Source organism: Neolamprologus multifasciatus, chromosome 12 (assembly GCF_963576455.1).
Source record: "Neolamprologus multifasciatus chromosome 12, fNeoMul1.2, whole genome shotgun sequence".
NCBI lineage: Eukaryota > Metazoa > Chordata > Actinopteri > Cichliformes > Cichlidae > Neolamprologus > Neolamprologus multifasciatus.
In genome coordinates, this window is record NC_140450.1 from 2,065,708 (window position 1) to 2,209,886 (window position 144,179).

Consider the following 144,179-nt stretch of genomic DNA (forward strand, 5'->3'; position numbering starts at 1 on the left):
AGAAACATCTATGATTTATGGCTTTTAATATTTACTGTTGAGTTTCCTTCAGTTTATTGTTCACTGAATATTTTTTTTGGCACAAGCTTCTTTAATTTAATTAATCTACTCAGTCCAGTTCTTAAGTGATGACGTATGAACGCTGCCTTCAGGTCCAAACTGAGTTTATTAAGGCTGTTGTGTTTTTAACATGTTTTAATGTTTTGTATCTTGTTCTCTTTAATCTGAACAAGCTCTGAAAAAAGTCAGTGATCACTGTCTGCCTTTTTTGGTTTTAATCCGTTTACAGCATCCTGCCATGCGACTGTATTTGTCTCTAACCATCAGGAACCTTCACGTTAACTTTTATCGAGTGGAAAAAAGTTAGCGTTCATCCTCCAGCTTCACTGTTTATGCTATGCTAACATAGCTGTGTCGCTAGCGATTACGTAGCACAACATTATATACCAGCTAGCCCAACTTCAGTAACCCTACAAACATCATTGCTGTTTAGTTTTCAGTCTTCATTCATGTTGGAAGTGATAACAGAGCTGTACATTTGAATTAGTTTCAAAAATCTCTCAGTCAGAACATGCTATATCATGTTTAGGTGGAAGCTAGCGAGCTAACTTCCTGCTAACTTCTAACTCCGTTAACCTTCATGAATTCTGTTTTCATGGACGCCTGGATGTTAAACGTACCTGGTAAAGCAGCCACACTGATCAGTTTATTAAAGATGAAAGAATTTAGACAGTTTGTAGCTCTCAGTGATGCCGCAGTGTTCGTTTGACTTTGGGACCTGAAGCGGAGTTTGGACTCAGAAATAGCTAATGACGTTAATGACGGCTAAAGACCGGATAGTAACTTCTTTAAAAAGAGATAAACACAAAAAAGTGGAAGTTAAGATTTCTGACCAATTAAAATCAGTACGCCTATAAACATGTAGATTTACTTCAATTCAATTTGGAATTCAACTTTTATTTATATACAAATCACAACGACGCTTCCCCACTTGTGCACCATCACAGCGGCTGAGCGGACTTCGTGTAAATTCTTGCCAGCACATTTTTATCCTGCAAAGATTTGATACACGGAAGAAAATTTGTTGTGTAAAACACCTGACTTTGATACTTTGCAGTTCATATTCATTTTTCACAGTCAGGATGGATCCTGACCAAACTCGAGCAAAAAAACCTTTCCTCTGAATGGGAAATGTATTTATTTTTTGCTGAACCTTAACTGTAACGCTTCACTTTTTCCTGTCTAAAAGCACAGTGGCTAATTTCTTTATGTGACAAGAAGTAAAAAATTGTTTTCCACATTTCTCTGGTTCCTTTGATTTCCTTCAGCAGACCAAATGCATGCTTGTTAGGCTAATTAGTGGTTCTAAATTGGCTGTGCTTGAGGATCTGAGCATGGAGGACTGTGTGATTTAGCCCCGTGATGGACTGAAGCCTGACGAGGGCGTCTGATGCCTCTTTATGTAGGCTGGGATAGGCTTCAGACTCTCTGCAACTCTTGTAGATGAGACAGTAAGAAAAAGAATGGACAGATGGATGGAACGTAATTTTCACAAACGCATCGTAAATTATTATTTTTTCAACTTAAAGCTCATTCTTCAAAAATGGTGAGGCCGTACTGTAGCGAAACCATCCCGGAGAAGGGTATCATAACCTCCTGAAGCGAAGAACAAAACATCAGGCGGCTCAAGAAGAGTCCCAGCAAGTGCAGCCGCCACATACCACATTTTAACAAGTATCTTACCACACTCACGCTGTAACCAAGTCAAACCATATGGACTGAGGAGAAGGGCGGGTGCACGGCCCAGCAGAGGTGTCCCATCTCAGGATCAAGTCATAAGTCATGTTGAAATACCTCAGAAGACAACAACATGTGGACAATTACCATCCTGGAGGTGGAAAACAGAAAACAGACAGAGCTAACAGAGAGATACGAGCTTTTTGTTTTCATGGAATAAGTGAAACAGCAGTTGTTTTAATGACTGAACTTCCTCTTTTTCCTTGTTTTATTTCCTGTTTTGTTCCTTTAGCTTGTTAAATTTCAGCCTACATGGCACGCTCACATTTATTTTGAACAAACTTGTTGCAGCTTGTCATTAAACACTGAAGTTTACACTGAGTGATGATGACTTCAGTGATGTCAGTACGCTGAGCAGAAGGAGCTGCACTGCGTGTGGAGGGGTTGGAGCACCCACACCTAAAAGATGTTTACACCAACGGGCCGAGGAAGGAGGCCAGCAACATCATTTAGTCACCCTCTGTTTGAACTTTAGCCATCAGGCAAACAGCACAGATCTGTAGCAGCGTTTTGCCTCCATCACCTCACCACAACCACCCATACACTCATCACATCATCATCATCATCACTCTATGTAATCATTCCTTCGGAAGTAAAAATATTTTTATAATCTCTCTGTTTATTATTGTTATTATTAATTGTTCTGTTTTGATGGGCGTAGCAGACATGCTAGTCTAAATTTAGTTGTTCTTGTATAATAAAGTTTATTGTTTTATATTCTATTAATAAAGTTATTCTAAGTTAATCTTCTCATTTGTGATTGCACACATGACAGGCTGACAGCAGCTCATGAATTATTGGATTATTTCTTTTTATGGAGGTTTATAAACTTTATCAATAACAAACTATAACTAAAATAAAAGTTGGATATAGAAAATCACTTGTTGGTTCTGCTGATCTTTGCATGTTAACGTTAGCATTAATGCTACTTTGCTGACTTTTTGAAACCCAGAGTGATCGTGTTTGGAAGTGAGGGACTAAGCTAATAGCTAGGCTAGCGTGCTAGCATGCTAGGTGTGTGCAGACATGCGTGCCTGCTAATTAGTGTAACAGTAAAAGTAACAGATAAAGAAGATGCTGAAATGGGTTGGAAGTTCTGTCAGAAAAGCCGTGGTATTTGTCAGATACAGACGAGAGGTTCAGGGACTCTGACAGAGGTGGGCTTCAGCTAGGGCTGCTCGATTATGGCAAAAATGATAATCACCATTATTTGATGATATTTATTTAACAATAACAATGTGTTGAATAATGACTTTAAAAAATAATATAAAATAGTGTGCAAATACTGATAACAGTGCAAATGTTTGCAATATAAGAAATAAATGAAAAATGTAAACATCTATGTTTAGTGAACTTTGCAGTGTTGCTCTGTGGTGCAGCTACGACACTGTAGCAAAGTTTACACACTGTGTCTACTTGATCCACGTCTGACTCATGAACCCATAATGTTTCCACACCACTCAAGTTTTTTTACCTCTCTTTTCAACCAACGGCGTCACTCTCCTCTCCAAATAACTTCTGCTTAGCTTTCCGAGCTTCCCTCTGGTCCTCTTAATTGACCCTGTGCACGAGAAAATGCTAACTTCCTGGTTTGAGACCGGATGTGGGGTTGTACATTTCCGGTAGCTTTACTTTGCGGTCAATCGCTACTGCGAAGATATTCTCCAAAATCATGTCCAAAACTCGAAAACGGAAAGATGGCGTTAAGTTACAAAGAGCAGAAGGTGGGAACACTCACCACTGTTGTGTCATAAAAAAATCTAATGATCAATTTTGACGTTTAAAGCGTTTAGATCGATCAGTTGTTTACATCACTCAACACAAGCAGAACTGCAGCAGAAGACACATCGTCCACATTCAGAAGCACATCTCTGTATAGTGACTGGTCTCATGATTTAAACAGGCAAATGTTCAGCATTCAAACTACAGGTGAACAATAGTCAAACCAGATGTTTCCCCGTTATGTTGATATCAGCTCGTCAAGTACACACCTACACAGCATGTTAACAAACCGTGAAAAAAGCCACACAAAAATGAATGATTGCTGGTAACGGTTTCTATACATTAGTATTTACGAAGGGTATGTTGTGACTTACCTTCAAAATTACAGCGGTCCCTCGCTATAACGCAGTTCACCTTTCACCTCGCTGTTTCGCAGATTGTTTAGTGCAAGTTTGCATGCTTTTTATTTACGTCCCATTGTGTCCTGATCGCTGCAGACAATCTCCTCCGTGACGTCTCTCCTGTACAGAATCGCTGCATCGATGCTAGCAGTGTGACTCTGAAGTGCAGTGCTGTATGTCCACGATGTCCACCAAACGTTTTGCACCGTCAAAAAATAAAATTGGCTACTTGATTTCACCTCGCTGGTTATTTTTAGAACATAACACCCGCGATAAACGAGGGACAGCTGAGAAATATAACATTTGAATCCATTTTTTCTTTTGCCCTGAGGCGCGGGGAAAAAATATCAACAAGTCGATGAACATCATTTACAGATATATTGGGTAAATGCCCGAGACATCTATAGAAATGTAAATCGCCGCTTGATTCATTCATTTGCTTAACTTGTTTTGGACCGTAACCAAGGCGCGAATAGGACACCGGAAACAAAGCTCCCCATAGGAGTTTCCGCACCGGAAGTAGCATATGCTAACGTGCACGTCAATTGTTGTGACACGTGTTCGAAATGCAGAGAGGTGCGCTCGATTTGTTACGCGGAGCAGCGCGAGAGTAAAGCACGAGGGAGGGGCTAATAATCGGCTCAGTCATTTTTAATGAAGCCCAGATCGTAATCGAGATTAAAATTCGATTAATTGAGCAGCCCTAGCTTCAGCTCCCAGCACACACCACGCCCCTAAAAAGGGAAGAGGGATCGAGGTAGAGGGAATTCATCTATCTTTTGCACCAGACTGTGAATGTGCTTTTTAATCTTATGAAGTATTTTAACATGTGAGTGTATGGGGACTGACTCACTGTTGGTGCCAGCCTCAAGTGGACACTAGAGGAACTGCAGTTTTTGGTACTTCCAAACCGCAAAAGTAGTAAAGCTCTGTGATTTTCCCTTGGCTGTTTATTTTGGCTTTCACTCGACATTTGGTTGGTGTGGTTTGGCTTACACCCCCATCATCTTAGTGGTGGGTGAGGCCACCTGCCACGTGGCGGCCTTTTGCTGCGTATCTTCCCGTTCTCTTTGTCCTCAGTTTCAGGTCCATCTTCATTGCTAAACTATCCAATAGAGGCAAAGAAATACTAATAAAAATACTTATGACATTGCGCCCAATAATGAAAAAGTGCAAATGAGGAGAACACGACACAAAATGCACGGCTTTATCTCTAAAATGCTAAGCTTAACATTAAATAACACCCTACTCTAAAGTCAAACAAACGTTCTCACGTTGCTAATGGAGATAAACAATTAGTCGTCTGCTATGACAGGTCAGTGCTGTGAGCAGGCCGGTGAAAAATCGGGCCACTGCTGACAGCTCCAGTTAAAAGTATCTGTGGCACAAAGTAAAACATGACCTTTGTTTAAAATTGCCCAAACATTCCTCCTCCAGAGACATGCAAAACCTTTTAGTTCTACACAGCATGTGCACATAATGATCAGCCACCTGGCCCCGCTAACTTTTTTTCCTATGTGGGAATTTCAGACTAATTCAGCCAGGAATGTCAGATGGCTTCTCAAGATGATGCACCTGATACTAAAAAGAGCTCCAGTACAAGATGGATAGCTCCCCGGAGAGAGCTGCTCTTCTTTCCACCCTAGAAGCTTCGGCCTTTATTTTTTCACCAGCAGAGGTGCTTTGACGGCCTCCCTTTATGTTGTTTAATTTTGGAGATACTTCTCTTAGGAGGAGAGCTGGCTCGGATAAATCTCACATTATCTGCAAACTTGCTAAAGCTACAAAGTAGACATAGTAAAAAAAGCCCTCTCGCTTTTTGTAGCCCTGAAGATGACGGGCTGAGGCTTCGGCAAGGCTGCGCTCAGTGGGGGACCAGGAATATAGCCGAGGTCTGGAGGGGCGGGGGGACTTTGTAGCAGCAACTTCAGAGAAGGTGGGACACCTCAGGATCAGGTCGATTACAGCTTGCGTGCCCATGTCCAGGTTTATGACGGCGTTCTGCTGGAACAGATCTTTGTTGGACGGAGGGGCGAGGCAGGTGTTTCCCCCCCGCTCTCCTCCTCCTCCTCCCTCATCACCAGGTCATATAACTCAATGACACACACACACACACACACACACACACACACACGAGGATGAGCCGCCAGCTTTCTTCTCTTTTAAACTAGAGCCTCACTTTCCTTCTGTTTAACCTTTGACCCCAGTGAAACAGTTCACAGCTTAGAGACACTTCTTAACACCAACATGTCCCCCCCACTGTGGGAAGTCCTGACACACAGGAACACTTATTATTATCATTTTCTTCCTCTGATTAGTTTTGGTGCCTGAAACAACTGCGGACGAATAAAAATGAAGTTTTGTTTTTTGTTGTTTTTTTTTAAAAATAATAAATCCTGGACATAAAAATTGAATAAGATCAAAAATTAAATTTTAATGGTTTAAATTTTTTTTTTTTTTTTAATGTAAGTACAGTCAAAAGATTTATGCCCTAAACGCTGACTTTAAGTAATTTGATTACATATAAATTTTCCATTTCCATTTAAAACATTAAATCTGGTGAAAAAAAGGTTATTAGACTGGTTCATCAAACATACATCTTTTATTATTTTAAATGTCCTGGTTACATTTTACTCTAATGTATGACTTTTCAAGTATAGTAGTTTTTCATTAAGACTAGTTAAAACAATTGAAGTGAATGAAGCGCTTTAACTGCACTTCCACATTTCAAGTTGTCAGCTGTGCTCGTCGTCTTGTATGATGACAGGATATTAAAATCGAAGCTTGTGTGAATTTTCTACTTTTAAAATAAAATGAAATCTGTGAATTCATCTTAAAATCGCACCGAGGAGATTATGTGATTTTAATTTGCAGCAGCACTCAAAGTAAAAGTGAACATTGTGCATCATAAATGTTAAACTCAGACAATAAAGTTTTCTTATTGTTTTCAGGGGAATATTGGAAATGATTCCAGATCCAGAGATTCAGGTTTTGCATGTTTTGGAGGGAATTTTCAGCCTCGAACTGTAAGCTGAACGCCAAAGACGACCTGCTACATGAAGCATTAGCATGGTGATATCCCACTATCATGCTTACGTTTTTATGCTTGTATAAAGTAATTTTGTTTATTTTTCATCTGTTTGATATCTTTTGTTGGACTTTTCAATTCAATTCATTAATGAACTAAATGTGAAATGTGTTTCAATTCAATTCAATTCAAGTTTATTTATATAGCGCCAAATCACAACAAAAGTCGCCTCAAGGCGCTTTATATTGTTTATATAAATATTGTTTATATTGTACAGTAGATACAGAGAAAAACCCAACAGTCATATGACCCCCTATGAGCAGCACTTTGGCGACAGTGGGAAGGAAAAACTCCCTTTTAACAGGAAGAAACCTCCAGCAGAACCAGGCTCAGGGAGGGGCGGGGCCATCTGCTGTGATTGGTTGGGGTGAGAGAAGGAAGACAGGATAAAGACATGCTGTGGAAGAGAGACAGAGGTTAATAACAGATATGATTCAGTGCAGGTTTTCACACAAAGTACATGAAAGCTGTTCTCTGTACCAGCTGTAGCTACATTACCTGTCCACAGTTTTAGCATGTTAGCATACATGATGGAGAGGCTGTGACTAAAATGTTTTTGGGATTGTTTCATTTCTATTACACAGAATTTGAGTTTTCACCTGAGATGTTAAGCCCAGGTTGAGCATTTGTCCACACATAGGACTCAGTTCTGCTTCTATGCGCCATCTTTGTTTACTCTGTCCCACCCAGGCTTCAAGACTTCTGATTGGCCAACATTTCTACATGGTTAGGAATATATCGCCACCTGCTGCTTTGGCATGTTCCTAGCAGCGTTTTTCTTCATTTTTCTTCAAAAAATAAAAATACCCGTGTACGTGTGGACGTAGCCTTACAGTGCTTAAAAAATCTTTAATTTAACAATAATATTTTTGAAAATATGAATCTCTTTTCAAACTACTAAAGATGTATATAATCTGGAGTTTGCATTATAGTCAGAAGGTAATGGGTAACAAAGTATCAAAGCAGGTGTAAAAGCTGAACAGTGACATTGAGCAGCAGTCGACAACAGGACTGGCCCTCGAGTCCCTGGAGGCCTTTGACTTGACAACTGCCTTTATTCAGTGTTTTAATGGCCTGTTGCACCACTGTGCTCTGCTTGCAGAGAATAAAAAAAGCAAATTGTGTTTGTGTGTCACTGACTGTCCTTCCCTTCTGAACAAGTCTGAGGATCAGAGGTCTTTTCTCTAACTCCACTGGGGGGGCCATATGGTGAGCAAAGAGTGAGCAAACCTGCACATGGCACAGTCTCCCACCGCTGCAGGAGAGCAAAAGCAACCCAACACATCAATAAAGCGTGCGTCTTTCACATGCAGAAATACCAAGCTATCCGTCACACAGCAGGGGGCGGGGCCAGGTCACTGGACTCCTCTACACTTGATCTCATGTCGTCCTCCGCAGACATGTGTGCTGCCCTTCTCTCATTCTCACATCTGAATCCAGGCGCTGTTAGTGCAGACTGTACATCATGTTTCATACTTTGTTTTTCTTTTTTTTAAGCCGGCTCTGAAAACCAACCCTCACTTTATCGCAGGAAAAAAGCCACATTTGTAATATTTGGAAATGGAAGTGCATCAGGATGGGGCTGCTGTTAGTAAGGACACAAAGCTTCATGTATTTCACGTGTGCACGTGTGGAAACCAGTTGTTGTCTGAACCACAGGGAGAACTCGCAGGTCTGAACCCAGGCAGCCGATATACGAACCGATACAGAATGAAACAGATTGTATTAAAATGCTTTTCAATCACCTAAATGTAAACAGTAAAATGAATATTCGCCCTCATATCTTTCGTATTCTGCAAACACTTGACGGTGTCCTGATAACGCACTTTAAAATCTCCTGTGAGAGCGTCAGTGAACTTTTCCCGTGCCCCTTTTCCTTCCTTTCATTGCTCCAGGGATTGTTTAAAGATGACATCTTTATTTTGGGTTTCATGCTTGAAATGTTAAATCCACAGATAATCTTGTTCTTTGTGAACCCGCAAAACAAACTGAAGGAGCCTGAACTTAACTCAGCTTTGTGCTACTGTACTCTGCACTACGGGCATGCAGGTATTTGGATAATAACGATTGCCGTAAACCACCACCAAGGCAGATATGATTGAGGTGACCAAGCTGATAACGGCCCTGAACAAAAGGCCTGTTTCTGATAAAGGAGATGGCGGAGATAGATCTTTTTTCGGGACACACGATGCTTGATTTACACGCTTACATGAGTAAAATTGTGTTCATCTTTTGATGGACGACCGCGATCTTTATCTGACTTCCAAACTATCCAAACGCCATCATAATATCAGTTTTTTAGCACGAATGATAAACTGGTTCGTTGCGTTGCAGATGGGAAATTCTCCCGGTCAGGGTCTTTACTTTGATCACCGCCTCAGCGAGCTGGCTCCTCGGGTCTCAGATGCACCAACACCTGCGTCCATGTTGTTTAGCCATGCTCCATTGGCGGTCTGTCAACACCAGTGCTGATAGACCGCCAAGAACTAATTCAAAATAAATGACAAACCTATGGGGGAAAAATCACGTATAGAAGAGAGACAGTCTATGTTGTTAAAAAGGAAGCTGTGTGTTCAACCGGACACGTATGAAGGTTCATACAGATCTCTCTTAGGGATGAAAAGCATCTGCAAACATCTGCATGCAAGAACAAACTGTGTTCTTTGGACGAGGTTTCCTTAACTTGAAATGATGGTTTCTGCTCCTCAGTTGACATTTGAGTGATTACCTAATACAGAAAATATTATTTTACTTTTTAAATACTTTTTTCTCCAATTTTTATGCTTTTGTTTTTCTCAAATGAGCCTTAATCACAGCAGCATTATGGATCAAGTGCTGTCCTCATATCCAGATCATCAGCTTGTTCTGATTAAGGCTTGTTTTGTTGATACGTTTTTTACAACAATAAAACTGGTTTTTATTTGAGGTTCTATTGAATCTATTGTGGGCAGAGATGGGCAGTAACGCGTAATCTGATTACTTTTTTAAAGTAACGAGTAAAGTAAGGGATTACTATCGCAAAAACAGTAATTAGATTACCGTTACTTTCCCGTAGGAACGCTGCGTTACTGCGTTACTAAAACTGTGATTTTTTTGCGAGAATGTCTCATGACAGTGACGTAAGCGAGTGCGACGTTCGCGACAACAGCTGTGTGCAGATCAACAATGGATCATATATCGAGTGCAGAGAGAGTATGAGCGTGCAGCGTTTAAAGCGTGGAAGTACTGACCTTACTTTGAGTTTGATTCCATAAAAAGTGACAAAAACATTAGTGTCCGTTGTGCGTGGGAAGAAAACTTCTTTTTACAGCGAAAAAACCCCTAAACTTCCAAACAAGCACCGAGTAGCTACGACGTAATGGGAAACTCACAGAGAAACTCGCGGATTCTTCCACTGACCGCTGCACACCTGCACCAGGGTAACCCTCCGCCTACCCCACTCCTGCTTTACAGGTGAAAATAGAGCAACAGGACCGCTAGTCTTTGACTTTATTTATTTTCTGCTGTGTTTTACTTGCATCTATTTGAAAGACTGAGTGTAAACACACAAAATATTTTATGTGCTGGAATGTGCAGAAAATAGGTTTAAATGTTAAACTAATTTCTTCCAGTCAGAGAATGTTGCAGATAATTAAATTTTTGCTTGATGCATAAAGTTAAAAGATTAAAACTAATAAAACAAGTTTTAAAAAGAGACTTTTCCATTTGATTACATTTTGTATGATGATTATGCAGAAAAAGTAGAATTGGGCTGAAAGATCTATCACTTTATCACCTATTCAGGTTGTAAACCGTGTTTTTAAAAAGTAACTAAGTAACTAAGTAATTATTTTGAAAATAAGTAATCAGTAAAGTAATGGGATTACTTTTTTGGAGAAGTAATCAGTAATTAGTTACTGATTATGGGGTGAGGAGTACCCGGAGTAGATCTGCTGCTCCTCCACATCAAAAGGAGCGACTTGGGGTGGTTGGGGCATTTGGTTAGGATGACTCCTGGACACCTCGTAGGGGCTTTGGGCATGTTCTACCAAGGGGAGGTCTTGGGGTCCCAGGACTTTGTTACAGTTGCAGTTGTGTGTTGTCTCTTTATGACAGCCTAAGTTAATGTTTAGTGATGTCACAAGTATGCACCACTGCCCTCTGCAGAGTGTGGGAGAAACATGCTGCACATGGAGGCACGGACTGAGATGGAGCTCATATCTTTACCTCCCCAACTCAAAGTATCATTACGGGCTGAACACTGCTCCCTTCATGTACGATAAGACAGCAGTCGTTCAACCAGGCCTTGTGAGGTTGGTGAGGAGTGTGTTCATTAACGGACAAGCCCAGTAACTGTGTGGTCATGAGTTTTTAAATGTCCCGCTGAGTGTTTCTGCCGCCTCCTCTCAACCACCGAACACAACCCACGTTACAGCTAGGTGGAGAGACGTCTCCAGGCTGGCTTGGGAATCACTTGGTGTCCCGCTGGATGAGCTGGAAGAGACTAGTGGTTCATGTTCATGGATAAGACACTTCACTAAAAGGTCTTCATAAACATGTTAGTTATTTTTCCGGCTGACCTCTTTGCGTTGTCCTTTTCAGACAGAAATGTGGGGAGGAGGGTATTTAAATCAGCCGTACACCTGTGATTAACTGACTCAACTCTCCGGTAGTTACTGCTACACACAGATGAAACCAGTAAAAGCAAGTTGGGTCTTCTCAAAAGGTGTCATTTTGAGTCCCGACAACAACAAAAAAACGTTAGTTTAAAAAAAAGAAATGCAAGAAGATCAATTTTTAAAAAGACGATCACCCCGTTCATTAGATGCTGAAAGAATTAGCTCGCTGTTTTAGCGCTGTTGTTGCTTTTATTACAAAGACAGAGAGAAGAGCAACACTTTAAAACACACAAAAATAAATGCACGACTCGAGCCATTTGTGTGAATCATCAGAAGGGTGATTTAAACGTTCCAGATCAATAACTCGGAAACACAGCGACAGCATAAATGATCCCTCGCTGGCGTCTCTGTGGGGCCAGCTGTGGAACGAGTGGCCTCCTTTGGAACCAGCTCCCAGTTTTTAGGAGACTGACGTCAGCTCTACCTGTAAGATCACAGGTCAAACTTGACTTTTTGATAAAGCTGGTAAAAGTGTTTGTGGATCAGATGACCCATCGTTAATTATGCTGCTGCAGACTCAGGCTGCTGGGGGAACTTCCCACGATGCACTGAGCTCTTCTGCGTGTCTTTGACTTCTATATTATTTCTGCCACAGCTGATTTGTTCTTGTCACCTCTTTTTTCTCCTCTTTTTGCTCATCTTCTGTTCATCTGGAGGGAATCACGTCACTCATCCAAGAAATGTTTCCTCCACTGAACACGCTGTGCAACTTTGCAGGACTCGAAAATATGTTTTTGAAATTTTTTTTTACATTTACACAAATTTTTGTGTTTTTTATGTCCGTGCACACACACCAGACTAGTATTTTCCTTTTTTTAAAACTTTGATTATTAATGTAAATCTGGTGCTTTCGTCACAACAACACAAAAATGACACAAAGATCCAACACAGTGAGGACTGGCTGCTCAGAGCGTCAGGAAAGCGCTGCAGCTGCTGGAGCATTTTAATACCGGGGAGTTTATGATCTCGCCCATTCACAAAGTGCCTCCTTCCCCAGGGGGTCATTACTGAGCTCCCGACTTCATAATGGTGCTTAACATTACCAATAAAGGGGGGATCCAGTGTCAACAAACAGAAGTGGTGATGTTTAATCGTTTGTGAGCAGAGGAGGCAGCTGACAGATCTGAATCACGGGGGGTTAATCCAGGATACGCAACAGGAGTTTTGGCAGATATGCACTCTTATGTGGGGAAAAGCAGCAAACAGAAAACAGCCACAGTTTATTGGGCGTTTAACCCTTAGAAACCTGCAGCTGAGCTGAGCTGCTATCTGCTCCTGTCTCCCTGCTAATCAAAGCAGGCGAAGCATCTCTGCGAGCTCCTTCCACAGGTTCAGCGTTTCAACTTGTATCACTTTGGCTTGATTTGCATCGCTTCTAAAATAACACCTGATCGTATTTGCCTTCTGGGCTCGTGAGCGTGACTTGTTGATGTTCCCTCGGGCTGTTGTTATTTGTCACGTCAAAAAGGCAGTTGGGCTCTCCAACTGCCGAGATGTAATCTCTGTCCTCCCTGCAGGGACGACGTCTGCCTGAATCAAAGGCAGACGACGATCGTATATTTGGCATCGCTAAATAAGCAGAGAAACATTTTAGGGCTTCATCATCAGTGTGCCAAGTCTCTGCATTCAACCATGAGATATGCTGAAGTATTTTTGAATACTTCGAGTGTCTGCAGTCAGATACTTCAGTTTTTAGCAAGCTTTTCTTCTGAGCATTGTTGCCTCAATATTTCATCTACTTTTTAATTCTTCTTTTTAAAAAAAATGATATATAAACGTGTTTATGCATGAAATAAATCGACAGAGTGCAGGTCATATTTATACAACAGCTTTTTATAAAGGGAATTCCTATTTGACATCAAACAAGTGTCAGCGGTGGCTGCTGTGGTCCACAGCCTGCAGCCTTGCTGTGTATCCTGTAAATATGTGCAAGGGGCTCTCTGCTGCTGTTTCTCACTAACATATTGCACAATCTCTGTGCAATCACTACAACAACATGGATTTTAGCTGCAGGTACTGCAAACAACCTTCTTCTGATCAAAGACACGTGAACGCTCTGCAGTGAAAAGGAAACGTAAATTAATTTATGGATGCTATTAGCTCAGAGTTCTGAGTTAAGCCAGAACTGAAAAACATGGACCCTTTTCTAGCTGTTTTTGGGCTTCCAGTCAACACTGGTCTAACCGACCCTACACACTTCAAAATATTAGCCTTTACATCACTTTTGGCTAGACGTTGCATCTTACTCCTTTGGAAATCTTCAAAGCCACCTTCAGTTTCTTTTTGGTTTAGAGATGTGATGTCATTTCTTAAATTGCAAAAGATAGGCCTTGTGGCGAAGGGCAAATACAGAGAATTTTATCGTATCTGGGGCCCCTTCATAAATTATTGCAAGTCATTAAACGCTCTACCAGCTGATTAATATCATATCTCCCGCTTTTTTTTTTTTTTTGTGTGTGTGTTTTGGGGTTTGTTGTTTGTGTTTGTTTTGGGTTTCTTCTTAGGTTTTGTTTTGTTTGTTTGTTTGTTTTAATTTTATTTAAGCGTGTGTGTGTGTGTGTGTGTATTATCGTATCTGTTCATGTAAGAAAAACTAAAAAATATGTGAGGGGAACAGATTGTATTGTCACTGTAAACTAATGTACACTTGTCTCTCAATAAAAATATGAAAAAAAAAAGAACTGAAAAACATCTTAATTTAAAAAAAATGTAACCAAAGAAACTGCAAGAAAGCAACCAATGAAGCGAGCTGCATAACTCCTCACATGGCACTCAAATATTCACTTGTTCCTGTGAGCAAACACACAAAATCTATTTCATTTTATCTGTGACGCTGTTCACGTGGAAAGCAAAAGGTTGCTGGTTCGATTCCAGCCAGAGACACACACCCGGTCTAAAACTTCACGAAGACAATCATGTAGGGCGACCTGCTGTGATGACCCCTTGTGGCAAGAGACGGAGCCAAAAGGAGCTCAAACTATAAGAAGATCCCAAACTGCTCATTTCTTTTTTATTCACTCCCTTTGCAAAACCATGACATGCAGGTAAGTTAGAGTTGTAATAATATAGTTTTTTACATGAAGTCATGTTTGTTTGCCTGACACACGGAGCCTTAACCTGTTAATATGACTGAGGGATGGAGTTGGGGAAAGTTACAAAGTTACAGCTTGTGGGTCACAACAAAGAATGAAGCAGCACTAAAAACTCAACAAGAATGAGCGAAACCTGCAACGATTCATCAGGAACAAGCACGATGTGTGTGAGTCAGAATCAGTGTGTGTGTTTGCTGACCAACGTAAAGAAAGCAAATAAGCAGCTTTCATTTATAAAGCATCTTTCACAGACAGGTGATCACAAAGGGCTGTACACATATTAGAGTCAAATAAAACGCCGCCCGCACGGTCACAGCAGGAAGCAGCAGAAGCTCCAGGCGTCCCGTCCGCATCCAGGAACACAAAGAAGATAAAGCTCCACGCTGCGAGGGCCTGCGACCAACTTTCCACAGCTTTTATGATCATGCATATGGAAAAGCTTTCAACATATGCAGTGTATGAAAGTTTCAGTTTCAACTTCCTGTTTTAATCTGATAGTCCTTCAGTCCCCTTGTTTCATTCAGCTGTGTTCCCCGGTGTTTCACATCTCCATGACTGCCTGCTGCTTTGATCTTTGTTGTGTCGTCCTTCAAGCTGTGTGTTTCTTCCTCGTGTGTCTCGTCACATCGTTTTGCTGACTCAAAACTGACTTTGAGTTTTAAACCTCACTTTCCGAGACCTGAGTTTAGGTCCAGCGCAGTCTGACACACAAACCTGACAACAATAATCTGTAATGTGTGCAAAGTAACTCCATGTGCAACACGTTCTCACTCCCAAAGCGTAACATTTTACGCTGGTGACAAATCGTCAACATATTACGTTTTCAGCTACCCACCACATTCCTAAATGACGAGCTCGGAAAAATGAGGAAATATGAGAACCGTATGGACTCAATCTACACATGTTCGCTCTTTTTCTTCAAATCGCTTAGAAACACGCTATTTAACATCATTAAACTGGTTAAGATCAGGAAAAAGGTTATGGTTAGGGCTAGGGATAAGGTTAGGTTTAGGGCTGGAATACAGGGCTGGAACGTCTATTACCGCGGGAGCGTCATTGCACTGGATTTCGGCCATAACCCGGCGCGTACCATAAGAACGCCGAAGGTCTCCTTTCACGTTCCTCAGGAACGCCGCGGGACGTGACAAAACATCGGCATGTTACGCCTCGGGAGTGAGAACGGGCTGCCAAGTGTTGCATAACTCCACAGTTTCACGTAATGCTGCCTGTGTGCTCAGGTGAAGATATTTATCCTTTAACCTAATTTCAGGAGCCACAGGATGAATTTGTAGTTACGTGACAAAGCAATTATCCAGCACAGGTGCGACTAAGCAAACATTTACTTTGGTCCCTTCAAAGTAAACCTGCATTTTCCAACCATGTAGAGGTTGCTTTATCATGCACTCTGCACCAGCTCCTCAGTGCAGCATATCTGCATCATTGTTGGTGTCGCACATGTTGGTGCAGTAACGCACACTAAAGCCCGCTCCGTGGCTTTGTGCTCGATCTCCCTGTAGCAAAATGTCAGAGCAGGCTGGCACTCGCTCAAAAATAAGATACAATATTGCAGTTTATCAAAGACGGAGCGATCAGCAGAAAGACTCCTGTGAGGCGCCTCGCCCTGTAAAACAACATGAAATCAAACAGCTCGGGTGAACTCATTCAACATCATTGTGGAGATGACAGCTTATTCTTTTGGCAAGCGAGTGAAAAGGGCCTTTACATGCTTCTCTGACACTTTTCATTAACACCTGCACAAAAGCAACAGTGAAAGACGAGGACGAGGAGAGGCGAACCTGACCGTATCCCCACGCTCATTCATCACAGCCAAAGGTATCTGCATCCTGCGTTAGAGTCAATAAAGCCGCTGAAACTGGAGCTGATTTCTTGCTAAATTCCACCATTAGTCACAGGCCCATATTTCAGGATTAGCCAATCCTAAAAGGGGTAATTGTGGCTCAAGAGGGGGCTCTTAAGTCTGTCTGAAGCTGTGTGGAGTCAGTGTTTGTTTAGGTATTATTTTGGGGGGGAACTGGTGTCTTTCTGCGTCTTTATGCTGTAAAATTCCTGAGTTTGTGGCTCTTTGAGGTTTTGTGATTCCACTTTGAGGACAAAAAAAAGGTTTCAAAGAGAATCCTCATGAAGAGTTATGTTTAAAAAAGTCTAATGGTTACCCCGTGAAAAAATTCAGTTGTCACATGCGAGCTGCTCAGCGTGGCGTGATCACGTTTCCCCGTTGAGGTGAGGCGCACACAAGACAACACGACGCCCGAGAGCCACTTAAGTTCCCCGCGGACATTTGATAGAAGCCTTAATCGTTATTTTGGGGCAAAGCGGGACAATGGCGCCTGCGGGAGCGTCGTCACGTCGAGCCGTTCGCATTACTGCTCAAATCTGTGTCGTGCCTGTTAAATCTTTGCAACTGAGGGAAATTTTTCAGCGCCCGGCTTTTCCCACAAGAGAAATCGCTGGGAAACGAGCGATTATTTGCAACCCTATCCCGTTTGATTTCTCTCTGCAGTGAAAGGAAATAGTTCCCATTGAGCTTTGTGAAACAAGAAAACCATAACATTTGGTCAGTCGCTCTCGTGTGGTTTTAGAGAAAACCAAAATATCTCAGGGACAGGCTTCCACAGGCTCGCCGTGCACGGTGAACTTGGGCTGAACTGGTTGTTAATGATTATAACCCTGATATATGCGGGTACATATTGTAAATGAGGGCACACTTAGGAAACCACAGGGGCCTTGTTATCCTTTTGCTATTTTCTCGCCGCTTAAGGAGGTCCACCTGTTCCCTCTTAAGTCACACCGTGTTACTGTTAACTCTGAGTATTTTAAAAGTAGCACGAAGACATGTAGAATCAATGCTGTCAGCAAGTCGGACCAAACATCTCTGATCCTTTTAGAATCACATTAAAATACAAGCAAATCCACAGTCAGGGTATTTTATCAAGGAAGAGTTCATTTGTTGCTTTTTGTATTTACACATCTGCAGTGTTTTTACAAAAATCGCTGAAGAATTTAAACATGAAAGTGTTTTGGCTGTTTTTCCAGAGAAGTGGAACTGTGCTCATGTCATGTTATTGTAGGAGAAAACCTTTCAATGCAGTTGAAAGGAGAAAATATGAAAACTAAAAACGTTGCATTCATGCTCACTTGGAGCTGTATTGAGCATCTGGTGAGGACTTCCCTGCAGGACAGCCTGTATTAGCTTGTTGGGAACAACTCGAGTGCAGCGGGTTGTCGTGCAATTAAAGTTTTAATCCCAAAGAAAAAACTCAGAGTTACATGAAGGTGTTCTCCTGAAAATGTGACACAGGCTTGAGTAAAAGGAGACGGATGTTGTGATGTAATAACCAGCAGAAATGAACGGACACCCCGCTGTTTCTGATGTTTTTACTTGGTGAAACCACCACAGAAGGAAGAGCTCAGGAACAAGTCTGCCCTGCTTAACTGAAGTTACAGGAACTGGTTGCCTAATATTTTGCTTTCAGTTATTGAATGTACATTTAATACAAAGTATTTCCACATATTTGCCTTTTTTTTCTGTCATTACTGCACAGGGAAGAACGAGACGACACGTGAACCGTGAACAGCGCCTACAAAGTTGAGAGCTTCTACTTTATTTGTTCCTGTAAAGTCAGATTATTTTCACATTCGTCTGTTCCTGGAAACAGAAACATTCAAAGGTTATTGTATCGCCATCAAATGCTCGAGGTCCCTGTGTGCTTCAGTGTTGGGAGGCTGAAGTCCCATGCAGAGTTTTGCACACTCGTGCCTGCGTGTTGTACTTGTGTCCTGTAACCAAGCTCTTTGTGCTGTTTGTGAATTAGCTCCTGTAACGCTGGAAATCACACTATGCAAATAATTTGTTTTTTTAAATTTAGTGAAAGTAACTGATTACTGATTACTTCCCTCCTGTTACTTTACTGATTACTTATTTTCAAAAGTAATTAGTTAAAATATTAGTTTTAAAACACGATTTACAACCTGAATAGGTAATAAAACAATAGATCTTTCAGCCCAATTCTACTTCTTCTGCATAATCCATCATATAAAATGTAATCAAATAAAAAAGTCTTTATTTAAAACTTGTTTTATTAGTTTTAATCTTTATGCATCAACCAAAAATTTAATCATATGCAACATTCTCTGACTGGAAGAAATTTGTTTAACATTCAAACCTATTTTCTGCACATTCCAGCACATAAAATAAAATTGCTTTTTTTGTTTCCACTCACTCTTTCAAATAGATGCAAGTAAAACACAGCAGAAGTGGGGCAGGCGGAGGTTTGCCCCAGTGGTCATGTCAGTGGAAGGATCTCCGTGCATTTCAGATTCATGTGGCTGCGCACTCGGAGCTTGCTCAGAGGTTTAGGGGTCTTTTGCTGTAAAAAGAAGTTTTCTTCCCATGCAGTGAACAGCGGACGCTAATTTTTTTTTTGAGCTTGAATTTAGTGATGCAGATTTAAGTTCCAGTACAAAGTTGTTCGTGCAGCCAAACAAATCTGTAAAGTCCAGCAACCTTTACAGCAAATGAAATTCAAGTGATGTTTAACATCCAAAAATGCTCTTACCAAATTTACAAAGACAACAAACAGCCTCAAGCACCAGCCTCACCTCCTCCAAACTCCCAAGATCCCACTCCAGTCTTTAAGTCTGACGTCATCAGCTGTTTCTGGGTCCAAACTCTGCTTCAGGTCCCAAAGTCAAACAAACACTGAAAGCTACAAACTGTCTAAATTCTTTCATCTTTAATAAAATGATCAGCGTTGCTGCAGGTGTAACAACTAAGTTTAACATCCAGGCATCCATGAAAACAGAATTCATGAAGGTTAACTGAGTTAGAAGTAAGCAGGAAGTTAGCTCGCTAGCTTCCACCTAAACATGATATAGCATGTTCTGACTGAGAGATTTTTGAAACTAATTAAAACGTACAGCTCTGCTATCACTTCCAACATAAATGAAGACAGAAAACTAAACAGCAGTGACGTTTGTAGGGTTACTGAAGTTGGACTAGCTGCTATATAATGATGTGCTACGTGACCGCTAGCTACACAGCTATGTTAGCATAGCATAAACAGTGGAGCTGGAGGATGAACGCTAACTTTTTTTCCACTCGATAAAAGTTAACGTGAAGGTTTCTGATGGTTAGAGACAAATACAGTCGCATGGCAGGATGCTGTAAACAGACCAAACTTCAGTCAGAAGAACAACTGAGATAATCCATCCACAATACGAGGCTAGTCTTTAACATACTGCTGCATGGGCTGGGCTGCAGCTACATCTAAGGTTTTAAAAACTGAGCTTTAAAACATGCTGCCAATGAGCAGTGATTATAAAAACTGAGAGAGGCCGTCCCTGATCACTGACGATTTTAGGGGCTTGTTCAAATTAAATACAACAAGATACAAAGCATGAAAACATGTTAAAAACACAACAACCTGAATCAACGCAGATTAGTTTTGAGTTCATATGTCATCACTTAAAGACCGGATACAGTGGTCCAGACTGTTTTGGCAGTGCAAAGGTAACCCACATAATGACGAGTCAGTTTACACACAGATAAATCTATCTATTGTCGCCTCTTACAGATTAAACAAGTAATTTTTTAACCTTGTTACAGATGTGCACGACAAGCTCTGATACATACTGGATAATAAGCGAAACATCTGTTTTCATAGTCTGAGTAAAAACAAGTGTCAGAGGCCAGGACTACACTGGAAAGGTCTAAATGGTTTACTGGTACTAAATTGACCAGGGGTAAATTTGTGAGTTTTATATCATCTGTGGATAACAGCAGTGAAAATATACCTGAGGTTATACTAACAATCTGTACGTGCTGGTTATGTTTTCCTGTACACACTCTAGCATGAACGTCCCCTGATGTGTCAGGACCATGAGGATAATGACAAATTCTAAAACAAAAATATGCAGAATTAACATGAGTGAATTACGGTGAATTTCAAGTGTTTCCCTGCAGTTTAAAATGTCAGCAGGCTGCTTGGTTTTACTGTCAGTCTTAACACATTTTACCTTCTTTCATCAACAGGTTTCTACTGGTCACGTCGTTATTCCCTCCTCTCTCTGACTGCAAATCAAATTCCTCTTGAAGCCTGCAGTGGGGCTGCTACGCACTGGCTTCGAGCCAGGCCTGTCTGCATTTCAACGATGGACTCGCACAGCAATTTGCCTGAACAAACTTATCCCAGCTGTACGGCTAAACCTCTGGAAAAGGCATCACTGCGACAATTTCAGGCATGTTTGACTTTTCAAATGGATTTTCAGAGATGTTCCTTCCTGTAGCTGCTGTTATTTGAGTCAAAATAAAAATAGAATCAAAGACGCACACCTCCTAAAGATGGCATTCAGTCCATGTGCGAGCTGTTCTTTTAAGTCAAAGTGGAAACATGTCAGGAGATGAATAGCAGGACAATAAAGGCTTTGACTGCACTACAAAATGACACCATCAATAATACCCTTACCATAATAATGGAGAGGTATAAAAACAGATGTTTTAAAAAGTAGAAGTAGAAGCAAACATGCCTCTGATGGTCCGGACTCGTCCTTCCAGCACTGTATGAGGTTAAAGGATCTACTACCCATTAAAACTGAAGTATACCTCGAAAAAGTACATGAAATGTGAACCAATATAAACAGTAATATTTCAATTTATCAAATAACACCTTTAGTAACATGACAAGATTTTTATAAGAACCAAGACAAAGACATGCATGCACAACCCTGACATGGATAAGAGGAAGAGAAGGGATAAATTACAGATTCACAGATTACTTCAGGACGATCTGTGTCTTACAGCATTTATACTACAAACATCCTGAAAATTTAACAGTTTAATGTGATGGACGCTGTGAAATATTCATTGTTTTTGTTATAATTTCATGCATGTTTATTTAAAACAAAGATGCTTCAGTCCAGCTAAAGTGCTCAGGGAAAAATGTTCCTGTCTTAAACCCTCCCGCGGACTCTGGTCGTGCGAACATGTCAGTGTTCTGTAACTCTCACGTGGATTTATGCAGAAATATTTGTTCTTTCTCACTTTGTGCTTTGTTTCTTTCTCTGTTGCGAGGACAGCTGAGACGTGAGTCTTTAGGTCTTTCGTTTTCATTTGTAAATACTTTGTAAAGCTTAGCCGGTCGAGGTCATGTAAAAACGTATCTAACTAATAACTATCTGAATTTGTAATTGTAATTTTAATCAAGTGTTTAAAAACATCTCTATTAAAAAACAAACAGTTAGTTCATCTTATTCTATAATCGTCTACTTAGATTTTCTAAATCACACCATAATCCATTAATGACCTTATATAGAAACACTGACTCTGTAAAGTTTAATGACGCTATCTTTAATCACATTATAAATGAGCTCATTGATCAGTACTAAAAAATATCTGAGCTCTATAAATGATGAATTAAGTTTTAAGTAATACTTTATTAGTGCTTAATAGCGTGTAATTAATAGGAAGTTGCTACTAGCTGGTGTCTGGTCAGATTAGAGATTCTCTCGTCCAAATTGGTCACAGCAGATGGCCCCGCCCCTCCCTGAGCCTGGTTCTTCCTGTTAAAAGGGAGTTTTTCCTTCCCACTGTCGCCAAAGTGCTGCTCATAGGGGGTCATATGATTGTTGGGTTTTCTCTGTATCTATTATTGTGAGTCTACCTTACAATATAAAGCACCTTGAGGCGACTGTTGTTGTGATTTGGCGCTGTATAAATAATATTGATTACTTTGTGGTAAATTACTGCAGTATAGCTAACAGCACAGTCTAACAGCAGCTAACTGGTTTCTGATTTCCATCACTATGAAGCTGTTTCAGGTCGTTTTCTCCCCCCATACAGTATTTGAGTGAAATTTGACTCCAGACTTTGAATGACCCGTTGCATTACCCTCCTTTTCTTCTCTTCTTCTGATTTCTTGGTGGATATACTAATGTGCTCGGGATCATTATGCTGTTGAAAGCACCACTTGTGGTCCATCGTCAGTTTTTAGACACATGGCTTCAGAGTTCAGGATTCACAGTTTAATCGATTATTGCCTGCTGCCCAGGCGCTGATGCAGACGACAGCATGTCCGCTCATTCATGGCTGCTGTTTGGAGGTTCTTCTGTTAAAAAGCTGTCTGCAGTTTGTATCACACACTTGTATAACACACGTCAGCAGCGACACTTGAAAGCTGGTGGTTCTGGTGGGGCGCTCAGCTCTGGACCACCTGAAGAAACATGAGCATAAGTCCAATGTCAGAGAAACCATCATCTTTTTCTCTTCTTTGAAGGTTTCGTGCAGGTCTTCTGATCTCTGCACAATAAGGTCACACATTTCAGTGGCAATTCACCTGTTGTTTCCTAGAAAAGGTGCACCTGATGTAAAATTTCACAAATATAGCACAAATATTTGATGTCAAAACAAAGACATTTCCTTCTGTTTGATTGCAAAATTTCGGTTTTGTGTGTCATATCCTCCTGAGACTCATCCTGTTCATTGTGTCCTCTGCAGTGGACAAAAAAAGTTAAACTGAAACATCTTTTTTTCCTCGGTTCTCGGGAGAAAATGCTGCAACATTTACTGTGAAACTGTGCCTCTGTATACCAATCCTATTTAACCCTGTAACACATATTTGATACATGAGTTTTTGAGACCTCTCCATCCGGTCGTAGCAAAAATGATACAAATGATGATACAAATCATTATTGCAAATGCAAAGTTTCAATTGTTCCATGCTTCAGGCTTTGCATGGTCAAATTTTGTCTGTAAGATGTTTTATGACCCCAAGGTCGTCATGAAAGGCCAGGGAAGCTGTTCTGTATCCAGGTGTCCAGGAGTGGCGTCTCTGTGCACCTGGGAATTCTGGGAAATTCTGCCTGAAACTGAGCTAAGATAAGATTAGAAATACTTTATTTATGTCAAAAGTGGTGAAATCACCGAATAAAAGCATCCAGTTGAATCTAAAGTGTTAAAAAGTGAAGAGATTAACAAATAGAAATCTAATATGATACAATAAGAAGGTGAAATCTAAAATGAATGCAGGTGTTGTCGTGTTTATATGTGTAAAGTAGACACACACAGCATCCCACTATCATCTAGCTGTGTCCTCTGTGCAGCTGTGGACAGAAAAAATATTTTGGTCAACGATGCACGCAGGAGCAATACGCTGAAAAGCCTCGCATCCACCCTCTGTTTTGCTTTGCCATGCTTCGTTTTCTGTTTTCTGTACGCTCCAAATTGAACTCATCTTATTTTGGAGATGATTGCATCCCCTCTTGCCGACTCCAGAGTAAACATTTACTCCGAATAGGAAATAAAACTAGTTGAGTAAAGTGTACAGTACAAGCTCGCTTCTTGGAAAGGCTGCAGAGGAGCGGTGGTTTGGGGAAGAACCAATCGCTGGCTCTGCTCAGACTATCCTGTCAATGAGTCCCTTAATACCATAACAAAACACGAGGCTGACACGTACGACAGGCCCGTCTGTTTGTGAACAAGTCATCACAAGATTCCCATCCAGGGTTAGAAAGTTACATACACATCAGTCCTGACACGGAGGACAAAAAAAGCCTTTTAAACGGAGGCTGGTGGGGGGATTTGTATTGTGAAAGGCATGAGAGGAGCGAGGTGTGGCGCTTTGACGAGCTCTTTGTGAGCGCAGGGCTCACATATTAATTGCAGCGCAGGGCGGCTGCCGTTGCTGTCAGAGAGCTTTGGTGCACAGCGCCGGGTGAAATACCGCAGGCTTGAATCAAACGGCTAAATACTTATCACACGTATTGTTCTCTCAAAGTGAGTGCTGAGTGTCAGGTCAATGCATGAAGGCTGATGTATCTGAAGGCAGCGTCTGATCCCGTTTGTCAGAAGCACGTCTGTCATTACCTCAGTAATGAGGAAGGTCTTGAAATCTGTCAGACTGCACGGAGCTGACAAAACACACATCATCTCCTTTTTACAAACTCTGATAAGAACGGTGTGCATTACAGCAAGTGATGACCTGTATAAACACTGAATACTACAACACTGTGTGGAAACATGCACGCCTAATCAGAGGAAACTCACCGTACGTTAGAGGCGGAGACATACGGAAAAAAGACACGAGGAAACATAAGAAATTAGAAGTGGGCAAACAAAAGGAACGTGGCTGTTTCACTGACGCTAACAATGGAAGCAGAGTTTACATAAAGGTCAAAATGCATGAGAAAATACAGCACAATATATCAACTGTGTTAGCTTTGTCACACAGCCTCCAGGCTGACGTACGGCTGTTCAAACACAGTTGTAGGAATCATCTCAACAAAACACATCAGCTCTCTGCTGTCAGACTAAAGACGCTCTTTCTCTGCACAAGTGTGGGTGAAAAAATAGAAATTCATGTGGTTCATGTGCTGGTTTTTTTGTCTGGGCTCTTTCTGAGAGGCAGGCTTGGTGATTAGCTCACATTGAAATGTTTCAGATCATTAAACAAGTTTAAATATTAGACAAAGATATAACAGGTAAACACAAGATGCAGTTTCTAAATGAGGGAGTTTATTAAGGGGAAGAAAATCCAAACCAACGTGTCTCTGTGTGAAAAAGCGATCGCCCCCTGAACCTGATCTGTGTTTGACTTATCCCAACATCTGCAATCAAACATCCCTGAGTTTGTGTCTATGTGACAGACTAGCAGGCTGTCACATAGACACAAACAACCATTTGCACTCACTTTCACTATTATGGGTAATTTAGAATCACCAGTTAGCCTCTAATAACTGCATGACTTTAAACTGTGGGAGGAAACCAGAGAGAAGCCACAGCAAACTAACCAGACTGAGGATTTGAACCCAGGACCTTGTTGTTGTGAGGCAACAGCACTAACCACCACACCACCAGGATGTCAGCGCAGGGGTAGCAAAAGTAGGAAAGCTATGATCACAAGGCTTTTCTGCGTGCTTTTGTCCTTGGCAGGTCAAACCACAATAAATAGCGAGAGCGTACAGGTGGTGTGATCTTGTGAATTCCTCGAGTCCAGGAAACAAACCACTCTTACTAGATTGTATCATCTCAACAAGAGCAAATTAAGTTGTTGAATTTCATACAGATCCTACATGATTTAATTACGTCCATAGAAACATAAAATTATTTTGTTCAAATTACAAGTTAGACTTTTGTAAATGTGACAACCAGCCAATCTCCTTGTTTTGAGTGCAGGACCAGGAAACCTTTCTGCCTCGGTCAATGACATCACAACTGCATTTTGTATTTACTGGGTTATTTTTGTCTAATATTAAATTTGTTTGATGATGTGAAACAAGTAACAAGTGCAAGTGTGACAAATATGCAAAACACCAGGAAGTCAGGAACAACACATTTTCACAGGGTGATATACAACATTTTCCTAATGTTCAAAGCACATGGCAACAGTGGGGAGGAAAAACCCCCTTTAAAGACAAAAAGCAGCTTCAATAGGACCAGACTGTGACTCAACAGGCTGGGGTGATGATGGGGTCATATAAACTCTGCAGCCTCATAAACACAAAGTGAGAGACCACAGAGAGGAAAGAGCACCAGTTATGGGGGGGAGAGGGGGGGGGGTGCTGTGTTAATGCCATAAATAAATAAAGCTTGTAATAAGCGTAATAATAATAATAACAAAGAAATTATTTACAAAATGAGAAAATGTTTAAAATAAAGTAAAAATGCTGAACCAGGATCTCCACAAACACACACACACTGAGTCACACCTTTGTGCGCTCATTGTAAACTTTCTATCCCACTGGGGCAGACTGGTCTTTGCTAAAGAAAAAGAAAAAAGGTCAGTAATAATAATAATAATAACTTTGTATAATGTCTGTTAAGAAATCCAAAGAGTATAACTAAACAAAAGGATGGAGGCTAAGAGTCCCGTGATGAGACATGACGAGTAGGCAGTGCAGACTTTTGGACGGATCCAAAGAAATCACAAATCAAAAGCATTCAGATAGAAAAAAGAGCACAACAACACCGTGATCTTAAATCTTACAGTTGACCTGATAATTTAATATGTAGTTTTTACTACAGTAACTTTGCCTCATCCAAAGTTCAACACAGTCATTTATCTGCCTTTGTGCTGCCACCATTCGTTTGCTGTCTGCAACAAGCCTGTTTAAGCCCCTTTCTCCTCCCTTTAGACAAAGGCTCTTCTCATTGGCTGCCCCTTGCAAACACAAGGTGTGATTTATATGTTCAGAGCCAGAGCTGCGTGCCCGAGATCATCATATCAGAGGAATCTATGATTCTAGATACAGAGCCAGGTAGAAACAAACGACAGAAGAGTGTTTAAGCTGTGTGACGTCTTATTCTTGATGGTCCAGAAGTGGAAAGAATAACCAAACAATCGTTTAGACTTCATACATTTAGCGCAGGTTTCTGCAGTACTAGTGTTTTAGGAATAAAAAGGATTTATTTGGAATATTCACACTAACCTGTGTGAGTGAAAACAAACACGTCACTCCTCAGAGGAACCACAAAACAAACACACATGTCTTCTTGAAGGCCGACAGACACATTCCTCCACCAATGCAGACAGACATGTTGCACCCGTCTTTACACCTCAGCACCGCTCAGCCCGTCTGTGCATGTGGTTAAGATGAAGTGGTCTTAACAGCTCGCAGATGCTCGCCGTGCGCTGACGGTGGGCAGGTATTCAGGGCTGACTTCATTCACTGTGACAAGTTTAAAACACATGCTGGCTTTGTAGCTTCAGCTACAACTTGAAAGGCCTGGAAACACATTTGGGTAAAATGAGCCAAACTAACCATTCTGCCCCGTTTGATCCGTTTCATCCAATTGCAGCTCGTGGTGAAAGAAGAGGACACAACTCAATTACAGGTGCCATTAACAGGCATGGATCAGGAGCTGTTTCTGGTCTGTTTGGACTTTAAAAAGTTATGTTTTTTTAACTAAATTTTGTGCATTATATTCCTGCATTTCCCCTACAGCTTACCTGGTTTTCCTATGAAACTGTATACTTTTAGGGTCAGAGTGAATTGTCAGGATAATGATTGTTTTCATAGCTGGGTGCAAAAAGAGAAGCAGTGAGATGCTGTCCTACAGACCTTAAATGAACATTTTGGGTTTTAAACCAATGTCTGCCATGTTTATTGTGCTGTTCTCAACTCTTTATCATCTTCATTATCTTCTACAGGCTTCAGGCTAACGTTCCTTTGCAGTAACACCCCGGAAATCTGGGTAGGGACCGATCTTTCCAGGAAGTGCGAGTGACAGGAAGTGTTTAAACTGTCAGGGCTCAAACTTTCCAGTTATTTATAGTCCTTCATTTATTTTTGTCATGATCAGGCTGTGTGCAGGCAGGAGAGGACCCAAACGCAAACTCACAGGAAAACAGGACTGAACTCAAAATACAGCTTTATTGCTGACAGAGGATAAAGGCGATACAAAATAATATGAAACTAAACTGGGAAGTACTGAGGAACTGACTCACGAGGAACCACACGGAGGGGCACACAGTCATGAGGGAGACGCAGACATGAATACACAGAGGGTTAATGAGGGAAGTGGGAGCACACGGGGAACACAGGTGACGCTGATAATCATAACAAGACACGGCAGGAGGAAATGCAACACTGACGGGAGACTGTCAAAGTAAAACAGGAAGTACACAGAGGTTCAGACAGGAGGAGAGAGAACACGGACATAACGGGCTGGGAAAACATGGAATAAAACACAAGGAGGGGAAAACAAGGGTTCACAGATACACAGGGTAATCAAATAAGGAACATTTTAACTAAACAACCTAGGAACCAAGGCATAAATAAAGAACAAAATACAAAACACACGAAAAACTAAGAATACTGAGCCAACATGGCCCAGGACCATGACAATTTTATTTTTTAGAATGAGCCAACAATACTATTTCATACAGCAGCATTTCCAGATGCAGAGCTGTTTGTTTTTTATTGAAAACACTCAACTAGGGTGAAGATGCATGATTAGAAAATACTGGTGCATTTTCAGGTTTCATTTGGAGGATTCGATTGTGCAGAAGCGCGGAGTAAAGTTGACGTTTCAACAGTTGCCCGTGCGCTGACTGATTAGACATCAACATCTGTGCTCGTGTGTAATCTGTCCAAAGATATTAGCAGGGTTATCGTCGTGCTGCAGGCCACCAGATGTCTGGCAGGCTGCAATATTAAACAGCGTGCTTTAACAATGAATGGCAGAGCACCTGCAACAAAGGCAACTACAAAGGGGCTTCCTCTGACAGCGTTTCCTCTCTTCTCAGTCTCCTGCGTGGCCCCTGCACCATCTTGGAAAAAGATCTCAGGGCCGTTGCTCCGGACCAGACGCCGGTCCCCTGAGAACACTCAAAGGCAGCTCTCACAAATTGAGCACCGACAGGCAGAAACTGAGGCTGCGGTGAAGGAGGAGGGCACGGTCACCTGCACGTAAATCTCTCCAAGTTCCCCTTTCATGAGACCCGCTCGAGGAGAGCAACAACAAACAACGGTCAGAGGGTCGGGGATAAAGCACAGACCTGCAGCTGGACACGTTTAGGAAAATTATTTACTACAGATAATATTAGGCCGAGCCGGACACCCCTGATATCCGAGGCAGTCGCTGAACACCTGCGTTTCCCAGCAGTCTGTGAACATCCACTGTACGTGAAAGTTTAAAACCAATGACTTTTAAGGATGGAAAACAGATGCAGGTAGAATATTCGTAACCTGACACAGTCACATGGCTGCGATGATGAGAGCGACCTGATGATTGGAGAAGTGTGGATGCAGCTTTAAATCAGAACAACTGAAAGTAGGTGATGTCCAATAAGCATAGGCTGTACAAAAGGAGATGTCAGCTCCTATATGCAAAATACGCATTTATATACTATATATAAGCATATTGTATTCAGGAAATATTTAATTATGCTGAAAAAATATATCTTTGCGGAGTTGATTTTGTGCGGTTGTGTCTTAAAAACACACAAACTCAAAAAATCAGAAGATCATCATGAAAAAATAATGTGATCAGCACATGAAGACAGTTAAGTTCTGTTATTGTCACGATGATAATGTGACAAAACTACAACAGCAACACAGCGGAGCATAACTGAATGATGACCTAAACACACTCAACCTGTCACAAATGCTCAGAATCATAACTTCCGACATGCAGTGTTGGGGAGTAACGGAATACATGTACCGCCGTTACGTATTTCAAATACAAAATATGAGTAACTGTATTCCGTTACAGTTACCGTTTAAAAAGGTGGTATTTAGAATACAGTTACTTTGTTGAAATAAATGGATTACACGGCGGTACTTCCCTGTTTCATATTGTGGCGGGTCAGGACTGTTTGGGTTTTGTTTGACAGCTACGTTCTGTTGTTCCAGGCGGCAGCGTTACGGTTGCCATGGTTACAGGGTGACGCTCTCTCTCTGCGTGTTTCCTGGGTGAGAGAGCGCCTGTTGTTGTTGTTGTGCTAAGCTAACAGGCAGAATGCTACATGGCAGTGTAGTCCGTGCTGCAGGGAGAATGGACTGTCATACACGTTATGTGTCTGTGAGCGAGGGAGGGAGAAAAAGGAAAAGTACGAGCTGTCATCGAGCAGAAACGGGAGCTGGAAGCATGTAAATATAATAATAACCACTGCAGCCAAGAAGAGAGCCTGACGAGCCCAGTTGTAAGTAAGCTATTAAGACTCGACTGTACACCGTGTTCGTGTTTTCCTCCAAAAACAATAAGTTCTGTTGGAGCAGCCTTTCAACGCCTCTCTCTGTCTCTGCTAGCAAAGTTGACCCAGACAACAAAGTAAAGCTAGTTTTCAGCTACGAGCCGACACAGAACCCACCGTATTAGCCAGAGGTCCCTTTACTACGGTTCGGAGCCGCGGACCTTCAGTAACAGTAATAAATCACAGCAATAGTACATTCATGTAGTTGTAAACAGCATGATGATATATTAAGTAATCCAAAGTATTCAGAATACGTTACTCTCATTGAGTAACGTAACGGAATACGTTACAGAATACATTTTGGGGCATGTATTCTGTAGTGGAATACATTTTAAAAGTAACCTTCCCGACACTGCCAACATGCCAATAATAAGTCCACCAATGTGCCGTGAACGTGTGGGCTCTCAACGTTAAACATAAAACGCCTAATTAGCTGATGTTCTTTAACGCCACCTGAGAACGTCTTCATTTGTGCACCAGCCAATTAGAATCCAGGGATCGAGACACTGTTTTTCCTGTCATGTGATGACGCTTGTGTCTGCCTACTGAGCATGTGCAGTCGCTGCATGTCCCTGACTTCTCTCTGAAACTGCTCAGACACACATTGCAGTGCTGCTGTGTTTATATTAGCCTAACGGCACCTCTGTGGTCGGTCACTGTAATTATATGTCAACAGGCCCTTATTTCACTACGCAGCCGAAGCCTTGCTGGTATTTAGTTTATTATATACATTCAAAGTTATATCAGTGCTTTATGTTTATGTTTTTTTAAATATCAAACATTGTATATAATGTTTATATGTCAACTAGATGTTTAGCTCATTGGTAACTTCTAAATCTGCTTTACTGTACAGCGTGGAAGAGCCACAAAAATGCATTTTTGTTAATGCCCAGCAGGAGGTAAAGAGACCTGCAGTCCAATAGAAGTCTATAGGAAGTGACCCTCAACCCTGACCTCTGTGAACTCTGAGTTTTTAGGCTCAGTCACACATTTTAATTCATACTGAAAAAGAAAAAAGAACTTTTCAAATGTTGGTGCCAGTGAGTGTGCAGCATCAGCTCAGACCCGCCTCACACTTATCACTTATTATGATGCTGATGCGTAGTTACGCCCATCTTCATATGTCACTGCAGTGGTAACACCTGGGAGAGCAGCCACACTGATCACTGTGTTTGAATCAGTTTGTTTTTTCTCTTTGCTTTTGAGAAATGAAGAATGTTGAAACCAAAAAAAGCAAATGACATCAGACTGAACAGGCAGTCAACAAGATCTTAACAAGATCTGGGAGTCAGTTCACAGTGTGTTCTCCTCTGGCTTAACAGTGTCTTCTAAATAATAAATGAACGTGGTTATAACTAGAAATAAAAAGTCAAAAATGATCAAGAGATAAAAGGAAATAACAGAGAAAACTTAAGAACTCACGGAAAAAGTTCTTCCAGCTGCTAATATCAATAATAATTTGTATGTACTGTAATACAAAGATCAAGCAGTGACACATGTAATGTGAACTGTATCACACTAAACAAGCACATTTACTGGTATCTACTCATAACAAACATGGCCGCTTTATTATTTCAGCGCTGCCTGTCTGTGCTGTTCAAACAGCCACTCCATCATCCTCCTCAGAAATAAATCAAATACACCACAATGTAAGCATTGGTTATTCAAATGGGACTCTCAGATAACACCGAGAAAAAGCAAACAGCTCGCTGCCAAATGTGGCTCATGTAAAACTAATTATAACACAGGCTTTGTTTGCACCTGTGGAGACGCAGTGTGTGCACAAGCCTCTGTTTCTGTTAGCTGCTGACGTGACGGCGCAAAATTAGTACTAATAACTTTAATACTTTAATAACTGACTTTTGTCTTTGTTACTTTGCTGTCTACATTTTAATTCTGGTGACATTAATAATAGATTTGATTGAAACCTGTTATTTATTTGTTTATTTGTTAAGATATTTAATTAAATGTGTGTGTGTGTGTGTGTGTGTGTGTGTGTGTGTGTGTGTGTGTGTGTGTTGTACATTTAAGGTCATATATTTTTGTGGTTTATATAAATTATTTATCGTCTTTGCTGTCTTCAGGTTGGGATCTGCTTGGATTAGAGCCACCATACACAGCATCTTTTATCTGCATATTATTTTAAGCACATTTGTCATCTTGCATATAGACGTTTTATGTGGAATTAAAAAAATAATTGCTTGCATTTGCAATCCAAATTATTTTTCCTTTCATTTGGAATTTTCACTGAGGCCAATAACATCCTTTGTAAGGCCACGGGAATCAGTTTTATATTTTATATCAGGGGTTGCTGATGGAAAGAGACGTCTCTTTGTAGAGCTGTGCAGGCTTTGTCTGTACACATGAGTCAAATTAAAAGCAGCCCACATTTAAATGGAAATAAAATAAATGAGTGAATGAGCAACACTGGAAATGGTTTGCTGACTATTTATTCTTACAAGATAAATTTAAAATATAGTTGCCAGACAAACATCTAATATTAAAATGTTTTAACCATTAATTAATCAACTATTGAACTGATTTTATTCCACTATTATTAAGTCGGCCAGTAAGTAAAATGTATAAAATAAGAGATAAAAATAAAACATATAACAATGTAAAGCAATAGAATAAAACAACAAATTAAATTAAATTAAAAACCTGTATGTATAAAAATGTCTTCAGCTGGTTTCAGTGGCGTCTGCACGACGTGGAGACAGTGGGAGTGGATTCCAGCTTCTCTCCCTGAAAGCCCGATCGCCACAAATGTTGAACCGAGTAAATGTGGCCAGCAGCAGCAGCCTGATGTTTGAGTGTGTCAGAGATAAACTGGGGCTGAGACCATGAAGGGCCCAAAAAATTCAAACTAAAGTTTTCTGGCAACCAATGAAGAGAAGCCAAAACTTGAGTATATGCGCTTTTCTGTTGGTGCCAGTTCTGCAGTTCTGCAGTCTGAAGACCAACCAAAGCTCATTTATTAAAACATAAAAATAATAATAATCTTTCAGAATAATCAGAAACTGTATTTTATGCTGAATGCACCTTTCAAACCTATTTATTTACTATCAAAAATGACTAAAAGTGTTTTCTAATTGCTGCTGGAAATATTTGGTATTTAAAAAGTAAAACTCTCACATGTGTTTCTTTATTCAGTCCCATTCGGCCTTTAAAGAGACTAATAAAGCTAAATAGGATATTTCAAAGAAGAGAAAATTGAAGAGCCCTTCTTTGCATTTCCACTTCAATGTTCTTTTGTTTGACCCTTTATTTAAAAACCTTTAGACTTTGAATAAATAGTCATGCCAGTGATTCCCTGAAGCCTTTTACGGAGGGTTTCAAGGTGAATGGAAGCCACAACCACTAGTCCTTTTACTGACAAATGACTGCGGCCAAGCCCTTTCCTGGCTCGGTGAATTTGAAGGGGGTGGTGGCTTTCACCACAAACTTAATTAGGTTTGTTTATTTGGGTAAAATTTACATTCAGGAACCCCGTGCACATCCTTTATAAGGACACGTAAGAAAGGGCAGAATTGTTAAGGAGGGGAAGTTAGGACAAAGTTTCGTGAGCAGCTTTGTTTATCGATCTGTGGGGTGCAGGCCATTCAAATCATGGCTGGTCAGGCCTTTGAATACCTTTGAAGGTCATCAGAGTGTCACTGCACGTGCACAGAAAGTTCACAGCAAATAAAACTATTTTTTCAAAAGACTGAAATTTGAAAAATAATCATTAAATATTTGATTTTTATTGCAAATCCTGTTGATTACATTTGAAAATAACCGTAAAACAGACGAGTTTTGTGCATATTTGTAGGATCTGGTGGATTTTATTTTTTATCTACTGTAAAAAATGAGAAATATAAACTTTCTAATGTGAAGCACATGCACATTTCTTCCTTTCAGCAGAAGACTGCCAAAAGGTTTAGGGTGTGTTAAAAAAAAAAGCCAACAGGGCGTTAAAATAATTGACTTCCCTGAGTGGTTCTGAAAGCCTGACAGCACCAGTTTGTAGAAAGAGTCAGCCTGGAAGTAATCCAAGGAAATAGTTTGAATATATTACCATGCTGAAATAGGCTGTAATCGTTATTAATCGTTATTTTAATTCATTTGGATAAGATACGCTTCATGTAAATGCTCACAAATTATGAACTGTACTATGCAGAAAGAAATAATACTTTGAGTTTAAATAAACAATGTTCAGTAAAAACAGCTTTATCTTTTCATAATGAAAACAAAACACAGTTTCTGATATCAATAGGATGCAAATGGAGCTTTGCTTTGCCGTGCATTATTTGCATGGCTTGCCTTTAGACTCTGCTATCGTCAGACTTGCTAAGTTGGTCAATGTAAACGTGTGCTGCAGTACTCAATCACTCTGGATTTGGCGTGTTTGTTTAGAGCCCAGGCGTGCGCTTCTTCACAGGTGCTTGTGTCAAAGCAGGAGGCTCACTGAGGCATCCGCTGGTCAGTGTCTCCCTCTAGTGTTCACTTCACAGACTGCATGCAGGAGCGCTTTCCAATTCAATTCAATTTCTTTATTGTCCCACAAGGGGAAATTAGTTTAGCAGCAGGAGGATAAAAATAAACAGAACAATACTATAAAATAATAATAACAATAATAATGATAGAAAGTTCAAGGACAATTATTTGCCATTAACGAGACAAGACGCAGTAGGGATAAAAGAGACCTGGAGTCTTTTAGTCCTCCTCACAGGAACTCTAAAACGGCGGCCGGAAGGCAACAATTCAAACTCACTGTGAAGTGGATGGTTCACACAATTAATAATAGAATGAGCCTTTCTAAGCACATTTCTATTGTAAATGGCCAAAAGTCCATCTTGCCAGCGCCCTGAAATTTTGTCCCAACCGATTCTTATTCTTCACCGTCAGGTTACCAAACCAGGCAGCGATACAAAAAGACATCACAGATTCGATAAAACTTCTATAAAATTAAGACAACATCTCAGATGAGACATTAAAAGATCTAATTTTCCTTAAAAAGAACAGTCTTTGTTGAACTTTTTTAGTAGTGGCATCAGCATGAGATTCAAAACACAGTTTATGGTCAAGTACCACACCTAGATATTTATGACTCTCAACGATCCCAATATCGGCAGTTTTAATGATAGTAGGTGATGAGCTATAAGAAGACTTCCTAAAATCTATAATCATGTCTTTAGTTTTTGACACATTAAGTGACAGGTGCTTTAATGTTACCACAGCAACAGCGTGCAAACACTGTGGTAAGATGTAGTCAGACTGTGACTGACAGCTGACAGCGACATGATCTCTCATATGTGGAGTTTTTAGCTCACGATATAAAGTCCGCAGAGGGAATGTTGTTGTGATTTGACACTATGTGAATAAAAATGAACTGAAGGAGGTTTTTTTTAATAAACTACAAAAAGTAACTAACAACAAAGAGTTCTATGAGATGAAATGTGCAACATCTGCATGTTGTTAGATTTGATTTAATCACTTAATTGATACATTTTAAAGAATACGATGCTTCAAGGAGAGCAGAGCTGTGCTGACTCAGTGCTGCAGTTTTGTCTGATTGTGGAAATAACAAATCATATGTACAAGTGCCACAAGATGATGTAGGCTGTGATGTTTAATCTCAGTTTAGGTTTAACAATGTCAACTTACTGTTTATTGGCTTTTATCCTTTTCCATATTTTGCACTTTTAATATACTAGCTACACCTCACGGATCCCCTAAAAGTGTGTAATTTGTTATTTGCTATCAGGAGAATTTTTATGTTCTGTTGTATGAATGTAAATTATATCTGCATGAAAAGAGGTTGCTTGTTTATATCTTCATTAATGTAGATGTGGTTTGATGGGGGAAGAATAGCCAAGGCTAAGACTGATAGCATATTTTCATTAAATACAAGCATCTAGAATAAAAGCAAAAAAGCATAATCACACTTAAAAGTTCCTGATGATACAGCAGAGAGGAGCCTCACCATGACATGGAGTGTTCAGCATAACATTTGCATATTTGTGTTGACCTTTGAAATTGAATTACTTAAGATTATAATATGATTTATTATTATTAGTGGAATTAATGCTGTGCCCCTCTTCAGACACCCCTCTGCATCCCTTTCTTCACATTTAAACTATAATCTACTCTTACTGACTTACTGACCACTTTTAGACTACGAGTCACATTCTAACCATATATTCATGTAGCACTTCATTCTATACAATTAAAGTATTTTATCTGCTTCACATCCATGCCCAGTTTTGAAGTTGGATTACCCAGAGGAATCCCACCAGGCACAGGGAGAACATGTGAAATCCACAGAGCCGGGATTTGAGCCAAGAACCTTCATGCTGCGAAGTATGGTGACAGCGGTAACTGCTCCATAACCATGCCATGTCACGGTCATATCAACTCCACATGGTGATTTAATGAAGGACTCTTATTGGTATTTTACTGTGAAATACTGACAGTAAGAAAAAACGACTCATTTATTAGGATCCTTTCAGACAGTTTTCTTTAAAAGAGAATTGAATGACCCACCAGTGGCCCAAAGCTCACCATCCCACGGAGTCTACGTTGGATCAGGCCTTGTGTCCATAAAGTTTGCTTCTGCATGCTTTTGAAGCTTCATGTATTAAATGTTAAATATGAATTAAACTTGAAACAATAAAAAAGTGAGCTTGTATTTTCCTGCTGTAGTGACTAAGAACATATAAAGGCATACATACGTTACATACATACATATTATACACACAGTGCAGTGCATATATGTACAGTCTGTATAACTAATTGCTAATTACTCTGACGTTAAACACAATTATAAAAGCAAAGTATTATTTTTTAAGTATTAATTTCTAAAGGCAGGGAGAAGAGCACTGACAGATGGACAGCATCAAATACGTTATTACAACACAAACCATGAACCGCGCGTTTGTAATAAACTTTTACATGAGCGGGATATTCGTCCAGGCTGCTGCTCTCAAAGTTACAGCACTGGTCACAGAGCGGACACACGCCCAAAAACAACACTGCAAGAGTGACAGCGATTCAGCCTATCACCGTTTACGGTAGGTGGGACTTCCGGTGACATTGACAAATCAGTAATGGTGACACAAGAACAACTTAAACATGACAGCAAAACAACACCGAGGGGGAGTGAACTTATGGACAGCAGTCATATTTTGAAGAAATATTATAAAAATTTCATCTAATTATCTGCAATTTCAATCCAGCGAAAAGGTAAAACGACTAACGGTGGTTCGGTTTTGATGAATACTGAGGTGTAACTACTGTTAGGAACTGCTAACAGTCCAAACTTTCTGACACGGACGCAGTTCGCTACATGGAAACCAGAGCCAGCTAACGGGCTATGCTAGCTGACGTTAGCAGATGGCTAAGTTACCCAACGATCGAGCAAAGCGGCGGCGAAAAAACGGCCGAATTTAGGGCTTTTGTGAAACCGCGTGTCTATAAACGCGATACACAAGTTAAATTATGCATATTTAAGTGTTAACTAGGTTATGTCAGGTGCTCGACTTTCATCTTAACTTTGATTTTGTCTGCATATCCGTTATGGCCACCAGTTTTTTGGGGAAGCCATGATCCAATCAGAGTGGGCTCTACAGTTGATCGAGCTAACGTTACTGTAACTGTACAGGGACGGTCGGAAAACAGGGCAGCTGGTCCTCCAACAGCGTTTATCTACGTGGCGCTGATTGTTATGCATGTTTTTTTTTTTCTCATAGGTGTTTATGACATCGCTGTGTTTTCTAACGGTGCAGATACGTTTTGCAGTCACTATGCAGCTCTATAAGTCAATCATGCTATGGCTGTTGAGACCCTGGAAATTTCTGGCTCATAGTGACACTTGTAAGCAGAACATAACGTCAGACATATGTCAGCTAATTCTTTCTATATAAAAGAATCCTTTCACGCAGCCTCGGGTTTTATTATTCTCTGTGCAGGAGAGCTTTGCCTTTAACCCTTGTGCCCTCCTCAAATTTTGCACCCCTTCCCACACCTTCGTGGACAAATACAGCAATAATTTTTCTGCGTGTTTTCATAAATCACCAACTTTAACCTTTTTCAAAATGAGCAAGCGTTAAATGATTTTCAGAATTTTAACCCTTTAAATGCCGGTTTAAACATTTGAACCACTGCATTTTGTTTTTTAACCCCCCCCCCCCCACACACACACACACAAGACGAATTATTTTCCGTATAATGAATAGAATTACGGACATGTCAAACATCAGAAACAAGTCTGATTTGAATGGATTATTATTTTTTGTGTAGTGCACATGTATAATCATAATCAGCATACTTTATTAATTCCTAGGGAAATTATGTGGGTTACAGTTGCTCCAGTACAGTAACATTAACAAAAAGACTAGACTATGTAACAATACAATATTTTAAGATATAAGAAATAAGGAATAATACACACCCAATCTGTCATAAAATCCTCATAAAGAAATACATTTTTCTGTCTTTAATTTTTCATAAAATCGCTTAATCAACTGGACTTTCTCTCAAAGCCACACATACATCACAGATTATTTCAGTTCATATTTGTTCATATTTCATATGTTCTGTTGTGTTTTCAGTGTCGTTGCAGTTTGCATGATAAATGTTCTCATTGATGAATTAGATGTTGTTTCTCACTCACATCCATACAAATCACTCTTGGGGTTCCCTGGTGGTCACAGGACTCCATAATACAACTGGCAAAAATACAAGAATTTCATGCATTGGTCTACCATGGGGAAATGGTTGAATATGGTGAAGTACAGTAAAAATGTCAAATATTGCTACTTTTCTTCCAAATGAAATGCTAACATTACAGAATGCATGGTTTTATACTGCAATGCAGAGAGATTAAAAAATGTTGTTTCAGTGGAAGTGAGTGAGGCATTTCTGTCCACGAAGGTGTCGAGAAGGATTATCAGGCACTACACAAAAAATAAGAGTAATGAAATTAAATCAGTTTGACATGTCCAAGACTCTAATCACCACCAATGTCCTATTCCCATACTATTTGTTATATGGAATCATAATCAGGTTTAACTGTTAGACGGGCATTGAATTAACTCAGTGGCTGTTTCCGACATTCTTTGATCACTGATAAACATGATTGATGTTGTTCACAAACAACAGTTAACATATTAAAATCCATTTTCGGATTGGTATGTGCCTCATCTTGTTTTCATAGAATTAAAATCACATCAGTCATGTTCTTATTTTCCTCCTCTAGCTGTCTGGTACTAGGGCTGGGCGATATGGCCTAAAATCCATCTCGCGGTATAATTTGAAGCATGTGCGGTAACGATATATATCGTGATATATTCTTTTCTTCTGTATAACATATTTTCCACACTTAAAATCCTTTAATTTTCTCAAAAATCGAGATTGTGCCTTATGTATGAATTCTGGTTGTGCTTACTGACCTCGAACCAATTTTGGCTGCAGAAATCTGTAAAAAAAATGTTTTAGTACAACTTTGGTAAGCTGCACTGCTTGATGGATTGTTGGAGCATTACGGCTGCCGTAGTGAGGAGCTTCACGGAGTAATCTGGGTCCTAAACTCCGTCCGCCTCAGGTCCCAAAGTCAAACGAACACTAAGAGTTAAAAACAGTTTAAATTCTTTCATCTTTAATAAAATCATCAGCGTTGCTGCTTTACCAGGTGTAACAATTAAGTTTAACATCCAGGCATCCATGAAAACAGGATTTGTTAAATTTAACGGAGTTAGAAGTTAACAGGAAGTTAGCTCGCTAGCTTCCACCTAAACATGATATACCATGTTCTAACTGAGAGATTTTTGAAACTAATTCAAACGTACAGCTCTGCTACCACTTCCAACATAAATGAAGACAGAAACTAAACAGCAGTGACGTTTGCAGGGTTACTGAAGTTGGACTAGCTGGTATATAATGTTGTGCTACGTGATTGCTAGCGACACAGCTATGTTAGCATAACATTAGCACAGTGAAGCTGGAGGATGAACGCAAACTTTTTTACACTCGATAAAAGTTAACGTGAGGGATTCTGGTGGTCAGGGACAAATGCAATCACATAGCAGGATGCTGTAAATGGACCAAACTTCAGTCAGGAGAACAACTGAGATTATTCATCCACAATACGAGGTTAGTCATTAATATACTGCAACAACATGGGAATAGAACAGCTGCGAGAGAATTCAACATTAATGAATCAATGTTACGGAAGTGGAGGAAGCGCAGTTTTTGGCTCCCCCCATATTTCAAAAGTGCTTCATCTCTTTGCTATGACTGCGATGCTTTCAACCAAAACAGGGGCAGCTTGATGACATCATCAACATGCGCTATCGCGATAGAGCGATATAGTCAAAATCTCTATCGTTGGCCAAATTTTATCGTTTCTATCGTATATCGTTTCTATCGCCCACCCCTTTCTGGTGCCTTCACAGGTATTCAGTAGATGTCCGGCCCCTCAGAGACATCAGGTGGTATGTCGCATCCTGGCCCTTCTCCTGGGGCGGGCATGTCCCCAGGGCCCATCTTGGGCCCCAGCCCTGGACCAGATCCCTCACCGAGCTCTGTTCACAGCATGATGGGCCCCAGCCCTGGACCCGGAACACCCAATGCACCTCACGGCATGCAGGGCCAGGGACAAAGTGATTACTCTCAGGACAGCATGTACTCTATGCATAAGGTACAGCGTGCACACAGTACTACAAACTGTCGTGATGTCATTAGTGCTAAAGGAAACTGTTAAAGTAGATATTTATATCACTCTGATGGATTCAGTTTTTTAAACCTTTTAGTTTGCTCACTAATAAATAATAAGTGAATTTTTGAAGTACTTTTATAATCTTTTTATACTCTTGAGTTCATGCAGTGGAGGGTGGATTATATTTTTTTTGTTATGGTCATTTTTAAAGATTTTGGCAGATTCACAGTAGAATTACTGATGTTACTTCTGCTTAGGCAGGCAGTTCATGTTGCTGCTGTAATAATCCCAACTTTGGAACTAATAAAGGCTGTCTTATTTTATCTTATTAATGTTTATTTTTGATATGATTAGAGCCATCAGTGTGCTAAATTCAATCTTAAACTGGCAGTGTGTTTTTGCAGTTAACTTGTGTAGATCTGAAACATATTTTGCGTTTTCAGCCCATGGAGGGGATGAATGACAAGTCAATGGCAGAGGCAATGCACTTTGGTCACATGAAAGGTGTGGGGATGAGGTCTCTCCATAGTGGCATGGGACCTCCACAGAGTCCTATGGACCAGCACAGCCAAGGTTTGAAGCCCAAGTCCTTCAGCTCTCTAAGCAGCCTGGTTTATTAACTTAACCTCATCATCCACTTGTGGTGTTAATGTTTCTCAGACATCTTCTAAATATAAGAGTTAATATTAAACAAGGAGGAAGCAGCAAAGAAATAAATAACCCAGCTGTGTGTTTTCCTCTTTCTGGTGTGTTAATGATTAAATAACCTGTAAGACTCGTTGGCTTTTGCTCTGATCCCGAGGTTGTGACCGAATTCTTCGAGGCTTTGATGTGTGGTTGGTTGTTTTTTTTAATACTGACAATGAAACCTCTTTTCTGTCCACTTAAGGGTACATGTCTCCCCACCCATCCCCAATGGGAGTCCATGAGCACGCTTCAAGTCCCATGTCAGGAGGCGGAGGTGGACCTACACCACCACACATGCCCCCTGCCCAGTCAGGCCCTATGATGTCAATGGATCCCCAAGGAGGCATGTCCAACATGGGCCAGCAGGTGAGGGGGTCATCTGCTTTTAGTCCAGTACAGCTGCAGCAGCTCAGAGCTCAGATTCTGGCCTACAAGATTCTGGGTCGTGGGCAGCCGCTACCGGAAAACCTTCAGCTGGCTGTTCAAGGTAAAAGGAGCCTACCCACAATGCAACAGCAGCAGCAGCAACCACAACAACAGCCGCAGCCGCAGGCACCAAGTGCCAGTCCTTACAACAGGCCTCCAGGTACGATACAGATTTATGTTGGTACAAATATTTTGTGTTTCTTTTTTGTGAAAGTCTTTGAACATTAACAAGTAAAGATAAAGAAGAATTATGATTTGTTTTTGGTTCTTTTTTGTAGCTTAATGTGAGACTGTAGAACGATGCCTCAGTCAAAGTATAAACTGATCTAATTACATAGTTTAGTTTTGAGTTTACGTTGCTGTCAATAAATTGAGTAAAAAGCTTGAAATTGTCATTGAGCCCAGATTGAAACATTCATATTGAACCTGTTTTGTCTGACAGAGAACAGAGATTTGTGTGATTAATGGTGTAATGACAGAAAAGAGGCGTGAAATAATTTTCCTTTACAGTTTCAAATCGTAGCAGACATATTGTCGAATTATGAAATCTGTTATTGTGTTGAAAGGTATGCCAATGGCACCTATGGGGGGTCCCCAGTCGAGTCCCTGCCCAGCCCCGGCCATGCAAGTACACAATCAAAGCACAGGACCCAAGCCTTGGGCCGATGGTAAGTTTGGCAGGTGTATGTGGTAAACCTGGGCTCTGTGACCGATAACGCAGGATCTGCATGTGGCTTCACAGTCAGTCCCACTTTTCATTCTGCTCAGTCTAATCCAACATGCAGTGCCCAACAGGTTTTTCTGCATGACTCGTTTTTCTGTCAAATCTGTTAAAGCAGATAGATCCCCGAACATTTACTAAAACTTCAGTAAAGGTGAAGAGAATAATGGTGCAGTAGTACTGCAAGAAAATCTCATCTTCCACTGTGGTCCATTTAAAATTGAACAAATAGAAAAATGAATCTGTCAGAAACATCAGAAGCTCAGGGAGATCTTTCTGACAGCTAACTGCTCCCAGGTGAGGACACTCTTTCCTCGGTCATGAGCTCTGGCGTTGTGTTGGTCAGTTAACCGTGTACGAGGAACAGAAAAACTGACCTCCTAAAGCCAAAGGGGGAAACATCCATAAGATGTGTGTAAGTGCCAGGTTGTCTGTAAACACACAGGTGCATTTACTGAATTGAGAAAACCCTGGTTGATGTGCGTGTGTTCATTTTTCCCATGTGATAATTTGGTATTTAGGAATAATTCCCAGTGCAGACATTTTTATAGACGGTACTTTTACCTAACGTATCCAGTTCGTCCCTTTAGGGTCATCACAGTGGATCCATCTCACCCTCTGCACCGTCTTCTCTCACACCAACGATCTGCTCATCCTCTCTAACTACATCTGTAAACTTTCTCTTTGGCCTGAAAACTTTCTTGTGTCTTTATAATTCTTTGTCCAGCGTATTTCCTCTCTCTCCTCTGTAGATGTTCAGACCATGTCCTCTCCAAAGATCCAAGCTGAGCTCTCTGATGTGCTCATTTCTAAATTACTTAGTGTCTCCAAACCATCATAGCAGGTCACTCACATCTTGTAAACCTTCCTTTTCACTCTTGCCGCTGTCCTTCCGTCACCGATCACCCTTGACACTCGTCTCCACCCTGCTGCACTCTTTTCTTCACCTCTTTTGTCCACTGTCAGTTGCTTTGAATGGTTGCTCCCAGGTATTTAAGCTCATTAAGCATAAAAAAACTCGTGTGGTTAAAACCAAGCTGAAAAAAACGAAACGATGCTGACACGTAGGACTGATGTGAGGTTGTTGTGTTTTTAAACTTTTAAAAACCTTTTGGTACTGAAAAAATTTGAGATTTTGGTCATGTGGGACTGGACGCAATAACCAGAAGTCTTTGCTCTCCAGGTCAGTGTGCTGAAAATCAAACCATTGCACAGAAGCAGCTCACTCCTGTTGCTAGTGGCCGCCCCTCTCCTGCACCACCTCAGGCCTCTGCTGTGCCAGCCGGGCCCATGCCGGGCAGTTCGGGGACCCCTCAGCCTCCTGGGCAGCAGGGCTCCGTAATGCTCCCGATACAGCACAAGCAGAACCGCATCACGCCTATCCAGAAGCCCCAGGGCTTGGACCCAGTGGGAATCCTGCAGGAGAGAGAATACAGGTAGACACTTTCACGTATTCATCAGTGGTCTCACAGTAGTGCAAAAACTTCACATCTGCACAAACTGCCTGCATGAAATCAGTGGTAAAGGAAAGTTTGAAGATGAATTTATGTGTCTGCTGCACAAAACAAACTGCATTGCTCTGCATATGTGACATTACATGAGTTTAAGTCACAGATCCAAACACTGACTGTGACACGAAGACTTGCGAGCAGAGTCTGCGAGCGTTTGACGAGGGTTAAGGTTACAAGCTTTACCCGTACGAATATGATAACGTGAGAAACACTTTGTGGTGGAGCCCCTATGGCCTTTCTTAAAGGTGCCTCGCGTGCTCAATCACAACTCACTGTTATCCCCGCAGGCTGCGTATTTTTCTAAAAACAAAGATTCCCGAAGGAGACGTCGGGAAGCCTCCACGGACCTTAATCCTGCTTTGGCTAAGGCTCATTTTTCTCTCCATAAATTTGATGTTGTTTTGATGATCTCTTCTTCATGTTGTCTTGACTGAGCTGCATTGGTTTAGACATGATTAGAGAGAGACTTGTCCTCAGTCCACCTTGTTTGTCCAGTAAATACATTGTGAAATACTGTGCCTCTCACAGTGTTGTGGAGTAGCACTGCATTATTGGTAGTGTTATGTAGTAATAAAGATACTCCTGAGGCTGTTGAATACCGTATTTCCCGGACTACAAAGCGCACCTGAATATTAGCCGCACAAGCTAAAATCAGGGGAAAATCCTGTTTTGTACATACATTAGCCGCACCTGACTAAAAGCCGCAGGGTTCAAAGCTTGTGCAAAAAGTAGCGGCTTATAGCCCGACAATTACGGTAACCAAAACAACTTTAGATCTTATTGATTTAATGCAGTTTCCCCTCAGAAAGCTACCTGATGATACTACTAAATAAGTAAAGCTCACAGTGTAGCTGCACCATGGATGTGTGAAGAGGACCAGAACTCGTACTGCGGGCAACAGACCACCCAGAGATATAGGGGAAAAACTTTCAGTAAGACGACACAAAACGTGCAGGTTTTATGGTTTAGTTGGACCTGAGTGTCATCATCCTTGTTAACATGACCAGAGAAGCTAAAGAAGCACTTGGAAACTAGACTTTAAGCCTGAAAGATGCTTATTGAGCAAACACTCAGTATGCACCTGAGGCAATGAGACCATGTGTTGATGGAGGCTCTAATGAAGGTAACTGCAAAACAAAACATACGTCAAAAGAGCCATGCTAGATTCAGATGTTGCAGATTGCTGTGAAAAGTGCAATCTGCATCCAAGTCCCATCTAAATAGTATGATAACAGCTGACAGGTCTCATGGCAAATGGATATAATAATAATAATAATGGATCGTCCAAATTTCCAGTGATGTAAATACCTGACAGCATGTGCTGGACAACACTATATGTGTGTCCAGTGTCCTGCAGTTTAACCAAATGTCTCCGTAATGTCTCTCAGACTGCAGGCTCGGATTGCGCATCGAATCCAGGAACTGGAAAGTCTGCCCGGCTCGCTGCCTCCGGACCTCAGGACTAAAGCCACAGTGGAGCTCAAGGCTCTGCGTCTGCTCAACTTCCAGCGTCAGGTACGCGGCAGCTGCAGCGTTTCATGTCTCACGTGACTGCATCAGTGTAAATGCATAACTGCAGCGGCTCGTAGTCGAAAGAGCTCACTTTTGTTATCACTGGAAGTTCATCGGATCAGCCGCCGTGTGAGTGTGTGCGGCGCTTTTATCGATAAATCCACACTGGCTGGTTTGCTGCTCAGGTATTCTTAGAACAGAGATGCCATTTCCTGATTTATGTTAAAGGTACACGTACATACAGAGTTTCTTACTCTCAGTCAACAAAATACATTCATCCACCTAAAAATATTAGGCTGAGTTTTATTGTTGTTTTGGTTTATCGACACTTTCAGAATTCTTTATTTCTCTTATGCAGTCGTGCTTTGTAATGAAGTGGACCAGCCCTGTTTTTAAAGGAAGCTCATTCAATCATGCAAATGTTTAAATAGAAGTCAAATTGTTCATTTTAAGCCCTTTGATAATACAATAGTGCCTCAAGCTGCAGCTTAGCACTATTTTCAACTCGTACTCAATTTGTACTGTAGAGATGCAGGTTAGATTAGATCACTTTAGAGTTGGATGTGTAACCCGTTGATGAATATCCCAGCTGAGGCAGGACGTCGTGGCCTGCATGAGACGAGACACGACCCTGGAGACGGCGCTCAACTCGAAGGCTTACCGGCGCAGCAAGCGGCAGACGCTGAGGGAGGCACGCATGACCGAGAAGCTGGAGAAGCAGCAGAAGCTCGAGCAGGAAAAGAAGCGCAGGCAGAAACATCAGGTGAGTCCATGTAACAACCCACAGCAGTGCCATGGAAATCATTAAAGGTAGTGGTGCAACGGATCAAAAATCTCACGGTTCGGATCGGATCACGGTTTTACGTCACAGATCGGATCCATTTTTGGATCAGCGAAAAAAGAAAAAAGACAAAAATTGAACATTTACTTATTGAAGTATTTTTTGCCTGTTAAAAACATTCATCTCTAGACTCATTCCACGCAATATAAAAATAAATTATGGTTCAATATAGGGCGGTATAGGTCTTTGTATCTACCACTCAATTCAATTCAATTTTATTTATAAAGTGCCAAATCACAACAACAGTCGCCTCAAGGCGCTTTATATTGTAAGGTAGACTCTACAATAATACACACAGCTCATTATTTCGCACTCCGCTGTGATATAATGAGCGGTCACGGTCACGTAGCTTTCCGTTGCCCTGGAGCTCCACCCACTTGTAGCAGTTAGAGCAACAGAAGATGCCTGGGACGGTTCAGCCATAACTTTTCCTGCTCATACACGCTTGGAACGATCTTGCCACTAAAGTGGACGCAAACGGGATATCATAGCGTGGCTCAAGCAGGTCTTGGAGGTCTTTGTTTCTTTGACCTTTCATTGTCAGACACAACGCAGGAACACGCCGGTTACATTAAGACAGATTTAAAAGATCTGGATCAATAAGTTCAGAACATCATCAGTGACAGTAGTTTTATATGTCTAAAGTATGACACACAGACAGACCAGTTATTTAGGAGCTGTTATGGTTGTAAATTATAGGTTTATTACTTAGAAAATGATTAATGAAGTATTTAGATAATAATAATGTTTCAGATGATTAACATACAGGATAATTCTGCTTCTATAAATGTTGAATTTTGATTTCTCTGAGGTTTCATAAATACTTATCTCTGACTGTAATTTCTGGTAACTGAGGCACTTACTAGTCGTTATTGTTAGTTAGTGCTTTTGTCTGATCTCGATGAAGGAGACGATTATTCAGACTTTCAGGAGGTTAGCTTTAGCTTTATAGCTTCATAGCTTTAGCCCGGTCGGACTGGGCAGCAAAGGGCTGCTTAAATACCACAAACTCCTCTGCTCCTCCACTTGGACCGCTAGCGCTGACCATAACTACCACAGACTGACCACGCGCACCATACACATCCTTTTTTTCCTTCTTTTTCGGATCACGTGCGTACCAAACCGTGGAGTGGGATCGGTTCAGATTACGGATCAACCGTGATCCGCTGCACCGCTAATAAAAAGTATTCCTGACAATTTTTGGTTAAAAAAAACAAAACGCTACCGTCTCATTTCCTGCAGTCAAAACAAAAGCAACAAAAGCAATCAGGAAACTGTCAACAGTGCGACAGCATCCAGCAGGTGACGAGCTGACAGGAGAAAACTCACGTGGCGTCAGGGTTGTGTCTGCAGTGACGAGAACAGAAACAAAAACCTGTGATTTGTTTTTCAGGAATATCTCAACAGCATCCTCCAACATGCCAAGGACTTCAAAGAGTATCACCGCTCCGTGTCCGGTAAGATGCAGAAGCTCACCAGAGCCATCGCCACCTGGCACACCAACACGGAGCGCGAGCAGAAGAAGGAGACGGAGAGAATCGAGAAGGAGAGGATGAGGAGACTCATGGTGAGGAGCGCCAAACCAAGATCAATCTTTTCATAAATGCTCAGAGCAAAAGTTACAGATATGCAGGCTGATTATTCACTATAGTGGCTACAAGCGCATCACAGCTTCCAGTAAACGTGTTTGTTGCCAGCAAGTGAAGGATCTGGGCCTGCTGAGCTTGGACCAGCCTGCTGGTGCTGTTCTTTTTTAAATGTTTATTTATAAGATTTTAAGTTCAAAGTTACATAACGTCAAAGGACATAAGATTCAAAAACAATAACATTTAAGCACAGAAAAAAAAGAAAAAACAGAAACCAAACACAACAAAAAAAAAAACCCAAACAGGAAAGAAAAGGAAATAAATAAATAAATAAAAATACACCAGTTAGCCAGTACAAATCAAAAGTTCAAAAGAAACATCAGTGTCCAAAAAAGATGATCTTCTGTGTGAGTTTAGGGCAACAGAGAGTTCACCAAGACTAGAAGATGTGGGAAACATGTCCAGGAAGGAATCAGGGTCCGGCAGAGGTGCAGTTTCACACAAACACAAAGTGCAGTCAAATGGGTTAAAGTTTATGTTAAATTCCCATTAATATGATTGAGAAAAGGGCCCCAGATTTCAACAAACGTAAAATGGGTGTCAGCCAAACGATAACGAACCTCTTCAATATACAAACAAGCTTCATCTCACGCAGCCAAACCCTGAACAGTGGAGGAGATGGTGATTTCCAGGCTCTAAGAAGAAGTCTTTTGGCTACAATCATGCCAAACATTAAGGCTTTCTGAAGAGGACGTCTGAGTGCCAATGAGGTCAGGGAGCAGCCTAGCACTGCAAGTACACCATCCGGCTTTGATTTTAAGTCATAAATCCAGTTATATATATTAAATATCTCTGCCCAGAAACTCCTGAGTGTGGGGCAAGACCAGAAAAGGTGACCAAGGGTTCCATCCATTGCTTTCTGCTGCTGTTCTTATGATGACAGTTGTTGCCACTGAGCTCAGTGTTGGCTCGACACACTTAGACGTCTGTCTAAATGTTGCTCTCTGCATCTGTATAAGAAATGCCCCCAAATGCACCAGCAGACCAAAACTGAACCTTTCAGAATTAGTATTTAATGTGGGTGATGGTCTCAGTGAGAAGCAGGATGTGACTGTCCACTCGTTTTTAGCTTCTTCTCTGGTGTCTGATTTCATTCCGACTCATTAAATCAGAGCTGGAGTTTGTCAGCTAAATAATAGCGCACGATACAAACGTCCACAGTGTCGTGCTGCGGCTCTGCGTTGCTGTTTCGCACTTCTCAGCCCTCCACTCGGCTGCCAGCGCTGTTAGTGCTGCTGAGGCCTCATTACACGCATGACTGAAGAGAAGGGAAACTGTAGAAGTGTCGTATGATGCAGACAGAGGAGGACAGAGACAGTTTACAGATAAGGTCGCTGGTGTGCAAATACATAGTTTAGCCATTTAAAAGTTTAAAAATTATTGTTAGCATGTTTTGTAAAGGATCTATTTGTAATCATAATAATAATTAAAGATCCTAAAGGTTAAACTGTGCAGTGGAGTTTATTTGTAATCCCGTCCTGTTATTATAATGGATCATTTACACTTTACCGTTCCAGCAGCTCTCGTCTTTAATTTGATGTCACTTTGGTTCATCCAGGCAGAAGACGAGGAAGGGTACCGAAAACTGATCGATCAAAAGAAAGACAAGCGTCTGGCCTACTTGCTGCAGCAGACGGATGAATATGTGGCCAACCTCACCACCCTGGTGTACGAACACAAAGCTGCTCAAGCTGCCAAGGAGAAGAAGAGGAGGCGGAAGAGAAAGAAGGTAGGAGGACGAAGGTCAAGTGTGTGCTCTGTGCAGCACTCAGCTTCAGACAGACAAACACAATAAAGTGGCTGCTGCTGTTTATCCTTACGTGTAGGATATGTGGCCAGTTTGTTTGCTCTTCTCTCAGTGTTCTCAGATGCTCCTGAGTAAATGATTTCACTACAACTACACTCACTGACCACTTTGTTAAGTGCACCAGTTCAACTGTGCATTAATGCTCATGTTGCAGCGACTCGGTGTGTCCAGCCACGTAGGCCGAGACAACCTGCTGACGTTCAAACCGAGAATTAGCTCAGGGTCAAGGACAAACAGGGATTTAAGTGCCGTTGAATGGTGGCGGTTGGTATTTCTGAAATGGTCTGGAAAAGAGAAAATATCCGGTGAATGCCTTGTCGATGTCAGAGGTCAGAGGTGAATGGCCTGACTGCTTCAGGCTGATAGGACAGAAACAGTAAGATAAATAACCACTCGCTGCATACAAGGCATGCATGTCAAACCTCCAAAGCAGCACAAGACTGCTACCACTGGTGTAAGCTAAGAACAGGAAGCTGAGGCTCACAGGATCGACAACAACAGATGATGTTTGATTTCTGCTCTGATATTCAGACTGTAGGGTCAGAATCTGGAGTAAACACATCCTGCCGTGTATCAGCGAGTCAGGCTCCAAGTACCAACAGGATATTGTTTAAAAAAAACACCCCAGCTATTGTGGTTGACCTCGTCCATCCCTTTGTGATAACGGTGTGCCCGTCTTCTGAATCTGCTTCCAGCAGGATAACATGTCACAGAGCTGCCTTACAGGAGTTTCTTGAACATGAAGAGTTCACTTTATTTAGTCGTTCTTCACAGTAACCAGCGTCATGGATGTGCAGCAGCTCTGTGATGCTGTCACACACAGTATGGACCAAACTGACTGTTTCCAGCTCCTTGTTGAAAGACCTACCATAGAACCAAGTCCACCAGAGCTTATATTATATTTTTACATGTTGTGGAGCCATTTGTGGGAGCATTTCAAGTTGCTATACATCAATACAACCATTATAGCCCAGATTTTAATAATATGTTTGCATTAAGTGCATAGTAATTACATAAATTGCAAAAAAGTGCAATAAACTACAAAAAAATTGAAAATCGTTTTTGTTTTTTTAACATATATTTCTAGTTAGAGAAATTTAAGAGGCTTATCCCTCAAAACTGTAAATACAAAAAAGTTGCACAAAATAGTTTCCCACCACAGGAAATTTCTTTTGAGTGTCTTCATAGTTTTATTTTTGAAATACACCAATTTTTATACACTGCAGGAAAAACGAAAATAAATATTATAGTGCAAATTTGCAAAAAAGCAGCATATGCATCAAAATAAACTATTTCCAGCAGTGCAATATGAGTCCTAAGCATCCCAGAAACCACACAGAAAGTCATAAAGTCAAAGATAACTTTTAAAAACACCAGTATAGGCTCATGAGGCCCTGATGGTAAAAAAAAACTACATTTCCGCGAAAATGACGTCACTTCTGGTTTCAGGCAGGTCATGGCGGACATGCGATAGTTCTATTCCAACGTAGGAAGTGTTACGAACAGCTGATCGGATCGGCAAAGCGTGTTTCTGGAATATTATGTTTTTGTTGCTGCAAGTTATATGTGGAAGGAAACTGTGACCGAGGACAAGCTGATGGCATAAGATGGAAGTACAACTCCTCCAGTTTCATATGCGAAAAAAATTATTGCGCTAGCTCACGTGGTTGCAGAGCTACCGGGATTTAAAAATAGTTACGCAAAACAGAGCGTGCTGCTCTGACCGGTTTTAAAGGGTTAAGCAGTTCAGAGGGATCCATCCTGGTCCTGGCAATGTGTACCTAATAAAGTGTCATGTGAGTGTACAACAGGAACACAAAGAGCACCTGAGGTTTCCCATTCCCTTTAACCGGTCAATTGTGAAAAGAGAAAGCACATATTATTATTGTTATCAGTGTTTTTCCAGCTTTGATATGAGTCAGTGTTTTGAAGAAAATGCCATCTGATTGGTTGATGTGTTATTTATGTAGAAGGTGGATGGCGATGGTGAAGGAACTAGCGCAATTGGACCCGATGGAGAGGTGAGTTACTGTTCGTGTTAAATGTAAAACGTGTTTTTTAATTTGATCTGCAGCTAACTTTGAGTCTACTGAACACCACCTCATTGTTAGCACGATTCCCACTCTGCAGCTTACCTGCTCAGGACTGCAGACAGAGTCGGTGCTGAGATGTGACAGCAGTGGCAATAAAATCACACAAGTCCTGCAATTATGTTCAACAGGTGGACACAAACATGAATGAGTGACAGTCGTACTGATGGATGTGTAAAAAATCAGGCCCTTCTGTTTCAAAGACTTTGTCAGGGTTCACGTCCCCCCGATGTCGACAGATGTTCGCTCTTCGTCCTCTGAATATGCTGATCATTATTCCTCTCATGCATTTGCTGAGTCTTTCATTGTGACTGCTACAAAATCCAACCTACTCTGACAGAAAAAAGAAATAAATAAGGAGCCAAACAAACAGTAATTATCCATTGAGAGGCAGACTGCACCCTGGGCGATTGTACAACAGAGGCATGTTATAAACAGTCCTCCGAAAGCAAAAAGACGTCTGTGCTGTTTGTTTGTTTGCAGCCGTAACTTTCCACACTTTTTAATCATGTTCCTCTGAGTGCTCCAGAAGCTCAGGCTGAACTTTGATGGCAGGTTTGGTGAAGCTCGCAGGTGTTTACCTCTAAAGGGAACTTAGGAGGTCTGAAAGTTTGGTTCATGTTGGATTTTATGTTTTATAGCTCTTGTTTAATTGGGGTTATGGAACTAATGAAAAGTGTTTTACGTTCATTATATGCAGATTGCATCAGCGGCGGCTGATGAAAGTGAAGCTTTGTGGTTTATGGTTCTCATTTCTAAATGGATTTGAAGATCTATATCATACTTTGATCAATATCAAAGTCCGCCGCTCATCTTAAAAACTTAACAGCTCAAATCTTTTCAAGTTAAAAGACTAAAGTTTGAAGATGAGTTCAGATTTATGCATGCTGCTTCTTGTGTTTCCTCCTGCAGCCCATGGATGAAAGCAGCCAGATGAGTGAGCTGCCTGTCAAAGTGATTCAGACTGAGACCGGGAAGGTTTTGCAGGGAACCGAGGCCCCAAAATCCAGCCAGCTGGAGGCTTGGCTCGAGATGAACCCCGGGTGAGATGCACAGCACTGTTGTCGGCTTCTGATCTCTTTGAAACGAAACCGTTGGACGCTCCGAGATTCTGCTGGTGGCAGTCTTTGTGTGTTCGGCCACGGTGGCTCGTAATGCTCACACAGACTGCATTTTGTAACGCCAAGAACAAAACTTACCAAAATCAATTCCAAGAAAATTCTTTCAAGTCTAGAATTAAGCATTGCTGTGTTTTCAGGGCGTCATGCACACCAAGGTTTGTGAGCGCGATGACTCGAGAACGAAGCAACGTAGGAATTTCAGACAGACGCCATGGGTGTATCTGCGAGAAATCTCAGATAAGCTTGGATCTTAGTGACCTTGGCCTCGAGGTCAGAGGTCGAATTTCCTGAAAACCTGGTGCGTCTAATAACTTGAGAAGGAAGTCACCTCGGATTTTGAAGTTGATACCAGTCTCGGCATCCTTGATAGAATTCATGTGTTTTTATGTAGCTGGTTTCTCAGTGGAGCAATATGATATGTAGCTGTTCCACCCGACACTGTGTCCATGAAAACACATCAAACTACACTCGCTGTGTTCTTCAGAGTCCACGGCTGGATCCCAATTCAGGGTCTGCAGCCTTAACGGTCCACAAGGGCCGCGTACTCTAAGACCGGAAGTGAGAGGCTTGTGAAATGGGACGGTCTAGCCTCTGTTGCGTTGCCCAGGTTGCCTAGCAGCCATGATACTAACAGCTGGAAACGTTTCATACAGCTTTGTTTGACAGAAATGAAGGAGAAAATCTTTTGTTTGTTTGTTTGTTTCTACATGAGCTTTGATCATTCTCTGATTAAGCTCAGCTATTGAACGGCGTATATTTTAAAGTAAAGGCTTTAAAACCAAGTTAGTACAAACGTCACTAATGTCACATAACTTTGCCGACATGTGGCCAACAGTAATGTTTAATGTTCTTCGGTATTAAACATTTGCACATAAATAAGTGACATAATATTCAGTACTTACTTAAAGTTTATTCTTCGGGCGCCCCTCATCCGCCGTTTTTTTTCGGCTGCCGCGCTATGCATTCTGGGATATGTTGGGCCACGAAGTCTACACCGCCACGTCCTTAAAATTCAGGGAAATTAAGGACGCATTTGAGGGCCGCATTTCGAGCAGCCTTCGGATTGGGACAGCCTTCGTCGCGTCGCTGTGACGTAATCGGCCTTAAAATGCGGCCTTTAAGGCTGCAGACCCTGAGTTGGGATACAGCTCATGTTATCACTAAAGCACCCGTCGTTTTCTCCGTAGCACCTCCAGGATCGCAGGTGTCGCTCTGTGCAGCAGAACCGTGAGCACGATCAGGTGGAAAAGATTCGTCATTGAACACCAAGAGAAGAAAATCCAGTTTGACTTTACACGACTTTAAAACAAAAAGCAGCAGTTTCATCGTCAGTGAAATTATACTGAGCCAGAAAAACAGCACGAGCTGCTGCAGGCAGACAGTTAACAAGGCAGAAAAATGACTGAATTAATAACATTAGCTTAAATGTTTTAGATTTGTAAATAATATTTAATAAAACTAGGAAACGTTGAAATTCTCCTTCCACTCTGATGATATTGTCTGAATATCAATATCCCAGAATCAGCTCATCTCCTTCATAGTTAAACATGTTTATAGTGTGAATCTTTTACTCGCTCTGTTTATTTCTTTATTAATAAACTCTTCACTATCTGGAGAGTTGTTGCTTGTTAGATAAATTGTGCTGAAGGTCGTCATTATGTTTCTGTGACGGGCTCAGATGTTTTAATGAGGCTTTGTTTCTGTTGCTTCTTTGAAACAGGTATGAAGTGGCCCCGCGGTCAGACAGCGAGGAGAGCGGCTCAGAGTTTGAAGAGGAGGTAGAGGATTTTCTCATTAATAAACGTTATGTTGCACAAGATCCACCAGGGGAGCTGTTCGCTTTATTATCCACAAATACAGTTCTTTGTTCCACCTGTGCTGCTGTTATTGTATTAAGCACGCTCACAGTCATGTGTTTTCAACTTTACCTTATAAGGAGGAAGATGAGGCGTCCAAAGGAGAGACGGAAGAGAAGAAGATAATCGATCCCAACAGAGATGGAGCCACTGAGAGAGCTGCCAAGAACATCATCGAGTATTGTATTTCCTTCTGTTATCTCCCATTTACTCGGCATGTGTTGCATCAGCTAGAAAGAAGCGTTCAGTTCACATACGCTGGAAGTTGAGTGTGTAGACTATTTTTTAACAACCTGGAACCTGGTTTCCCTGCAGGAGCCTCACGAATAAGCAAACAAACAAACCTCGGTGTCTTTGTATTGAATGTGGATTTCCAGAGTCAGGGGTCAGGCCTCAGTTAGGCGCCATTAAATTAAATTTGTAAGCTGGTTCAGTTTGAGTTAGAATACTTTCAAATGCTCTGTCTCTGTCAGGTCGGCCAAGCAGGATGTGGATGATGAGTACAGCGTTCCTACTGGCCAAACCAGCTCCCAGTCTTACTACGGCGTGGCCCACGCTGTCATTGAGAGGGTGGACAAGCAGTCGTCGCTGTTGATCAATGGGATGCTCAAACAGTACCAGGTACACGCACACGTATACAGCATGTCTGCTTTTGTAGACGCTGTCTACTCCTCCCTGTGCCTGAATCTACCAGAGGTCTCTTCCTGTTAACAGGGAGTTCCTTTTTTCCACCTTTGCCAGGTGCTCCTCACAATCAGTGGATTGTTGAGTTTTTCACCCTAATATTGTATCTGTGAGGGAACCTTTTGGTCCAACAACATGACAAGAATTTAATAAATGAGTCAAGCAAGTCTACATTGGTCACAATAGATGGAGGGAACATATAGAAACACTTGTTGTGAAGCTTCTGCTTTTTTCCAGCTTTGTGCCAAACAGTGTGTCAGATGTTTCCTTTGTCCTAGGCTGGTCTAAAACGTCGTTCTTGCCTTTAACTGGTTCGACCTCATTTGTAAGCGCTACCACTGGAACGTTGGCGTGACTGAGCAGGGCTTCCTAACTGTTCTTGGACAGCTTGTCCTGATCCTGGCTGAACAGCGTGGCCCAGCGCTGCCACCAGCAGACACGTCTAATTTGTCTTGAATGCCCTGTGAGGACTTGAGTTTCAGTTCAGTTCCACCGAGTCTGTGAAAAACATCTAAAGCGTCCAGCTGGAGCAAGATTAAGATGTTGAAAGTGTAACAAGATGGCAGAACGCTGCACAGAGATTTGCAGCGTCATGCAAACATATCAACTCTTTCAGCAGCTATTTTATCTTCCATCAACGACTATGTGCAAAACAGACGTAATGTGGATTTCAGGTTAGAGAGCAAACCACCAGGAATGTCTGCTTGCATGCGGTTGAAATTGGAACTTCTTTCCAAATGAAAGCTGAGTCAGATTGTGCCCTCTTTCAGCAGACCGGCTCCTTAGCAGAGCTAAACTTTGTCTAAATGTATGTCTGCATGTTCACACAGGAAGCTGCTCTCATCTCCCAGCCTGTCTCTAATGTGATGTGGTGCATCCATGGGGCCTTTTTAAGCACGCGTGGGATCCACCCGAGTATTCGATGTGTGATTTGAGAGGCATTAGATGAAGTCATGCAAACACTGAGCTCACAGAAATCAATATGGCAGCTTGTTTGAGACCAAAACTAGTGCAGCAAATGTATTTATAACAGCATGGTAGCAATGAAGTTTGCTCATGGAGGTGCTGAATTAACCCTTTAAGACCTACCATAGAACCAAGTCCACCAGAGCTTATATTATATGTTTACATGCTGTGGAGCCATTTTTGGGAGCATTTCAAGTTGCTATACATCAATACAACCATTATAGCCCAGATTTTAATAATATGTCTGCATGAAGTGCATAGTAATTACATAAATTGCAAAAAAGTGCAATAAACTACAAAAAAATTGAAAATCGTTTTTTTAACATATATTTCTAGTTAGAGAAATTTAAGAGGCTTATCCCTCAAAACTGTAAATACAAAAAAGTTTCCCACCACAGGAAATTTATTTTGAGTGTCTTCATAGTTTTATTTTTGAAATACACCAATTTTTATACACTGCAGGAAAAACGAAAATAAATATTATAATGCAAATTTGCAAAAAAGCAGCATATGCATCAAAATAAACTATTTCCAGCAGTGCAATATGAGTCCTAAGCATCCCAGAAACCACACAGAAAGTCATAAAGTCAAAGATAACTTTTAAAAACACCAGTATAGGCTCATGAGGCCCTGATAGTAAAAAACTATATTTCCGCGAAAATGACGCCACTTCCGGTTTCGGGCAGGTCATGGCGGACATGCGATAGTTCACGCTGATGGACGTAGGAAGTGTTACAAACAGCTGATCGGATCGGTAAAGCGTGTTTCTGGAATATTATGTTTTTTGTTGCTGCAAGTGCTTTTATGCAGTTTTTGCAAAGCTATATGTGGAAGGAAACTGTGACCGAGGACAAGCTGATGGCAGAAGATGTAAGTACAACTCCTCCGGTTTCATATGCAAAAAAAATTACTGCGCTAGCTCACGTGGTTGCAGAGCTACCGGGGTTTAAAAATAGTTACGCAAAACAGAGCGTGCTGCTCTGACCGGCTTTAAAGGGTTAAAAGAGTCCAGTCTGAGTGCTTTCAGTAGTTTCCTGGTTACACAGACCGATGAATGGGAGCAAAACGTCGGCTGATCTGCAGAGAAGACCAACTTTGCATAAGGAACATTTTAGAGACTGTAAAGTTCTCGTATGAGTTGCAAACATTGGACCACATCGGCGTCCGAGCTGATACATTAGAAAAATTCAATTAAAAGCTTTGGACCCCCCCCTACATGCTGCAGCTCTCACTGCAACTCAGGAGCACCGCTGCTGTCAGCTTTAAGCAGAGTTTACCCGACAGCTGAATAACAGACTGTCTGCATACAAACAGCTTAGCTTTAATTGGATCTTCATTCTCCATCTTTGTGCTAGTCTGAAACAAAGGGTCAGCGGATGAGTTTGATAAATGACTTCTTTTGGCTTTTTACCCACAGAGGTTTGGATTGTGACTACAGTGACACGCGCTGGCGTTCCTTTATCTCCCCCTGGGTGTTTGGGCTTGATGGACTGCATCATTACTGTGTGTGTGTGTGTGTGTCTGTGTGTGCGTTTCATCAGTTTTTGTCAATGCTTTCTGTTCTCATATACTCTAAATGCATTTTGCAGTCCATGCACGTCTGTTTTTGTTGTAAATGTGAGTGAAACAGTCGAGCTGTCGAGTCTTCCCGGCGCCGACTTCCTGCTGTGCTTTCAGTGCCACCAGTAACAGCTTCATAATCATCAAACGCTACCTTCAGCATGAACACAGGCTACAGATGGCAAGAAAAAGTTCTTATAGATGAGAGCGATTTCCTTTGATAAATGCGATGAATCCACACCTCAAATGTTCGATACTTTTTATATGATTGATTCATGTAAACAAGCATCACGTTTCAGCCTCCTAGAGGTCTGAACTAAACTTAGTACCTTGATCAGAAAACTAAACTTCCTTTTTATTTCTCTTAACCTTTAACTTAAGTCTAAAAAATGTCCTACATGTGGGACTAATAAAGATTTATCTTAATCTTAATCAGCAAATTTGCGTTGCCGCCCTCTGGACATGGAAACAAATCGGTTTCAGGTTTTCTGAATATTCCCGAGTCTGTGGGCAAAGAGCCGGTGACTGTCACGAGTCTTCGGTCATAGATGGAGGCTTTGTAAACAAACACGTCTCCTGTTAGGCACATGAATGCGTCTCAGTCAAGCCTGTCTGCCTGTAGCGCTGCAGACACCCTCATCTCGTCTTCAGCTGCAGCGTACACGACCGTGAGAGACGTATTGGCAGAGATCTGGAGCTGGCAGCTGGGTACAGCTAGCATTTGTTTTCTATCCAATCACGGTGCAGTCATCCTGTTTGTCTGATTTATGGTGTGCCAAATTTAAAATGAGATATGGCGCGCTGCGTGGGGAAAATTGGACATCCATTAATCGGATCAAACGTCTGCGGCGTCAGTGTATATATATAGCAAACCTAAATTCACAGAGATTCAGCTGGGAATACATTTCTTTTCACAACCTTCATCTCTTAGCTCTGCTGCTGCATGTAGTGAAGTATGTGTGCAGTTTATTGGTCACCTTTCTGTTGCCACTGTCCTCCTGACCTTTCCTCAGACCGTCCTTCGCTGATTGTTTCCCCACAGGCGAAACCACGCAGTTATTTTTCTCCCAATGTTTAGGATATAAAATGCTGTGGTGGCAGTAACATCAAGTTAGCCGGCAAAGCTCGCAGTGAAAAATGTCAAATTAACTTCTTCTAAAGGTCTAAAGGTTCACATTTACAAGTTCAGAGGCAGAAGAAATGCTTTTAGATTCCATATGTTTGGCAGTTCTTTCTTTTAGGCTGTCACAGCTAAAGGCACAGCATGACATCATGGATATGTGCGTCTAGTTATGTTTAAAAACTTTAAGATATGTGTGTCTGTGACATCCAGGTCATCGTAGTCAAAGGAGCTTGCAAAGAAAAGCGTCTGGACTTCTTTAAGTCGCTTGAAGACGTTTCACCTTCATCAGAGAAGCTTCTTCAGTTCTAAGGTCAAAAGGTGTGAAACTGGATGTGATTGGGACCCACACCCAGTTTCACACCTTGGCTCAGGCGATTAGAGGATCATCAGGGGGTCCTTTTGTCCCTCTGTGGGGGGAAACTCCCACTAGGTTTAAATCTGGGACTCTCCACCATTTGACCTTAGAACTGAAGAAGCTTCTCGGATGAAGGTGAAACGTCTTCAATGCATTGTCCTTTGATTTAAGACATGTATGGGGCAGCACGGTGGCACGGTGGTTAGCACTGTTGCTGCACAGCAAGAAGGTCCTGAGTTCAATTCCACCATCAGGTCTTTCTGTGTGGAGTTTGCATGTTCTCCCCGTGTTTGCGTGGGTTCCCTCCGGGTACTCCGGCTTCCTCCCACCGTCCAAAGACATGCAGCTTGTGGGGATAGGTTAACTGATAATCCAAATTGTCTCTAGGTGTGAATGTGCGAGTGAATGTGAGTGTGAATGGTTGTCTGTCCCTGTGTGTTGGCCCTTCGACAGACTGGCGACCTGTCCAGGGTGTACCCCGCCTCTCGCCCTATGACAGCTGGGATAGGCTCCAGCGCCCCCCGCAACCCTGAAAAAGGATAAGCGGAAGCGAATGGATGGATGGATAATTTCTGCACTTTTCTGCACTTTTCTGGATTAAGTCTGTAGTTCCAAACTTTTTCTGACATGTCAGATAAAGTTTCTTGTCCCAGAATCCAAAATTCAATCAGTCAGCAATAAAAAAAGGATCAAAGATGACTTTCAGTGTAATCTTTTGTCGCTTTAACGTCTTTTTTTCTTCTTAATTCAACTTAATTTCACGGCGTATGTTTACCTGTCGCCATCTGCACCCCACCTGCAGTGGCTCTGTGCCCCGACAGCAGGCCCCGCCCCACGGTGCGCTGCTCCACAGTGGGATGCTATAAAAACAAAGATTGCACCAACAAACTACAGAGCTGGATGTTAGAAGACATTAGAGGCCCGTAGTGCTGCACAGACCATCCTCAACATGCAAGAAACTTTAATGTGCTGCTTTAGCTTCATCACCTGATTGTTAGCACTGCCCTGTGATAGGATAAACATAGTAGTGCTTTACTTGACTTGTTGCAGGTGCCTGTGATTGCCTTCATATTTGCTTTTATTATTCACAGCAGCCATAAGGAGAGCTCCGTTATTCATGTTAATATAGATGATTGTAAACATTATTAATTGTATTGTCTTTTTAACATCTAGTTAGTGTATTTCTCCTTTTTCGCTCACGCTTTCTTCTCTGTGTTTTAGGTCCAGGGGCTCGAGTGGATGGTGTCCTTGTACAACAACAATCTCAACGGCATCTTGGCTGATGAAATGGGGCTCGGCAAAACCATCCAAACCATCGCCCTTATCACCTACCTGATGGAGCACAAGAGGATCAACGGTCCCTTTCTCATCATCGTTCCTCTCTCGTTAGTGCTTCTCTTCCAGTATCAATCGTGGCTCTTATCTCGCGATGTCATGACACCCTAAGATCTAACGTTATTAGAGTCACCTTTGAAAAGAACTTCAAATGATAATCACTCGTGTGAAGGCTTTATTTTTGTTGGTGTATTAGCAGCACTACACAGCTGCATTAAACATGCATTGTGCATGAAGGTGCTTATTGTTATTGAAGTTAAATTGGTGTTCTTAGGCCACTTCCTGTTAGTATGAGGTAGATGGAGGCACGGGCAGACACTCACAGACGTGTTTCAGGTCTCGCTTCTCTTCTGTGTTTTGACACCAGGTGCTGAATTGTGGAGCTGCTGGTTTGCTTTGCCTGTGATAATTGAGGCAATGTGCAGAGAAAAGTTCAGCCAATCAAATTGCATTTATTCAGATACGTCAGTGCAGCTACTTGGCACTCAGATTGTGTTACTGAAATAACCTGAGAGTACGCTAGGTTGTCATTCAACATTTAAACTGCAGGAGAAATAAATCATTGAGTAATCAGAACATCTTATGTAGCCAAAGCAGCAAAGTTCATGCTAACTGCTAATGGAAGCTTCCCCTGTGGGAGAGATGCCACCTGACCCCTGAGATGGATATGACATTACTGCTCTAGTTCAATTCAATTCAATTCAATTTATTCATATAGCGCCAAATCACAACAAAAGTCGCCTCAAGGCGCTTCATAGATACAGAGAAAAACCCAACAATCATATGACCCCCTATGAGCAGCACTTTGGCGACAGTGGGAAGGAAAAACTCTCTTTTAACAGGAAGAAACCTCCAGCAGAACCAGGCTCAGGGAGGGGCGGGGCCATCTGCTGTGATTGGTTGGTGTGAGAGAAGGAAGACAGGATAAAAGACACTCTAGTGACTGCAGCAGGACAGAGGCATTACCTCATCAATAAAGTTTATGTGACCCTGCACGCCCCTCAAACCACACGGTGTTCTGGTTATGGCTTTCTTTTCTTTACTGTGCTTTCACAGTACTTTTTGGGTTTAGCACAGTCTTCGGTCCAATCGATCAGCTCTCCTGCTGCCTCTGCTCTCGTCACCCGGCGTCACTAAAAAGACCTGATTACGCCTGCTGCACCACCGCTCCCCTGCTGCAGAGCCAAAGACCTCACCTCTGCCACAGTTTAGTTTTTTAAGCTGCTAAAACAGCACGGGAGGATAATTAGCATGTCTGAGTGTTTTTGCCCCGAACAAAGATGCTGAATTTTAGTACAAGGCTGTGTGCATCTCATTATAGGGTCAAAGGAGCCAAAATATTTGATGGCAGTTTAATGATGATAGAGAGGCTTGTATTTATTTCATTTATTTCATGTGTGGGACCGCTCACGAACACTTTATAACTGTGCAACATTCAGGCTAAAAACAACCCATAATGCATTATTGACCATTACAAAATAACATCTGATAATGTGAATAACTGATGACTTTACGGGTGTGGTCGAAATAAATCTTTAAAACTGTTTTTAGAGTGTGGGAATATGTCCAGTTACTGATCCAGCTTCATGAAGTGTGTGATTCCCCTCACAGGAAAGCAGCGTGCTGTCGTTCAGGGGGGAAAAGTCAAAGTGGTTTAGGGCTGATGAAAGTGTGCAGAGTGCAGGAAAACACTCGACTTTTTAACTGTTATTCCTTTTAATGTTGGTTTCTAACTGCAGGTGTTTGAAGATTAGAGCGAACAACGGTTGTTTTTAGCAGCAAGCCTATTTTTTTAATGATTAATGAGCAGAGCACTTTTTTCTTTCTAAGTGATGGAAGCTGAGCGGAGGCTTAATTCGCTGCTCAAGGCCACTGTGTGTAATGTGCTCTTTAATATGCATAGTGTGCAAATATGGAGGCTAAAACGGTCTGTTTTTTAGCACACAGCAGTTTATCCCAGTGTGCCACTGAACCAGAGCTCATCTCGTCTCTGCTTTTGTGCATTTTCATGGTTTCTTTGGCTGGTTTTGTAAATGAAGTGTTGATGAATCTGTCGTCTTTGAAGATTCTGACCACATTTAAATGCTGTTTTCAGGACCTTGTCTAACTGGGTCTATGAGCTCGACAAATGGGCTCCGTCTGTGGTTAAAATTGCTTACAAGGTGAGACAAATCTCTGTTTTTTAGTCTAGTCTCTTTTTTCACATCACAGATGTTCAGATTTTCTGCTCTTTACGACAGAACGTTGTCTCTTCTTTGTCTCTCCACACAGGGCACCCCTGCTTTGCGTCGTGGGCTGGTGCCTCAGCTCCGCAGCGGGAAGTTCAACGTCTTGCTGACCACCTATGAATACATCATCAAAGACAAGCATATACTGGCTAAGGTGAAAAGGATCAAACCTCTTTCTTCTATCTATAATGTGCTTCCTAACTTGAACCCTGTTGCAGCGTCTCCGTCTTCACAAATATCCACAAAATGAGCAAAAGGAAATTACGGTGAGCTTCCATCCACCGCCGCTGCCGAAGCTCAAATCACCAAAACATCTGGAGAAGCGACAGAACTGTGATTGTTGTTTGTTTCGTGCAGTAATTTGAGAGATGTTAAGTTTCCTCGCTTTGCTTTTCATCTCGTCAGTTGAATAAATCATGCGTCATGCATTATTCACTGACGCTCGCTTTTGCACTTTGTACATTTTGTTGTTTTTAATGAACAAACTTTTCATCTTCAGCTAAAATTCAGATTTTTGTTTTTCTCACTCGAGGCTTTTTAAAGGTTAAATAATAAAATGTAACTAGAACACAGGGATTTGCAAATCTTACAAAACTATATTTTATTCACAACAAAACACAGAAAACACATCAAATGTTTAAACCGAGTGAAATAATTGTTCATTTTGAATCTGATGGCAGCAATATGTCTCCAAAACAACAGTTTGCCACTGTGCAGCATCCTCTCTTGTTTTAACATCAGCCCACATCATCAAACATCTGGAGCTGAGGAGAGCAGCAGCTGGAGGAAAGCTTCCAGCCTTTTGTTGCTCGGACTGTTGTTCAGATGTGTTGCTGCCATCAAAATCAAAACGAGCCAATATTTCACCTAAAATTGTGCATTTGTTCAGTTTAAACACGTAATATGTTTTCTCTAAAATATGAGATCTGCAATCTGTAAATTCTGTTTTTATTGACATTTTACAGCCTTTTTGTGCTCATAATACACATTATATGACGGGTCAGATGAGAACGTGTGAAACACGCTAAATAAAAGGCAGAAGCTTGTTGTTTGTGTTTAGAATTATTCTGCAGCCTGTTCTTAATAAGTGCTGGCCTGTTGTGGGGTTTGTTGCTCTGTTTTTTTTTTTGTTTGTTTGTTCCTGTGTTTTGTTTTTGTTTTTTTGTTGTTGTTATTGTCTTTATTGTCTGTGTTCCTCTGTCCCGCTGTTTGTGAATGTGTAAAAATTTTGAAACTTGCATAAATAAATACATTAAAAATAATAATAATAATTATTCTGCAGCCTGACGGTCGTCAAAGTGCAAAATCAAACTCCTGCAGCGACGACTGAGATACAAACTGAAATATTTAAAATGCTCATTTGCGCTCGGGTTCTGTTTCGTGTCTCCTACAGATTCGCTGGAAGTACATGATCGTTGACGAGGGTCATCGCATGAAGAACCACCACTGCAAACTGACACAGGTGCTGAACACGCACTACGTGGCCCCCCGTCGGCTGCTCCTCACCGGGACTCCTCTGCAGAACAAGCTGCCCGAGCTGTGGGCGCTGCTCAACTTCCTGCTGCCCACCATCTTCAAGTGCTGCAGCACCTTCGAGCAGTGGTTTAACGCACCCTTCGCCATGACAGGAGAGAGGGTAGGTGCCAGGAGAGCGACCGGTGTCTTAGTTTGAAGCTAACGCTGGCTGATGCTGAATCTGGGTTTTGCAAATCAAGTTAATAATTAGTTTTAACCTTCGTAGATCAAACAATAATACATAATGCATTTTGTTTTGTCATGTAGTATAAATTTACAAAGGAGATATGAGAAAGAGACGAATCATTTCTGAAAGCTCTGAGATTAAAGAGACTGAAGAAGTTTTACAGTTTGGCTGTCGTGATCTCACTCATGGCAGAAACCATCAGAAGGAACCTCGGGCACAGAAATGGTTAATAAGTCCTTCATGTCATTTGGATCAAGGCCACTTAAAACTTTTAAAGTGATGATAAGTACAGACATTATCATTCATTATCAGAAAAGTGTAAAAACTGAAATCCTTTTAAAAACTGTATTTACAGCCTTTTCTTGCTGTAACGGGCTGATTTTTACTGAACACAGAAATACCCTAACCCCATTTAAAGCTGTTAAATGGACCTGCTTCCATCTGTTCCCCTCAGCTCGCTGCTTTTCTTTGCAGCAGTCACATGTTTCATTACTCCTGGCAAGGAAGCAAAGGGAAGTTATTTAGGTCATTTATGTGTAAAATTTAACACGGCTCATTTAAATGCATAAGGGAGAATGTTTTTATACCCACTGCATTAAGACTCTGTTAGTGTTCTGAATGTCTGAGTATCCACAGGGAATTTTATTTCCTGTCCCTGGAAAGTTCAGTGAGTCTCACAAAAACAGGCAGGATTCAAAAAGTAAAAGATTTCAATAAATAGACACCTGAGAGTTAATCTGGGTGTCGTCACTACAGGAGTGACGTTTCACGTCCTACATTTAGAAGCAGTTTCCTCATCGACTGCTTTCGATGCTTCTGTACAGTCTTCCAAAGGGATGATCTGATATCCTCGTGTTGGTGTTGTTCCCAGATCATCATGAAAATGTTGTTCCAGGTTCAACATTGCAAGTGACCACTCACATTATTGTGACGTTATTCTTTTGCGCACCAACCCATTCGTGCATTTATGAAATTCCAATGTTGCGAGGACAATATCAATTCTGCTTAGCGATTATTAAAGGGTCAGGGTCAGGGTTAGGGTCCGTTGATCGGCGGACAAAGGCGGTTTCTCGCAGCTTAAGTACAGTTTTTTGTTTTACGCCGGTTTTTCCCGAAGTCGCAAAAGTATGACATCACAACATTCTGATTGGTCACTTGCAATGTTGATCCTGGAACAACCTTTAGTATGATGATCTGGGAACAACACCAACACGAGGATATCAGATCGCGCCTTCCAAAGAGCACGAGCGGTAGCCAGCATGGAAGTGGTCTCTGATATCTGTCTGTGCTCAGCAGTCATGTGACTGCGGTTTGGACAAAGGTCTCGGTTCAATGCTAGGAGAGGACACAGTCCTTTGGGGTCGTGTCGTATCAAACATGTGGACTTTCATGTGGGAGAAGGCAAAACGTTCAAATCCCCCGTAGCAGTGCCCGCTCCCACCAAGTTCAACGATCCATCTTTAGGTTACATGCAGCTCATCTCATATTACTTTTTTAGATGCATATAATTAAAAGTTATAGATGATTTCTAAGCTGAACAATAAGTTGTGTTCTGCTCATTTCCAGCTGTACAAGCGTTGCATGATTTAGGAAAAGAATATTTAAGCGTATTTTTGCTTTCTTGCGCTAGTAGTTGCTGTTTTAGTTCATGAAAAACAATTTGTTGCCCTGAGTGCAACAGAAGCAGCGTGGCCAAACAATTTTTAATTAAAACGGCACCCTTAAGGAAAACGTGGATACAGGTACGCTTCTTATCATCAGTAAGGTTTCAGTGATGTGTAATAATGGCAGCAGAGTGAGTCAGTGGTTGGAAACAGGCCGGACCCTCCTGTCTGGGATTTGCATGTTCTTTGTGTGCCAGCGTGGGTTTCTTCCAGGAGCTGTTGTTTATCTCGCCGTGGAGAACATGGCGTGATAATAACAACCTGCAAAAGAGCTTCTTTCTCTTAAGAGTTTTACTTCTGGGTTAAATGACGGTTTAGCGTAAAGTCGGCAGGCAGGAATCTCGTCACTCTGCACGAAACAAACAGCTGCGAGGCATCACCTCTCCCTCTTTCTGACGCGTTCAGGTCGACTTAAACGAGGAGGAAACCATCTTGATCATCCGGCGTCTGCACAAAGTGCTCCGCCCGTTTCTCCTGCGCAGGCTGAAGAAAGAGGTGGAGTCTCAGCTGCCAGAGAAGGTGAGGTCAACACGACTGAACGTTGATGTAGGACGCTACAGAGTTCTCAGTGCACCAACCCTGCACTGCTGTTTGCATGTAACGCATGTGTAAGTCGCTCCTAATGAGCTGATTTTACACTTTGAGGAACGGGATAGTCTTCGCTGACCTTGGATGCAACATTCCTGCTTTCCAAAGTAATTGAAGCTGCAGGTTTGTACTGCATCGAGCTCCTGGCCTCACTGTAATTGAAGAAAAGGAGATAAAGTAGTCTGTGTGACCTAAACACATTGTTATCAACTTATACGGTTGCATCGCTTAACTGTTGTGACACAGAGCCAGACACCTTAACTGATGACAGGAAATTATCCGAAGCCTTCTTCTGACCATCCATTTATTCAAAAGAATGAAAGATTTTGAAGGAGATGACTTTCTAAGCTGAAGCACAAAGTCACAGCTTTTCTTTGTTATTATTCTGTCAAGTAACTTTTCTTTATTTTCATTCTCATTTTGTCAGTGCTGAGCTGACTGATGGGGATTTGGCTCAAACAGCCTCACTATTGAAAAGACGCCACTGTGCCACTGGAGTTTCATTTAATTGTTTATGTTGTCGTTCACGCAGGTGGAGTACGTCATAAAGTGCGACATGTCTGCCATACAGAAGGTTCTGTACCGCCACATGCAGAAAGGCATCCTCCTCACTGACGGCTCAGAGAAAGACAAGAAGGTAGATCATCGGCTCCTCGGCGTCGCTTTGTTCTGTCCGTGTCGACAAAGCCTTTGGGAAGAGTCTGCAGTTTGACATTAGAAGGACCTTGAGCTTTCTTTGAGTGCACATTTGCTATGTTTGCATAATTTAATTGGATATTATAAATTTAATTTGACTCCTGAAGCTACATTTTAATTTCCAAAGCACTCGCGGGAATATTCTGCCCATGACCTGCGTTCAAAACAAACTAGTCGGTGTTACCTGCGTCCACGACGTTGTAAAGAAGTGTAGTGCTGTCCATGGATACGTCACGATCGTGCTCATCAATGTGACCATGTAAAGGGGGGAGGAGCCCCTCTGAGAATCGCTGCCTTGTCGTGGTGGAGGGTTTGTGTGTCCCAGGGATCCCAGGGGCTTCTACCCCCTGCTGGGGTCTCCCATGGCAAGTTGGTCCTGGGTGAGAGACCAGACAGAGGGCGATTCAGAAGCCCAATCATGGGAACAGTTCACCCTGCCTGGGATGGGGTTACCGGGGCCCCGCCCTGGAGCCCAGGGCCAGGGAGGGTGAGCGTCTGGTGGCTGGGCCTTAGTCCATGGAGCCCCTGATGGCCCACCACCCGCAGGAGGGACGTTAGGGGTCGGGTGCAACTGGGACAAGAAATGCCTCCTGAATCTGAATCTCCTTTTGACTTTATTGAGCTTCGTGACAGATTTTCATCTTCTTTTATTAACTGAAGAAGCTCTGACAGCCCAGTGCACGCTGACTGACTTATTTTAGAAGCTGAGGAAATACTTCCTTCACGAGTTGGTAAAGATCAAACACAGAGTCGGCACCGCTCTGTTCCTCTGCAAACACGGCTCCAAACCAATCAGAATGTGGTTCCTTAAACAAATGTTGGAGCGGTCAAAACTTAGTTCACACCTTGTTTTCACTCCCACAAGTTTTTAAAAAATAGTTAATAATTAAAATAAGTAAAGTTTAAGTAAGTAAGTAAAGTTTATTTATTAAGCGCTTTTCATAGACAGGTGGTCACAAAGCGCTGCACACAGAGATTAAAATAAACAGTACGATAAATAGCAAAATGCACAATATAGAGTTTAAATGTAAATTAAAATCTAAAAATGTAAAAAGCATTGGTCAACAGAAAGCTTGTTTAAACAAGTTTTTAACTGTTTTTTAAAGGATTCCACAGAGTCAACCAAACGTAGTTGTAGAGGTCGACTGTTCCACAGCCTTGGTGCCACAGACTGAAAGGCTCCGCCCCCTTTCGTCTTCAGACGTATTCTGGGAGCAACCAACAAACTCTGAGTCTGTGAGCGGAGACGGCGAGCAGTCGTGTATTTTGTGAGAAGCTTGGATAAATAATCTGGAGCCATTTAGTGCTCTGTACGTTAAAACAATCATTTTAAAATGAATTCTAAAATCTATTAGGAGCCAATGTAAAGAACATAAAACAGGAGTGATGTGAGCTCGCTTGATAGAGCGAGTTAGTAGTCTGGCTGCTGCGTTTTGTATAGCTTGGAGGCGAGAAAGAGATGATTTATCCAAGCTGGTAAACAGGGAACTACAATAATCTAAACGCGATGACACAAATGCATGGACGATTTTTTCCAGTTCAGCTGAGGAGATCATATGTCGCAGTTTAGAAATGTTCCTTAAATGAAAGAAACAGGAAGGAGACAGAGATTTTACGTGTGAGTCAAGGCCCAAAGAAGAGTCAAATATTACTGGAAGATTTTGAATATTTGGCTCAGCAGAAGAAGAGAAAGGGGCAAGAACCTGACTGATTTTAGAATATAGATCAGGAGGAGCTATGATCATCGTCTCTGTCTTGTTCATGTTTAAAACAAGGTAATTGTTAGAAAGCCAATCAGAGAAATAATAATAAGGTCGTGTAGGTGATTGGTAGCATCAGCATATCCAGACTGTTTGGGTCTTTTTTACTCGTTTTATCTCTAATACATCTCTGCAGGGCAAAGGTGGAGCAAAGACCTTAATGAACACCATCATGCAGCTGAAGAAGATCTGCAACCACCCGTACATGTTCCAGCACATTGAAGTGAGTGTGGGATTGTTTGCTACAATATTTATGTCGATTTCAAACTGTTGCACATTTACTGAATTGTGATATTTAGGTTTGAGTTCAGGGTGAGAAGCAGATCATTGACCACGTGTGTGTCGCCCTGGTTTTCACTTCAGAGTGGAGTCTAGGATTCACCACACCTCACACACCAACATTAAACACCTGGTCCTTTTACATTTGCTACAAATTGGTTGTTTCCAAAGTTCCAAAGTGTTGGCTTGTGATGACCGTTAACGGCAACATCGGCCATATTTGTTCCACGCCGTGCTGATTCATGGTGTTGTTGGGACATTGCCTAAAAGTAAAAGTAATTCCTCAGATACCAGGAGAGCATTAAGCGTCTTGTCTTTGCTCTCGCGGGGAGTAATAGAACATATGGCTTGCAGTGTTTGCAGAAATTGATCAGGCTGGTAGACTTTGAGGCTGACGCTCGTTTGAGCCCATCTGTTTGGATGCTGGGGCGACTCTCTGTAACTGCTTCAGCCTCATGATTGAAGTCCTGATAGAGTCGTGTAAATGTGATCAAACAAAGGTTTTCATTGATGTTTAGTTCTTGTGTTTGTTAATGTTGGTTTGGTTCTCAGGTCCACACAGAAACAGAGCTGATAGATCAGCTGGTTAAAACCTGCCTGTTAATCTTGTGACACGTTCACAAGAAGTCACATATTTGCCGTTTATAGGACTTAGTTTAATTGTCTGTGTTGCTTTGACTTGTTGCTGTTCTCCATTGCAGGAATCCTTTGCTGAGCACTTGGGCTATCCAAACGGCATCATCAGTGGGTGAGTCGTACGATCAAACGCCTCGCGTCCTTCACTGTTACACTGTTACTGTTATGAAAACATAATAACACAGTGGCCAATCGATCTGTTTTGTGCTTTGAAAAGCACATTTGATTTAAGGCAGTGCTGTAGATGCTCATGCTGAGTAAATAAGTAAAATAAAGATTTAACAGATTTAAGCTCATATTGATGCTCAGACATCGTTAAGCACTTAACTGCTATATTCAGTTCTCCAGAGATTCAGAGTTTCCCGCCATGAACGTTTGCTTTTAATTTCATCTTTATTAATGATAAAAAATCCACACATGAAAGTGAATGATTAATATTGTTTACGTCAGTTTACACGAGTGCAGCGATAGAGCTCGTCAGTTTGTGTGGAATCATTGAACACCTAATTCAGGATGACGAGGTTTCACATGCAAGAAGCCAACGTGTCATAACTGCTGCATCTCTGCTGCGCTCGGCTCTAACTGGCACCAGAGAGCAATTATTCACAGCAGCCGTTCACCTCGAACCCCTCGTGTGAGAATGGGTCCACGTTTACATGGAACATGCCGGAAACAGCCAGCTGTGTTGCAGGAACAGGACGCGTGAACCCGACGTGAAAGACGGCGCCGATTTCATGGAAGGCGTATGCAGCGCGCTGGAACGAGAGTCAAAGTTTGAAGTGTTAAGCTCGCCGCCTAATGCTGCTTCAGGCACGAGGATCTCGAAACCTTAGAACAGGCTTTTCCTCGCAGCACGGCGGGCAATAAATGCTCACAAAGGAAATTGCGGCCGTTTCGACTTATGTAGCGCTCGACTCCAGGTACACGACGCCCAGCTGAAAACAAGTCGAGTTGCCTGACATTCACAGAATTTACAGAAGTGTAAAACTTTTGTGATTTATATCGTTGTCTGCACGATAAATGTGGGAATCTGAGATTTTGGTCATATCGCACAGCGCTAATTTTGCAGGATTTTTACTACAAAACATTCCAGAAAACAGGCGTGCTTTTGTCCCATTTTTGTGGAGACAGTGAAGGTTCCACGGTGTGCAAAGAAGAGCGTAAAGTCTGAAAAGGTTAAAGGTCGAGAAGCTCGAGAAGCTCTCATCGTAAATTGAAACCTTATTATTTGCAGCCTTTGTCACGCTCGTTATAAAACATATTACTGATGTTGTTTTAAATAGCACAGGTGTAACCAGTGATTTACCTCAACATACCTGAATGGGGGGTGTCCAGTGGAGTGTCACCTTATTTGCTACATAAACTGGGAATGTTCACTTTAGGCGAGGTGTTAAAGTTTTGCTCCACTTCATGTCACACAAACGGTATCTTGACCTAAAAATAGTTAACTACTTAACAAAAGATGCGTCGTGCACATAAAACATGATGAATAATAAAAACCACTGTTCATACCTGCTGTAAGCAGCAGCAAGCTTTTAAAAATGCGAACAGATTCTCTGTTTTTCAGAGAGCATTAACATCAGCGCCTGTGTGTTTGGGTTTAGCTGATGTTTGTCGTTGAAGTCAGGCCACAGGCCGGCATTTCTCTTCTTGGAGCTCCTGTGTTCAGTGACACGCTCATTAACAGAGCAGGAGGACATACAGCAGGGAAATAAGGATCGAACATGTCACCAATGTCCTGAGTAAATATATTTCTAAAGCTGCTTTTGAATCCACACATGTGAAGAAATCAAACCATGGACAGAGACAGAGTTTTTAACCCTTTAAGACCTACCATAGAACCAAGTCTGCCAGAGCTTATATTATATGTTTACATGCTGTGGAGCCATTTTTGGGAGCATTTCAAGTTGCTATACATCAATACAACCATTACAGCCTAAATTTTAATAATATGTCTGCATTAAGTGCATAGTAATTACATAAATTGCAAAAAAGTGCAATAAACTACAAAAAAATTGCAAATTGTTTTTGTTTTTTTAACATATATTTCTAGTTAGAGAAATTTAAGAGGTTTAAAAAAGTTGCACAAAATAGTTTCCCACCACAGGAAATTTCTTTTGAGTGTCTTCATAGTTTTATTTTTGAAATACACCAATTTTTATACACTGCAGGAAAAACGAAAATAAATATTATAATGCAAATTTGCAAAAAAGCAGCATATGCATCAAAATAAACTATTTCCAGCAGTGCAATATGAGTCCTAAGCATCCCAGAAACCACACAGAAAGTCAGAAAGTCAAACATAACTTTTAAAAACACCAGTATAGGCTCATGAGGCCCTGATGGTAAAAAACTACATTTCCACGAAAATGACGTCACTTCCAGTTTCGGGCAGGTCATGGCGGACATGCGATAGTTCGCGCTGATGGACGTAGGAAGTGTTATGAACAGCTGATCGGATCGGCAAAGCGTGTTTCTGGAATATTATGTTTTTGTTGCTGCAATTGCTTTTTATGCAGTTTTTGCAAAGTTATATGTGGAAGGAAACTGTGACCGAGGACAAGCTGATGGCAGAAGATGTAAGTACAACTCCTCTGGTTTCATATGCAAAAAAAATTATTGCGCTAGCTCACGTGGTTGCAGAGCTACCGGGATTTAAAAATAGTTACGCAAAACAGAGCGGCCTGCTCTGACCGGTTTTAAAGGGTTAACAACACAGTCTTGGTAATATATTGAAAAAAATCCAGCTGTATATTCTCATATTGGAGCTGTTTAATAAACAAATCACGCTGAAGACACAGAAACATTTAAGTAGCTTGAAGTTCCAGGAGACAGAGGACAGATTAAAAAGCTCAGATAATGTGTTGATGTTTCATAATGTTCTTCAGAGATTTAGTGAACATGTTTTCACAGAGATGACGTAAAAGCCCAGAGCTGCCTCAGCTGTTGTTCAAACTCTGAGTCAGGCTTTCATCGGCCAATTTGAAACCATTCCCTGCTGTCACACTAGATGCCACGCAGGCTTTAAAAGTCGATTAATAAAAGTTTATGATCCGTTTTTTGTTTTTACTATCTGCACTCAGGCCTGATCTGTACAGAGCATCTGGGAAGTTTGAGCTCCTCGATCGCATCCTGCCGAAGCTCCAGGCCACCAACCACAGAGTGCTGCTGTTCTGCCAGATGACCACTCTCATGACAATCATGGAGGACTATTTCGGATACCGCAACTTTCAGTACTTGCGTCTTGACGGTGAGCTCACACACACATCTGTTTGAGGTGTCCTGAGCTGAGCCTGTGAATCAGGACAAAGGCAGAATCAGCATATTTTAAAGTCCTGAAAGAAGCTGAGTGGAAACAAAATCAGATTCTGTCTTTGAGTTTTGTTGATATGCAGCGAGGGGATTAATGTTGTAGTATCTTTACCTGAGACAGTGAAGCAGCTTGTGGTGAGTGGAGCTGCTGGATTATTGCACTGCTCAAGAGAATGAAAGGAACCGTGGAAATCAATGCACGAATACTCAAGCTGAAAATCTGTTCGGATGTTCTTTGTGTCTAATTTACTGAGAACAAAACGATCGACTTGATTCAAAATCACACCAAATGTCAGAGTGAAAAGCTGAAAGTTGCTCCCACATGCCTGGACGCACTCTCGACAACATCTGGACGTACAACCGATGAGACGGCATGTGGTGTCCTGGGGCATTAGTGAGCCACTGGGTAAACTCTGGTGCTGTTTGGTGGGTTCAGATTCACTGAAGGTTCTCGAGTCACGTCCTCGTGTTTCTATTCCTTATCAGTCCTCGCTGGGTTCTCACTGGTTCTGCTCTGAGAGTCACCACCATCACTAGCAGCATATCAAAAACATAACACTTAAATGCTGTGGATCAAATGTTTGTGCATGTTTGAGGTTTTCCCCTCTTTGATGTGATCAGTGTTGGGTCATCGTTAAAAAAAGTAACTGTTGCACAAATTACACGGAACATTTTCTAAAAGTAATGCAGTACATTACTTAATTTGTTACATTACTTTTGTGTTTCTTCGTAAAATGACATGAAACATCGTCTCATAATTACCATTTAACAATCTAGACCTATAGGTTGCTGTCATACACACCAACACAATGAACGTTCGTATTTAACCAAAGATGGAAACCATTATAGAAAGACTTCAAAGCGATCGTCATGGTGATTCTACTCTAGAAACATGAACAGATAGAAACACAGGCTTCAGCCTGACGGCTCATCAGTTTGTTACCTGTTGAAGTTCAGGGTCTGGCTGGGGGCTGGAGTCAGCACTCACTCACCTTTAAGATCACTCTGGGGTCTTGGCTAGCTTAGCGTTAGCATGCTGTCTGTGCAGGTGCTAGCAAAGAGCCGAAGTTGTGTTAGCAGCATAATGCAGTTGTTTCTGTCCTGGATGCAGTTTTCACTTCATGCTCCTGTCCTTTTGTGGAATAAGAGTAATGTCTATACAGTGCAGATTGAGACACCATTTTCCTTCTCCTGCACACGAACTAGAGTGAGCTGATTGTAGCACAGTAAGCGAAATCGATAGGCAAACAGATGAACAATTCCAAGGAATCAAACTTACTGCGAACTGCTTCTCTACAAGAACCGGTTGTTGATGCTCATCCCCTGGCAGGGTACCAGTGCCTGCATATGGAGGTCTAAATAACCCTCCAAAATTTTCCTCCCCAGTTCACCACTGACCCACTGCCCTTCATGCTGGTGTCCCCAGAGTCTTTGACATCTGTCACAGGCTCAGTTTGGCATCTGTGGAGAGAATGGGCTGCTGTGCCAGACCTGCCAGTTCTCATGATGATCTCAGGTCAAATGAGTTGATCCACACAGTGCTGGTCTGTGAGCACATGTCCCACTAAAGGACTCTAGAACCCCATGCCAACCTCATGAAGTTGGTTTCTGGCGGTTTGGTCTGATATGTGCACGAGTAGCGTGCTGGAGGTCACTTTGTGTTGTTAGCTTGCTCTTCCTGTTTGTGTTCACACAAAGGAGCAGATACCAGTCCTGTTGCTGGGTTGATGTCCTGGTGTCTTTTCCACATTCTTCAGAATGCACTGGGAAGCACCAAAAAAACTTCTTATAACGGCTCATATCGATTTGCCACTCTTGGCGCAGTTGGACGGCCTGTGGAACTTAATTGGGCTGCGGTTATCTCACGGTTATCTCACGCTACCAGCAGTGGAAACAACAGGCAAAAAGCAGCATAGAGAAAAAAATAATTCAAGGAATGAGGAGAGGGCAGCGATCTGTGGCCACCACCTGCTAAACCATCCTCTGTTTGTTGTTACCTGCTGTCACTGTGATTTACAACAAAGCATGAAAATCTTGATGGTTGATGCAGGTTGATGCAGGATGATGTCCATCAGGTTTGCTGTTACACTGTGATGTGTTTTTGAGTCGTGGATTTTGGGCAACACTAAAATTATTAATCAGTACAAATTACAGTTCACAGACTAAACTTAAAAAAACGCTTTTGAATTAAATGTGAACCTCACGGCCACGGGCAGCATGTTTAGAAAGGGCAACAGTAAATGAAACGCAGCGCATTAGTCACAGTATATTTGTGGGCATTGAGCCCTTTAAATACATTATATGGTGTTTAAAGGACAACTTTCCTGCCTCTGCCATTAGGACTATTTTAATTTGTTGTAACTCAACAGCAGCCAGATCCACACACGTGCCATCGCAAACAAAAGACGGGTTATTAGCTACTGTGTCTGGCAGCAGAGACCCGAATCCACTGAGGAGCTGTCATTGATTGATTGATTGATTGATTTTTCCCCCGGGACTCATACTGAAACACAATAGGACGTTTAACTCGATAGCGTGTCCTTGATTTTAGCCTTACTGCAGATTTGTTTTTCCCAGCAGTGGAAATGAAAAGCGTTTCATCACAAACAGAAAGACTGTCACAGTTGGGCCAATTAAAAAAAATAGAAGTTCAATACTTTTGTCTTACTTTGTTAGATATAAAAGCACATTACACACTCCTGTGCTAAAGAGCACAGTGCAGCCTGTCCCGCTTCACACCAGCTCGCAGTGACTCTGTCTTCGTCTTTTTATGCCTCCATGCTGGTGGCTGTCCATCTGTCTCTGTGTTTTATGTCCATCCTCCTCGCTCTGATGAAAGCACCACTCTTGCATACTTTGAGGGAAATTATTGAAATTTAGAAAATGTTAATTTGCATTAAAAGGAAAGGTCTGTGTTGCAGTGACTTCATGGTGTCCTGCAGAAACACTTGGCTGTTATTTAAAGCAATAAGATAGATAGATAGATATAATTTTTATTTCGAACATGCAAATATAATTGAAATAACAACAGAAAAAAAAACAAAAAACAAAACTTAAAAATCATCAAGTTTTCATGTATATATCTTTGTCTACAGAATGCGTGTGCTCAAAAAGGAGTAGGATGAAGTTTACACCTTTCTTGTTCCTGCCCCCTTATTTCAAATTTCATTGCTTACAAATCCATATCCAGGATTCAACATTATTTGATCATGTATGGTTAACTATGTACAAGTCTAACACATTGAACATACACAAATAAAAACCATTTTCAGCACGTAAACCAGAACAACAACAAACTACATTTTTACATAAACGAATCACCCTGTCTATAACAGCCGCTCAATCTCTGAGCTTGTTTTATATCTTTGTGACAAACACCTTAATAAACACACAATGAGACGACTCAGTCACTGAGAGGAAGATTTCCTATATTCGTGCAATTTTTTTTTTTTTGAACAATCCTGTGAATTTTTGTATTGATGTACTTGTCTTGATTTCATCTGTACAGGTGTTCCACACACTAACTCCTCTGATAACCAGAATGAATCTATGGATAGCCCTTCCACTTCCCATTTATGCCCATAAGCCACCAACGGCCTCAGTGAGCTGGAACTAAACAAGCTGTTATAAGGTCAAACCACAGATATAAGACACGTTTGGTCAGACGTGGATGTGAAAGGCAGTAAATCACTGATGTGATTTTTGTTTTGGCGTTTTGTGGTGAAGAGTTCTCATCAAATCATTAACAGTTTCAGTCTGAAGCATCATTTTGATGCTCAGCATGTCCACTGTCTGCACAGTACAGCAAACTAAATGAAGATGTAAGCTCCTTACTCTGGACCCGTCTCTGGACTTCAGAGACGCCTCTGAAACAGTTTGATTGGTCTGAGATGAGGAGCAGTTTACACACGCTGGAGCAAACCAACAGGAAGAACTTCATGCAAACTTCAAACAAAGTGATGCTGTTTCTTATGATGCAAAAGGTTAAAACACCTACACCATGTAGGTGTTTTAACCTTTGTTTCTAGCCGACATCAGCAGAAACAGAACATATTAAAGGATCCCTGTTAGGAGTTTATTCCGTACCACAGATGACAGCGATGTAGTTCAGTTCAGGTGATCGGACCCTTCATTATACTAAACCATAACAGGCCTGTTAATGCAGTTATGTTATTTACCTGTGGTGTGTCACACTCTTTGAAGTTATGTGCATCTCTTTCATACACTCTCTGTTTCTCTTGAATGTCAGTAAATCGATTATTCTTCATCGTCTCACTTGATGTTTCTGCATTACTGCATGTATTTGGTTACTTTGTTTTATGTCTTTAATGCATCTAAGGATTCATTTGATAATATATTGTATGAGATAGTAAAATAAAAATTCAAAGAATAAAAACAGATTTCGTGTTTCAGGAACCACCAAGTCCGAGGACCGAGCAGCACTGCTGAAGAAATTCAACGAGGAAGGCTCTCAGTACTTCATCTTCCTCCTGAGTACCAGAGCCGGCGGCCTCGGCCTCAACCTGCAGGCTGCTGACACCGTGGTCATCTTCGACAGTGACTGGAACCCTCACCAGGTCCGTGACTGCAGAGTTAGAAGTGCTCAGTATGATGTTGATCATATTTCAGGTTGTTTCGTTAAGTGTGCGTTTACCTGGATTTTATATTTCTGTGTCGTGTTGTACAAAGATGGCTGTGCCTGTTTTCTATACAAGTCCCACAGAGATCAGGTTCTGTACCCACTGCTGCCCTCTCTAACCAGCCAATCAAACGCAGGAACGTCAGTGAAAGCGTCCCTGGCTGTCAGCCAATTATTTACAATCTAACAACGAACAAAATGATTCTGTAGCCTAGCAACAATAACAGCAACGATCTGGAAATGAGCTCACGGGCACTCGGGGGAAGAAAGCCCGTAGAAACAAGCTCTATGATAATAACCAAACATACAGTCCTGTGCTGAAGTTTGAGGCAGGTGAGGAAAAATGCTGTAAACAAAGAATGCTGCTTTTTTTTTAAATCTTTTATTTTCATCAATGAACAAAATGCAGTGAAATCTAAATCACATCAGTCTTTGGTGGGACCGCCTTTGCCTTCTTCTACGTACACGTGCACACAGTTTTTGAAGGAACTCGGCTGGTCGGTTGTTCCACCCACAGATGGTCCTCACATCCTTCTGTCTCTTTGTGTAACCCCAGACACACTCGATGATGCGGAGATCAGGGCTCTGTGGGGGCCGTACCATCGCTCCCAGTACTTCTTGATCTTCTTTATGCTGAACATAGTTCTTAATGACTTTGGCTGTGTGTTTGGGCTCATTGTCCTGCTGCAGAACACATTTGGGGCCAAAAAACAATCATTTATATTTCTGAAAGCGTTCGTTGTTTACAGCATTTTTCACACCTGCCTAAAACCTTTGCACAGTCCTGTATGTTGAAACAAATGAAAAAGACGCCATAATACAGCAACTGGAACAAAGTGTTCGTCTTCATTTCCAAGGTGTGTTTGGTTCTTCCCGTGAGGACGCAGCTCTTTTTTCCAGCTTTAGCTTGTTCTAGTCCAGCGCCAGCCGGGAGTTTATTAAACCTCAAATTTACCAAACGTGAAATAATTGAGTGACTCAAATATTTAATAAATGATTTCCCTTTGCTTTCTGGCTCCAAAGGTTTCCACTGATATGCAAATCAGATGAACTGTGCCTGGGTTCATATCTTATTGATACCCCACTACATTGATTTGTGACAGCTAATCCATTTTGACTTTGGAGAGAATCATTGATTCATTTTTAAAATGGCATCGGGTTGTGAAGCAGCCAGCAGCTTGACTCCAGATGAACTTCACAGAGTGGACCGTGGGAGGCGATGGCGTTGGTATCGTGTCAGGTGCTACTGTTGAGTTTTTGCTTTTTAGTTTTTCCGGTGTTTTCAGGAGAGTTGGAACAGAAACGGTGCTGTTAGCCTGGCTGTCAGGCTGACAATCATTCGTGTTGTCTCAGCGGTTGAGTTTGTTTCCAGCTTTGATGTAAAACAGCCTCTTTCATGTTGATGCAGGACCTTCAGGCTCAGGACCGGGCTCACCGCATCGGCCAGCAGAACGAGGTGCGCGTGCTTCGTCTCTGCACCGTCAACAGCGTCGAAGAGAAAATCTTGGCTGCTGCCAAATACAAACTGAACGTTGATCAGAAGGTCATCCAGGCCGGCATGTTTGACCAGAAGTCGTCGAGCCACGAGCGCCGCGCCTTTCTCCAGGCCATCTTGGAGCACGAGGAGCAGAACGAGGTAGGATCGTATTTCCATATGTTGTTGTTTGTCTCCAAGGCAGCGTCGTTTGGAGAAGAAGATGAGGTGAGGACTCTTCCCTGAACATTTAGTCTTCAGTTAAATTGTGCTTTGGTTTAATAGAACTACTGCAGGCTCGAAGTTATTCATCCTTTTAATATTCCAGCAGGGCTCTAGACTAACTTTTAACCCTTTAAGACCTACCATAGAACCAAGTCCGCCAGAGCTTATATTATATGTTTACATGCTGTGGAGCCATTTTTGGGAGCATTTCAAGTTGATATACATCAATACAACCATTACAGCCCAGATTTTAATAATATGTCTGCATTAAGTGCATAGTAATTACATAAATTGCAATAAACTACAAAAAAATTTTATATCGTTTTTGTTTTTTAACATATATTTCTAGTTAGAGAAATTTAAGAGGCTTATCCCTCAAAACTGTAAATACAAAAAAGTTGCACAAAATAGTTTCCCACCACAGGAAATTTATTTTGAGTGTCTTCATAGTTTTATTTTTGAAATACACCAATTTTTATATACTGCAGGAAAATAAATATTATAATGCAAATTTGCAAAAAAGCAGCATATGCATCAAAATAAACTATTTCCAGCAGTGCAATATGAGTCCTAAGCATCCCAGAAACGACACAGAAAGTCATAAAGTCAAACAGAATTTTTAAAAACACCAGTATAGGCTCATGAGGTCCTGATGGTAAAAAACTACATTTCCGCGAAATGACGTCACTTCCGGTTTCGGGCAGGTCATGGCGGACATGCGATAGTTCGCGCTGATGGACGTAGGAAGTGTTATGAACAGCTGATCGGATCAGCAAAGCGTGTTTCTGGAATATTATGTTTTTGTTGCTGCAAGTGCTTTTTATGCAGTTTTTGCAAAGTTACAAAGGACAAGCTGATGGCATAAGATGTAAGTACAACTCCTCCGGTTTCATATGCAAAAAAAATTATTGCGCTAGCTCACGTGGTTGCAGAGCTACTGGGATTTAAAAATAGTTACGCAAAACAGAGCGTGCTGCTCTGACCAGCTTTAAAGGGTTAAATGTTAGTCTAGAGCCTGTTCCAGGGTTTAGTAATCGTTTTAGTTTTATTTTCTGTGGCGGCTGATTAAAATTTGTAAACCATACTTCACTGATTTGAGCTGAACATGAGATGATTGTGTTGCCTGCCTCCTTTGCTATTTTAGGAGGAAGATGAGGTGCCTGATGATGAAACTCTGAACCAGATGATAGCTCGCAATGAGGATGAATTTGAGCTCTTCATGGTAAGATAATGACACATCATTGCGAGATTGAAAGTAAAATTACCATTTCAATGTAAAATTGTTGAAATGACAGGTGTTACAAGATTAATTCACCCAAAATAGAGAAGCAACAGCTGGTTCTTTCACATCTGTAAGACAAATGGATTATAGGTTCATATCAAGGCTGTTTGTGTGGTTCAATGTCACCTGTACTGAGGCCTGTCCCCTGCCAGATGCTGCCTTTTACACGATAAATTAATTTAAGACCAGTTGATGCGTGTGACTCTGGAGTGATTCAGAGGACAGCCCATAGCAGTTTCACTCTTTGCTACTCTTCATGTCCTCTGTGTTGGCTCAGCGTATCACTAAGATCACATTTCTGATGTTTCTTTTTTTAAATTCTCACCACATAAGCTCGGCCTCCTGCGATTTTCATTGGTCTCTTAACTCTTCTAGAAGCGAGTCGAGCCGCTGAGCAGCCATCTGTTTGTAAATCTTGTTATTACAGCGGGCACCAGGACAAAGAACTTCTGCAATCTGCAAAAGAAAGCTGCTCTGTTTCGACTGTAATCTAAGTGAAATGTAAAAATACCTTCTTCTCCTGACTTCTGCAAACTCTCATAACACAACATTACTTCCTGGCAGCTCTAAAAACTCCCTAAAAGCCTCCAGCTGATCCAAAATGCTGCAGTGAAGCTATGAATAAGGACTACGGCTGTTTCTTCCATATTAGCCTCTCATTCAGTCGAGGGCTGGGCGACGTGAAGACGATCTAATATCGCGATATTTGTTATCTGTATCGCGATACACGATATGTTTAAGTAGAAACTCAACTCGTATTCTGTCGCTCTATTCTGCCGTATTTTTCCCTACCTGGTCGTCTATAAATGCACATGCTCAGTGGGTCAGGTTGAAGACTAGAAGACGTTTTCTTTTAATTGTCCAGCTTAGTCTAAAAGCACTGGTGCAGTGCGCCTAAAGCATTCAGAGTTGTGTGTTTCACTCTAACCTGATGTGTTTCCTGTTCTTGCCAAGCGCATGGACATGGACCGGCGCAGGGAGGACGCTAGGAACCCAAAGCGTAAGCCTCGCCTAATGGAGGAGGACGAGCTGCCTTCTTGGATCATCAAAGATGACGCCGAAGTGGAGCGGCTCACCTACGAAGAGGAGGAGGAGAAGATGTTTGGTCGAGGGTCTCGCTGCCGTCGGGACGTGGACTACAGCGACACGCTGACTGAAAAACAGTGGCTGCGGGTAAAAACGTGTTTCGTTATCAACATGTCAGCCTCGGTCTCCACGCTGCAGCCACGTTAGAGGGTTTGTGTTTTCCCTGCAGCTTCACCTGGAACCTCAGCAGCTAATTATACGATCATAGGTGATAAATGTGATTCACACGAACTCGACTGGGTAATTAAATATTTATATTAGTCTCTGTGCGTCACACCACACTTTATTTAGTCTCTCAGTGGATGAAGGTTGCAGTCGAACATGCAGTCTGCTGTTGTTCTTCTTGAAGACTGACATCAACCTGCAGTTTAATTACTCTGCTTTATTTTATTGTGGGTGGATCTGCTCCTAAGGAAGTATCTACAGGTGTGACAGGAAGTATAACGTACAGGTGGCTTATCGACCAGCAGTAGTTTTTTACCCCCCTGCTGTAAAAGGCTGATGAGGTATTGTTGTCTCCACGATGTGGAAGCCCAAACCTGTGAACGCGATAACTCGAGAACTAAGCAGCACAGGCGTTTCAAACCGATACGTGATTGGTGTGTCTACTAAAAATCTCCGCGACCTCGGCCTCGAGGTCAGGCGCCGCAGGTCATGTTTTCTGGAAATGTTGCGAATGTGATAACTCGAGAACAAAGTGATGTAGGAGTCTGAAGTCTCAGTAACCTCGGCCTCAAGGTTGTGACTTAGAATTTCAAATTAATACCATAAATGTGTCGACAAGAAGGCCGAGGAGTCGCACTGGCCACTGCCTGTAGTTTTAGAAGTACTGTAAAGCAGACAGGTAAGTTAAAAGTGCCTCACTAATGACTCTTTAATAATATATATATATATATATGTATGCAAGTAACAGTTTAACCGAAGTCTCATTATGACTGCATGCTGTAGTTTTGCTTGATTTGATGCTAAAGGCATCGATTCACACTCAGCAAATAAAGTGTGACATGTTCCCCTGGAGAGAGAAGCTCAGATCCATTTTATTGACTTTGGCTCAGTTCTGCGGGAGAACGAGAATAGAAAGAAGAAAGTTTCAGGCCAAGGTGAGAATATATTGAAACGCTGTCAACTAAGTTTCAGACGAATGTTAATTAAAAGAAAAGAACTTAAACTTTTAGGCAATATAACAAAGTTAGAGATGTGATGATCATAGAAATCGTTTGTCAGGGAGCAAAGCATCCCCAACTCAAATGGTCTGAGTGAATTTCAAAATATGAATGTTGTATAAATTGACAGGCCTGTTTCCAGCCAGTCATTGGCTAAACCTTTTATTCAATTCAGTCGAATTGATTGCAGTGAATCAAAAGAACAATCGCCTCTCGGCACTTTATGTTGTGAGGTTAAGAACCTAGAGTAACAAATCACACAGCCCTCTATGAGCACTTGGCAACAGTGGGAAGGAAGAACTTCCTTTCAACAGGAAGAAGCTTCCAAGTGAACCAGGCTGAAGGATGAGGGGAGGGAGGATAAAAGACACACTGGGAATGTAAATATTTTACTGATGAAGCTGTATGATTAAAGGGTCCAACAGCTGATGGGTATTGAATAGCGGGTGCGACACAAAGGATGCAGTTTGGCCTGGTTGTGCTTAAATAAGCAGGGTCTTCCTGGAAAAGGTTTCTGCAGTCTGGCAGCATGTGTTGCTCCAAAATGATTACAGAGCTCGGGCCTTCAAAAACCTCTCGCCGTGGTTTTCTGTACCTCTGTGCTTTAATACATCAAGAGCTTTTCTCCTAGATCGCTCCGAGGAAACTTAACAAATCAAACATTTTGACACTTTTTATCGACCTACAACGAGTTGTGTGGCTTTCCTTCCTGTTGTCTCGGAAAACGGACATTTTTCAGGTCACAACAGATCATCGTTAAACAGTCATTAACCCTTTAAGACCTACCATAGAACCAAGTCTGCCAGAGCTTATATTATATTTTTACAAGCTGTGGAGCCATTTTTGGGAGCATTTCAAGTTGCTATACATCAATAAAACCATTACAGCCTAAATTTTAATAATATGTCTGCATTAAGTGCATAGTAATTACATAAATTGTAAAAAAGTGCAATAAACTACAAAAAAAATTGCAAATTGTTTTTGTTTTTTTAACATATATTTCTAGTTAGAGAAATTTAAGAGGCTTATCCCTCAAAACTGTAAATACAAAAAAGTTGCACAAAATAGTTTCCCACCACAGGAAATTTATTTTGAGTGTCTTCATAGTTTTATTTTTGAAATACACCAATTTTTATACACTGCAGGAAAAACGAAAATAAATATTATGATGCAAATTTGCAAAAAAGCAGCATATGCATCAAAATAAACTATTTCCAGCAGTGCAATATGAGTCCTAAGCATCCCAGAAACCACACAGAAAGTCAGAAAGTCAAACATAACTTTTAAAAACACCAGTATAGGCTCATGAGGCCCTGATGGTAAAAAAAACTACATTTCCGCAAAATGACGTCACTTCTGGTTTCGGGCAGGTCATGGCGGACATGCGATAGTTCGCGCTGATGGACGTAGGAAGTGTTATGAACAGCTGATCGGATCAGCAAAGCGTGTTTCTGGAATATTATGTTTTTGTTGCTGCAAGTGCTTTTTATGCAGTTGTTGCAAAGCTATATGTGGAAGGAAACTGTGACCGAGGACAAGCTGATGGCATAAGATGTAAGTACAACTCCTCCGGTTTCATATGCAAAACAATTATTGCGCTAGCTCACGTGGTTGCAGAGCTACCGGGATTTAAAAATAGTTACGCAAAACAGAGCGTGCTGCTCTGACCGGCTTTAAAGGGTTAAAGAGACTGGGCTTCAGAGCTCAGTGCATCCTGCCCAATGTGAAAACACTGTTGGTCCTACAGCGTAACAGCACGCACCACTGATAATCTCTGAATCTTTGCAATGAGAATTGTTTTTGATTGTTGAGATACTTGCTGTAGGATTGACCTCAGCTCCGCTGTGGCTCTTTTCACGTTTTAGGCGATTGAAGATGGAAACCTGGAGGAGATGGAGGAGGAGATCCGGCTGAAGAAGCGCAAACGCAAAAGACGTCAGGACAAGGACTCCGGCAGAGAGGACGGAGGCGCCAAGGCCAAGAAGAGACGTGGACGACCGCCAGCAGAGAAGCTGTCCCCCAACCCGCCCAAACTCACCAAGCAAATGAACACCATCATTGATACAGTGATCAACTACAGAGACGGGTGAGGAGAGCATCCAGGGTGAAATCTCGCAAAATGAGCTTGCTGCATGTTTGAGATAACGCATCATACAGTTAATATACCAGCAGTTCATCTTTCTGTTGTGTGAGCATTCAGGAAAAATAGCATCAAACAGGTGATTCACATCAAACAGGCCTTTTGGGATGAATGAAACGAGTCGAATGATTGGCTGGTTGATTTATATAATAGCTGATCTGATTAGAAACTCCAGTAAGTTCAGTGTTATTTCCATAGCATATAACATATGGAAGCAAACACGTTAGAAAGTTGAGTAGAACATTAGCTAAAAGCTCCTGTGTTCATAGAGGAATGAGAGGATTTAAATAAAGCACTGCCTTATTTTTCATTTCACACCAACAGCATTAAAGCTGTTAAAACTTTAACTACAGTTGTACTCTCTCCATTCAGAGCGCGCCTTCTGAAACACTAGACAACCTTCTTATGCATATATTTATTTCTTCAGAGCTGTGCAGCATAATTCATTTAGCTCCGGAGCTGCAAAGAAACACAAGAATGCGCCAGATTACATTTGGCTGTCTGAAAGGTACAAATGCTTATAGCAGTGGAGCAGTGGAGCAGTGGGCTCATCCTGTGGAGACTCCGAGGAAGGAATAAAATTACTTACGTAGCAGATATAGGAGATGGACCCTCCAGTCTTGGGGTGACTGGGACTAACGCCTGATTTGTAGCAAAGGAAAGTGTTCCTTTAAGTTCTTTTATCAACAAATATTAAGATTTTGTTTTTGTTCTTGTCTTTTGTTTGCAAGCGAGCTGCTGCTGTTAAACGTAAATCAATAGATTGGCCAACAGATCATCCCGTGGTCATCGATATCCAAACCAAGTCCCTCATAAAGGCAGCAGAAGAAGAGCTGATTCAGCACGTGTTAAAAATCCAGCTAACGAGGAGCTCGGTGCTTGATGGTGTCGCCCTCAGTACATGAGCTGACCTGAGAAGGTTAACTTGTCGTGGTTACAGTAAAATTTACGTTTGCATGCAAAAAGGTGGCGCCGTTTGTGAGAGCGTAGCAAACAGTGGCGTGATTATCCACTGGAAAGTACAGCCTGACGTGAGGTAATGTCTGAGAAACGGGAACCTCGCATTGGTTCTTCCCAACAGGCCAAAGAAAATAAGCGTGCGTCTGATTTGTTGTGTCTGGATTCTTTCTCTTTGCCCACATGCGGAGTCACGAGCATGCATCTCGCTGCGACATCCACCCACGCGTGACAGAACATGTGCATTTGTGTTCACTGGCTCGCTGCTCGGCTGACGCTTTTCCAGGAAACTGCTACCTGCCGTTCCAGAAGTCAAATTCTTTCCTCTCCCTGTTGATGGTTGTTCTTCCCAGAGCATCTCGATCACTCTGGCTGCTCTCTCCACACTCGACTGGGGCAGGACTTTGGATCCCGGGGTTACAGTGATGTTTCCTAATAAAACAAAGTGTGACTCCGCATTGCTTAAAGCAGGCGGAGTTCAATCTGTTGCTGAAATGTAATAAATGCTTATCTCCTCAGTGGAGGCAGCAGCAGCATCCAGGAAACAGGTTGAGGCTTGTTTGCCAACACCTGTGGTTTTAAATATGACGTGTCACGCACAGAACAATTGGTTTCTAAATCAATAGTCGTTGATGGAAGCCAGCAGTCGAGCGTGTTTCCTAAAGTCTTTGTTGCTGTTGATAGGCGTCATACATCAGAGATATTAAACCCGTCCTGAAGCCTCCATCATCCCTGTGGCTTCAGGTCACACAGCACAGCTCAGCTGTTCTGCTGCTTGTGTTATTGTGACTGTTTTTGGCTGCTTTGCAGAAATAAAGTTATCCATTGATTTTGCTGATGTCACACACTGGACAGCTCAAGTTAATCCAAAGTGTTTAAATGTTAATTGTGAGCCGTTTGGATTCAGGCAGCTGAGCGGGAACAGTGGGAACGCTGTCCGAGGATTGATGCTGTGGGACGTCATCTCTTAGTTGCTTGTATTTTTTCCCCTTGAACTCCTAAATTAACGACTGCAGATTTGAGATTTCAGTATTTTTCCTCCTGATTAAGAGCTGGCCTGGTATAAAATGATTGATGAAGCCACAAGGAGATCCTTAAAAATAATCCCACATGTTGAAATGTTTCTGCCAAGTCTCTGCACACAAAAAGAAGGGAAGTCAGTGCTGGCAGAATCTAACAGATAATATTGGACGTTTGAGAGAAAATGGCCTCTGTGCTTTCTTACAAACGCAGATGAGTTGATCTTAGTGACAGGCACGCTGGGTTCTCCTCATCCTCCTTATCTCTCTTTTCTATTTTCACAAACTCTGGAGAAACTGCAGGTAAAGACGCCGCCGTCGGTCTTTGTGCACGCCGTTACCGCAGACTCACTGCTGCAGCTGTGTGTTGGATATCGCTTCAGAAAACTCAACACATCTAGTTCATAATTATTGCCTTAAATATCATCTAGCAGGAAAATAAGTGGATATATCAGGGTGTAAAGTACTACCGGATACTTTGAGTGAGGTTTGATTACTGCTGGTATTTTACTTCCTGTGTTCAGAGACGGCCGCTGTACTCGGGGAAAACAGCTCGTACGTCAGATGGTTTCAGGAGCTAACCTGTTAGCTCTGCGCTTGCTTCGTTTTCCCTCCTGATCTCCAACTTCACTTCTTTCTGACTCTCGGCACTCTGAGATCCTTCCAACTGTTCTTTGCTTTGCTAACTTTAAACTGACCCAAACACTTGTTATTTCTGGCCTTTTGATAAAGTAATATTTTAGCATCTGAAGCCCGACTTCTAATCTAAACTGCTTTAAAATGAATTTTGTTCCAGCTCCGGTGGTTTTGCTTTGGGGGGAAGCCAAAACCTCTCTGATAGGAAGTAATGTTTCTGTGTTCAGGAAAATAAAAGTCTTTGGTGATTCTTTCTGCAGTGGTCACTTTATCAATCATGTAGTAGAATATGAACCTCTCTGACAGGAGTGGCCCTCCCACAGACACTGATGCTGATGATTGTGATCAGCGTAAATCACAGTAATTAACTTCTCCCTTCGTTAAACTCATTATTAGTTTGCTTTTTCTAAGTTTGCTGTTCAGTCTGACAAAATGTTATATGTCACTTCTCCATGTGCTGGGCCCTCAGCTAAAGGTAAAAAGACCTACAGTACAAGAGAGACGTCGATACAGTTAGAGGATTTAATGTGAGCAGCACTTGGCGATAGTGGGAAGCAAAAACCTCCAGGAGGCTCAGGTATGGACAGCCATCTGCTGTGACCAGTTGTAGAGTTAAAAAGGAGACAATAGATCAGGGGAGAGCAACTCCAGGCCTCGAGGGCCGGCGTCTGCAGGTTTTAGATGTGTCCTTGATCCAACACAGCTGATTCAAATGTCTTGAAGCTCTCCAGAGGCCTGGTGATGAACTAATCATGTGATTCAGGTGTGTTGACCCAGGGTGAGATCTAAAACCTGCAGGACACCGGCCCTCGAGGCCTGGAGTTCCCACCCTGCCTTAGAGAGATAAAAACAAAACACACTATGTGAGAGAAATGACAAATGCTGTAGTGAAAAATAAACATGCATGTTTAAAAGAGGAGAGGCGTGAAGAAATGCAGGGTCACCTGATCCAGGTTTAACTTGATGCTTTATCAGCGTTTAAAGTGTCCAAGCTGGGAGCTGCTGCAGAGGAGAGCGGCCTGAAAGCAGAAAGCAACAACTCCCACAGTGATGTGGATCTTAAAATATTAATGGTGTCCTTAAATGAGACCTAAAGTAACATTTACACACAGTTGGTCTCGTTTTATTAGAAACATTACAGCAGTCTGACCGCAGCATCCGTCCCACGAGGCTTCCTGCGCTCGCTCTTTGTTGCGGCGCTGTGATGACTGTTGGTCTGTGATAGAAAGCACCGGCAGTGTTCGTGTGCAGTCGAGTTTGACGGCATACAAACTGCTGTTTTTGTTTTTCCAGCTCTGGAAGGCAACTCAGTGAAGTGTTCGTCCAGCTTCCATCCAGGAAGGAACTCCCAGAATATTACGAACTGATCCGAAAACCTGTGGACTTCAAAAAAATCAAGGTTTGTGATCCAAGATGATCCAGTCATTTGTGCAAAGGAGGGATGGGTTAGTGGGAGAGACAGGGCTGAAAAGAGGAGAATACTCTGTAAGATGAGAAACTCCTTAAATGTATTTAAAAGATGAAAGAACTTTCTGTTTGATCATCTATTAGTTTAAATTTAGTTCCAACAGTTTTTGGTATTTAATCAGCTCTTTTCTCTGTTACTCGAAGAACCCGGTAAATTCACCGTCCGTGGAGCTTCGTGTCCTGATGGATTTGAAAGGAAGGGCAGACGGTGAAGTTTAAGGTTGTGCGACCTGTGTGGATGTAGGCGTCGCTCAGTGCCGCTGTTTTGTTTTTGTCTTTCGACAGGAACGTGTGAGGAACCATAAATACAGGAACGTGGGGGACCTGGAGAAGGACGTGATGCTGCTCTGTCAAAACGCACAGACCTTCAACTTGGAGGGATCGCAGGTCAGAAACCCGGCTGTGCTTCATTCTCCTGCTCATCTCCGGGGCTTTGTTGCTACTCCTGGACTTCACTAGAGTAGCTTCATATATTTATATATGGTCAGGATGATTGTGTGTAGGCGGGGCCAGCTGTTTGTTCGGTGACGGGCTTTCCCCTGAGAATCCTGGCTACACGGAGCTCGCCGTCGCTTTGATCGTCTCCTGTTGTGTCGGACTCGAGCTCGTTTGCAAACACATTGTGTTATAGCCTAAATGAACTGTACACCCCCCCACAGATATACGAGGACTCCATCGTTCTTCAGTCTGTTTTCAAGAGCGCCAGACAGAAGATCGCCAAGGACGATGACAGCGATGATGACAGTGAGGAGGAGGAGGAGGACGACGACGATGACTCAGAGGCCGAGGGTGAGACGCACTTTGTGGCTACGCACACCAACACACACACACCAGAGACCTTTTGTTGTCTCATTGAAATTCTTCTCAGTGCAAACTCGGCGAACGCTGCTCGGGTTTTATATTCATCCCAGCGGGAGCCGATGCGCTGCTGCTGACAGACAAAGATGATGTTTTAGACATAGGAATGAGTCATTATTAAGGGAGGACATTTAAAACCACGAACTACAGCTGATGTGCAGGGATGACACCTGAAAGATTGACAGAAGGATCCACATGAGTATCAACACAAATCCCTGACAGACCTGCATTTAGAGCTGCCACGATTAGTCGACTAGTCACGATTACGTCGACTATCAAAATCGTCGACGACTGATTTAATAGTCGACGCGTCGTTTGAAGCTTTGTAAGATCACAAAAGACGCAGGAATAAGTAGTAGGATTTAAGAGTGTAATAACGGACTGAAACAGAAGATGGCAGCACTGCATGTACAAGGATGCCAGCTGCCGTTAAACCCCGAAGAAGAAGAAGCTGTGTCCCAGAATTCATAGCGCAGCCCAGCTCAGTTTCCAACAATGGCGGCAGCTAGTTAGTTTTAATATTACTCTTATTATTCTTTCTGGGTCACAAAATAAACGTTTAACATATTTTCAGGCGAGAATGTAGCTGTGTAAACCTCAAATATCTGCTCAGTTTATCAAGACACCACATATTTTCAAAAGCGCTCCGACGTTTTCGGAGACGTCTGTTAGCCGCTAGCTCGATAGCTAGCCGGGGGCTAGGCTAACTAGAGCCGTGAGAACACCGGACTCCCAGCAAATCGTTTTTAAACCCACCGCCGTCTTTCGCTACTCAGGTTAAACATGATATATAAGTCACTTAGATAACTTAAAAATGTTATTGTTTGGCTTTTTTCAGTATTTTATTTGTTCCTGAGTAAATCGGTTTGGCTGAGATTAAAGTTATAGTTTTTACACAGCTGAATAAACATCAAGCAGACAGCTGATTATCAGAAGTGTGAGATGCTCTAGAATTTACTCCGGTGTCCTGTTATATTTTAGATAGCAAGGAGTTTATTAAACTTCACCGAAACAATCTGCAAATTTCATTAAAATTTAATAAACTACCATCTTGTCTTTATTTTTAGTTAGCACATACCTTAAACACTTAAAGCTGTAAGCTAATGATAGTTATATAAGAGCAGATGCTGCTGGTGCAATAAGCTGTACGTTTTACGTCCAGTGGATGATGATCTGATTAGTCGACTATCAAAATAATCGTTTGTGGCAGCCCTACCTGCATTAGGAACGGCCTCCAACATAAAAATCTACCACGTCAGCTCAACGTTCAACAAATAGTTTCGTTCCTAATATGTTTGGTTAAACAGGATGTCGTAGTTTTTATTCTCGAACATGCTGAAGGGAAGCGGTGCAAGACTGTGTTCACGTTTGTCCCGTGTTTCAGCCAAGTCAGTGCGGGTAAAGATCAAGCTGAGCAGGGAGGCGCGCGGCCACGACAAAGGCAAGAAGAGGCAGAGCCGAGGGAAGGCCAAGCCGGTGGTCAGCGACGACGACAGCGACGAGGACCAGGATGATAATGTAGGTGGTAAAATAATTGTACTTATGTTGCCGACACAGTTAAGGTCCATCAGCAGCTGTTGGCTGTCGTTAAATCTTCTGTAGAATAAAAGGATAAAAACTTGTAGTGTGAGCATGTGCTAAGGCTTGTGTAGATAATGACGTTCAGTTCGCTATATTTCCCGGTGCTATCCGCCTTCTGCTGTTCATCCTCCGCTTCACTCAGTAATGTGAAGTTAAAGCTGTGCAGGCACCACGTCTGTGCCCACTATCAAAGACACCTTGATTCCTCCCCTCTCCTCTTTCTTTCTGCTCCTTTGTTTGTTCTATACGGGACGATGAGGCCACATAAACGCTGTTCTGTGGTTACAAACTGTAGAAGTTTCTCCTGAAGTTAGTTTGGTACAGCAGCAGGAATAAGACGCAGCACATACAGGCAGCTTCAGCCACTCAAACAGGGAGAAGTTCAAAGTTTCATTGATCTTGTGGGCTGAGATTGTGAAGATTTTAACTTCTTTGTAAATCGTCTGATGCAATCACACTCAGTCTTTGAAGACCATCTTTCCAAATTCACTGTTTACTCGCGTCACATAGAGCGAGCTTCCCCTGGGCTTCGGTCTCATATACCGACAGTCACAAAGCTCCGTGAAGCACGCTTTACTTCCTCGTCAGCTAGCACGTCTTTTATCTGTGTTGATGTGGCGTTTGCCACATATTTAAAAGCCAACTCGCACATCTAACGACCCAAAGGACCATCAGAAGGATGTAAATGAGTCCTAAATATTTCTTAAACATGGCTTACGGAGCATGTTTGTGAAGCAGAGTGTAACAGGTGCAAAAAACCACATGTTTATATTCTCCATTTATTGTGCGATACTGTGAGAACGAGGTGATGTTTCAGTTGATACCGTAGGTGAACGTACTAAAAATCTTGAATGAGTTTGAATCCCAGTGACCTTGACTTCAAGGTCAGAGGTCAACTTTTATAGCAGGGGTGCATCTACTGGGAGGCCGAGGGGTGGCCCTGGCACCTCGCTGCTGCCAGCTAAACCTGATTGACTTACCCTGGTTTAGTTTATTTTATTTTTATTTTATTTTCATCTATTTTTCCATAAAGTCACCAAACTACAGCCAAAATGTTACTGATGCTGGAACTAAGCGAGATGTTTTCCTGGGCTCACACCACACGACAGTCGTCACTGAGTCAGGCGTTGATTCTTCCTTCACGACAATTATTTGACATTTTTATTTCTTAATCATGGACATCATTAGGCTGTGTGGTCTCAACCCGACATAAAGGGCGTTCACGGGTCGCTCTGTAGGATCCGAGGAACGTTTCCGTCAGCAGCCAGTTGAAACGCAGTATAAGGGACTCTGCATCATTCATCATGTGTGGCTCCACGTTCACTTACAGTCAGTAAGCGTTGGCTGAGGAAGGCTGATTTTATGTGAACAGCTTCAGAGAACAGACGAGAATCGAACGTTTTGGTGAATAAAAATGTAGCTGTGACATCAAATGAAAGCAGCAGTGCGGTGGTTCCACGCACGGCTAATTTAATTTAGGATTCGTAAAAATCATTTTTATTACAAACATCATAAAAGCCTTTAAATCTGTCTCACTGGATCTGCACGGCTGTTTTCAATCCAGCTTAAGAGCAACAACGTTGGGTTTTAACGTGATTACATGTCAGCGTTTGCACCACCTTCACATGCCTCAGTGCAGTGCTTCTCCATCCTTTTCTGTTACGCCCCCCTGAGGAAGAAGAAAACACGCCCCGCCCACTCTCCCCGTCACTATAAATAGTATCATTTGTCTATAAAATTGTTATTATAAGTATATTTCTGCATAACATTGTATCCTTATTTACGGAGCCCCGCAGGGGACATGGGAGAAAAAAAAAATTAAGACGGACTTTTGCGAGATCTCGCAAAAGTTTTAGCCGCATTCTTCGGAGGCCGCCAGCTCGAAGCCGACCGGGAGGTCGAGGCACGATGTGCCGGGAAAGCGGTGTTCCTCCCGGCTGTAGTAGGTCTTCACCTCCCGTTAGCTTCGAGCTAGTGGGTGTCAGATCTCCGAAAACGTCGGAGCACTTTTGCAAATATGTGATGTCTTGTAAACCGAGCAGGTATCTGACGTTTACACAACTACATTCACGCCTCAAAATATCTTAAAAGTGTATTTTGTGACCCAGAAAGAGTAATATTACAACTAAGTAGCTGCCACCATTGTTGGAATTCAACTTTTGCGAGATCTCGCAAAAGTCCGTCGTAATTTTTTTTTCTCCCATGTCCCCTGCGGGGTTCCGTACTTATTAACATTAAAGAAAGCAAAAAAGAAAGAAATGTAGATCAACTTAAAACAAAGACTAATAATGCTGTTTAGTCTGTAACAGAAAGGATTTAAGTACATGTAGTAGTACTGCGACTCTCTAAACTACTACAGACAAAGTGCATCGATTTGCCTGAAATATAAAAAACATCCTTCTTCAAACTATAAACATTTTTGAACCATTTGATTCTGAAAAATAAAATTAAACAAAATCAATAAATTTAAATTGATCTGCAACATTAACTGCTCAAGTAAAGTACAGATCTTAAGAACGCTGCCACCTACTGTAGCGGATGTGCAATTACACTGTATGAAGTCCGTGTTCCCCGGGCGGGGGCATTATTTGAGAAGGACCGTCTTAGTGTATTTTTCAGCGTAAGTGAGCAGCTTACCTTTGTCCAGGTGTTGCATCAGTGTTTGTATTTATGATGCTGAGTGTTTGAGCGTCTTATGTTGGCTGAGCTCGGAGCCTAATATGAACGCAGCGATTTCATCAGCTGTCTGCGGCCGTGGTGGGAGCACGCTCCGCCCCGATGGAGTCTGTTCAAAGGACAGCCTCCTCCACTGCTCTCCTCGTTAGCTTCAGAACAGGGAAAGATGTGGCGCCGTCCCACCTCTTTTTCCTCCGGAGCTTTCTTATTTCAGCGTTGTTGTGCGACAGGCCGCTCTGCCTCCCGTTGCTGCTTCGCTGCATCCTCTGCCTCTTAATCTTCCTCGTTCTTAACACTCTTCTTCTCTTTGTCTCTGCAGGATCAGTCAGACAAGAGCAAAAGTGATGACGAGTGACGAAGGAGAAGCAAGGGCGCGAGGATATTGTTTACAGCACTTAGAAACAAAGGACAATATCTTCCATTGCTGTTGTTCAGGTTCATGTTCCTTAAACGTTGCTCCGTGTCTTCTGTGTGTTCTCATCTCCTCTCCCACCAGCTTAGAAATGTATTACTTACAATCGATAACATACAGCAATACCAATCAGCTTATATTTCTCTTTTTAAGACAATTTTGTAGTATATTTTTTAACTACGTGCTTTAACAAAACACAAAATGTACAAAAAAGAAAAACACACATTGGTCATCCTATTTGCGCTTTTGCTTGGTTTGTAATCGCTTGCTTGCACTTTAAAAAAAACTCTCAGTATCCTGATTTTTAAAAAGTCAAGTAAAACAAAAATATGTATCACCAGTGAAATCAAAGCTAATCTGGAGAAATGGCAGTTTTTTAAGTTTTATTGTTTTTAACGTGTGCCAAATGTAGACAAACTGACCGTTAGCTTAACCCCTCCCACACGCAGCGTCTGTCCAATCACAGCTAGGCTTTTTAAAGAAATAAATATGAAAGTAAGTAAAAGATTTAATAGTTTTCTGCCTCCGTGTGCAGATTAAACTGTCAGTGTGTGGGCGCCATAAAGAAGCTAACACCTGCTAACTGGCCCAGGCTGAGGTGGGGTGAGTGGACATTAGCTGAACCATTAGCTGGACAGCGTTTGGAACAGTCTGTGTCGCGTGTTGTACCTCATGTGGACAAGTCCACAGTCCAGTCCAAGTCCTCAAACTGTTGAAAGCTGGGCTCACGTCTGTGTTAGCATGTAGACACAGTCTGTGCGTCACAGTTACGACACTTTCTCTCAGAACTGTAAAGAATGCAGAGGAGAAACCCAACTGCTGTTCTGCTGTTCATCGTAGAACAATCCTGTTAAATCTCATGGTTCAGTCTAGGAACGGGCAGAAGTGTCAGGCGGGGTCCTCGTGGTTCAATGAAGGCTTTCTCTGTTTGTCGTGGACCAAAGTGGGTTAGGGTTGTTTCACCTGCCCCTGGGAGCGCTTGAATCTTAAAGGAGGAGAACTCACAGGACTCGCATTGAGGCAAACTTTTCTTGACAAGTTGCAAAATGAGAGATGTTGACTTCATTGTGGTGCAGACAGCCACAGGTAGAGGCGACGAGTGGGTGAACGTTGGGGTACTTTGAAACTCTGGCCACTAGCTGAACTTTAATCCAGCGTCTCCCTCGGGCTGCACATCAGTCTGTGGAGATGCACTTTTGTCTCTTATCTGGGACTTCCTCGAACTCAATTATCTCTGCAGCCTCTTTATCTATCCTATCCTCACGTGCACGTCCTCGCTGTTATTACCATCAGTGACTGAGGGCTCTAAATGTGATATGTCAGCTCAGTCCTGCAGCCGCGGCGGGCTCGCTGAGTAGCCCAGCGTACTGCTGCAACATCAGCAACAGCTGTGCGCTTCATCAAACATTCACACACACCTGATTACTTATATATTACAGTAACAGGACATTATATAGATCACAGACAGGGCATTTTAGTCATCACAAAACAAATGTACATATTAATCAGCCTCTGACACTGAGCCACACAGACCCTCACGATCAAATCTCTCTGTGTTCTGTCGTTACGTTACGGTTCACACAGGCCTGCTCTCTGCTTTCTCCATCAGCCCCACCTTAAAGCTTCCTCCTGCTCTCTCCCAAAGCAGCATGTTGGCCGCTGTCCTCCACCTCCTGCTCTCCTACATCTCGCTCTTCATTAGCCACAGCTGCCTCCTTTCTTTCACCTCCCACAGAAACTGTGGAAATATGAAAACAGAGACTGTAAACTGGGCCAATTATTAGCGTGTTTTTCCTTTGGTCTGTAGGTACTCTGTTGTGCTGTGACCGCTGGTCCAGCATGTCTTTGAACCTCCTTAGGAGCGTTCTCTTTGAGTCTTTGGACCTAACATAATTGTTTTCATTGGTTTGAACAGATAAATGCTGAGCAGCTGCTGATAGATGTCTTTGTAGCTGTGTGGAGGGAGGGATTCCCCGAACAGTCTCGTGTCACCTTACTGATTGACCCGTCATCAGTTTACAACAGTGATTCACTGTTAGGTTCCCAGGGCTGCAGGGCAGAACATGCTAAACTGCACGCTGCAAACAAGCAGCATGTCCGTACTTTTAGAAGAAAGTACTTTTAGAAGAACATGATTTGGTTGCATCGGGCTCTGTAAGGGAAAGCCAACATATAACCACTAAACAGCAACTTACAGAGCAGTTTTGCAGTTATAGCCACACTGAGTGACTGTTTGGACATTAGAAGACTAACTGCTTCCTCTGATTCTCCCTGGAGACCTGATGACATGTTATCAGTTTGCAGAGATACAAATGGGGTTCTTACCTTCTGAAGTGCTCAGCTGTGTCCCTGCATCACCTTCAACTGTTCACACGTTTAGTTAAAGATCGGCAGTTGCAGATTTTCACAGCTCACTGAGCTCAGCACCTTGTTCATGAGTAGAGCTGCCTGCACGTTGAGATACAGACTCTCTGCATCAGCTTTTTGTTTTTAAAAGGGAACATTTGTTTCTTTCAAGGTATTTAAGATCATCCTGTAGACATTTCTAAATACCGGGGATGTTATAATACTGTGATGTCACCAAGGCCTCGTGTCCCTGATGTGACTTAAATATCCAAACAAAATAAAAAGGCTCTTTAAATACTTGCTAAGAGCTTTTTGGATTAGCTGGCGGGAGCAGAGCTGTACTCGTGTGTTTCTGTGCGTTCACCTCATGTCGAAGCTTTACAGTCGCAGTAACGGTAACAGGAGGGCGGGGCTTAGCAGACGGTCAGTAACGCGACTACACGATTGTGAAAGCACAGGCAGATAAAAACGTGCGTCTGTAGCCGACAGATGAACTTGACACAGCCAGAAATGTCCGACGCTTTTTTAACCGCTTCTAGTAAGAAAAATATAATCGCTCACGTGTTCACGTGTTCTTCCTCTAATGTTTTTAACATTCTCCGTATCACAGCGTTGTCGCATTAATTTTCTCGTTTCGTTGGAGTTATTTTCTACGTAGAAAGCTCGCAGAGTCTCGTTTCAGACGGCGGGTTCACGGGGAAACATCTCGCTTCGGGGAATGAAACCAGATTCTGTCGTAGCGCTAAATGTAGCGTCTGAATACATGTTACAGTCGTTTTGCAAAAAAATAGAAAACGAAATCATAAAAATCTGAAAAATAAGTGTAACAAACCGAGTGTGACGGGTGGCGACGGCCTGAATTACTACAAAGAAAACAGTATTATGAGATTAACGTGTCGGTTTGTTTCAGGTGTTCCTTGTGAATTAGTTCTAAACCCTCATTTTATTGTTTGTGTGTTATTTGTAGCATGCACTCTTGACAGTATACCGTGCACATGCAGATATATAATTTTTGTGTAATATGTGCTTGCCGACTCTCCGTAAGTGTGACTTAATCTTTGCTTTCTTTGCACAGTGTCTTTGTGGTTGTATCTCATAGCCCAGGGCAAATAAACATCACTGATTTCCAACACAAAGATGGCGTCTCTGGTTTTCTTTGCCTTCTGCTGTTTGTTGTGTTTGTGTTGCCGATGTTGCCGCTCACCTTTGTTCTGACACTTTATTTCAAAAACTCGTTAAACTCCTGAAGTTCATCTGTTTTCGGTTATAAAACTCGGTCTCTTTAATTAGGGAGAACTGCAGAAGTCATGAAATATGAAAGATCTGAATGTGCTGTTCTTCTGCACTAAAGTTAACGAGCAGCGTAACCTCAGTGGTTTCAACTGACGCAGATCATCTTATTTTATAAACACCGTTCAACTCCCACGTAGGGATGGATAGTAACCAGACCGAAAAGCAGCGCACATTTCGGTGCTTTTTTTTCCTGAGCTGTGATACACTTTCTTCTTCCTTACATTTGTATTGGCGGTTGGCAAACAACTGAAAGGTGCATTACCGCCACCAACTGGTATGGAATGATACACTTTAGATTCTAGCCAATCATTTTACGTTTCCGAGGATAGTAGGCGGGTCCAGGTACGTACGTTCTTTTAGAGCAGAGCTACAGATTAAAAATGTCCAAGGTGAAGCGGTCAAAAGTCTGGCTGTACTTCACAGCAAAAGATGCAAACTCAGCAGCTGCAACAAGTGCTTTAAGCTGATACTGTGATACTGTCAAAGGAGGTAACACCTCAAATCTGATGAAACACCTGGCGACGCATAGCGTTTTTTTAAAAGCCGAGAAATGCGCCGTATTTGATAGCTTGCTGCGAGACCTCACACCGAGCACATCTACTGCAGGTGTGGTTCCTGTTATCGACCCGGAGTTAGCAACATCCCCCAAAAACCCGAAGAGGAGAGTCCTGGCCCCTAGCCCTGCCAGTGTAGCAGAAATGATGAGGATGATGATGCAGCAGCAGCCGTTCTTCTCTGCGTGAGTAGCTTAATGTTGTTCGTGTGTAATTTACGTCGAGTAGGCTAACCACGTTATTACATTAATGCATGTAAGGTGAACTAGCAAACATCATCATAGCTACATGCGGCTGTCTTCTTGTTTGATGGCAGATACTCCCTTCACCCTGGACAAAAAGGCTAAAATGACCAAAGAAAAAGTGGAAAACAGTTAAACATGAGAGGTTTTTGGACAAAGTTTTTGTTTTTTCCATTGTTTAAGCTGCTTCCAGCCAAGAGTGATACCATATATGCCCCATAGCTGCAGGAAAGGCTAACATTGTTATCTTTTTACAAAAAAACAGCTGAACATGAGAGGTTTTTGGACCAGTTTTGTGTTCTCCATTCTTTAAGCACCGGCACCGATAAAACCTAAACGATTCCCACGTGATTAGGAATGTTTCAGAAGATTTTTATTTCAAAGCTTTAATGCTGACTGGACGTACTCTGCACAGATAAAAGAAAAACCTCAAAATGTTTGCTTGTTTTTCAAAATCGCTTCAGTTTATGTCACTTTGAGCTCCCAGCCTGATGGAAGGCAGGATCCAGCAGCTGCCCCACGTCCGTTTAGCCTGAGAGGTCAAAGGCATCAGCAGTAAATAGAAAAATACTTTAAAATACAACAGGAGTGTTTTTGGGGAGACAGCTGTGGCTGTGAGGGCTGAGCAGTGAACTGTATCTACAGTATTACATGAACGTCTCAGTGCTCCTCCCTTTTTTTCTTTTTCTTTTTTGAACTTTTGCTGCATTTTGTTATTTGTTGGTGTTTTCATAGGTTAGGATGCGTTTGACCTCTCAGGGCCACCGTAACTATCCCGTACACAGATATGGAAACCTCATGTAGGAAAAATGAGGTTGACACCATCACAAAATTTGGATATGTTAGCAAAAACCCGCCCGCTCTAAAAAGTATTTATTAAAATCTGACCTTACTAAGCCACACCCCCTTTGGTGATGTCACATTATTGTAGGCCGCCTGGTTGGAGGATTGCTTTGACAGCCTGGTGAAGGTTTGCAGACAGATTGCCATCATGTTACCTGTCTGAGTGCGCCTGCATCGATGAGCGCAGCTCACCTGTGATGTACTTGGTTCATTCCTACATGGTTATATGCATGTTTACAGTTAATCTGATTTATCACCATAGGCAACTTTGTCACTGTTTGTGCAACAATCCCCAGTTGCTTCTGTCTGCATGTTCTGTAGACGGCTGACTTGTTGCTAACTTTACTCCATCAGAAACTGACTGTAGTGGTTGCAGGTGGTCCCGTCTCTGAAGCAATCACTTCAAAGCAACGAGAGTTTTGTGAAATCTTTGCAGAAAGTTGCAATAAGTTTGGTCGTGCCACATCTATCACATTATAAAAGCTGCTAATCCTGTCAGTTTGGTTGTAACAGGCTACAGATAAAAGCCGCTGGCTGCACTCTTTTACTCTCATATACATTAGGAGACTTTTCCGGTCACAATATTAAATCTGCCTTGAAGGTGAAAATAGGAAAAAGTGCTGAACTCTGATTAAAATCATACTGAAGTGAACAAAACCAAAAACAGCGCCGTCTTGCATTGAGGATCTCCCTCGATCGGAGCCCCTGCAGCTGCCCGCTCTTCCCCGAGCTTCGTGCTGTATTTGATGGCAGCGCTGCTGTGCAGCTCAGACACTGGAGGGCAGACGATGAGCCGCCGCGCTACGCAGCTGGCTGGACGGCACATCAAAACAGCCCTGCTTTTTGTATCCCTGCCATTTTAAACAGAGCTTCACTAAGCCAATTCCCCCTGAAGAATGACCATCCATCGCCCTTTTTATCTGCCTCTTTGAAGTGCGGAGCTGTTGGGATAGTCTTGAGCCCAGGAAGAGAGGGGCAATTTGGATGTTAATCCTCGTCTGAGCACCAGAGATGTCAGCTGGAAAAAGTCAGGTGCTGGTGTAATTCCTGCTATTCCTCTGTAGCTTTTGTCTGAGGCTCCACCATCATCACATTCTCCAAGCAGCACACGCAGGTCCCTCCAAACCGAATCGAGGAATTTTCCTTCCTAATGACTCGTCCACAGCGATCTGAAAAGGCCAGGTGCTCTCTATTATCAGAGTCCAGCGTTGCAGCACGTTTGCATTCAGGGCGGGAAACGGGAGCGTCCATTCTAGCGCTTGCACAACTTAAAAGGACGAGCGGGAAAGGGCTTTGTCTCCCTCCGGATTCCGAGGTTCACTATCAGTTTAACGCATGATCGAGGAAAAGGCTCGTTTTCCTTTGCAGTGCTGAAACCTTTTAATCTCAAAGGCTGTATCTCAGATGGGAGGACAACTAGGGCAGCATGCAAAGGTTAGAGGTACACACGGAAATCTTGGAGGCCAGGTCACGTTAGCGCTTTCACCGCCGACCGGTTTTTCTATTGATTTATCTGGAAATATCTATATCTGAAAGTGCGTTTTCATTTTTTTAGTAGATGAAATATTAGCGTAAAAGCTGGTGGCCGGCAGCAGATCCCATTTAATCGTCTCGATTATGTGTGTGTCCGTGTCTTTTTGCCGTTGTCAGCTGGTAACGAGCTTCGCTGCCAATCCCGAGACATCATCAGGAGTTCATAACTTCAGCAGGACCTCAGGGTCAACATCTCAAATGTCTGCGTCAGACAGGGAAGCTTCTGATTTGAGCTTAAGAGCTTCACTTTAGCGAAGTGAAGTCGTGAAGATGAGCTGGAAACAGGAAGGAGTTTTATGAAAGGCAGGATCAGAGCGACCAAGCACACCTTTAATCACTAGACACGGCAGCATTTCACTGCAGATGATGGAGAGATTATATCTCTCGGTGGCCTGGGAACGCCTTGGTGTTCCCCCGGATAAGCTGGAGGAGGTGGCTGGGGAGAGGGAGGTCTGGGCCTCTCTGCTCAGGCTGCTGCCCCGTGACCCGGCCTCGGATGAAGCGGATGAAGATGGATGGATGATGGAGAAATGGAGGATGTATGGAAGATTTATAGAGCTTCTTTCAAAACTATCTGAAAACTCGAGGATTGTGGTCACGTCAAAACGTCTGAAGCCTGCCTTTGTAAACCCGACGAAGCCTTTTGAGTCCAGCAAAGAGTCCTAGTCCTCATTTAGAAATTTCAGCCTGTTCGTTCTTGTATATTTCCAGCTCTGCTGATATACTGTTTATAAACCACAAATGAATCCACTGGAGGAAAAATTGCCAGAGGAACAAGTGAAGAGATGAAGTTTCAGTCTCCAGCTGCCAAAAAGTGTGACAGCTGCACCGGAGGTTTGATGAACTTCTCAGCCCACAGAAATCTTCACAAAATGAACTTTAGCTGAATATTTATTGGATCAAAGGAGATCCTTTTACTTTCAGATCACAATCCTCGGCTCTCAGATCTGGAGTCGAGCCTTCGTTACTTTCTGACAGACTGCAGATGAACTCCATCTGGTTGTCAGTTTGAGTCTGACTGGAAATCCTTTCTCTCTCCTGAACTGAGATCACCGTCTCATCAGCGGGTGCACTGAGCGATCGACTGACCCGTTCGTGAAGGAGCACATTTTAGAGATTTATTTCTAAACACTGGCTTCATGTTAGAAACCAGACTGAATCACGCGGCTCCTTCCAGTGTGGAGGAAGAGCAGCTCTACTCCGAGTCACTCCCGAACCTCCGAGGGAGAATCCAGACACCCCGGTGAGGACGCCTGTGCCAGCAGCTCGTGGCCACAGGTGAGGGGAAGAAGATCGATCAATAAATCGAAGGCTTTGCAGAAAAAGCTCCGAAAGTTGTCGATGTCAGACAGGAAGTGTGACTGACAAAGCTAAAGTGGTGGGTTCATGGCAGAGCTGTAACTTGGTCCTAACTGTCCCGTAGAAACGACCAACAGCTGATCAACCAGGTCTTTATATTTTATACAGGCTAAGCTACCAGCCTGTTATATAAATGTTCATCCATTATCTTCCCAAATCACCTCTTCATGAGTTAGAAGAACAGCTTCCAAACTTCAGAGGAGCAAAAGAATAAACTACAAGTTTACAGTAACTTCATTTCTAGCTACAGCAAAGAATTACTGTACAGTCATATGCTTTCATATGAATTAGGATAAGTAGGCAGCACCGAGGTGTTATAGAGGTGTGCGATGGTGCCTGAGTGCTACATCTCAGACTGAGTACGGCTTCTTCTCTCTAAGCTTAGGCTGGCACAGTAGCATCTGAACAAACTACACGTGTGTACAAACAAATCTGCCAGTCATCAATATTTCATAACTGGATTTGTTTGGTGTTGCATGTCCCACCGGGAGGAGGCCCGGGGCAGACCCAGGACACGCTGGACAGATTATATCTCTCGGCTGGCCTGGGAACGACTTGGTGGCTGGGGAGAGGGAGGTCTGGGCTTCTCTGCTTGGGCTGCTGCCCCCGCAACCAGAAGACGGATGGACGTATTTGTTTGTAGCTTAGAAGCAGCTCAGACTGAAAAAGTAAAAACATGTCTTTAAACTGATTATTATTATTATTATCATTGTCTGCCTTACCTTTTGAATACTGTTATTAAATTATTAATTATTGATTCAGTTTCTTCAGCCGGACCGTCTCCGTGCAGCATGACAGCATCGCTGCTGCTCTCCCCTTCAGACTGAGGTGAACTTGTGTCCTCGTGTAGAGAAACGTGGCCGTGAGGATAGTGCGCAGGCAGCTTTAAGCTTGGTCTGATTTGTAAAGGTATTGTGACGTTTGCCCCATGATGATGGAGATAAATGGGCTGTTTCAGTTCTGCACGGCTGCTCTGACTTACAACTGCACTGGCTTAAAAGTCCCACTGTGCCAAGAGCCGATAAGCTGCGTGCTGCAAAGCTGAATTAGTTTCTATTATCACTAATTGTTGTTAATGAATTGGTCGGTCATGTTGTCCAATGCAGTGCATCAGTCACAGAATTCATTCTGTTATTCTATGATTAAATCAGACAGTCAGTCAGTCAAAGTTTATTTTATTGGTGGGGAAATAGTGATAGTAAAGAGTCCTCCAGCACAGTTACAGCTGGAAACGATCCTTCCTTGAGGGAATTCTCACAACAACAGTTGGGAAAATGTTTCAAGTTTTTACCAACGAAGAAGAAAAATGTTTTTGTCATTTAAAGAAAACCAGGTGCTATGGAACAGTCGTGGGTAATTAAAACTAAAGTCCACTAATGAGACGAAATAATTAGATCCAACTGATGATGAGATAATGACACGTCGAGTCATTTGATGCTCACTTTCTGTGCCTGACCTCAGCTCAGCTTGGCAGGAGAGGATAGAGGAAATCCAGCCGCACTCAATCAGGTTTCAGTGTGACGGCTGCTCCTTTATGTGAAAGGTTAAACTTTACAGTCTGTTATTTTTCTACACTTTCTTCTTTGTTGACTTTGTTAATCAGTATCTGCCTGTTTTGTGTACTGCATTTGAATTAAAAAGAGTCTTATTGCTTTTCATGGAGATAACAAAGCAGCAGTAGAATGATTGGGCGTTGATGCCACCCACCGGTTTGAAGGACATCAGCACTTTCACTGCCACAGTGTCAGTCTTGTGTGGGAAGAGTGGCCATACTGGAACAAGAGGGCGGAGTGCTGAGTTATGATTTAAGGATTGTGAGGTGTGTCACCCATAAAGATGCATATTTGCTGGTCTGTAAGCAGCTTTATAATAAAATACTGGAATTTCACTCATCAAAGCTGAAGCACAAACGTCTTGGACATGTCAAATACTTTCATATAAATATATAAAAAATGTTCCAAAAACAGAAATATGATGGAGAAGTCCAGTTCAGTGATTGGAGTAGCAGAGGTGAGTCCTTACAGACAGAAACCAGCCTGGGACACCGTCATTATGGATGACGTATAAAAGAATTAAAAGAATTACCGGTAATTAATGCTGTGAGTCTACGGGGCCAGCCTCTGGTGGTCACTGGAGGAACTGCAGTCTCCGCCTTCAGGTTTCAGCTCAGAGGTTCCTGCTTGTGTTTACCAAGTGCATCAGCGTGGAAACAGAAGAATAGACCGAGGACACAAAGAGAGGTTTGTGGTTTTGATGTCATTTCCAGCACGTCACTCCAAGGAAGCATGCCTGTCTGCCACTGATATCCTGACTAACACTCCTCACACTGAGCAAAAGATCCAGAATCTGGATCCAATGGGGTGTTTTTTTGTCTGTAACATCCCAGCCAGTGAAATTATTGTAGATGTGCGACATTTGAACAAAGACTCAGCCTGACAGCTCTTTTTCGGGGAGGCTTAGAAAGGTCAGATCTGGTGGTTTCTTAACTAAACAATCTCCCTAAAGCAAACCGAACCAATGAGACGTTGGTCTTGGTGACCTTCAGGAGTGCCACAGTGATGATTCATAGGAAAAAGCTCAATTCCAGCTGAATATATAGTTTCAGTAACTCACACAGATCTGCATCTATCAGAGCGGCCGTCTGTGGACAGCTAATATCAGAAGTGCGCAGCAGAATGTCTTTACATGTCATTTGTCATGAACTGTATGAAAAAGCTTTTCATTTACTCAAACATGCTTAAAACAAACTAAAGTTTTCTGTTGGACCCAACAAAGTTTTAAGAGAAGGAGCAACAGTCTCCACAGTGCTATGCCAAACAGACTGAGTTGTCTCTGGATACTAGGAGATACTTTTGATAACAAATTCAAAAGTTTAAACCAAAAATAAAGTCAGAGCTGATTAAGCATCCATCCATTCATCCATCCATATACGCACCCATCCATCCATCCATACACGCATCCATCCATACACCACCCATCCATCCATCCATCCATATACGCACCCATCCATCCATCCATCCATCTATCCATCCAACCACGCACCCATCCATCCATCCATCCATCCATCCATCCATATACGCACCCATCCATCCATCTATCCATCCATACACGCACCCATCCATCTATCCATCCAACCACGCACCCATCCATCCATCCATCCATCCATACACCACCCATCCATCCATCCATCCATCCATACACGCACCCATCCATCCATCCATCCATCCATACACCACCCATCCATCCATGCATCCATCCATACACGCACCCATCCATCCATCCATCCATCCATCCATACACACACCCATCCATCCATCCATACACCACCCATCCATCCATCCATCCATCTATCTATCCAACCACGCACCCATCCATCCATCCATCCATACACCACCCATCCATCCATCCATCCATACACACACCCATCCATCCATCTATCCATCCATACACACACCCATCCATCCATCCATCCATACACACACCCATCCATCCATCCATACACCCATCCATCCATCCATCCATCCATCCATCTATCCAACCACGCACCCATCCATCCATACACGCACCCATCCATCCATCCATCCATACACCACCCATCCATCCATCCATCCATACACACACCCATCCATCCATCTATCCATCCATACACACACCCATCCATCCATCCATACACCACCCATCCATCCATCCATCTATCTATCCAACCACGCACCCATCCATCCATACACGCACCCATCCATCCATCCATCCATACACACACCCATCCATCCATCCATACACCACCCATCCATCCATCCATCCATCCATACACGCACCCATCCATCCATCCATCCATACACGCACCCATCCATCCATCCATACACCACCCATCCATCCATCCATCCATCCATCCATCCATACACCACCCATCCATCCATCCATCCATACACACACCCATCCATCCATCCATACACCCATCCATCCATCCATCCATCCATCTATCTAACCACGCACCCATCCATGCATCCAAACTTGTAAATGAAAAGGTTGTAAAAAGCACCAACATGCACTTGGACAGACTTACAACCAGGGCACTGAAAAGTGTTTCATATCAAGGAATAAAGACAACATCATATAGAAATGTGATAATATCAAAGCCTGAACCAAAGTGTTGTCACTATAAATCTAATCGTAATAAATATACCCTAAATCTCAATTATCTCCACCACACAAAGATGTCCTGGTGTTTGAGTGCAAGTTGTGTTTATTGTGAAAGATTATGTCTGCGTTTCTTTTATTTCCCGTCTTTCTTTCTTTCTTCTTTGCATTTTTTAGTCGTCTGTATTTTCAGTCCCACCTTTCAGCCTCCCCTACTGAATCCAGAGTCTGTTTAGTTCTTTGTGACCTAAGAGTAAAAATTCTTTCAGCTGTAACATGTGAAAAAGTTTCAACTGTCAGTAAACCAAGTGTCACCCCCCACAGCTGAAACTAATGAAGCCACCAGAGAAGCTGGAAAAAGAAAAGCTTCAGATCTTCAGGGTGTTCCCAGGAGAGTCTCTGCAGACTCCATGTTCAACTTTTAGGACACATCGCTGCATGCTGAAAGAAAAACAAGCTGAGCAGGAAGTGAAACCACAAACTGAGACCCCGTTCATGCAGGAGCCTAAACTCACCAAGGACCTCAAACTGTTTGATCGGTGGGACAGCTCGCTCTTCTTTTGGCAGTATTACAGAGCAGACAAACACCAAGGTTGTTTCTCTACTTCAGGTGCTTGTGTCTGTTCCTCTGCAGAAACAAAAACTCAGAGATGATTGAAACTATGATATATTGATATGTAGTATCGGTGCTCATAGCTGTTCGCAGAAAAAAATCAGAGTGAAGAAAAAGGAGATTTGAGCTTTAGATTGGAGCAGCTGTAAAACTGATTTTGTTGACTATCTCAGCTTCACAAACATGAGAGGTGCTCACATAAAGGTCAGAAGAGAGCGAACCAGAGTGGAGAAAAGAGACTTTCTGGAGAGTCGAGCATCAATAAGCTTTTCATCGGCTGCAGTCACCGGGTGGTTTAAGCTGAAAGCAGCGATGGCAGGTGTTGTTCTTCTGTGATTCAGGCCTCGGCTGCCTTCTGTTGTTACTGACAAGGACACAGATTTCATTTTATGAATAAGCATTCGAAAGCGCAGCTGTACCTTCCCCTCCTTCCAGCATCAGCGCAGAAAAAGCTTCATACAGCGAAACGTGACAACCTTCAGCAGCCGTCAGCCCACATCCATCCCTGCAGCACGGTGGGACTCGGCGGGTTAAACAATTTTGTCTGAAGGCTGTGACATTTAGCCGGGATAAAGGAGCAGCACAATAATGTCTCAACCTGGGAAATAAGCAGTGCTGATATTGATTGTTTGTGCTTTTCACGGATCAGTCTCAGCTGTGCATCGCGGTCCCACAGCTCTTCTCACAGGTATCGTTTCGCTGTTTAACACTGGTGACGTCACTCCTCAGGGATCAGAATGGGAGCACGCTTTCTTTCCTGCAGTAAAGTGACTGAAAGGACTGAACAACAGCGAAAAAAGGAAATGATGCCGTGCAAACAGACATATGAGGCAGGAAACACTGATACACCAGAGATAACGCCAGCTTTGAAAAGTGTAATCCACTCGATAATCTTTAAAGCTCACTCTCTTTGTGTTCCCACGAAGCTGTTTGCTCTGTACTTGATAGCATCTTTAATTTTTGTATTTGCACTCCATTTTTAAAAGTCCCATTTATACTGTCAGGCTGCTTGTCACCACAGAAGAAGACTTCAGAAAAGCCAATCAGCCAATCACGTGTCTCATTATAGACATACAGATTTATTCTCACAGGACTCTCTGCAGTTCTGTGAAACTTACTTAGTTACTTTTTAAAAACATGATGCACAACCTGAATACAGAATAAAGCAACAGACCTTTCAGCCCAATCCTGCATAATCCATCATATAAAATTAAACCAAATGAAAAGTCAATTTCTAGTTTTAATCGTTTAACTTTATGCACATTTCATCAAACAAACATTTAATTATATGCAACAATCTCTGACTGTTATATTTTCTGCATATTCCAGCAAATAAAATAATGTTTTGTGTTTACAGTCTTTTAAATAGATGCGAGTAAAACAGCAGAAATAAATAAAGTCGAAGCTTCAGCAGCTCTGAGTCCTGTTGCTCTTATGTCGCAAACAGAATCACGGGTTAGTAACACAGTAACGCAGCGTGCCTACGGGAAAGTAACAGTAATCTAATTACCTTTTTGCAATAGTAATTCCTTTATTTGTTACTTGAAAAAGTAATCAGATTACAGTGACTTGTACTGCCCATCAACCTGAGACGGTTTGTTGAGACGCAGCTGTGCAAACTTCAGAGACGCTGTGATGTTCTTTGCAAACAGAAGACGACCTTTCCGAACAAGCCATACTTTGTCTGATCATACTGGCATGAACGTTGGCGTTCATCATGCTAGCTGAAGCCTGGAGAGACGGAGACGTAGCAGTTTTTTCCCTCTGAGCACTGAACGATGGCGTCTGCATGAGTCGCCACGTTGTCTGCTTTTTGTGTAAGTTAACTGTGATGCTTTAATAAAACTTTTTGACTCGTCTGTTTTTGGCACCACAGTGTTACGATTGTCAGGCGAAAGGAGAACAATAACGTCTTCATCATTCTGGGGCAAAGAAACCTCGTTGACCGTGTTGTCAGACTGAACAAATATATTTAGATTAAAATGTAAATTTACATGTTTAGGAACGAGTAAACGATGCTGTGCTGACGTTTGTCATTTAATTAGACACACTCTTGGAAAGTTGTTCACTGCAAGCTGAAGAACTCAAATCAACTACCTGTAGACAGGAAACTGAAGCACAGCCCATAATAACACTCAGAGCTGCTTCAATAAAACACAGAGTGCTCGATGCGATATTTAATTAGTGAAAGAGTGAAAACGAGGCTCAGCGTTCAGTATTTTAATTGCATTTTGTAGGAACATTTTGTCCATATTTTGGCAGCTCGTCACAGAATGGGACGTAAAGGATAAAATAAACTCTCTGAACAGCTTTGTCCTTTGTTTTCATTCATATTTCATGCTTGTTGTGTAATTTTACCCTGTAGTTTATTTTTCCCCACGTAATTTAAAAAGTAGGACAGCACTCTTTATTTATGAACTATTTATTCATGCACTGCACGGCTGTTTTGGACAGGCACCATCCTCTTTTAGTCAATCCGCACAGATAAAAGCCTGCAGTATTATCTCTGATAAATTAGCAGCTCTGCTTTTGTCAAACTTTGGATGTTATCATACAGTTTCCTGCGGGAACGACCAGTGACGCTAAACTGGGTAATTTTAGATGAAAGTCACATGATCCTCAAAATGGAAATAGTTGCACGGTCAGACCTGTGCATCGATGTCACGATGTTTGACCTGCCATAACTGATCAGCTGGGACTGCATCGTTTGCTGCTCGTTATATTGATCAGCAGGCATCTGTCTGCAGGTGCTGCACGATTTTTAACAACAGCCGCCTGCTGATACACTCATTAACATTTGTAACCCCTTCAGTTACTCGTTCATCTTAAAATATTGTGCAGGGAAATAAAAATCTGAACATCTGCTGAGCAGAGTTACTGGAATTTTCTAGTTTTTGGTTTTAAAGTTCATGTTGAATTAGTTTGTTTCGCTTTAGGTTTCAGTGGCTTCACTGTTTGTGTTGTTGATGATAATTTGAGGGAGATTTAAGTTGAGAACAGATGTTTCTATGGAAACAGCTGCATCCCAGTCACATACATGTGAAAGTCTCAATCAGTGTTGGTCAAGTTACTTGAAAAAAGAAATCAGTAACTAATTACTGATTACTTCCCCAAAAAAGTAATCCTGTTACTTTACTGATTACTTATTTTTCTACTTTTTCTACATAATCATCATACAAAATGTAATCAAATGGAAAAGTCTCTTTTAAAACTTGTTTTATTAGTTTTAATCTTTTAACTTTATGCATCAAGCAAAAATTTAATTATCTGCAACATTCTCTGACTGGAAGAAATTAGTTTAACATTTAAACCTATTTTCTGCACATTCCAGCACATAAAATAAAACATTTTGTGTGTTTACACTCAGTCTTTCAAATAGATGCAAGTAAAACACAGCAGAAAATAAATAAAGTCAAAGACTAGCGGTCCTGTTGCTCTATTTTCACCTGTAAAGCAGGAGTGGGGTAGGCGGAGGGTTACCCTGGTGCAGGTGTGCAGCGGTCAGTGGAAGAATCCGCGAGTTTCTCTGTGAGTTTCCCATTACGTCGTAGCTACTCGGTGCTTGTTTGGAAGTTTAGGGGGTTTTTTCGCTGTAAAAAGAAGTTTTCTTCCCACGCACAACGGACACTAATGTTTTTGTCACTTTTTATGGAATCAAACTCAAAGTAAGGTCAGTACTTCCACGCTTTAAACGCTGCACGCTCATACTCTCTCTGCACTCGATATATGATCCATTGTTGATCAGCTGTTGTCACGAATGTCGCACTCGCTTACGTCACTGTCATGAGACATTCTCGCAAAAAAAAATCACGGTTTTAGTAACGCAGTAACGCAGCGTTCCTACGGGAAAGTAACGGTAATCTAATTACAGTTTTTGCAATAGTAATCCCTTACTTTACTCGTTACTTGAAAAAAGTAATCAGGGTCTCAATACACACAAATGCATCGTGGCCTCCTCGTGCTGGTTGTATTTCACTAAAGCTACAAAGAATAAAACCGACGACTAAACATTTTTACTTTCATCGACTATTTTTTCCCTTTAAACAGAAAACAGGAAGAACGGGAACGCTGCTCTGCGGCAAAGCGAGGACGGACTGATTGAGAGCATCTGGTGGCTGATGTCTCACCTTGAAGAGAGCAGCGAGTTCAAATAGAGCTGCCAGGACAAAGAGGAGCAGAAAGAGGCCTGGCATGTGGGCATCTCTTCATTCCATCATTTGACCCTGATGTGCTCCGGAGGAATTCAACGTCTGAAAGAGAAGCGGGATTAGAGACGGCGGCCGGAGCAGGTGGCTGGCTGGTAAAAAGAGAAGATCGCGGCCTGTTGTCTCAGCAGTTGCACCTTCTGATAACATTTTCCCTGCAGCTGCTCCGTCTGCTTTGATGTGACGAAGTTTTACAGTTTGTCAACAGAGCCGCCGCAGATTCATCCTGTCAAAAGTTTGGACCTTATTTATCAGATCTGTTGATATAATTTAGTCGTGTAATCAATCCCAAATGGTCCATTCATAGAGGACGCTGAGCACGTCAACACACTTTGCACCTGTGACCTTTGAACTCAACCATAGATTTATCACCACAGGAAGCCAGCACAGACCAAATGTGTTGCTATATAAGAATAAAACTGTAACAACAGTTAAAACACACACACATGTCGGCCGCACAGTCCTTTGTGATATTGCACAGGATGTTCTGAGTGGTATCAGTGCTCACGATGAGAGAGGTCAGCACTTTGATTACATTTGGAGAGCTTTTGTGTAGTGTGGAGGTCTGGGCCCAACATAAGCATGAAATCAACATCATTTTGTGACAAAGACACTTCAGCACCAGCATTGTTTGATGCAGGGATCAGAATACAATGTGCATGTGATTGAATAGTGACGCCACATCATGGACGCCTCGCAGCCTCCGATAGAAAAACGGTGGGTTTGATTCTTTTTTGGGGAAGTTCTACAACAGTTCTCTCACTTTTGTGTTAACCACGCGGAGCAGTCGCCCGCTGAGAGCTTTTTCTTCTGTGTGACTAATGAAAAATGATTTTAGGGGGAGCCATGGAATAAATCAAAGCTGTTTCGTACAAATAGCTTTGGTTGACTCGTTTTACATCGTTTTCCTGGCCAGACGTCATGCGTGTACTGAAAGACGGCGTGTCGTCTGGACATCAGTCATGGAAACATGAGGTTTTTAGACCAGCTTAATCTGACACTGTGAGCAGCGTTAGAGACAAATGTCTCAGTCTGTCTTCATCATTGTCTTCATCTGTCATTTGTGTCATCATTTGCCTTCTGCTGCAAACTTATACAGAGACTGACATCTCTGACTGTCCAAAATGTGAATGTTGGCATCCTCGAATCCTCTGCCAATGTTCACATTTTGGACAGAGAGGACAGATGGTTTGAAAGAGGAGTGAAAGAAGCATCTATGTCCACTGTGAGCGACCATCTTTGAACAGAGGCGGTGGTTTACGACACCAACTCTCTGCCATCTATAATCCAGTTTTGAGTTCCCTCCCCAGACGCCTTAACGCCCACTCACATCCTGGGCCATCTGACCTCAGGAATTCGCATGATAAGGTGGGGCCAGGTTTCACAATGAACTCACCCGAAACTCTGGCTGATTGGGACCCACACCCAGTTTCACACCTTGGCTCATGCGATTAGAGAATCATCAGGGGTCCTTTTGTCCCTCTGTGGGGGGAAACTCCCACTAGGTTTAAATCTGGGACTCTCCACCATTTGACCTTAGAACTGAAGAAGCTTCTCGGATGAAGGTGAAACGTCTTCAAGTAACTTAAAGAAGTCCAGACGCTTTTCTTTGCAAGCTCCTTTGACTACGATGACCTGGATGACTGAGAACCTTCACAGACGATCTTTCGTAGTGTTTTGCTCGAGTCTCAGCAGTGACAGGTTTACAGTGCACACAGACCAGGGCTGGACTGGGACAAAATATCGGCCCGGGCATTTTGACTAGAGACCGGCCCACCAAAAATGTGACGTCATTCAGGGGTAAAACCGCAAAGGATTCTGGGAACTTGTGGCAAGCGGTACTAGCGCATGCAGGCTTTCAATTGAACTCAGTTACACAGCGATAAAAAGAAACACAAAAAATGGCAAGAAACTGTTGTATTATTAACTGCAATAGCCGGTGTTGTGCCAAAAAGTGATTGCTCGTATTTAAATTGCTATAAGTAACTTGTTGGGCTATAATATGTGAAACATATGTCAAATGCATCCCTCATGGATGACATAAAGTCATATTGAGCTACAAACAACATTAGTGTAACAAGGTAGAAGCTGCAATCAGTCTTTGGCAGTGACTTTTATATAACCTTTATTTATGCCGTTAAAAAAACGTCTAATTAACATTAAAAATGTCTTTTGTAAGAAGTAGTTGGACAGCAGAAATGGCTCAAATATTACAATAGTTCTGTAAAAATATTTAAAGTGGGGATAAAGGACCGGATTGGTTATAATGTAAGTACAATAACACAGAGTTGTAAAGATACTTGAAAAAACAGATAATTTTTTAATATATAGCCCCTTTGTAAACGCTGTTCACCGAAGTCTATTTACCAACATAAAAAATACACGCAAACATTGGAAATCACTTTTTGGCACAACACCTGTTGCATGACAGCCACGCGAAGCCGACGGGTAAAGAGATCGGTTGTTATCGGATTACGTCGTGGAAATTGTTTAAGCCATGTTTCCGAAGTAACAAAGAGCCGATGGATGGCCTATAAGATTGCTAAACAAGGGGGAGGGTGCATCCGACCTCCTCGGCTGTAATTGGTCCAGCCCAGAGTCGATCATGACCAATTGGCCAATCCAACACCTTTCATATTTATACCCTTCCAAAAAAAAAAAAAAAAAAAATCGATCGGCCCATAAAAACAAAAAATCGCCAGCGGCCCACCGGGCAAATGCCCGGTATGCCCGATGGCCAGTCCAGCTATGACACAGACTGAACGTCAGATGAAGCAGTGGAGAGTCTGGGGGCTAAAGAGCCGCTTTGTGTCACAATTTTTGGATTCATGTTGTGGTATGGGTCCACGAGCAGCTTGTAATTTGGTGCAATACTTCAGACATCTGTTTTCTTGTGTATTCCTGTCAGTTTCACTTCCTGTTTGTTAGTATTGCTTGTGTACTCTCCACAGCTTTGGTCCTTCATGTATTTGTTGTCCCAGTGTTTTATTTTCCCTTGAGCGTGACCTTCTGCCTGCTGCAAACTTATGAACTGCATCTCTGACTGAGCACCTGTTTACAGCCTGTCTCGTTTAAGCATCTGTGTGTTTAAAGAAACTGAATATAAATCAGCCATCGTTTGCTTGTCTGTTTGACAGCGCACTGCTTTAATACAAATGTCGTTTAGATTAAATATTTTATACTGTTGAGCCGAAGAGGACGCCATCATCGTCTGCAGAATGATGAGGAGTGTGAGGGAGCGAGTGTTGTTAGAGAGAGAACCCTTCAACACTTCTAAGCTGCTCGATTAATAAATCTGAAGAGATTAACAGCCTTTAGTGTACTCAGGGTCAAAAGTAATTTATTGGCAGCTGTGAAACAGGAAGAAAAGCATATTGTAAAGCAGAACGGCCACACGAGCGAGGCAGGTCTGACAGATTGTCGTATCGATCGAACAGGAAAAGGGGAGAAGCTCATTTCTTCCGACGTGAAATATGGCGCTGCATTTAAAGTGAAACGTGTCGCCGTGTGAGGAGTCGCTGCGAGTCGCAATGTGTGAAATGAATTAATGAACAATCAGAGGAGGAAGAGCAGAGCCGTGCACAGCGGGCGAGGAAGTAAAAGATGTGCTTCGAGACATTTCCAATTCAAAAAGGTGAGTAAGGGAACAGTTTGTTTTTGTGTGAAGCTGCAGAGTGATGAATGGTCTTCATTAAATTGGAGTGGGCAGCTGGGAGTCTGCCCGCTGAGTCAAACTGAACAGTTGGAGGCAGAGGTGAAGATCTATGAGCTCCGTGAATTCACTTACAGTTGAATGAAAGCTAAAAGGTGGCACAAGATGAATTAAACAGGTGCACCAACAGAAACCAGCCACAGATTTATTCAAATCTGTTTCCTGTAACGTTCTTCCGTTTGCGCAACATCTCTAAAATTAGAAATATCCTGTCTCAGAGTGACGCTGAAAAACTAGTTCATGCATTTATTACTTCCAGGCTGGACGACTGTAATTCATTATTATCAGGATGTCCTAAAAACTCCCTGAAAAGCCTTCAGTTAATCCAAAATGCTGCAGCAAGAGTCCTGACAGGGATTGTCTTTATCCTGTCCTCCTTCTCTCACCCCAACCAATCACAGCAGATGGCCCCGCCCCTCCCTGAGCCTGGTTCTGCTGGAGGTTTCTTCCTGTTAAAAGGGAGTTTTTCCTTCCCACTGAACTCCAGGCCTCAAGGGCCTGCAGGTCTTAGATCTCACCCTGGGTCAACACACCTGAATCAGATGATGAGTTCATTACCAGCCTCTGGAGAACTTCAGGACATGTTGAGGAGGTCATTTAGGCATTTAAATCAGCTGTGTTGGATCAAGGACACATCTAAAAGCTGCAGGACACCGACCCTCGAGGCCTGGAGTTGGACACCCCTGCCTTAGGCACATCTGTTAACACAAACATCTAGCCGGCTAACTCAATGGCAGCGATGCACTGGGTGGTGAAGATGACCTGCTGAGGCTCAAACCCAACATCAGAAAACCGATGGAGGTCACTTTGAATGTGGTGTCATTCAGTATAACCTGAAACTACTGAGTCACCAGGACTCTAACACCTTTTGAAATCACAGCAGTCGCCCCCTGCTGGCTAATAAAGTCCTTCAGGTTTAAGTTCCTTAAAAGGCAGCTTCACTGCAGAACTGGAACTTGAGGATTTTCTGTGCTGTCTGTCGTGATGAGTCAGACACAGGATCTCAGTTTGAGAGAGGAGCGTTCGCCTGAAGCTGGCTGCAAAAGTGAGAAAATTGCCATCGACTGAAGATAAAATCTGAACTTCAAAACTGCCACTGGGCTCTCTGCAGGGTCGTCAGCTGGGAGCTGCCCTTCACTCCCTCTGCCAGTCTTTTATTTACAGTCTGACTGCAGGACGTGAAGATAGACTTTAAATAAATGTATAAATGTCTGCATCCAGTTTCTGTCCTGGCTGTCTGAGTCCATCTGCAATAATTTAGTAAAAATCAAACTGTTTGTTCAGATCACAGTACAGCACATGTTCTGTTTTTTATAGTAAGTGAAAAATTGTTGCTTTTTTTGTAAAGCTACAGAATTCAGTCACCTTTCAACCTGCCAACACGGACGATGATGCAATTCTACACCGCAATCATCGAGTCCACCCTCACCTCCTCCATCACCGTGTGGTACGCTGGAGCCACTATCAGGGACAAACAGAGACTGCAGCGTGTTGTGCGCTCTGCTGAGAAGGTGATTGGCTGCAGACTCCCATCTCTGCAGGACCTGTACACCTCCAGGACACTGGGGCGTGCAGCTCAGTCACAGCTGACCCTTCTCACCCTGGACTCAGTCTGTTAGACCTGCTCCCCTCAGGCTGGAGGCTCCGGTCCATTCGCACCAGAACCTCTCACCATAAGAACAGTTTCTTCCCCTCTGCTGTTGGACACATGAACAATAACCGTATGACTGTTCCCACCACTAACACATGACCCTACGCTGTGTTCACTGCATCATTCCAGCCCGTTCTCACTCCCGAGACGTAACATGCCGACGTTTTGTCACGTCCCGCTGCATTCCTGTGGAACGCAAAAGGAGACCTTCGGCGTTCTTATGGTACGCGGCGGGTTATGGCCGAAATCCAGTGCAATAACGCTCCTGTGGTAACAGACGTTCCAGCCCTAAACCTAACCTTATCCCTAGCCCTAACCATAACCTTATTCGTGATCTTAACCAGGACTTTAATGATGTTAAATAGCGTGTTTCTGAGCGATTTGAAGAAAAAGAGCGAACATGTGTAGATTGAGTCCATATGGTTCTCATATTTCCTCATTTTTCCAAGGTCGTCATTTAGGAACGTGGTGGGTAGCCGAAAATGTAATATGTTGACGATTTGTCACCTTTCATTTGGGAGTGAGAACGTGTTGATCATGCCATGTTTGCACTGATCACCACCTGCACTCATGTACATATCTATCTACTTAGCACTTTTAATTCTTATTCTTATTTTTATTTTCATGTCTATTTAAGTGTTATATGACAGTATGTTTGCACTAAGTCCCGCAGCAATTTCCTAATGTTGTAAACCTGCTCAACATTTGGCAATAAAACCCTTTCTGATTCTGATTCTTGTAAATGTGACAAATTATAGTGCAATTGTATTTTTAGGTGACCAAGAGACACTGTCACCCAGAAAAGTCTGAGTGCAGCATCCAAGCCAGAACAACATGTTTAATCCCTTTTTATCCCAGTCATAAACAATAAGTGGCTCTTTTGTGTTTGATAGTGGAGGCTGTGACACAGCAACTAGAAGGTCTCATTTTGGGAAGTAAATGTAAGAGAGGTGTGCACAGGCGGGGACAAGGTCCGTGCCACGGTCATCACCCAAAGACTTCACGAAACACCTGTGAAAGCTGAGGGACGAGAAGACTTCAGGGATTATATTTTTAAAGTGTTTTCTTCATATTTCACCCTGATTAAAGGTTTTTTCCCCGCTCTGCTCAAGCAGATACCAGATCAGCGCACACCCAGAAAAAAGCTAAAAGCACTTTCTGAAGCGTTCACGACAGATGAGCTGCTCATGAAAAAGGAGACAGAGGTCCATTTTGCAGCCTGCCCACACAAACCAAATATTCAGCCGGCATGCAGGCAAACCATGAGCATTCCTGCAGTCCTCTGGGTCTGCAGAAAGGAGAGCTTCACGGACATGAGGACTGTGAAAGACGACTTTCTCAAAGCAAATTCTGCGGGAAAGTCTCATAACCATCGAGTGGGTTTATTTTGAAAGACATACTAGCTATAAATAAATGCATTAGAGCCCAAAATGCTTAGCGTGCAGCTACGAGTTAAAGGGGAAAAATGTTGTGTTCTAGGAGAAGGCTGAACTTTAAGATGACAGCCAGGCTGGGATCTGCAGGATCAGAGCTCTGAAAACTAGCACCAGGCTCTTGCATGTCACATGTTTTGCTCTGAGAACCAGAAGCTTTGAGCCCAGAGGCTTCAGTTTGAAACAAACCTGAGAAACAGCAGCAAGAAAGAATCTCTCTGCATTTTAAACTGTTAACCTGCTGAAAGCCTGAAGCTTTAGCATCAGTGTCATTAAAGGGCGTAAATCAAATGTTATTTTTAAACACTTGTGTGGTTTAATTGCTTCATTCCTGCAAGTAAGACCTGAAATCCAGATCCAGCAGCTCAGGGCACAATGGTTTCTGTGTCTGTGTCACAGTCGGCCGTGCAGAGAGTTGCTCGATGTTCTGAATGAGGCAGACGGAGCTGAACAGAAAGTGTTTATTGCTGAATCAACAGAAAGTTCACACTGGTTCACAACAGAAAACTCCAAGTGCTGTGACGAAACACCGAGAGGAGCACAGCTACAGAGACTCAGATCATTTATACCAAAGGTAAGGAGGGGCGAGCGAGCAGGTGGGACACACAGCTGCAGACACAAACGAGACACGAAGGCGACCCTCAACAACACACGGAGAGCAACGCTTACCAAAATAAAAGAGGAAGAGACGCAGCAGAACAGAGGGCCATGAAAAAAACACACAAAAAAACAGACAGAAACTAAAGCTGACGTGGACGCACAAAGGAGGCTGCGATACACAACAAACCGAGAACACGTCCTGCTATGAAACCTGGAAATATCCAGAAACAAACCAGGAAATATAAAACTCAAAATAAATGACCCACAGAGAAACTCCCACAGACTCCCTGAATAGGCCTCAGCCCTCGTGTGACCGTGGATTGCATTAGCAGAAGAATGTGACCATCACCCTTGAGTGCACATGAACACTTATGGTGGATCATAACCATGCAAAACAGTTTTCACTGTGCTGTCTTTATTTATTTATTTTTATTTACTGCAGTAACTGTAAACCAGGGGTGGGAACTCCAGGCCTCGAGGGCCGGTGTCCTGCAGGTTTTAGATGATGAGTTCATTACCAGCCTCTGGAGAACTTCAGGACTTGTTGAGGAGGTCGTTTAGCCGTCAGCTGTGATGGATCAAGGACACGTCTACATCAAGAGGATCTGAGGATTCAGGAATGATGGACGATTAACAGCCAGGAGGTGGCAGTAATGCAACAGTTTTGGATGCAAGCTGCCGTTAAACTTGACAGAAGAAGAAGAAGAAGAAGAAGGAGGACACATCTATGACCTGCAGGACACTGGCCCTCGAGGCCTGCAGACATTGCTATGTGTCTGCAAATTCAGTGAATGTAAGGATAATAATCATTTTCCTTCAGCTTTAAGTTTGGCCTGGGTCTGTGACTGTTTATGTTCCTTAATTATCGTTATTCCTGGTTTTAGTTCTCTTGATGGTTTTCTGTTCATGTTATATTTGTTGTTTTTAGCTTCTAGTTTCAGACACTGTGTCCTCTCTGTGTTTCATATCTCAGGGTCAAGTCCGTGTCACTGTGCATGCGTCATGTTTTACTTTGACAGTCTCGTGTCCTATGTCAGTGTGTTCAGTTTTGCTTCCCTATTGTCTTGTTTTGTCTGATTAGCCCCACCTGTGTCCCCACCTGTGTCCCCACCTGTGTCCCCACCTGTGTCCCCACCTGTGTCCCCTCCTCTCCTGCCTGTGTATTTGGTCGTGTCCAAATTCATGGGCTGCATCCTCCTGAGGACCTTCGCGGTCTATGTGGGCCGGGTCCTCAGAAGGTCAGGTAGGCCGGAAGTAAACGGCCGTGAAATTGGACGGTCTAGCCTTCTGATTAGCGTCAGCGCTGTCTCGGTGGAGTTTAATAAACTCGGCCGTCTGCTCCTTGCTGTCTAAAATATAACAGGACACTGGAGGAAATTCTCGACCGTCTCACACTTCTGTTTAATCAGTTTTCTGTTTGACGTTTATTCAGCTGTGTAAAAACCACCCGGGGGATTAATAAAGTTTTATTTTATCTAATCTAATAACTTTAATCTCAGCCAAACCGATTTACTCACGAACAAACAAAACACTGGAAAAAGCCCAACAATAACATTTTTAGGTTGTCTAACTGACTTATATATTACGTTTAACCCGAGCAGCGAAAGTCTGCGGTGATCTGAAAATGATGTGCCGGGAGTTGTGCCGTTCTCGGCGGCTTCAGTGACCCTCGAGCTCCCGGCTAGCTATCGAGCTGGTGGGTAGCAGACGTCTCCGAAAACATCGAAGCACTTTTGCAAATATGCGATATCTTGATAAACGAGCAGATATTTGATGTTTACACAGCTACTTTCTCACCTGAAAATATGTTAAAAGTTTATTTTGTGACCGCGCTATGAATTCTGGGATATGGTAGGCCACGAAGGACAAACCCGACCCATCCTTCAAACTCGGAGAAAAGGAGGACGCATTTGTCGGCTGCATTCAGAGGAGTCTACGAATTTGCACAGCCTTCGGCGCTTCGCTGTGACGTAATCAGTCCTCAGGAGGATGCAGCCCATGAATTTGGACACAACCATTAAGTCCTCAGTCTTCCCCTGTCTTTTGGGTCCTCCACGCTGCTGTGTGTCATGTGTAGTTCAATGGTGTAGCAGCGCAAGTTTCTTAGTTCTAGTTCATGTTTGGTTTCTTTCTTTAGTATTCATGCTTTTTATTTTAAGTTTGTTTTTTTCCAGCAACAAACTGCCACCTTTAGTTAAGCGCTGTGTCTCCGAGTCCTGCGTTTGGGTCCGAGCCCGCCATTCAGAGCGCAACATGTGGCCGTTTCCTTGTGGTTTCTTCACATTTTTATTGTTGTTATAAAGAAGACTCACAGATGTGGTGAAATAGGACGTGTGGAGGGTTGGTGTGACAGAGGAGGATGTTGGGGACGGGGGAGATGGAGACAGACGGTCTGTTGTTGTGACCCTTAAAGAGATCGGCTGACAGGGAAAGAGAATAAACATGTTTCTGGTACGATGGATCTCTCTGGAGACAGCGATGCTCCTACAGTTCAACATATTCATGAATATTTTTCTCTTTAGGTGCAGGAATCAGTTGCACATGTATTTTTTAATTGTGTCAAACTAAGTCAGTTTAATTCACGCTGCAGTGTTTGCAGTAATGGCGTTCACAGCAGTTTGTTGCAGCTTCAATTTCATTTGCATCCATCAGGTTTTTCATTCAAATAAGATCTAAAACAGCTGCACTAAGGCTTGCTGGGTGTCAGAGCTGCTCTTTCATTTTAGTGACTTGATTTGATGACATAAACTGCTCTGAATAATGATATCTGCAGCAGCCAGGAGGAACAAACAAGCAATGCTAAGACTCATTATTCTTTAATCAAAGCTCGGAGACAGAAGGGTTGTGGTGGTTATTCACACAAAAACAATCAAAATGCAAAATCACGAGCTAAAAACAAAAAAAGGGGGGAGAGCAGTTAATATTGTGAAGCAGATATAATTTGAGAGACTGCACATAAACCATAACTGGGTCAGGTGTGCACGGACAACCCTCTGCTCTGTGTGGCAGCGAGATGATTAAAATACAACTTCCCAGTAAGAGCACTCCTGTACCCTCACTGCACAGCTTCACATAAAGCATGCACAGCCTTGGCAGTACATTCGCTCCTGTGATTCAGCAAAACATGCAAACTAACCAGAGGCCAGCGAGCGTATTCCCACAGTTCACTAATATAGACTCTGTTATGAAAGAAAGTGAGCTCCGAGTTAGTTTCTGTCCATCTCTCCGTGCTCGTCTGACCACAAAGGGAAAGTTTGAAACCTGCTTATGAGTGAAAACACTGTTTGAATGATTAAAAGGCTGTATGTTATTATAGATAGAGATGGACCGATCCGATATTACGTATCGGTATCGGTCCGATACTGACCCAAATTACTGGATCGGATATCGGCGAGAAATAAAAAATGTAATCCGATCCATTAAATATCAAAAAAGCACCTCACAAAACTTGCTACACGGCGTAACTCCGCTCATAACCGTAGCACGTCGCAGCAGTATGCATCACGTGATAGAGCGGCTGTGTGTATTTGTAGCCTTGCTACCAAACCAGCATTTCATCTATGAGGAAGTTTTCCCAGAGAGAAATAAAGCAAGTGTGTAAGTTCATCTCTGAATGTCTGTAAAGCATTCCCACGTTAAGCTTAACAACCATACCTGGAGCGACTGCCTCTCTCTCTCTCTCTCTCTCTCCTGCTGCTTCAATCGTGAAACTGCTTAATGATCAGCTGATCGGCTTTTCTGTCGCGAGTCCGTCTCTCTTCTTAGTTTTTGGCCCACTTCTCACCAAAAAGAGGAAACCAGCGGCTGAACAACAGCAGCACGTTTAAGCTTGATAAGCTGTTGTTAGAATTTATTTAATATTACTTTCTAGACCAGGATCTTTTTCTACAGCTGACGGCTGGTAACTGTGCAGGGGCGGATCTAGCAAAGTTTAGCCAGGGGGGCCGATAGGGCATGAACAGGGAAAAGGGGGCACAAAGAAATACTTTTCTTTCTTATTCTCATTTAAAATGTCTAGTTTTTAATAAATAATTATCTGACTCTTACACCCAAAGTTTTAATCTTGTGTAAAATATATAGAAGTCCATTACTGTATATAGTAACTGTTAAGTCTAATATACCCTAGTAAGCTATAGTACTTTTTCCTTTGGGAAGATACCATCTGTGCAGTCTGCAATTCTGTTGAAGAAAGATGTTGAATCTATTTAATTATTCTTGAAAAATAATTTATTTCTGTGCATTTTCCCCCTGCATCAAATTAAATTTGATTACATCGATTAAGCATCATGAGGTGGGGGGTGGTTCCCTATTTTTTTTTTTTTTTTTGCTGGGAGTTTGCAACCCTATTAGTTAGGTTGCTTAAAATTTCTTCTAAGTACTCTTTAAAATACCAGAATAGGGAGGATGGAGCAGGTTTAACTTTATTAGATTGATCAGTTTTGCTGAACTATGACATATTTTGGACGCAGTGTATTTTTTACATACAGGTATAACAGAATAGCTTTAGTGTTGTTATTTATTTAAACTTGAGTATAAACTTATACAAAATGCAGCAAGATATTAAAAAAACGTTTTGTTGATTAAAAAACACACTATATCGGATTCATATCGGTATCGGCAGATATCCAAATTTATGATATCGGTATCGGTATCGGACATAAAAAAGTGGTATCGTGCCATCTCTAATTATAGATAGATATTATATATATCCATTAATCAAACTCATTTCTGTCTGTGACCATGTAGCCTTGGTCTCTGTAGCTGCGTTGAAACATACACCTAAACCTCTATCAGGTGGCTTCAGACGACTGAATTCACATCTTTAGCTGATCTGAACACATGAACTCCCCCTCAGTACTTTCCCATCACCAGTCTTTAGCTGAACTCCCTCTAAAGTCCATTTAATAACAGCTAAGGCAAGCAAGTGGACTTCCCACGTCCTGACTCCTGCTCTGCACAGACGGCACTACTCATCAAACCAAACATGTCACTCTGGGCTAATGCACTATATTGCCAAAAGTATTCACTCACTCATCCAAATCACTGAATTGAGGGGGTCCAATCACACCTGTGGCTACAGGTGTATAAAATCAAGCACCTCGGAGTTTGTGAAAACATTGAAAACACTGAATTCCAGCATGATACTGTGGCAGGATGTCACCTGTGCAACATGTCCGGACCTGAAGCTTCCTCACTACTAAATATTCAACAGACAAATGTTAGGGGTATCAGCACATCAGCCAGTTAAACCAGGCTGGCCACAGTCAGGATTAGCCCACAGTGCTAGCACAGGAGCTAATAACAGCTGATTTTAATGCCATGCAGCATCAGCTGATGGCTCAGAGTTTCTCATCCATGCCCTAACCCAGCAAACATTTATACTTCACAAACAAATCTTATACAACTTGCATATCTCATGCAACTCATTCACATTCCTGAGGCTGCAGCACTACTTTCCACCAGAGATAAGAGCCCTGCTTTAAAGATGTGCAGCGTGTGCATTAGCAGGCTGGATGTGTACTGGTGGCAGAAGCCAGCCTTATCAGGCGGGGGCTGTGGTTTGTATCCTGTCTGCACCTTTGTGTTGTGCTCTTTTTTCCCTCCTGCTGTTTTGTTTAATTTTCACTGCCGAGTGAGGCACTGAAACTTTGTTAGGATCATGGTTTGGTGTAAGAAAATAAGCCCCTTCACAACAGCAACATTGCACAGTTGTTAGTGAGCGAACCATCTCACTCTCAGGTGTAGCTCTCCCACAGAGGGTCCCACATTTTGATTGGCTCCAGTGCACCAGAGCCGACAGGTGGCTTCCACAGGGGAGCATTATTTTGTATGAAAGAAACATAAATGAGACTATCTGACCTGCTTTAGCTTGCCTGACGTCCGGCTCTACTTCCTGCTGACTTGTTCAGTGTCTGACGCCTTCTCTGTTCTGTGTGGAGTCTTCGCAGCCACATGTGGAAACATCACGGTGTATATGGACATTTTCTTTGATTAAAATAGTCCTGATGAACCTGACTGAGCCTCATGCGACATGCAAACCTCCGTGGCCCTCGCATTAACTAACACAACCCCAAATCTGGCTGATTTCCATTTTCAGGACCACAGCCGCTTTTATTCAGCACAGTATGGAAGCGTTGAAGAACTGATGTTACAGCAGGGAGCCAGCTCTAAGCTGGGATTAGTCTGAGAGGACAAGATGTGCCGCCGAGCTGCCCTACGAAAAACACTCTGTGTTAAATTAATTTAAGAGTGAAATAAAGCATGCATATCAAAAGGCATTTTATTATGTTATGGGCAATTTCTCAAATGGATCTTTGTTACTCTTTGACTCTGCTGACGGAGGTTGAACTCAAACAACCGCACCCAGATTCACAGGAATCGCACTCACTGATATTTCACGCCATATTTAAACGCACAGTGTGACCTTTAGCCCCGCAGTCATTACTGGTCCCAACAAACCTCAGCCTTTAGTTCAAGGGTTTAGTTTAAAATCTGCTGGGACATACAGGAATGATGGGGAAGACGAGGACGGGAGCTTGGACGCACCAATGACGGCATCTGTGGCCTTGTGATGTGCAGCCAAACAAAAGTACTTTTGTTGCCTAAACCAACCAACCGCACAAAGGACTCTGGATCCAAACCAGCGTCTGTGGTGTGAATCAGGTGCTTTATATGGTCTCCATCACCCCGACCTCCTGATCAGCTCTGACACACCAAACTTTTCTTAAACTCTTTCAAAAATACTTTTTATAGAGTTTTAGTGAATGCTGGAAACAAACCTGGAGACATGATGGTGACTTTGTCTTGTTTTGTTAGGGTGATTTGGTTACTTCCTGTTTTACTTTGAAGGTTTGTTTTCTCACTTCCTGCTTTTGTTCTTTTCCCCTCATTTGTGATTGTCGGCTCAACACTTATCAGAGTTTAAATGTTCCAACCTGTATCTCAGCATTTTCCCATCTCTTCTGGATTCTTCTTTCAGTTTCTGTTGTTTGTTAGATTTTGTGTTTCCAGCCTTTTGGTTCAGGGAGTAAAGGCCCACGTTTTGTGGTCTCTTTTCCCCCTTTGGCTCCTTTCTCAAAATACTTGCTGTCATTAAAGCATCAACATAAATGTGTATTTGAGCATCTGTAAAGTACTTTGACTGTGGATGTTGCCCAATTCTGTCATTTCGCCGTTAAATCCAGTCCAATAACGGCAGAAACTGGCTCCTTTTTTTAGCGTTACACTGACAGACTCATTTCTGTATTTCTCCTGTCTGGCGGTAAGACTACCCATCAGCCCAAGCAGTGGAGTAGGAGTGAAAAGTTCAAATATTGGACTTTCCTGTGAAGGGATGACTGCCCTGTGCCAACATCAGCACAAAGGGATCAGCGCAGCGAGCGCGCTCTCTGCAGCGAGCCTCAGTCGATGCGTTCTTCAGATGTAGGAGCAGCATCGGTGTGACGCTGTGATCCTCTGTGTACGCTCACTCGTACAAATCCATAAATCCTTGTCAGGGTTCCTGTTGTTGCCGTGAGTGTTTTGTTTTTCCTCTGTTTTTGGCATCATGTCTGACCCCTCACAGGTTTGGCTTCTTAATCCTCATTTTAAAGCAAAACCTGCTCCCCTTTCTTATGCAAGCCTGGAACAACTTGACGAATAGAGTCTAATCCAAACTGCTGCTAATCACTCAAAGTTGATTATTTACAGACGTATAAATGGTATAAACCTGGCGCAGAAAGTAAGGACATTTGTGCTTGGTTGAACTCTTCTTTGTTGCAACAATGCTTGATGGCACTAAATCTTAGCCTGTTTGAAAGCCTGTTTATTTCTCCTTAAATGGAGCCGCAGTTTTAAGGAAAACACGTTTGTTGGTTGCAGCTACAGAGCTGAGTATGTGGGTTATGCCCATGAAAACTCCTCCTCTGCCAATCAACTTGTTTTGCTATTAACTCTTGTTTGGTGTTATTGGATGATTGAAGTCTGAAGAAATTTAACAGCTCGTTACTTTAACCAACAGGAGTCTCGTTTGCATGTGGCGGAGCCGTACACCGCCACAACATCCTGTCTCCTCCTGCTGCTGCTGCTGCTGATCGCCAGCCTGGTCACACACGTGTGGGATGGCATCCTATTCTTCTACCAGCATGTGTCACGAGTGAGTCGGTCTGGTTGTGTTGTTCACACTGGCACGAACGGCACACCCACGCTGAGCCCACAAGTGTTAGACATTTGAGGTCAGGACTGCAGGCCTCTCCACTCCCAAACTCTGGCTTCTGATGAACCCGGCTCTGTGGGGGCGAGGGTTGTCGGCGCTTGAGTTCCAATGGTTGCAGAATCTCATCTTGATCTCTGTCTGCACTGAGATCAAGATGTTGCAAAACTGACTTGACAGTGAAAGGCAGTAATGACGGGCCTGGTAGCAGCCCTGTGAGAGCAGACTGGCTGTGTGCAGTCTGGTCTGGATTGTTTGGGTAGAGAGCCGTCAGCTATGTCATTCTGCAAACCTTGACTCCAAATCTGTAGAAGACCGCCTGCGGTTCTTAAGTTCTGACAGGGTGAGGAAATCGACTTCTTGTGGTCTCATCTTCCCAGCCTGTTTCTGACGTCTCCTGCTTATAAAACTTGGCCTTCAAGTTGGAGCTGGTACTACGGCTGTCTCCAAATAATCCTGCAACTTGTTTTATAGAACACCAGCTTGAAGCTGCCCTATGGCACAGGTGCCAAACTGTTTTATCAGCAGCTCAAAACAAGAGTCAACAGCAGAATAAGCTGTTTGGCATTGGCAGAGAAGATCTTGGAAGTTTTAATGGGTGCAACCCAAATATTTAACTCTGCTGCCCAACCAACAAATGCATTTTCACCACAAATGTGGCACCATGTAAGGGGAAATAAAGGTTTTCAATGGTACGAGAGGTATTTACTGCCAAGAAGCATTTGTTTGGCCAAACTCAGATTTCCTGACTTTTTGTGCTAAGTTTAGCTTAAAATCACAGCATGTCATGCAGGCTTTGTGCACACAAAGTAAAGCGAGTGAGGGCGTTTTCCTCATCAGTAAGAAGTTAGACAGGAACAATCATGGACTAATTGTTTATGTCAGTTATGTTGGTCCTTAAACTACAGGACACGTAAAACAACACGCCTGATTACTGCAAATGAGGAGAGAATCAGAAAGAGCCTGATAGTTAAAGGTCCTGCAATAACTGCAGATCCAGGTAGTGATAATTTAGAAATAACCACCTCTGAAACTCTGCATTAGTCAATAATTTCCCACGTTCCTCATTACTCTCGACTTGTTCCTTTAATTGAGTGTCACTAAACTTTGTCATGTTCTTTGCTGGTTTCTCCAGTATTAATTAATCGTTTTCTGTTCAATCCTAATATGACTCTATTTTACTTGAATCATTATGTCCCTTAGGTTGAAAGTATATTTGGAGATTCGTTTTCATTCATTTTTTTCATCCTTCTGACAAAACCAGCTATGATTCTTTTGCTAGAGGCAATCCATTTACACCCCGACTCCCGAGGGTCTTTCGTAAGTTGAAAAGTTTCGTAAGTCGAAGCACCCATCGCGCCTTTTGAGTGAGCGATAGGCTATAGGCTAATTGCTAACTGCAACAACAATACGTTGTTCAAGTGGAACAGCGAAGCGCAAGTTGTCACATGATTCGGAAGACATTGTAGGCCTTCTGGGCTCAGCCAATCAGAACCAGCAGATTTCATATACTGGGCATTTTGCCGTAACACGGGCAGAAATATTGCCGTTAAGTGCCTTCGTAACTTGACTTTTTCGTTAAATGGGGTATTCGTAAGTCGGGGTTCCACTGTATTCTTGTTTTGAAGCTTCAGTAACTACTAACCAGTGAAGATGCACAGGTGTGCAACATAACCAGACTTTCTTTGCATTGGCTAGCTCGACAAAACTTAAAAACCCAGTCAGAGATAACAGGCATCACAATGGTAGCAACTTTGCTAACTCAGGCTTTCTGTTTCAGATAAAAGGAGCATTTGTTGCATCGTTTGCTTCTTCTGCTCGGAGCTGCTTCACTCCATCGTTGAAGCTCCTGTTTCTTCGATCGGTCCTCTGCAATGAAATCAAATGAGAATCAAAGGCTTACTCGCACTCTCACAGGCCATGTGTCTGTTGCTTCTAATGATTTATTATTCCACTCTGTTAATCCACTGTCAGTTACTGATCACCAAGGATTTAATGGGACTTATGGATTGCTTTTGTTGCTCATTTCCAGCATTTGGTAAAAAGACACCAGATACACATTTAAACAAAACATTTTTCATCATTTTCATAACCTGAAAGCTCTAAAATGTGTCCTTCTTTGCTAATAATGTTTTTCTGAGTTCGCGGTCAGTGGTTTAATCTCCTACTTTGATGTGTTTTCATGCACACAAATAACTCATTTGTACCAAACAGTCAGTCAGGGCTGGACTGGGACAAAAAATCGGCCCGCGCATTTTGACTAGAGACCGGCCCCCCAGGTATTATAGGAAAAACCATAAAGCCTTTGAATGAAAACAAACGCTGTTGTCACAGTGATGTACACTGTCTTGTTGGTATATATGTATTAGGGCTGCCACAAACGATTATTTTGATAGTCGACTAGTCACCGATTATTTTTGTGATTAGTCGACTAATCAGATCATCATCTATTGGACATAAAACGTACAGCTTATTGCACCAGCAGCATCTGCTCTTATATAACTATCATTAGCTTACAGCTTTAAGTGTTTAAGGTATGTGCTAACTAAAAATAAAGACAAGATGATAGTTTATTAAATTTTAATGAAATTTACAGATTGTTTTGGTGAAGTTTAATAAACTGCTTGCTATCTAAAATATAACAGGACACCGGAGGATATTCTGGAGCATCTCACACTTCTGATAATCAGCTGTCTGCTTGATGTTTATCCAGCTGTGTAAAAACTAGAACTTTAATCTCAGCCAAACCGATTTACTCAGGAACAAATAAAATACTAAAAAAAGCCAAACAATAACATTTTTAAGTTATCTAAGTGACTTATATATATTTAACCTGAGTAGCGAAAGACGGAGGTGGGTTTGAAAACGATTTGCCGGGGGTCCGGTGTTCTCACGGCTCTAGTTAGCCTAGCCCCCGGCTAGCTATCGAGCTAGTGGCTAACAGACGTCTCCGAAAACGTCGGAGCGCTTTTGAAAATATGTGGTGTCTTCATAAACTGAGCAGATATTTGAGGTTTACACAGCTACATTCTCGCCTGAAAACATGTTAAACATTTATTTTGTGACCCAGAAAGAATAATAAGAGTAATATTAAACTAACTAGCTGCCGCCATTGTTGACAACTGAGCTGGGCTGCGCTATGAATTCTGGGACACAGCTTCTTCTTCTTCTTCGGGGTTTAACGGCAGCTGGCATCCTTGTACATGCAGTGCTGCCATCTTCTGTTTCAGTCCGTTATTACACTCTTAAATCCTACTACTTATTCCTGCGTCTTTTGTGATCTTACAAAGCTTCAAACGACGCGTCGACTATTAAATCAGTCGTCGACGATTTTGATAGTCGACTAATCGTGGCAGCCCTAATATGTATCAATCTAATAAACTTAAACCTGCACCATCCTCCCTATTCTGGTATTCTAAACAGTACCTGAAAGTAGACTGTTGGTCGAGTTAACTTCCTGAACCTCTACAACACATGGTGAAAACCTGAAATTAAGACAGAGAAGACTAGAGGTGAGACATGATCATTACTGATTACTGATGACAGATTTAGATATATTTTCATAAACCATTCATTTGCCACATCAATAAACAGCACGGCAGGGCAAAATATTTTTTCTAACATGGCAACCTTTAATAAGTGAAAGGAGACAGAAAGACAGGTGAGAAAGAATAAAACTTAATTGACTTTTTGATGGCATTTTACACACAGTACTGGTACAGTATCAAGAAAATGTGGAAAATACTGGCATCATATACAGTACTTAGCTACTTCTGAACCCTAAAAAACTGAGTTATTTTTACACAGCTCCCTTCATCTGGCCAATCCACCACCTTTCAGTGTTTACACCTTTACGGAAAAAAAATTAAAAAAAACAAAAACCCATCGGCCCATAAAAACGAAAAATCTGGCCAGTCCAGCTATGCAGTCAGAGTATTAGTACATGATTCACTCTAAGACGTCCTTGAGTTTGCACAAGTTATTTATTAACAACTAACAGGATGTGCAGCAGTCTGAAGACTAACAGGAAATTATTGGAAGAAAAAAATAAGGGTACAGTGTGTCCTTTCTCCTTCATACTAAACAACTTTCTTTCTTAAATCATGAAATAAACTAACAAAAAACATTTTCTTTGCAAAAAAACAAAACAAAAAACCCCCCCAAAAATTCAACAGGAGGACACAAATTCAGATTTTTTTGTCCTCGTGTAAAAATGAATGTGAATCTATTTAAGATATTTGGGTGAATCGAGCATTAACACCTTTGTGACCACCTGCTCCTCTTTTAGATGAGTCACAGGAAACATCAGCTAATTAGTACTGAAGGAGGTGAGGAATACCAAGGCAAGAGTCTTCCAGGGAAAATGGTTTGACCTTTACCAGCAGCGAGCTTTTATAGACTCTAATTTGAGGTTTGATCAACAGTCAGATCTATGAAAATCCAAAAGGACCAGATTAAAATTTGAGCATCTTCTGTCCAGTGTCATCGTCTCAGTCATGTTGGGAGAGGTTCGAGCCCAGAAGTCCCTCTCTGAACCGCTTCAACTGTGCTCTCTGGGATTTCATCAGGAGCTTCAAGCCATCATCATCTCCTTCAGACTAACCCAGAGTTAGTGGAGGTGATGACAGCTGGGTCTCCAGCTGCAATCAAGGGTTTTTGGCCGTTTACAGAGGAAGAGTTCAGTTTCCAAGCCTGAAAGCAGCGACGAGCGAAACCAGGAGCTTTTTTTTTCCATTTGGAGGAATTTATCCAAACCAGAAAACGTGTGTTTGGTGGTGGCTGAACTTTCAGAGGGAACAATATGTGGTGCACGCCAGCTCTCCATCTCATGCCACAAACACAATCTCCACACAGGCTGCTCCCAAAATCTGCTCCCTGCAACTATTCCCACTTCCTGGCGATGAAAATGAAGTCAAAGGTTTGCTGTTCGAGATCCTGCCCCCAATTCACCTGGAGCCCGATGCACTTAAAGAACTGGACGTCCAGAACGTGTCTGCTACGTAGACTCAGACTGATTTTGAGGCTCCCGGTTGCAATAATTTTAATGTTTTATGCATTTAAACCTCACGGATTCTTTCCAGTGAAGAGCAAAAGGAAGACTGATTGTAAAGAAGTCTATGAGAAAAGGACACCATCACTGGATATATGAGTAAATATTCAAATATTAATAGTTAATTTCAAGTCTAATTGAATACAGTGTTACATAAATGTAATATACATTTATATGAACACAGAAAATGAAGCAGGGTCTGATTTCAGGTGTGGCTTCATTTGCAGCATCATTGTCACTGATGGCGTCCTGATCCGAGTCCTGAACACACAGTTGTTCAGTTTATTGGCTTCATGATTTCTTTGGGCTTTTATGGAGAGATTTGCATCCTTGTGCTATTTTGTTTATGGTCTTATTATGTTTCCTGGTGTTTTTGAGTCATTTTGTTATTGGTGAGCTTTAGTACTTCAGAGGGTTAGAAGGTCGTTAGGTCTCTTGTTTCCTTTCTGTTCCTCGAGTCTCTGTGGCTGTTCTTCTGCCCTTTGCATCAGGTTTGGACGTTGGCGTTTTCATCTCAGTGTTTGTTATTTCCTGTTTTATTTCGGTGGACTTTTTTCATCTTGTGCTTTGAATTTTGTTTAATTTCCCGTGTCTCGTTATCCCTGAGTGGTTGGATTACTTTGGTACTTTTAATGCTGCTTATACAGTTACAGTTACTCTGTCTGCATCTGGTCCAAGCTGACAATCCCAGGAGGTTCATATAGGGGGAGTGACTGGTTGGGTATCAGCGGGGGCTCACTGACCCTGTAACAGGTTAATGTGGCTGTGTCGCTCGAAACGAGCCAGTAATGAACTGTAATCACTAACAATCCTCCACAGTGAGACTGAAAGCCTGAGCTGCACCGAGGTCGTCGTGTCTCTCTGCCCTTTTTCCACACACTTCCTGTCGTGTGTGCGATTACATGCAGTGTTTATGTATTAAAGTTGTGGCCTTTACTGTTTTTAGGACTTCATGACAGGCGTTGTTTTGCATTTGCAGTTTTCCATTTAAAGAATGAATAATGGCCCTGTTTCTCAGACGTTATTAACATATGTATAAACACTGGCCTGCGCTGCCCTGAGCCGATTATATGTAAAAATGTTCCTTACTTTTACTGAATGGGTTGTTTGGATGATTGCTCAGGGTGGGATTTTCACTGAAAGGTCAACAGAGAGCAAATTGTCCTCTCAGTCAGAGCCGCGAAGGCTGTCGTAACGGGACCTCACGTTCATTTTTATATCCAAAACATTCTGCACACAAGAAACGCACTTCCTGTTGAGACGTGTTAGCTTCAGAGTTGTTCAGAAACCATCACAGATCGTGTCACCAACACATGACTGGGGCGCTCTGTACTGGAACATGTACATGAACTCTTTTGTTTCTTTGTGCCACAGATGTTAGTGTTTTAGTTTTGGTCCTACCTCTAAAATGCCAAAGTGTCGTCAGCCAAATTTGATAAAAATCTGCTCAATGGGTCCAAGGAACAAGTTGTACCTGTTTAATTAAGTAACAGGTACTGAGCCTTTTCTTAAATGCAGAAAATCCTTCAAATGATTAAAATCCATCCATCCATTCGCTTATCCTTTTCAGGGTCGCGGGGGCGCTGGAGCCTATCCCAGCTGTCATAGGGCGAGAGGTGGGGTACATCCTGGACAGGTCACCAGTCTGTCGAAGGGCCAACACCAGTGTTGCCAACTTAGCGATTTTGTCGCTATATTTAGCGTCTAAAAAAAGACGTGAAAGCACATATCGCTTTTACTCTCAACAAGCAGCGGGTGCTGTAACGCAGTCAGTTCTTCTTTTACTCTTATGCTGTTTTGTGGATCACAAGGTTTAAAACTACTTATAAACACACACACACAAAGTAACTCCACCAGAGTGCCTATTTCGGGTCACTTTTGCCGGTCCAAGCCCGGATAAAGGAGCAGGGTTGGAATTGTGACATTAAAAAAAAACAATAATTGCTAAAATAAATTTAATTTGTAGTTCTAAATAAATTCTAAATGCATTTAGGACGTTTTTTACTCACTTTATGTCTCGTCCACGATGTTATTTCTCTCTCCAACAACATAGGTTACAATTACATTAGCATGACCAATTATGCAAATTAGGTGATGACGTCATTTAGCGACTTCTAGCGACTTCTAGGACAACTAATAGTGATTTTCCTTACTGAGGAGTTGGCAACACTGGCCAACACACAGGGACAGACAACCATTCGCGCTACTTTCATTCGCACATTCACACCTAGTGGCAATTTGGATTATCCAATTAACCTATCCCCACAAGCTGCATGTCTTTGGACGGTGGGAGGAAGCCGGAGTACCCGGAGAGAACCCACGCAAACACGGGGAGAACATGCAAACTCCACACAGAAAGACCTGATGGTGGAATTGAACTCAGGACCTTCTTGCTGTGCAGCAACAGTGCTAACCACCGTGCTGCCTGATTAAAATCTTAAACATAAATTAAATTTTTCTTTTCAAAACACAGTAATTTAATCCCAACAGTCTTGGTTTCATCGAACGTGAAAGGGCAGATTTTCATGATGGTAGCGAGACCTGCTGTGATGACAGGACGCTGAGCTGGAGGCAGCAAAGATGTCAAGATTTTACTAGGAGTGACCAGAATGGACAGGTTTGAGGCGAGCACGTCAGAGAGACGCTCAGGTTGAGTGTTTGAGAAACACAGTTAGGCAGCAAAGCTGTAAAGGTTTGGACATGAACAGAGGAGAGATACTGGATAGAGATTCATGGACGTAGTGAAGAAGGACGATCGGTGTGACCGTGGTGAGATAGTACTGTAGGGAAACAGCAGGCAGGTGATCGACTGTGGCAACGACTACAGGGTGGAGCTGGAAGAAGTGCTAGTAGTCTTTATTCCAACCAGAGATACAATTACTACACTTAAAAACCCAAAAACATCCATCCATCTTCGTCCACTTGTGGTCTTGGAGCCTCTTTGCTGTCACGGGTGAGAGGCCGGGTTAAATCTCTAAAGCTGTAAGCAGAAGCAGAAAATATGAACCAGACTTCCTCAAACATCAGAGTTTAACCTCCTCGTCAGAATCATCTGCAGACATGTGTTCCACAGCAGGAGAGCATGCACAGCTCAGCAGCTTAAGGAGACGACTTATGCTTGGGTGGTGGTCTTTTTCATCCTCTGCTCACAAGGTGACGTGTAAAACTATCAGACGAGGCAACCTGACCTACTTCAAACTCCGTATGGGGGCTACTAACTCACCTCCCTTACAATTTGGGCACAGTTCACGGCTCTTCCTGCTGAGCCGCTTCTGGTAAAATGAGTCTCATGAAAGCCAGCGATGACAGGGGGCGGGAGAGCGCCGCTCCGCTCTCATTAGTCATCATTGTTTCAGCAGTTTGTGCGACACAGCGAGGAAGGGAAAGAAAGAGCACCTATTGACAGCGGGCGGCGTGACCGTGTGTCCAGTAATCAGAAATAATCAACGACAGCTCACACACTGATGGAACAACAACAACAACAACTGATGTAAAACAGAGTTAGAACGACATGTTTCACAACAAAAAGGACGAATCGTAGATGCACAACAAGTAGAAGCATAACGACCTAATGGTCCACAGTCAAGCTGCGTTTCTTGTATTTTGTGCCAGTAGGGGGAAGAAGAACTCCACAAACCTGCTTTCTTTAATGACCTTTTCACGGCTGTGCTCCAGTTGTGCGCTTGTTTACTCATTCGCCCATTATATAGTTTTCACTATATTGTGGAGTCACCAGGGAATGAGTTGGATGCACCCTGAAATCATACGCCGGCCGCCTTAAACAGCAAAACATCCGCATTTAACACCAGAGACGCAACGATGCTGCTGTTTTTGTGTAAATGCAACACAAATCTGTGTAACTTCACTTGGAAACACAACTACACAAACATGATGCAGGTGGCAGCAGTAACAGGATTATTATATATTAATCTTCTCTCACTGCAAAACAGTAGACATGGTCAAGGACGCTGAGGAGAGCTCGTGTACCTGAGTACGCAGGTGCACGGGAGACACGAGGAGCATTATTGGTGAATGATTCAAACAAACCTGCCAAAGACGCTGAAATGAGCGCTGTGCTTGAAAAAGACAGCTTAGAAAACCACGTTAGCTCCATGTCTGATTGCTGTTGTCCTCTTCCAACAGACAGGCGGCTGTAATGCATGTTTTTACTGATGGACGCACTATGAGCTTTTGTTGTCTCCAGCTAAACGCTCCACTTTCTGCATCCACAGGCTGAAAGCCTCATCTGATTGGTACTGAGCAGCTAACAAGCAGAGCGTAAGTGAGCCTCTGTTAAACCAGTGTATTAACAGAGGCTACAAATAAGAAAAGATGTTGCCAAAATTAGTTTAAACAATATTCATCATACGCATGCTGTAGCTCACACAAAGGTCACACAAGACAGCACACCAACAGTAGCTCCAGTAAACTTAAGTCTACAGCAAAACAACAGTGTTAACATGACTGCCTCCACTTAATCTGCCTAACCAAATGGCCTCCCAAACACAATACACAGCAAACCCAGAATATCAAAGCACCACCAATAACCAAACTGATCAGCAATCAACTCAACAATTGCCTACAAGGCAAGCCCTAGCCAAGACACAACTAGACAAGCAGCTGCAAACAGACCAGCTCTCAATCAAATGTTAGAAAGCTCACCAAACCAGGAAAATTGCACAGACGATCCCGGACGAGCCCCCATTTGTCACAACCCGGCTCATAGGAAGTGACAATCAAGAGGGAGACCACACACAGGCTTTTAAAGGCTGTAAGACATATTTAATGAAATTAGGTAAAGCAACTTAAAGACCATTTAAAGGACATAACAGCTATAACTGAAACTTCCATGATGAGTGCCAGACAGAGAGAGCCAGAGCCCAAAGCCAGCCCTCTGGTTCAGTCAAGGTGTCTTTATATACACTGGGACTGGCCTCTCAGGTGTGCTGCATCAATAATTGGGTCAGCTCCACCTACCTGCAAGAAACAGGTAAAAGAAAAAGCAAAACACAAGGCCAGCCCACTGGCCGTCACACATAGTTTGTGTGAATAAAATCTGTTATTCTTTGTAAACATTGTAAACAACAACAAACTATAAACTTGTTCACTTTGCAACAGATCTAGTGTTTAAAAAAGGAACAAACTGTTTTTTTTTTAACTTCCAGGTGGCATTTTAGTTTCTTTTATTTCTCCATTTAGTCAAATTACAGGAGCAAATACTGGCCAGTTTGTTTCCTGTGGTCTCGGCCTCAGTTAAAGGAAATCAATGTCACCCACCTGTGTTAGTCCTCATTAGTGAGAGCTCCAACAGGAACAGGGTTTGAGCCCGAGGCTGCTCCTGAAACTGCAGACTCTGGAAAATCAAAGAAGCCGGGAGTGAAGTGAAAACAGCAAAAGCTGAAAGTGAGAGCACTTTAGGAGAAATGAGGTGAACAGCAAGGCTTTCTGATCTTTATGAATGCACATTAGCTTCATACTGTGTATAAATGATTTGAGAAATCTCATTTTTAAACAGGAAATAGTGAAGAGACAATTCAGTTATTCCGACAACGAATTAGACGAGTCCTGGAGTCAGCTTAATGATTCCTAAGACAACGAGGAATATTTCTGGATGCTGGGCTGAGCCGTGTCTGACAGCTTCGAGAGGCTCTTTCTGTAATTATACTCAAACCCTGTCAAACGGTCTTTTTTCAAAAGCTCCCTCCAAACTTATACTGATTGCTTTAGTTAAAGTAAAAACACTCACTGGCTATTGTTAGACGCTGCTGCATGCACAAAGGAAACAGAAGGCATGCATACAGCTGCGTATAATTAGAAGTAATTATAAGTGTTTCTGAAGAGCTTCCACTTTTGTTAGTCTTCACACAGAAAGTACAACGTTTTCTTCTATAACTTTCAAAGAAACTGTCTGTAAAATGTATTTCTCTGATTATATGATGCTTATGTCGTCCCAGCTCCTTTAATGGTTACTTTACTGTCTTTAATGGCAGCAAACTACAGTACAACAGTTAATAATACAGTACATAACGAACAGCGTGGTTTATCAGCTCTTCCTTTTCTAAAAACTTCCCATTTCTAAGGTGGTGAAGTAAAACAAACAAACTAAGAGTTAACTCTTCATGCATGGCTTCTAATTTCGGAATCAGAAGATAAGAAGTTCCAGGTTCAGTCTCAGTAGGACAACCTGTATAAATAAAGGTTAAATAAGAATAAAAATGCTTATTTTAAATGGTAATTGACTGATTTTAGGGTGGAAGTGTGCACAGCTTCGTTAGCCGACCACCTGTAAGCAGCTTTGAAACACTTTCATGTTTCGTGTTGTGGATAAAAACTGAAATCCTCAAAATAAAGTGTGCAAAAGGCCAGTCGGCTGAAGTCATTAATGCAGCCGCTTCAGCACACAGTTAGCCAATCAGTCTTGAGGCAACCCATTCTCTGCACCAATCAGAAGACTCAATTCCATCTCCACATCAGGTACACGCGTCGACGCAAAGAGTTCAGTCGGAGCTGCACAAACACAGCGCCACTTCACCACATGGCATACATCCCTTTACTACACTCTGTATCAGCGGTCCCCAACCCCCGGGCCTCAGACCGGTACCGGTCCGTGAGTCGTTTGGTACCGGGCCGCGAGAGTTGAGGCTCAGGTGTGAAATGTATAGTTTTCAGGGTTTTTATCAGTTTTCAGCATTATTTTGTTATTGTTTTTATCGTTTACTCGGTTTTCCTGGGTCTTTTCACGTGTGTTATGAATAAATCTTCTTTTTTTCGGTACCGGTACTAGTTTTATTTTGTTGTATTTATCCACGACACCTTAAAGGCCGGTCCATGAAAATATTGTCGGGCATAAACCGGTCCGTGGCGCAAAAAAGGTTGGAGACCGCTGCTCTATATCATCACGGATGTGTAACCCGGCTTCCTGTCCAATAAATGAGTGAACGACAGAGACATGAGTGGAAGTGGGTTCTTTGGCTAACCCGCCTGTTCTTATCGGACAGCCCTGTTGGGATTGCAGATGCATAGAGTCAGCACCTTATCATTGTCCTCCATTACATAAAATAATGTCTCCAGTACTACTTCTTCTGAACGGTCCAACCACAGCAGCAAACCAGGAAATAACCACAAATATACTGACTCATGTTCACAGACTCATAAATTCAACTTTTCCTGTCGATGACACATGATGCTGACATCACAGGACTTTCCTGTTTCTTTTCCCGTTATTTCTACTCTCACTGTTTACTTTTGTTTTCATTTGCTGTGTGATTATTTAGGACAACCTTTGACTTGGTTACGTTCAGGACAAGATTGTGGTTTGAGTTTAAATAGCTCTTTTAGCTTTAGTGTCTATTCTTGATGTCACAGTTGGTAAACTGAGACGCGCTGATGTCACTCTGGCATTGATGTGACCAGAATGTTCTCATGGAAACCCATTCCCGTCTCACACGGCCCCTACCGAGCCCGACAAGCATCATCTTCCTTTACAGAGGCTGCTGCTGGGGTCGAATCGAATGCTTAGCTGAGGGTTGTTGAAATTCACAGACTGTCATAGTCTCTGCTGGCTGAGTTTCCTTAGAAACAGCAGAGGAATTGTGGGATCAAGGAATGCAGGACATCAGTGGTTGCCTTCCCATGTGCTGAGAGGTCCATTCATTACTTCTTTTAAAGGGGAAACGGCGAGACTATGTCAAGAAACCAAAAAAGGATTTTATTTTGAAGGAAATATAATCATAGGGTTGCTTTGCATAAATACCTGATTTTGTGGAAAACTATTATTGAGCTGTTTATAGTAAAGTTAGCAAGTGGCAGCTCTTGTTTAAGGGTTAATTACAGACATTTAAATATATTTAATCAGTCTCTTCCTAACCTTAACCAAACTGACCTTAAACAGGCAGGAGGATGAAGGACGTGGCGCTCTGTGCGCCAACCATCCGCCCCAACCTCCTCTTCAGAAACGTCTAAAAATGACCTGCAGGAGCCGCGAGGCAGTCCATCTGTGTTCTCACATGGACTCGATATGTACATCCAGGAAACTTGTAGGATGCAGAACACGTCTTTTCCAGTCACTCACTGTGGAACAACTGCCTGCTTACACTGGTGTGGTTAGGGACTACGCAGGATTTAGGGAGCTGAAAGGAGTTTAATGTCCAGTCTGATATTTGCTTTCTCTTATACAGCTTAACTGGTTAAAATGTGCGTGTGAAAAAACGGCATTAAAGACAATATTTTAAGTTGTTTTGTTTAAGATGGAGGGAAAAAACAGAGTGGGAATTCAATTCAATTCAATTCAATTTTATTTATATAGCACCAAATCACAACAAAAGTCGCCTCAAGGCGCTTCATAGATACAGAGAAAAACCCAACAATCATATGACCCCCTATGAGCAGCACTTTGGTGACAGTGGGAAGGAAGAACTCCCTTTTAACAGGAAGAAACCTCCAGCAGAACCAGGCTCAGGGAGGGGCGGGGCCATCTGTGTTCTCACATGGACTCGATATGTACATCCAGGAGAATGTAATTGGTTTAGAAACTTGTAGGATGCAGAACACGTCTTTTCCAGTCACTCACTGTGGAACAACTGCCTGCTTACACTGGTGTGGTTAGGGACTACACGGGATTAAGGGAGCTGAAAGGAGTTTAATGTCCAGTCTGATATTTGCTTTCTCTTATACAGCTTAATTGGTTAAAATGTGCCTGTGAAAAAACAGCATTAAAGAAAATAAGTTGTTTTGTTTAAAAAGTGGGAATGAGCAAAACAAACAAAATTAATCATTTCCAAAAGATTTTGCATGAATAAAGTTTGTGTTTGCTTCCTGTGAATCATAAGTAGGAGGGTGCAGCCGGCGAGCGCATAGCAACACATGCATTAAATGAAAATGAAAAGCTAATGACGGAAAAATGAAAGTGAGTCCACCGAGCCGAGACAGCGACCTGCTGCTGCAGTTTGGACTCGTTGGAGCTAATTGGCTAATGCCTGCATTTAGAGATTCTTCCAGCATACAGATGTTAGGAATTGAGAGTGCAGATGAAAATTGAGCTATTAGGCCTTTTAGAGGGATCTATAAGGAGAGCAAAAACAAACGCATCAGGATGTTTTGCATCTGAGGAAAACACCTTTTTTAAATTTTAACAGGTTTTTAGTATCCAAGCATCGCTTTTTGGTACACTCAAATTTAACAATATGCATATAAATGGAAGGACGGTTTATGCACTAAAATGACTTTGAAATCTTCAGTTTATCTTAAAAGCAGCACTCCTGAACAGACGAGTGCATCTTTAGCCTCTAATCACTTCTCCTTAATTCACATGCAGATTGTGAACATACTAAATTCACCCCTGTGCCCCCAGTTTAATTGTCTTCTTCCTGTTTCCAAACCTATTTAGCAGAGCTCATGCTTACGTGGGAGCTGCAGAAAACAAAACACTGGGGAGGAGGGAGGAGGGAGGTGGGGGGGGGGGGGGCTCCCATTCACAATATGACAACCACGTTTTAAATTATGTCAAATCAGAGCGCGCTCCTCCCTCTCTTTTAGCACAGGGTCATTTTATTGCTCTAGCATCCTTGTGTTGTGACACTGGGGGGTAAAAACCGGTCCTGACCCCATGGAGGCATCTGCCCGCCTCACCAGCTAGATGCACATTTACTCTGGCATAACTTTGCTGTTTGACGTCACAAGTCATTGTGTTGGGGTGTTTTTGTGTCTCGGGACAAAAAGAGCAAAGACAACAATTGAGATGCTTTCAGTGAAACGCCCCAGCTCGGTGCCTTTATGATGCAAGTGGGGGTTAGCGTTGCACACAAAGGGTGATGGTTGTTCTTTTAGAGAAGCTGACTTTAAAGCACATACCTACATCTTGTAATTATGTTAGCCGTTCCCCTCGGACTGGCCTTCCTGATGCCCCGTCCTCACAAGACGATTATTTCGACTGCGCAAAATTACAGAGCGCCACGTTTGTTCTCTTAAACTGAGCTCTGGTTGGACAAACCCAAGACACGCGAAGGCTGTGATTAAAGATTTCTGAAACAATAGACTTATAAATATAATAATATGTTGTTTTTGTAAATATCTGAAAAAATCACTTGTTCTTGTGAAAAGAAAAGTTGCTGAAAAATAAAACATAAACCTGACTTTCTCAAGTATTTAATGTAAGTAATCAAAGTGTCATAAAAACCTGACACTAAAATCCTTTTGTCTCTCAGACAAAAGGATGAAAAAACGCTCCTGGTGACGGATAAATATGAACTATGACCTGCATCCGTGCTGCATTATGATTAAAAGATGTAGATAACATAGAACCAGTGGGACAGTCGTCCACGTTACGCCACAAATCAGCAGAAAACAACTACAGACTGGATCCAGCTGAACACATATCATCATATCTGTGTTGCTCCTGGAAAGACTGGAAGGTGTCTTGAACGTTTTTGAAAATATGTCCTGATGCTCACTCAATCTTCCAGTAAATCTCCAAAAGGTTGATTCTGTTCATCTGGACGTTTTCAGGGGGAGAAACGTTTCGTCATCATCCAGGT

The 144,179-nt window shown here is 42.3% G+C and overlaps 1 protein-coding gene and 1 long non-coding RNA gene across 2 annotated transcripts; one reads left to right on the forward strand and one right to left on the reverse strand.

Moving 5' to 3' along the window:
- Positions 1-1,742: 1,742 nt before the first annotated feature.
- LOC146506150 (uncharacterized) lies at positions 1,743-6,311 on the reverse strand. The gene is made up of 2 exons (XR_014877369.1): positions 4,461-6,311; positions 1,743-3,347 (listed from the first exon to the last, which is right to left on the reverse strand). It is a non-coding gene; the product is annotated as an uncharacterized LOC146506150 (long non-coding RNA).
- A 31,240-nt stretch (positions 6,312-37,551) lies between these two features.
- Positions 37,552-99,367, forward strand: smarca2 (SWI/SNF related BAF chromatin remodeling complex subunit ATPase 2). The gene is made up of 34 exons (XM_085179944.1): positions 37,552-37,692; positions 40,902-41,146; positions 41,608-41,737; positions 42,054-42,437; positions 42,844-42,945; positions 44,182-44,434; positions 45,898-46,024; positions 46,611-46,784; positions 48,256-48,429; positions 50,067-50,237; positions 52,286-52,336; positions 53,318-53,448; positions 55,247-55,304; positions 55,463-55,560; positions 55,856-56,003; positions 61,292-61,455; positions 63,501-63,567; positions 63,677-63,787; positions 65,027-65,269; positions 67,405-67,518; positions 68,120-68,224; positions 70,180-70,266; positions 71,024-71,070; positions 74,042-74,208; positions 78,684-78,847; positions 80,318-80,545; positions 81,753-81,830; positions 82,845-83,063; positions 86,005-86,225; positions 90,185-90,290; positions 90,644-90,745; positions 91,018-91,147; positions 92,601-92,734; positions 95,793-99,367. Exons 2-34 carry the CDS (start codon positions 40,913-40,915, stop codon positions 95,826-95,828), a joined length of 4,758 nt encoding a protein of 1,585 aa, XP_085036070.1. The 5' UTR covers positions 37,552-37,692; positions 40,902-40,912; the 3' UTR covers positions 95,829-99,367.
- The last annotated feature ends 44,812 nt before the right edge of the window (positions 99,368-144,179 follow it).

Bases quoted from the DNA above. Each gene is read 5' to 3' on its own strand.
- smarca2 (XM_085179944.1), top strand. From the start codon at position 40,913: ATGTCCGGCCCCTCAGAGACATCAGGTGGTATGTCGCATCCTGGCCCT. The intron at 67,519-68,119 runs GTGAGGTCAACA...TCGTTCACGCAG, and splicing joins AGTCTCAGCTGCCAGAGAAG to GTGGAGTACGTCATAAAGTG. The intron at 86,226-90,184 runs GTGAGGAGAGCA...TTGTTTTTCCAG, and splicing joins GTGATCAACTACAGAGACGG to CTCTGGAAGGCAACTCAGTG.